General features: G+C 48.7%; 1 protein-coding gene across 1 annotated transcript; it reads left to right on the top strand.

Annotated features, from left to right (window-relative positions):
* Positions 1 to 63,913: 63,913 nt before the first annotated feature.
* LOC138283695 (SPRY domain-containing SOCS box protein 3-like) lies at positions 63,914 to 128,272 on the top strand. Its single transcript, XM_069221699.1, has 5 exons — positions 63,914 to 64,046; positions 91,879 to 92,052; positions 92,928 to 93,059; positions 115,737 to 115,927; positions 126,291 to 128,272. The coding sequence occupies exons 2-5, from the start codon at positions 91,881 to 91,883 to the stop codon at positions 126,528 to 126,530; spliced, it is 735 nt and encodes a 244-aa protein (XP_069077800.1). The 5' UTR covers positions 63,914 to 64,046; positions 91,879 to 91,880; the 3' UTR covers positions 126,531 to 128,272.
* Positions 128,273 to 133,627: the final 5,355 nt, after the last annotated feature.

The following is a 133,627-nucleotide window of genomic DNA, read 5'->3' as shown; positions in this document are numbered from 1 at the left end:
TAAGAATTGTCAGAGCTCCCTATGGGTGGCAAAAGAAATGCTGCAGCCCATAGGGATCTCCTGGAACCCCAATACCCTGGGTACCTCAGTACCATATACTAGGGAATTATAAGGGTGTTCCAGTAAGCCAATGTAAATTGGTAAAAATGGTCACTAGCCTGTTAGTGACAATTTGGAAAGAAATGAGAGAGCATAACCACTGAGGTTCTGATTAGCAGAGCCTCAGTGAGACAGTTAGTCACTACACAGGTAACACATTCAGGCACACTTATGAGCACTGGGGCCCTGGGTTACCAGGGTCCCAGTGACACATACAACTAAAACAACATATATACAGTGAAAAATGGGGGTAACATGCCAGGCAAGATGGTACTTTCCTACAGCTTGTGAGTAGGCAGCAGTGAGGGCTTGTGAGTAGGCAGGAGTGGGGGCTTGCGAGTAGGGCAGGAGTGGGGGCTTGCGAGTAGGGCAGGAGTGGGGGCTTGCGAGTAGGGCTGGAGTGAGGGCTTGTGAGTAGGCAGGAGTGAGGGCTTGTGAGTAGGCAGCAGTGAGGGCTTGTGAGTAGGCAGGGGTGAGGGCTTGTGAGTAGCGCAGGAGTGAGGGCTTGTGAGTAGCCAGGAGTGAGGGCTTGTGAGTAGGCAGGAGTGAGGGCTTGTGAGTAGGCAGCAGTGAGGGCTTGCGAGTAGGCAGGGGTGAGGGCTTGTGAGTAGCGCAGGAGTGAGGGCTTGTGAGTAGGCAGGGGTGAGGGCTTGTGAGTAGCACAGGAGTGAGGGCTTGTGAGTAGGCAGGAGTGAGGGCTTGCGAGTAGGCAGCAGTGAGGGCTTGCGAGTAGGCAGGAGTGGGGGCTTGCGAGTAGGGCAGGAGTGGGGGCTTGCGAGTAGGGCAGGAGTGAGGGTTTGTGAGTAGGCAGGAGTGAGGGCTTGTGAGTAGGGCAGCAGTGAGGGCTTGTGAGTAGGGCAAGAGTGAGGGCTTGTGAGTAGGCAGCAGTGGGGGCTTGTGAGTATGTCAGGAGTGAGGGCTTGTGAGTAGGCATCAGTGAGGGCTTGTGAGTAGGCAGCAGTGAGGGCTTGTGAGTAGGCAGGGGTGAGGGCTTGTGAGTAGGCAGCGGTGAGGGCTTGTGAGTAGGCAGGAGTGAGGGCTTGTGAGTAGGGCAGGAGTGGGGGCTTGTGAGTAGGCTAGGAGTGAGGGCTTGTGAGTAGGGCAGGAGTGAGGGCTTGTGAGTAGGCAGGAGTGAGGGCTTGTGAGTAGGGCAGGAGTGGGGGCTTGTGAGTAGGCTAGGAGTGAGGGCTTGTGAGTAGGGCAGGAGTGAGGGCTTGTGAGTAGGCAGGAGTGAGGGCTTGTGAGTAGGGCAAGAGTGAGGTCTTGTTAGTAGGGCAAGAGTGAGGGCTTGTGAGTAGGCAGGAGTGAGGGCTTGTGAGTAGGGCAGGAGTGAGGGCTTGGGAGTAGGCAGGAGTGGGGGCTTGCGAGTACGCAGGACTGAGGGCCTGTGAGTAGGCAGCAGTGAGGGCCTGTGAGTAGGCAGCAGTGAGGGCTTGTGAGTATGCCAGGAGTGAGGGCTTGTGAGTAGGGCAGCAGTGGGGGCTTGTGAGTAGGCAAGAGTGAGGGCTTGTGAGTAGGGCAGCAGTGAGGGCTTGTGAGTACGGCAGGAGTGAGGGCTTGTGAGTAGGGCAGCAGTGGGCGTTTGTGAGTAGGCAAGAGTGAGGACTTGTGAGTAGGGCAAGAGTGAGGGCTTGTGAGTAGGGCAGCAGTGAGGGCTTGTGAGTATGTCAGGAGTGAGGGCTTGTGAGTAGGGCAAGAGTGAGGGCTTGTGAGTAGGGCAAGAGTGAGGGCTTGTGAGTAGGCAGGACTGAGGGCTTGTGAGTATGTCAGGAGTGAGGGCTTGTGAGTAGGGCAGCAGTGGGGGCTTGTGAGTATGTCAGGAGTGATGGCTTGTGAGTAGGCAGCAGTGAGGGCTTGTGAGTAGGCAGGAGCGAGGGCTTCTGAGTAGCGCAGGAGTGAGGGCTTGTGAGTAGGTAGGAGTGAGGCCTTGTGAGTAGGGCAGGAGTGAGGGCTTGTGAGTAGGCAGCAGTGAGGGCTTGTGAGTAGGGCAGGAGTGGGGGCTTGTGAGTAGGGCAAGAGTGAGGGCTTGTGAGTAGGCAGGAGTGAGGGCTTGTGAGTAGGCAGCAGTGAGGGCTTGTGAGTAGGGTAGGAGTGAGGGCTTGTGAGTAGGCAGGAGTGAGGGCTTGTGAGTATGTCAGGAGTGAGGGCTTTTGAGTAGGGCATGAGTGAGGGCTTGTGAGTAGGGTAGGAGTGAGGGCTTGTGAGTAGGCAGGAGTGAGGGCTTGTGAGTAGGCAGCAGTGGGGGCTTGTGAGTAGGGTAGGAGTGAGGGCTTGTGAGAAAGGCAGCGTTGAGGGCTTGTGAGTAGGCAGGAGTGAGGGCTTGTGAGTAGGCAGCAGTGAGGGCTTGTGAGTAGGCAGGAGTGGGGGCTTGTGAGTAGGCACTAGTGGGGGCTTGTGAGTAGGGTAGGAGTGAGGGCTTGTGAGTAGGGCAGGAGTGAGGACTTGTGAGTAGCACAGGATTGAGGGCTTGTGAGTAAGCAGCAGTGAGGGCTTTTGAGTAGGCAGTAGTGAGGGCTTGTGAGTAGGCAGGAGTGAGGGCTTGTGAGTAGGCAGGAGTGAGGGCTTGTGAGTATGTCAGGAGTGAGGGCTTGTGAGCAGGGCAGGAGTGACACTTGTGAGCAGGGCAGGAGTGAGGGCTTGTGAGTAGGGTAGGAGTGAGGGCTTGTGAGCAGGGCAGGAGTGAGGGCTTGGGAGTAGGGCAGGAGTGAGGGCTTGTGAGTAGGCAGCAGTGAGGGCTTGTGAGTAGGCAGCAGTGAGGGCTTGTGAGTATGTCAGGAGTGAGGGATTGTGAGCAGGGCAGGGTTGAGGGCTCGTGAGTATGGCAGGAGTGAGGGCTCGTGAGTATGGGAGGAGTGAGGGCTTGTGAGAAGGGCAGAAGTGAGGGCTTGTGAGTAGGCAGGAGTGAGGGCGCGTGAGGATGGCATGAGTGAGGGCTTGTGAGAAGGGCAGAAGTGAGGGCTTGTGAGTAGGCAGGAGTGAGGGCTTGTGAGTAGGCCAAGAGTGAGGGCTTGGGAGTAGGGCAAGAGTGAGGGCTTGGGAGTAGGGCAGGAGTGAGATCTTGTGAGTAGGCAAGAGTGGGGGCTTGTGAGTAGGCAGTAGTGAGGGCTTGTGAGTAGGGCAGGAGTGAAGGCTTGTGAGTAGGACAGGAGTGAGGGCTTGTGAGTAGGGCAGGAGTGAGGGCTTGTGAGTAGGGCAGAAGTGAGGGCTTGTGAGTAGGGCACCCACTGCCCCCAGTGAGGGCTTGTGAGTAGGGCAGCAGTGAGGGCTTGGGAGTAGGGCAGCAGTGAGGGCTTGTGAGTAGGCAGCAGTGTGGGCTTGTGAGTATGTCAGGAGTGATGGATTGTGAGTAGGGCAGGGTTGAGGGCTCGTGAGTATGGCAGGAGTGAGGGCTTGTGAGAAGGGCAGAAGTGAGGGCTTGTGAGAAGGGCAGGCGTGAGGGCTTGTGAGAAGGGCAGAAGTGAGGGCTTGTGAGAAGGGCAGGAGTGGGGGCTTGTGAGTAGAGCAGGAGCCACGGCTTGTCAGCAGGGCAGCAGTGAGGGCTTTTGAGTAGGCAGGAGTGAGGTCTTGTGAGTAGGCAAGAGTGGGGGCTTGTGAGTAGGGCAGGAGTGAGGGCTTGTGAGTAGGGCAGGAGTGAGGGCTTGTGAGTAGGCCAATAGTGGGGGCTTGTGAGTAGGCAGGAGTGGGGGCTTGTGAGTAGGCAAGAGTGGGGGCTTGTGAGTAGGCAGGAGTGGGGGCTTGTGAGTAGGCAGGAGTGGGGGCTTGTGAGTAGGGCAGGAGTGAGGGCTTGTGAGTAGGGCAGGAGTGAGGGCTTGTGAGTAGGGCACCCACTGCCCCCAGTGAGGGCTTGTGAGTAGGGCAGCAGTGAAGGCTTGTGAGTAGAGCAGGAGTTACGGCTTGTGAGCAGGGCAGGAGTGGGGGCTTGTGAGTAGGCAGGGGTGAGGGCTTGTGAGTAGGGCAGGAGTGAGGGCTTGTGAGTAGGGCAGGGGTGAGGGCTTGTGAGTAGGCAGGGGTGAGGGCTTGTGAGTAGGCAACAGTGAGGGCTTGTGAGTAGGCAGGAGCGAGGGCTTCTGAGTAGCGCAGGAGTGAGGGCTTGTTAGTAGGCAGGAGTGAGGGCTTGTGAGTAGGGCAGGAGTGAGGGCTTGTGAGTAGGCAGCAGTGAGGGCTTGTGAGTAGGGCAGGAGTGGGGGCTTGTGAGTAGGGCAAGAGTGAGGGCTTGTGAGTAGGCAGGAGTGAGGGCTTGTGAGTAGGCAGCAGTGAGGGCTTGTGAGTAGGGTAGGAGTGAGGGCTTGTGAGTAGGCAGGAGTGACGCTTGTGAGTATGTCAGGAGTGAGGGCTTGTGAGTAGGGCATGAGTGAGGGCTTGTGAGTAGGGTAGGAGTGAGGGCTTGTGAGTAGGCAGGAGTGAGGGCTTGTGAGTAGGCAGCAGTGGGGGCTTGTGAGTAGAGTAGGAGTGAGGGCTTGTGAGAAAGGCAGCGTTGAGGGCTTGTGAGTAGGCACTAGTGGGGGCTTGTGAGTAGGGTAGGAGTGAGGGCTTGTGAGTAGGGCAGGAGTGAGGGCTTGTGAGTAGCAGAGGAGTGAGGGCTTGTGAGTAGGCAGCAGTGAGGGCTTTTGAGTAGGCAGTAGTGAGGGCTTGTGAGTAGGCAGGAGTGAGGGCTTGTGAGTATGTCAGGAGTGAGGGCTTGTGAGCAGGGCAGGAGTGACACTTGTGAGCAGGGCAGGAGTGAGGGCTTGTGAGTAGGGTAGGAGTGAGGGCTTGTGAGCAGGGCAGGAGTGAGGGCTTGGGAGTAGGGCAGGAGTGAGGGCTTGTGAGTAGGCAGCAGTGAGGGCTTGTGAGTAGGCAGCAGTGATGGCTTGTGAGTATGTCAGGAGTGAGGGATTGTGAGCAGGGCAGGGTTGAGGGCTCGTGAGTATGGCTGGAGTGAGGGCTCGTGAGTATGGCAGGAGTGAGGGCTTGTGAGAAGGGCAGAAGTGAGGGCTTGTGAGTAGGCAGGAGTGAGGGCGCGTGAGTATGGCATGAGTGAGGGCTTGTGAGAAGGGCAGAAGAGAGGGCTTGTGAGTAGGCAGGAGTGAGGGCTTGTGAGTAGGCCAAGAGTGAGGGCTTGTGAGTAGGCCAAGAGTGAGGGCTTGGGAGTAGGGCAAGAGTGAGGGCTTGGGAGTAGGGCAGGAGTGAGATCTTGTGAGTAGGCAAGAGTGCGGGCTTGTGAGTAGGCAGTAGTGAGGGCTTGTGAGTAGGGCAGGAGTGAAGGCTTGTGAGTAGGACAGGAGTGAGGGCTTGTGAGTAGGGCAGGAGTGAGGGCTTGTGAGTAGGGCAGAAGTGAGGGCTTGTGAGTAGGGCACCCACTGCCCCCAGTGAGGGCTTGTGAGTAGGGCAGCAGTGAGGGCTTGGGAGTAGGGCAGGAGTGAGGGCTTGTGAGTAGGCAGCAGTGTGGGCTTGTGAGTATGTCAGGAGTGAGGGATTGTGAGTAGGGCAGGGTTGAGGGCTCGTGAGTATGGCAGGAGTGAGGGCTTGTGAGAAGGGCAGAAGTGAGGGCTTGTGAGAAGGGCAGGCGTGAGGGCTTGTGAGAAGGGCAGAAGTGAGGGCTTGTGAGAAGGGCAGGAGTGGGGGCTTGTGAGTAGAGCAGGAGCCACGGCTTGTGAGCAGGGCAGCAGTGAGGGCTTGTGAGTAGGCAGGAGTGAGGTCTTGTGAGTAGGCAAGAGTGGGGGCTTGTGAGTAGGGCAGGAGTGAGGGCTTGTGAGTAGGGCAGGAGTGAGGGCTTGTGAGTAGGCCAAGAGTGGGGGCTTGTGAGTAGGCAAGAGTGGGGGCTTGTGAGTAGGCAGGAGTGGGGGCTTGTGAGTAGGGCAGGAGTGAGGGCTTGTGAGTAGGGCAGGAGTGAGGGCTTGTGAGTAGGGCACCCACTGCCCCCAGTGAGGGCTTGTGAGTAGGGCAGCAGTGAAGGCTCGTGAGTAGAGCAGGAGTCACGGCTTGTGAACAGGGCAGGAGTGAGGGCTTGTGAGTAGGCAGGAGTGAGGGCTTGTGAGTAGGGCAGCAGTGAAGGCTTGTGAGTAGAGCAGGAGTCACGGCTTGTGAGTAGGGCAGGAGTGGGGGCTTGTGAGTAGGCAGGGGTGAGGGCTTGTGAGTAGGGCAGGAGTGAGGGCTTGTGAGTAGGGCAGGGGTGAGGGCTTGTGAGTAGGCAGGGGTGAGGGCTTGTGAGTAGGCAGCAGTGAGGTCTTATGAGTAGGGCACCCACTGGGCTGAGTAGGGTTTTATGAGCAGAGCAGGACACAGTAGGCCCAATCCCTTCTCCTTGACCACCAGGTTCATCAGGTGCAGTCCACACCAGTACAATCTCTCCTTGTTGTTCCTCGGTGCAGCAGGTCAGTCCTTCTTATAGGAGGCTGATCCGGTTTGTAGTGGGTACCTAGGGTACTTACACCTTATACCAGGTCCAGTTATCCCTTATTAGTGAAAAGTAGTAGTGTTCTAGCAGATTAGGCTGATAGCGGTAGCTAAAGCAGAGCAGCTTAGGCTGAACTAGCAGACATGCAAAGCTCCTGCAATACCACTATAGTTACACAGTACTTATACACAGGTAAAGACAATACTCAGTGTTACCAAAAATAAAGGTACTTTATTTTAGTGACACAAGGCCAAAAATATCTTAGAGGCAATACTGCTTCTGGAGGTAAGTATTATACACAATATATACACTAGAGACCAAAATCAGGTAAGTAAATAGTCATAGAATAGTGCAAACAGTAGAAAATACGATAGAATGCAATAGGCCCAGGGGCAACACAGACCATATACTAAGAAAGTGGAATGCGAATCACAAATTCCCCCCTAGGCAAGTGTAGTTTGCAGAGGGGCGCTGGGAGTGTAAGAAAACACCAAAGGTAAGTAAAATACCCCACCCCACAGCCCAGGAAAGTAGGAGTAAAGTAATGCAAGTTTCCTCAGGACACACTACAATTTGTGATAAGAGATATTGCAAGAACCAAGCGAGACTGCAATCAATAAATGGTGGATTCCTGGACCTGAAGACCTGTGAAGAGACGAGACCAAGTCCAGAAGTCGAAGAAGATTCCAGGAAGGACAGGAGGCCCAGCCAACCTAGAAGATAGTGCAAAAGTGGATTCTCCAGTTAGAAGAAGTGTGAAGAAGAGCACCAAAGAAGATGGCTGCGGGTTCCTGCATGGTGCAGGAGATGTCCCACGTCCAGATGTTGGATGCAGACTGTTTGCATCGCTGGATACGGCCAACAAGCCTTGGTTCAAGCAAGGGAACGATTTGCATCAAAATGTCGCTGCCTGGACCAAGGAGGGGCATGGGGGTCTCAACTCGGACTGAGGAGACAGAGGGGGCTCTCAGCACTGCAGAGAGCCCAATGAGGACCAGGCAGCACCCACGGCAGTCCCAGGACACGGGGACAAAGAAGATGCAAAGTGCGGTTGGTGCAGTACAACAAAAGAAGGTCCCACACCGCGAGTTGTGAGTCGCAGGATCGGGTGCTGGGGTCCTGAGCATGAAGGATTTTTGGAAGAAGTGCACAGAAGCGCAAGGAGCTGGAGATGATGTGGTGCACAGGGGTATTGTCGCAAACCGGGAAGGCAAGCTCTTACCTCCTCCAAATTTGGACAGCTGGACCTTAGGACAGTCTGGGTCGCGTCAGTCCACACCTGTGTTCCAGGGAGCACGCTCGCCGTCAGGAGAGGAGTCTTAGAGTACCGGTTGTCGTCGCAGAAGGGTGCCTGCAGGAGCAGGGAAGTGACTCCGTCACTCCACAAGGGATTCCTTCGGTTCTTCTGGTGCAGGGTGAAGACAGAGGGCCGTATTTATACTTTTTGACGCAAAGCTGCGCCGGCGCAGTTTTGCGTAAAAAATATTACCGCCGGCTAACGCCATTTCGATGCGCCGTGCGGGCGTCAAATTTATACTTTGACGCACGGCGGCGCAACCAACAGGTGGGAGTCATTTTTTTTTTACGCACACAGCGGCGTCAAGTCGTAAAGGAAAACAACGTTAACGCGACGTAAATGACTGTGGGTCAATTTACGACAGCGCAACCCGGAAAGCGCCGTTTTTTTTTTACGCAATAGCGTCAAATTTACCCACGAACACTGCCCTTTCAGCAGAGGAGAGCCAAAATGGATCCCAGATGCCACAACAGACCCCACGAAGATGACAGCAGACCAGGAACCAGCCAGGATGATCCATACAGGAACCAAGACATATATAGAAAAAAAAGAAAGTGTCGCTTCAGTGCAGAGGAGCAGGAAATCCTGGTTAAAGAGGTGACGGAACACCAGCACCAACTGTTCATCACCTCTAAGTTGCCAATCAGTAGGAGAGAGGCCATATGGCAACAAATTGTTGACAAGATCAACAGTGTGGCTGAAGTACGCAGGACAGTCACCGAGTGTAAGAAACGCTGGCATGACTGCAAACGTAGGACAAAGGAAAAAATGGCCAGGAACAGGAAGGCAGCACTGCAGACTGGAGGGGGGAGTCCAGCACACCAGGAGGCCCTGGACCACATGGAGGAGATGGTCGCAGCTGTCATCCCTGAGGAGATCGTCACAGGGATTCAAGGACAGGACAGCGCAGACTACCACGAGACAACGCACATGCAGGGTAAGTCGCATGGGGAATTAAAATGCAATAATGTTAACAGCAACCGGGGGGGGAATACCTACTACACAATGCATGTAAGTCAGCAGATATATGGAGTGGCATGGGTAAGGGGGCACGGCAGGGGGGCATGGCCAGCACAGACAGAAGCTGGGGCACGACATAACACAGCACCAACAACTGTCCCATGGGGGCATCCTGTCATGACAACAATGGAGCTAAGGGAAAGCAGCGACAGGTGGGAAGGCCACTACGTCAAACTCACATCCAGGCACTCGTCGGTCAAAATATATCCTACAACAACTAGGGCCCTATCAGTAATCCAGTAGCCAAAACAACAACTGCAATGTAACTGCAACAACAGTTGACACTAACACCTCTGATCTCTGTGCAGCTATAGTAGCTAATGGCAGGAACCTCCCCATGGAACATACATACCTAAATTAGGGGGTGAGGATGACATCTGCAACTATTTATAGAAATAAGACAAAGGCACCAGTACACTCAAATGCCAATGCCCATACTTGACACATACAAAAGCCAAAGTAAACAGCAATAGGAGCCACACAGCACTAAGGACACACATGCTGCATACGTCAGGGTCCCTCGCGTGCCTGGCTAACAAGGCAACATCACTAGTGTCATACTGCTCAGACAACAACATTGAGGAGGGGACACATGCAACTGGTCACTGAAACACACCTGCACAGTCAGAGGACCAAATAGGACATTGATACGATAAACAGGGCAATCCAATTAAACACACATTACCCAACATCAGCTGGACACATTAACAATGTCTACATCCATATCACATCGTAACATTGCCATGCATAGGATATGCCACATGTCAATTACAATTAGGTCAATGTGAACAATCAGGGATTGGGGCAGGTCCTGAGAGGCAAGTGTGCTGCCAGGGCAATCACAACACCCACAGCCAGTGAAAGGTCTCACCATAAGAATAGATATACACGGAGGGTCGAGAAGGACAAAAAGATGGCTATTCCCTATTTGGTACAAAGCAACACCTAGAGGCGATTAGGCAGACAAGTCTGATAACTCTATATCATACATGTGACACACAGGTGGGCCATAGGCCTATAACAATGCCCATATGAAGGACAGCAGATACCAATACCAAACAAGATCACAAAGTAAAGTCATCAAAAGGCTTGCATGTTACGGCAAAACTGTCACAACACAGACACACTAATTGTACCCTGTTTCATTGCAGAGGAACATGGATCTCCTGCCGATATGCCTGTCCCTGATTTCCCTGATGACATGGATGACGAGCCCATAAACATTCCCCAGGAGACCATCCAAAAGGTCCTTGAAACCCTCCAGACCCCACCTTCATTCACAAGGAGGAGCAGAGAACAAGCAGCCATCACAGAAAAACCACCCACCACCCCAATTCTAAGACCTGCCAGCTCCAACACAGCTGAGGACTCTGACGACACTGGCACCAGCTTTGAAAGAACTGTAGTTGGTGTACAGCGGGAGCTGGCCAAGGAGGTGCGGGTGGGGTTGCAAAATATGGCAGCCAGCCTTGAGGGGGTGCGCTCGTGCATGTTGTCATCTGCAGATCAGGCAGTAGCTATGCAAGCCCTAACATCCATACTGCAAGGACTACAAGAAACCATAAAGGAATTCACCACTGCAGTAAGGGAGTTGCCACAACACCTCGCACCCCAAACTTTCCACTGCATGCACGAATGCAATCATGACTCCCTCAGGGCTGACCTGGCTGCCTACCGTCGTGATGTGGCTGCTATTCTCAAAAACCAGCAGGCCCTCCTTGCAGCAGTACTGCCCTTAAGAACTTCACAGGGAGCAGCCCCCGGTATGTCTGACTCCACGTCTTCTAACACTGAGGTGTGTGTTGCCCCTTTACAACCAACAACAAAAAGGACAAAGCAGGCAACACACACATCAGAAGAAGAAGACATGGAACAGATCACATTCTCACGGAAGAGTACCCGGAAGCACTAGTCCCTGCACCATGGCCTACTTTGACCAAGGTCCTACGTTTTGTCAAATGCCAGTCTCACTACAACTACACTCAATGACTGTTCTGCTAACCACTGTATGACTTGTCAGCATTGCCAGTGAATGTCTCTCTCCTACTATTCGGCAAATCCTGTCCCTCTGCACTGTCTGTTACATCACCCCAGCATGTCAGGAGCATCATCCACACCCCTACTGTAGGATCACCATGTAAGAATGCACCAGAACGGACCCAGCAAACATGGACAATGGACATTTGGCACTACAGCACCTATCAATAAATAGCACTTGCACACCTAATATGTCTCTGTGTAATTTGACACATCAACTGTGCAGTAGGTAACTCTAAAGTGCCTGTGTGACAACCATGTAGCTTGTCAATACAGCTGTCCTGCCATCATGTAGTCTGATACATCTGTGCAGTGGCCAGGATTGCGTCATAGCCTGACCATCCTGAGGAGAATAACTGATGAAGGGACAAACCACACACAATTATGCTGTGTTGGACAGAATAATGCTCCAGCTATAGCAATCCAAGTCAACTAATGGTGGCTGAGAAATGTAGGCACCATGCAATAGTAAAAAATGAATTTATGCAGCATAATCTAAGCAAACACAACTAAACACTGCATCAATCACCCTTTCTGAGTATACTTCCATGAAGGGAAGTCATTCTGAATTTATACACACATGATCTATGTCAGCAATGAAGACAACAAGACAAGAGTGTTAACAACACCTCATCTACAAAGATGTCCCTGAACATCACACTGCAGTCCGACCTAATACATTTACCAAAATACCAAGTCTGGAAGCACACTTTGTGATGTAGAATACCTACTCATCAACACAAATCCTTGATGATCTATCTAAACTACTAATGGTGGGTCTACCAAATGGTGGATACTTACCAAGTTAGCACAGGGTTAGCTGCGATGTTAAACCTCCATTTTCTGTGGTGTGTAGCATAGGACACAAATGTCATAGAAAAACATTCACCTACACTGATGTCAAGCCCATGATCAAGTAGCAGTTAACGCATAAAGCTAAGGGTTAACTATATGTTTATTCATATGTATTCACACCAGAGGCAACTAAGGGAAAAGTCATACCTACACTAATCTAACCTGACTACTCCTAACCCACAACTGTCCCTAACTAACCTAAGCTAAACTTACTCTACACATATAACGAATCGATCTAAACATCAACCCCCCACCCACCATTATGAGACAGGACACATGCAGGACAACACATACTAACCTACACACATACTATACTATCCTAAACAAACATATATTTTTTTGTAATTTTTATTTTTTATATATATTTTTATTTTTTTATTTTTTTTACAACCAGACAGGAATCCCAACATTGACCCCCAACACACAAAAATGAAAAATAGAAAGAATAAGGACCCCCCACCCTCCTCCCTAAACTAACTAAGCTAACAACCTACACTAACCTAACACTAATCCCCAAAACCCAACTATCAGTACAAAAAGGAAAGAGGAGAGAGGGGAGGGATAAATAAAACAAGCAATAAAGTCCTAGAAGTTGGCCCTCCGTAGGGTCCGCCTGATGGACCGAACCCTTTTCTTAATGTAGGCCACATCCTGGCTTAGCTTGTCCACCTTGGTAATAAACCTGTCCATTTTCTTGTTTAATGCCAGGAATGCCGCAGGGTCAATAGGAGGGGCTGCTGCAGTCTGTGTGCTGGCAGAGGTGCACGGTGTGGGAGTTGTTGTTTGCCCACTGGACTGTCCTGCAGCTCGGAAATTGCTGGGTCCAGGTTGCGCTTCAGAGGCAGGGTCAACTGTCCCCGCCGTTGCTGGGGCCACTCGGGTAGAACTGGTGGATGTGGTGGTGGTGGCTGTTGTGGGCAATGTTGGGCCACCCTGTGGTGAGGCCCACCATGCTCCGGAGGCCCGATCTGCTTGGTATTTTCGGGCCATCCTTCTGAACCCCGACTGCACCTGCAGGATGTGCCGGTATCTCATTGCACGCCTTTCGAACTGATGTCTCTGTGCGGCACTCATGTTTGCAGCTGTGAAGAGAAAGGGCAACTATTTACCATAGGAAATGCATTGGGTGGAATAGCACAATGGGTCAATTGTACATCACTTTTACTGTATTTGTAACAGCGATTTTTACAACATTGATCATTGAAAGTCTCAGAGGAAGTACATGGGAAGCCTGCATACAAAGGCCATCTCACACCTAGTATATACATGTCTCTACATGATGGGTGACATCAGCCTAAACTTCTCATCCAAATAATGGGTAATGCAGCTGACATTATGGCTGCACCTCCTCCGCCTACTGCCTTCACTACATATGTCAGTCTATGTGATAACAATCACAACCCTCAATATCTGCCATTTGTAAATGTTTTTTGCTAATATAGAACTCATGTGCCATAACCGCATGTGTACACTAGGTTCAAAACAAAGTTGCAAAAGGTCACAAGTATGTGTAACATACTGGTTGCTACAGTCCTAGGTACCCTATTCCCAAACACATGGCAGTCTTTGAGGGTGGGGTGGGAAGAAAAACCAACATTCCCATATTCAATGCACACCCAGGAGTGTATAGAAAGCTCAACAAGTATTTGCCTCCACACACAACACCAATGAAGGGCTAGCAACAAATTGGAGTCAGCCAAACCTTGTCCTATCCAAGGTCCACACATGTCAAAATGTACTGACTTAGGCCAACATCACATACTACCAGTGAGGCATATTTTACCACACACACAGAGGAGCAAGAACACCCATAATCATGAGTAGAATTAACACCTAGGCCATTGCGCTCTAGTCCCACACACTTCTAGTTCAACTTGTGGTAGTACATGCCCCCGGAAGATCCAACCCACAGTGTACTCAGTCCATCCTCAACTAGGGAAGCTGCATATTTAAGACAAGCCTTTTGCAGAAGCTATCTGGGAGAATGTCAGTCTGAAATGCAGACTCAGTCCAACGCAAGTCCCAGAGCAACTCTTACATTAACCAGTGTATTCCACATGACTCATCCCATTCCCCATAGCGGGCCCGACTGCAATGGCCTACAGACCCTAAATCTGTGAGATGGATAAGCATAGGTCTACTGAAACTGAGGTGATATTTGAAATCCCACTAATGGAACAATACTAATGAATGGGCAGCCCATCAAACCTTGAATTCTGTTGAACACACAGTAGTCCATCATGCATCACTAGCAAACAATAAAAATAGCACACATGCAACACTCACTGTAGGTGTCGGGGTCCTCAAAATGAGCCACCTCTCCCATGGTGTACGGTGCAGGTCCACCTGTAAAGCATGGAAGGAAGAATATACTCAGACTCCGTGCACTGACAAACAATTGCAATTACAAAGACAATGTGAGAATATGACATGCGTAATTAAACACTTTGACACATGCTCATACTGCATGGAATAATTCTTAATCAACATTTACATTGGATGAGTCTCCTGCTACAGTTACACACCCTACTACACACATGCAGTTGCCAGGACAGTCATGTGGTGTCAAAGATGCACCTCCATTAGTATGCCCCAACAATATCGGGGTGCATTCATCTCATCATGTGCATCCCAGAGAGACATCCAAAAGCTGGTTACTTGAGGACTGCATGACCCCTCAAACTCATACAGCCTATGTGGTCATTTTCAACACACACCAACCAGACACACATGTGACATATGTGTGGACAACATAGCTAACTTCAATTGACGTGAAGGCAGCACTCATTTATAGCATCATTTTGGGTTTACAAATTTCAGTCTAGCTATGGAGTCTACATATGTAGGTATGATGTTTCAACATCCATTTTTCACTGGCTATTGTGACCTGTAGACTTCAAATAGAGGCATTAACGTGTTGCTTGTCTGACACAAAGGCAACACTACATTACATACAGCTACAGGCAACCGGTATGTGTAGAAAACATGAGCTACCTGACTGCTAGCATTTGTCTTCCTACACATTGTGCAACAATTACCCAGTAGGTTTCCCGAGCATTACACAGTCAGCTATTTATCTAGCAGATTGGGTAACAATCATCACATGTCCCCACACAGCTTTCAATTGTTCACATGTAATTGATTTGTACTCACCAACATGGCCACCAATCCTGATTCCCAGGTGGTCCAGCAGATCCTGCTCCCTGGATATCAGATCAGCCCAGCTGTGCTTGAGTTGATGGTCATTCCTCAGGCTCCCATAGACACAGACCAAGTGATGGCGCACCTTCCCCCACCGGACTTTACGTGCCTCAGTGTGATACCCCTGTATCACATGGCCCCCAGCCTCCAGCATGAGTGGGAGGAAATGGCAAACAAGCCATATAAATCCCCCCAATTCCTCCTCACCCATCCTGGCAAGCCGTGGCCTACCTGACATCGCTGCACTAACAAAGTGGAAAAAGTAGGAAAAAAAGAAAAAGGGGGAAATGGGGAAAGGTAGAGTAGTGAAAAACAAAGAAAACTTAAGAATAAGAGCCCAACTAACCCCAAAATTACACTACCCAGAACAGACTCCCACAGACAATAAAAGAAACAATGGACTTGACAAAAGTATACAATACAGACTCAGACAGTATTCAACAACAAGACAATGATGACAAAAGCACAATAGAGAAGTACACTGGACACAAAAGCACTAAAACACAGGACAACACTTTCCACACAGCCACACAGTCTAGAATAATCTGAGACTGCAAAGTGAAAGTGAAAGTACACCCACAGTACAGAATCTGTAAACAGGATATCCTATTACATCACATCCTGCCTAAAATGGCCGCCGTTTTTATTTTTCCGTTATGCGTCATTTTTTCACGCATACAGATTGTGCGTCATATTTTTTGACGCATAAGAGTGCACATAATGCAGAGTCAAAATTTTTTTTTTTAATTTTTCACTTATATTTGTGTGAGGCTTATTTTACAGTTCTAGAGTTGAAATTTAAGCCGCTGGCAAATATGATGACCAAATATGAACTATAATTTTGACTCAGCATTATGTGCACTCCTATGCGTCAAAAATTATGACGCACAAGCTGTATGCGTGGAAATATGACGCATTTTGACAAATATGTCTTTATTTTGTCAAATTGTGAAAAGAATTTAGTCATGACCAAACGGTGCTAAGTGATACACATTTGGGGTTAGCTATGGCACATGTCCCTTATAGGATGTATAGAAGGCATTAACAGTGTAATAGTAATGATTGCTCCAAATGGTTATTACCCATAATTGTACACATATTTTGGGTAATTGCTGATGGCTAATTTGAAATGATGAATGGGATACCAGGATGTATTCCTTAGCAAAAATGTGTCCACATTTATCACGGTAATCCAAATTATCTATGGGCCAAATAGGTAGTGCAATTGTCACCTACATTTTTTATGGGGGTAACCATATCCTAATTATGAATTTGTGTATCTTATATGTGTTTTACTTTTGACATGTAGGCCATACATGCGCCTTATGCATGTGTGTACTTCACATGTGCATATTTCATGTATATTTGGGGGGCGGTAGAGGTGGACTTAGGCCCCCAGCACCCTAGGGTTTGCCCTTCCAGATTTGCACATTTATCCAAGGATTTCATTTATTCAGTAATGCTAAACCTGCAGCAGCGGGCTCATGGAAGCCCATAGGGTATGATTCACTGTTTGCCATTCAATAATCCCATTTGCCCATTTGACGTTTGCCCTATTGATTCTTTGGAGCAATCTGACATACCATTTTGCATTCATATTTTTTGCTAAATCTCGGCGTTCCTCATGTGCTGATGACAAATAGGTTGTTGATGTATGTGGCCCTTTATGCATTACCTGGTTTAGTGACATGTTTCATTATTCCTGCTAGGTTCCAACTGGGACACTACTGTGATCGGCTGCTTGCAAATATGTTGTTGATTGGATGGCACATGTTTATATGTGTGGTCCAATGTAGATCCACTATCAACTGTCAGGGTGTATGTTGTCACTGTAACTTCCAGGTCTCCTCATGAGTTAGTGGCAGCTAATCTTGTTCCAATTGGGCACTGTTTGTAGAAAAAATTGAGAGAAGCCATTGAGGACATGGTCACCTACACATGGATGGTCCCACCCTGTCACTGAACAAGTGTAATGAGACTTTCAAATGGGCAAACTTTTTGTGCTGAGTGAGAGAATGTCTCAGGTGTCTGGATCTGGCATGTGTCATTGCCACATTTGTACTCCAGTTGGCCTCTGTGGATGGTAATGTATCATGAAACATCATAGCCTCTGTGCAGACGTAAATGGGTGGTATTCAACACACGACTCATCTTTATCATTTGAAAAAGTGTTACTCAGAGTTTTGAACAGTCAGGGTCCTCATATGTGTTGACTTTTCATGGACATTATCTGAGGTTGCTGGTTTTGATGGCGGCCATTTACACCATCATACACTATGGTCCTGGTCCACTGTCACACTTTTAAGTTTAGGCATTAATGAAGGTCAGACAACGGAAGGGCCAAGATTTGCCTATTCATGGGCACTGTCACAAATCTGATGCAAATGACAGTCAGATGATGCACTACTATGTATTTGAGTATACATTGATGAGGCTAATGACAAATTATTGTCTGAGGTACAAAAGGTATTGGACATCATGTGTGGTCCATAGGTGGACCCCAGGTATCTGTAGAGTGACCCACGGACAGGTGCCAGTCAGGCTGACAGGATGCTGGGTCAATCAGGTGCAAGCTCTTTCAGCAATCACAGGATCACGTGTTCTGACTAGGACTGGTCAGAGGGAGCATTAGACAGTTGAGATGTCACACTGTGTATGTCCTGTGTTGCTTTGAAGGTGAAACATGAACCCTGATAAAGTGTTACACGGCAACATTAGTGTCAAAGCTTAATGATGTAATGGCTCACATTCAAACATGTATGCAGTAGGAGGCATCTGCAGGGACAGGGCATGTACATTTGGGTGGTGTGCATGGAGGGATTATATGACGGAACACCGAATTAAAAACAACTACTAACCTTAACAACGAGGTCGGAACACCGACCTCGTCCTTACTACTAATGATTTTACCACGAATGCCTTAACAACGATATTTCGTTGTAAAGGCATTCCTGATAAAATCATTAGCAATAGGCACCATTCACCCTACATCCCTCACCCCACCCCCCCAACCCCACCCCAAAACCTAAAACCCGCTGACCCCCCACCCACTCCCCAAAACCAAAAACGCCCCACCCCCCAACCCCACCCTAAAACCTAAAACCCCCTGACCACCCACCCACTCCCCAAAACCAAAAACGCCCCACCCCCCCAACCCCACCCTAAAACCTAAAACCCCCTGACCCCCCACCCACTCCCCAAAACCAAAAACGCCCCACCCCCCCACCCCAAAACCTAAAAACCCCTGACCCCCCACCCCCTCCCCAAAACCAAAAACGCCCCACCCCCCCAACCCCACCCCAAAACCTAAAACCCCCTAACCCCCACCCCCTCCCCAAAACCAAAAACGCCCCACCCCCCCAACCCCACCCCAAAACCTAAAACCCCCTGACCCCCACCCCAAAACCTAAACCCACCACTTACCTTCGCCAACTCCCTTCTTTGTACCTTAACCACGCATGTTCGTTGTTCAGAACATACGTAGTTAAGACACAAAAATACGAAGTCGTGGTTAAAAAAAGCCTTGTTACGCTTTCGTTAACCACGACTTTCGTAATAAAAAAGACGTAAAAAAGGATGTTTCCCGCATGGAGGGGATCACAGGTGTGGCCTCCATCTGTGTCTCACTAGTCCTGTCAGATGGGATTAGCTGATAAATAGCCTATAGTACCTTTCACAGAAGAATCAATCTACAGGTGATACCAGGCCTTGTGAACTCCAAGGCAGTGTATTATATGAGCTGTGTTCCATGCAGTGAGATGGTAGTATGACAATGGTCGGCATAGTAAAGGGTGTGGCACACTGGATGACTCTTGTGAGTGTGTGTGTGTAGATGAGGGAATCTGAGTGTACACAAATCGTACTTCCAGGGACCTCTTCAGACAGGTGGGGTGTGAGCAGCTGCAAGTGTGTGTATTGTTTTTAGAAAAGGCCTGACATGTAGATGGGATGTGATGTGCTGGATGCTTGTCATAGTTGTAGCACTTGTGCTGTGTATGTTCTGCTTATGTGTAACTCTAGTGACAGATAGTCTTTGCAATGATAGTAAGTAGTTGGAATTACTGTTGGCAAGAGTCTAGTACTACATTCCTGTTCCTGAAGCATTAGCATGTGAACTGGCTGATGTATGAGGCCTGTTTTCCCCTAGTCGTCTTATGGGCGTCATTGTATGCCCGCTCTGCAGCAGTAGTCGGGTTCCCAAATGGTGTCATTAGCCACGGCTGGATGCCATACCCCTGATCAGCTGAAAGAGAAACACAGAATGGGATCATGTAGATGTAGCTGGCACTATTGAAAAGACCTTTAATGGCAGTAGTTGTCTTGTGTTGTCTGTGACTCTTTTGTGTACTAATGTGACAACCTATACTTGTAGGCTATACCTTCTGCATTGTGTTTTTTCCTTGGCTGAGCAAGTGTTTGTCTGCTAACCGTTTGTCAGCAATATGCTTTGGAAATTGCAATAGAGTGTGTCCTCCCTAGCATTGTTACTTGTGATACAGGTGTCCGTGTGTCTTCACTGGGGGTGAGATGATAGTTCCAGGCAGAGTTAAAATTGAAAGTGTTGTTAACACGTTCATATCAAAGTACCCTGGACATCCCATCCCTTTGAAACTTATGCAATGTATTAATGTAAAGGTTATTGTGACACTTACAATTTGCAAGGTGACATTTAGGCAACCACACTCATTGATGTCTTCACATTAAGCTGTAGAGTAAATTCCAATGTGTGACAGGTTCAATGGTGAGTTAAGAAACATGGCTAGTGATGTGAGGACCTCAGTGTGTTCCTGTCTAGGTGTTGCTGTTGTGGTGTATGTGTTGTGTGTCCTAGAGGGTTGCTGTGCAGTGCGTATATATGTAGGTTTCTGTACTTACCAACAAGTATTCCATTGCCATACCGTCCATCCTGGAAGTTTTGGTTGATGGTGCTGTGACAGAAGATGAATGAGTCATGTACACTCCCAGGATATTTAGCCACAATGTTGCTGATCAATCCCTGGTGATCGACTATGGCCTGCACGTTGATTGAATGTGTATGCTTCCTGTTGCGGTAGAGGTGTTCAGTCGCAGCAGGTGGCACAAGGCGTACGTGTGTGCAGTCGATTGCACCAAGGACGTGTGGGAAGCCACTGATGGTGTAGAACCCCTGTTTAGTTTCCTGCTGCTTCTGCAGTGTGTTAGGGAAGCAGATGTGGAGGGGTGTCAGGCGAATGATGGCATCCAGTACTTTTGGCAGAAATGCAGAGAATGATGGTTGTGATATTGTGCCAACCAGGGCACCAGTTGTTTGAAAGGAGCCACTTGCCAGCAGGTGTAGTACGGCAAGCAGCTTTGTTTCTGTTGCTATGGTGTGGGGTGTCAACAAAGTGGGGGCCAACTGCTCTTCAATGTTTCTCAGCAGCTGCTGAATGGCCTGCCAGTTCAACCGGTACCTCTGTATGATGTCGTGTTCCCTGAGGCCCTGCAGGGTTGTTCTTGGGCGGAATATCCTCTCCTGCCTTCTGCGCTGCCTTTGGGGTCCCTGCTGTTGTTGTTGTAGCTGCTGGTGTTGTTGCAGGGCTCTGCATCTGCGTACACGCTGGATAAAAATCACCTCCATGTCTCCCTGTTGCTGCTCTGCTGCTCTGCTGCTCTGTTGTTTGTTCTGTGTGTTCTGATTCAATACAGGTGTGTTTGCCCCATTTTAACGCCTGCCCTGACCGTTAAATTTTGACGCACATTGGGCTTTGCGTCATTTTTTTGCTCCGCCTCCCGGCCGAGAGTCATTTTTGCCCTGAAGCATAAATACGACGCACGGCCGTGTGCGTCGTTTTTTGGACGGGAACGCCTACCCTGCATATCATTAACGCAGGGCGGGTTGCCGCATCCAGAAAATGGCGCACACGGCGGAGTTTTGTCGTCCACGGGCTCGGGCGTCAGGGTTTAAATATGGGGCAACGTTTGCGCTGATTGTGCGTCAACTTTTTTGACGCACAATCGGCGCAAACGGAGTATAAATATGCCCCAGAGAGTCCTCAGAGCGTGCACACCTTGGAAACTGGAGCTAAAGTTGCAGGTCACAGGAGTCGTCCTGGATATATTGTTGCAGTTACAGCGGTTTCTGGAGGAGTGTGCGGTTGATCCGACAGTCAGAAGCTGAAGCAGAGGATTCCTGGAGGAGTCTTGCAAGTTGAATCTGAGGAAACACCCAGAGGAGAGACCCTAAATAGCCCTGAGAGGGGGATTGGCTACCTGCCCAGGTATGCACCTATCAAGAGGGGTCTCTGGCATCACCTGCTGGCACTGGCCACTCAGAGGCCTCCAGAGGGCCCCCACACCTTGGAATCCAAGATGGCTAACGCCAGGGACACACTGGACGAGCACTGGGCATCACCCCTGGGGTGGTAATGGACAGGGGAGTGGTCACTCCCCTTTCCTTTGTCCAGTTTCGCGCCAGAGCAGGGGCTGGGGGATCTCTGAACCGGAGTAGACTGGCTTATGCAGAGATGGGCACCATCCGTGCCCTTCAAAGCATTTACAAAGGCTCTGGGAGGCTACCCCTCCCCAGCCCTTCACACCTATTTCCAAAGGGAGAGGGTGTAACACCCTCCTCCCAAAGGAAATACATTGTTCTACCTTACTCGGATTGAGCTGCTCAGACCCCAGGAGGGCAGAAACCCATCTGTGAGGTGGCAGGAGCTGGGGCTGCAGTAGACACCTCCGAGAGCTGGTTTGGCAGTACTGGGGGTCCATGGTGGAGCCCCCAGGATGCATGGGATTGGCCCCCCAATACCAGATTTGGAACGGGGGGACAATTCCATGATCTTAGACACCTCACATGGCCATATTCGGAGTTACCATTGTGAAGCTACATACATGTATTGACAGATATGTGGTGCACGCGTGTAATGGTATCTCCGCACTCACGAAGTCCGGGCAATTGGCCATGGACAGCGTGGGGGCATCTTTGCTAGTGCACAGTGCCCTCACACTTAGTAACAGTGCACCTAGCCTTCAGTAAATGAAGGTTAGACATATAGGTGACTTATACGTTACTTAGTGCAGTGAAAATGGCTGTGAAATAGTGTGTGCACGCACTATTTCACTCATGCTGCAGTGGCAGTCCTGAAGAAAGGTTTGTCTGAGCTCCTTATGGGTGGCAAAAGAAATGCTGCAGCCTATAAGGATCTCCGGGAACCCCAATGCCCTGGGTACCTAGGTGCCATATACTAGGGACTTATAAGGGGGGGTCCAGTGTGCCAATTGGAATTGGAATATGGAGTCACTAAACTATAGTGACAGATTTGGTAAGAAGAGAGAGAGCAATAAGCACTGGAGTTCTGGTTAGCAGAACTTCAGTGACACAATTAAGCATACTGACAACACACACATAGGCCATAAACTATGAGCACTGGGGTCCTGGCTAGCAGGATCCCAGTGACACAGTAAACATACACTGACACATACTTAAAAACAGGCTAAAGGTGGGGATAACCATGCTGGAAAGAGGCTACTTTCTCACACAACCCATCCCCAAACGAAGGACAATAAGGCTAACCTTGGCCAGTTGAGTCTTTATTGTCTAAGTGGTGATAAGTGGAGAGTAGATCTGCAATAGAATGGTTACTCCCTTTATCATCCACTATATGATTACTTCCCTGTGCGGATGTAAACCACCCTGTTTGGAGATTTTTACCTAAACAACAGTGTGAGTGTAAATTCTCAGAGTTTCTATTTGTAAGTTTTAAAGCTGGGCAGTGGAATTGGTCCACTGTGCCTATGTCAAATGATGAGAATGACAGACAGGGATGCTGTCTCAATAAAGCCATAGCTGGGGAAATAGTTTGTCCATATGGCTGGAAGAGAGAACAGGGTTGCTGTTTCTCTTGAGTTGAAGCAGGGCAGGGGTGCTGTCCTATAAGCTCCTCACTAGGAAAGGGCTGCTGTCCTAAGTGTTCAGAGTTAGTGTAGGGCTGCTGCACTAAAGTTTCTCTGGGAGGACTGGAGGGATGCTCCATATTTACTATAATGGTGCAATTTTGCACATCTGGATTAGTAGTTCCACAGAGAGGTATTTTTACCTCAGGGAGTACAGCTGTGCTAGCTGATGGCTCCTTTGGTATAGGTTCCACCCCAGGAGAGGTTTCTCCCACCACAGGAATGGTATCCTCAGTGGCAGGGTGGAAGGGATACTTTGATACCCTTCTTACTTGTTGGTGGAGAGGGAACCTGAGATTTCAGGCCTGTTTCTCTCCTTTGCTTTTTCATTTCACCAGAAATGAGAGGAAGCAGTTCCTCAGGGATACCCAGCATGGATGCATGGGTCATAAACTCTACCTCAGCCCAACCTGAGGCCTCTAGGTCATTCCCTAAGAGACAAGGTGACACCACCACCTGCTTTGGGCCAGTAACTCCACCCCTACTAAGTTGAACTACAGCTAAGGGGAGAGACTGAGTGGAGTTATGGACATCAGTAACTTGGTACTTCTGTCCAAGGAGGTGTGGTGCAGATGACACCAGGTTTTCAGTCACCAAAGTGATACTGGCACCTGTGTCCCTGTAAACCTGGGCCTCAACACCATTTATTAAGATTGACTGCCTGTACTTATCCATGTTAAGGGGACAAGCAGCCAATGTGGCAAGACCAATGCCACCAGGAGTGACAGAAACTGTATTGGGACTGTCTACTCCAGTTTCTATAATGGACCCAAAAGTGAACCCAACAACACCCTTAGGGGCATATTTATACTCCGTTTGTGCCGGATTTGTGTAGTTTTTTTTAACGCAAATTTGACGCAAAACGAACTCCATATTTATACTCTGGCGTTAGACGCGTCTAGCGCCAAAGTTCATGGAGTTTGTGTCATTTTTTAGCGTGGACACCTACTTTGCGTTAATGATATGCAAGGTAGGCGTTCCCGTCTAAAATATGACTCCGAGGCATGTGCACCGTATTTACACTCCCGGGCAAAAATGATGCCCGGGAGTGGGCGGGTCAAAAAAAATGACGTCCAGCCGCTTTTGCGTAGTTTTTTAGCGCCTGGTCAGGGCAGGCGTTAAGGGACCTGTGGGCTCGGAAGGAGCCCAGAGGTGCCCTCCCATGCCCCCAGGGACACCCCCTGTCACCCTTGCCCACCCCAGGAGGACGCCCAAGGATGGAGGGACCCATCCCAGGGAACTTAAGGTAAGTTCAGGTAAGTATTTTTTTTTTAAAAACATTGTGGCATAGGGGGGCCTGATTTGTGCCCCCCTACATGCCACTATGCCCAATGACCATGCCCAGGGGACATAAGTCCCCTGGGCATGGCCATTGGGCAAGGGGGCATGACTCCTGTTTTTGCTAAGGCGAAAATTTTGCCTCAGCCTGACTTGCCCCATTTTTTGACGCCCAAGCTCCATATTCCCCTACGCCGGCGCTGCCTGGTGTACGTCATTTTTTTTTACGCACACCAGGCAGCTCTGCCGGCTAACGCCGGCTAACGTCATTGAATAAATACGGCGCCCGCATGGCGCTTCAGAATGGCGTTAGCCGGCGTTAGATTTTTTGACGCACAACTGCGTTGGCGCAGTTGTGCGTCGAAAAGTATAAATATGGCCCTTAGTTTGACTATTACCAGTAGTCCCACCACTATTACCACTACTGCTAGGGGGCACTAGAGCTTGATGTTTTAGTGGTGGTTGGCTCAGGGGCTTTACCCGGGCAGAACTTATCCCCACCTCCAGAGGAGTGTTTTGGACCTGAAGAAGGATCTTTTGGCCAGATGTATCAAAAAAGCCTTTTGCGATTCGGTAATAGCGATTTTTAAGAAATCGCTATTTCTGAGTCGCAAAATGCTATTTATAATAGTTGCGATTCGGTAATTGCGATTTCTTAAAAATCGCAAATGTAATTGCCGAATCGCACATTGCGATACCGACCCCATTCGCACCTATGGGCCTGTAGGCCCTTATTTGCAAATTTTTTGCATTTCCCAAATTGCAAATTCCTAACTGGAATTCGTAAATTTGGGAAATGCAAACCCCAAGGTGCTGGGGGTCTACGGCCCCCTCTGCTGCACCCCAAGAATTTTTTTTATGACATGTAAGGCGCACACATGCCAAAGGGGCATGTGTGCGTTACATGTCAATTGAATGCATTTTTTAAATTTGCACATGGTTACCACCAAGTTCAACTTGGTGGTAATAGCGATTCTTAAATGCCCAATTCACATTAAGGAATTGCTTGCTACATGTGGTTTAGAAATCGCAAATAAGGATTCCTTATTTGCAATTTCTTATTTAGAGAATGGCAATTTGCTATTCTCTAAACGGGCTCGCAGTTTTAAGGAAGCGCTATTTTAGCGATTCCTTAAATTTGCATTGCGAATGCCTTTCATAAATACTGAAAGGCATTTTTCATTCGCAAATGGCCATTCGCACCGTTTGCAAATGCAAAAATGGATGATACATCTGGTCCTTTCTGCTTACTTTTATCCCCATGCTTGTCCTGAGATTTTTCACCATCTTTCTTTTTGCCATCCTTGTCACTCCCTGTATGAGCTTTCCTGCTCACCCTTGTTCTGACCCATTTGTCTGCCTTCTTTCACAATTCTTGGGGAGAGGTCCGATCTGAGTCCACAAGATACTGGTGCAACAAATCAGACACACAGTTGTTAAGTATATGCTCTCTCAGAATTAGATTATACAGGCTTTCATAGTCAGTCACCTCACTGCCACTTAACCAACCTTCTAGGGCCTTCACTGAACAGTCTACAAAGTCTATGCAATCCTGTGACAACTCTTTTTGGTCTCTCTGAACTTCATTCTATATTGTTCAGTGGTTAAGTCTAACCATCCAAGAGTGCACCTTTCAGAACATGGTAGTTGTCTGAGTCATCTTCCCTGACAATAAGAAGTCTGTCTCTCCCTTTGCCAGTGAAAGACAACCACAGGATAGCAGCCCACTGAACGTGAGGTACCCTCTGAACTTACAGGCCCTCTCAAGTGCAGCAAACCACTTATAAATGTCATCCCCATCCTTGTAAGGGGGGACAACTTTGTGCAGATTTCTGGAATCAAATATATGTTCTCTAACTCTGGGGTTCCTGAAACTGCTGCCACCATTGGGGAACTAAACCCAATCCCTGCCTTTCCCTTTCCACAGCCAGGGATTCCCTGTCTAAGGCCAACTGTTGCTGCTGTAGCCTCAGTCTGGCCTCTTCCAACCTCAGCTGTCTGAGTTCCCTATCTAGGGACTGGTCCTCAGGGTTGGATGTGTGTGACACCTCTGAGACAGAAGTGACATGGGAATTGGCAGAGGCAGATCTGTCAGGGAGTCCGGAGCCTCGGGGTTTGCGCCTGTTCCCAATATGTCCACCTCTTGGCAGCTCCAAACTCTACTAGCCGTTATAGCACAGAGTTAAAGAATGGCCAAGTGGGGGAAGGGGTTTTAGGTTGGGAACAGCGTGGAAGAAGACTTGTGGAAGGAAGTTAGGAACACAATAATCAGATTATACACTTTGACTTTCATAAGCTTTGTTCAGAATAGCTATGGACTGATAACATGAATGATCAAGAGCCTTCATATATCACAACCTTATTAGCTCTGAGTACCTGGAAAATAAATAAATAAGCTTTCATATGAGCGTTTCTTTAGGATACAATCTGAGACTCTGAACCTTGAACTAACTCAAGTTATTCTTTGAATAGAGGCTACTTAATAACAGAGATCAATAAACACATTAGTTTTCAGGAATAATCTGCATTAGGTTCATGAATGATACTGCAAAGGCACACTATAACAGTAATCAAGGAACACATTGGTTTTCAGGAATAAACTGTGATAAGCTCATGAATGATACTGCAAGGACACACTTTGTCTAGATCTTCAAGATTCAATTGCTTAAGAATTATTATACATTTGAAATATCAAAACTGTGCATCAAGATTTCAATGTCTAGAAATTATCGTGCTTTCCGCCGATCTGAAACACAAGTGTTAAAAGCCAAGAATGACTTTCGCACTCTGCCGATCTGAGTTCAATTTTCAACTGCCAAAAATGAATCACACACACTGCTGCCGATTCGATCATCAAAGTTCAAATGTCAAAACATAATCGCACACACTGCTGATCTGAACTACAGGCGTTAAATGCCAAAAATGAATCGCGCACACTGCTGCCGATTCAACCACCAAGGTTTAAATTACAGGATAAGATTGCGCACTCTGCCGATCCGAACTGTGAAAGTTAAATGCCAAAAATGAATCGTGCACATTGCTGCCGATTCAACCATCAAGGTTTAAATGCCAGAATACGATCGCGCACACTGCCAATCTGAACTGTGAAAGTTAAATGCCAAGAATGAATCATGCATACTGTTGCCGATTCAACCATCAAGGTTTAAATGTCAGGATACGATTGCGCGCACTGCCGATCCGAACTGTGAAAGTTAAATGCCAAAAATGATTTGTGCACAGTGTTGCCGATTCAACCATCGAGGTTTAAATGCCTGAATACGATCATGCGCACTGCCGATCCAAACTGTGAAAGTTAAAGGCCAAGAATGAATCGTGCACAGTGTTGCCGATTCAACCATCAAAGTTTAAATGCCTGATTACGATCGCGCACACTGCTGATCCGAACTGTGAAAGTTAAATGGCGAGAATAAATCGTGCACACTGTTGCCGATTCAACCATCAAGGTTTAAATGCCTGAATACAATCACGCACACTGCCGATCCGAACTGTGAAAGTTAAAGCCCAAGAATGAATCGTGCACACTGTTGCTGATTCAACCATCAAGGATTAAATACCAAGATACGATTGCGCACACTCCCGATCCGAACTGCAAGAGTTAAATGGCAAGAAAACCATTGCACACGCCATGCAACCAAAAGGCCCAAAACTCGAGTATTTCTGAAAATGGAGTCGGGAGCCTAACACGACCTCCGCCTTACCGCCCTGCTTGAAGATCACCAAGGAAATGAAGACAGGGCCTGGAAATCCTAGGTAGGCCTTTGGAACAGGAGCTCAGGAAAATGCTGCTGCTCTGCACCAGAACCTCTGAATAGTGAGCACGTGGAGCTGGGCTGAGTCCCTTAAATAGACCCAGGCCCCACCCACGTCCCACACCCAGCCAGGCTGCAAGAAGGGATTCTAGAATGGGCTTAGAATAGGGACCACACCCTAACCACACCCTGTAATACTGCAGCAAAGCCTTGAAAATGAGCAATACATTGCAAACAGCATTAATGATGTTTCAACATGAATCTCTGCAATGCAAAAGGTTAACATACTGCATTAATACATAATACATGAATTATTACATTTCATAAGAGTCAGTTTATTGCATTATGTCGCCCTTAGAGCGCGCACTGTCCGGATGTTGACAAGATCTTTCCCTAACTTGAGTAGCTCTAGTTACCTGGCCTCTAGGTGTGAAAGGTGCCCTACTTGTGTGTGACCCCTTCCCACTACCAGCTACACTAGGAGGTTTGTTCATGGAAAGATCTTTGGAAGGACCCTCCCCTGGACCGTCTGAATGGTCTCCTGAATCTACCTGGGTGGAATCTCCCTCTACTTCCCCCTCTGACTGTGCCTGGCCAGTGGTATGTTCCTGGTCACTTTGCCGGAGGAGATTCAAGAGAAATTCCTTGTTGGGGTGCCTCCCAATCCCTAAACTTCTTTCTAAGCAGAGTCCCCTCAAACGTTTGAAATTCAAGCTTTCAAAAGTTGTCTTTACAACCCTGGGGGTAGCCTCTACAACAGACATAGTGAAAGAAAGAGGTTAGGGAGAAGAGAAAAAAGTTAGCAAACTATTTGGCCTAACTTTTTAGAAAAAAGAAAAAAACTTTTCAGAAACTTTTCAAACTTTTAGAAAGTTTCAGATAACTTTTTAGAAAGTGAAAAATTACTACTAGGCACAATTATATATATAGCTCTAAGTATTGGAGTACACTTTTCTTGTGAAAAGCACTAGTAACAAAGTGGTAAAGCAATTGCAAGTACTTATCCCACTCCAGCACCACCAATGTAGGAGGCTGGCCTGGTTTGTAGTGGGTACCTAAGGTACTTTCACCTTATACCAGGTCCAGTTATCTCTTATTAGTGAAATGTAGGCAGTGTTCCAGCAGCTTAGGCTGTCTAGAGGTAGCTGTAGCTGAGCAGCATAGGCTGAACTAGGAGACATGCAAAGCTCCTGCAATACCATTATAGTTACACAGTACTCACACACATGAAAGAAAATAGTGTTGCAAAAATAAAGGTACTTTATTTTAGTGACACAAGGCCAAAAATATCTTAGAGGCAATACTCCTTCTGGAGGTAAGTATTATACACAATATATACACTAGAGGCCAAAATCAGGTAAGTAAATAGTCATAGAATAGTGCACACAGTAGAAAATACAATAGAATGCAGGAGGCCCAGGGGCAACACAAACCATATACTAAGAAAGTGGAATGCGAACCACGAATTCCCCACTAGGCAAGTGTAGTGTGTGGAGGGGCGCTGGGAGTGTAAGAAAACACTAAAGATCAGTAAAATACCCCACCCCAGAGCTCAGGAAAGTAGGAGTAAAATACTGCAAGATTCCTCAGGACACACTACAAGTCGTGAAAAGAGATATTGCAAGAACCAAGCAAGACTGCAATCAACAACCAGTGGATTCCTGGACCTGAAGACCTGTAGACCTGTGAAGAGAGGAGACCAAATCCAGAAGTCGCAGAAGATTCCAGGAAGGACAGGAGCCCCTGCCAACCTAGAAGATGGTGCAAAAGAGGATTCTCCAGTTAGAAGAAGTGTGAAGAAGAGCACCAAAGAAGATGGCTGCAGGTTCCTGCGTGGTGCGGGAGATGTCCCACGTCCAGATGTTGGATGCAGACTGTTTGCGTCGCTGGATTCATCCAACAAACCTTGGTTCAAGCAAGTTTGTGGTTTGCATCAAAATGGTGCTGCCTGGACCCAGGAGGGACCTGGGGGTCTCAACTCGGACTGAAGAGACAGAGGGGGCTCCCAACACTAGAGAGAGCCCACAGAAGACCAGGCAGCACCCACGGGAGTCCCAGGACACAGGGACAAAGAAGTTGCAAAGTGCGGTTGGTGCAGTACAACAAAAGAAGGTCCCACGCCGCGAGTTGTGCGTCACAGGATGGAGTGCTGGGGTCCTGGGCATGAAGGATTCTTGGAAGAAGTGCACAGAAGCGCAAGGAGCTGGAGATGATGTGGTGCACAGGGGTATTGTCGCAAACCGGGAAGGCAAGCTCTTACCTCCTCCAAATTTGGACAGCTGGACCTTAGGACAGTCTGGGTCACGTCGGTCCACCACCTGTGTTCCAGGGAGCATGCTCACTGTCTGGAGAGGAGTCCCAGAGAACCGGTCGTTGTCGCAGAAGGGTGCCTGAAGGAGCAGGGAAGAGACTTTGTCACTCCGCTGGAGATTCCTTTGGTTCTTCTGGTGCAGGGTGAAGACAGGGAGTTCTCAAAGCGTGCACACCTTGGAAACTGTTCCAAATGCTGGCTGGAGCTGAAGTTGCAGGTCACAGGAGTCATTCTAGATACTTTGTTGCTGTTACAGCGGTTCCTGGAGCAGTGTGCGGTTGATCCGACGGTCAGAAGGTGAAGCAGAGGATTCCTGGAGGAGTCTTCCAAGCTGAATCTGAGGAAACACCCAGAGGAGAGACCCTAAATAGCCCTGAGAGGGGGATTGGCTACCTACCAGGTATGCACCTATCAGGAGGGGTGTCTGACGTCACCTGCTGGCACTGGCCACTCAGAGGTCTCTGGAGGGTCATATGCTATACCTAATTACAAATACTACAAAGTACCATCATTGATCAAATCAGAGAAGATTTTACAACAAGGGGCATTAGAGGAGACTTTTAACAAGATACAGCGGACATGTAACAAGGTGTTTGCAGGTATTGGACGTGGGTCTAAAGTTGGTGGAATTAAGGTTTGACACTAATTTGGTATCAGGCAATCGATGGATTTACACCTATACATGCATGTACCTTAAAGTACCATATGGATAAAATTGTTATAATCAATAGAAACACTACTAATTGATAAGGTGATATATTATTGTAAGGAGCACTATGTTTTACGTGTGCACAATAACATATTTTGTTGCCCACTTTTTCCTTTTACTTCACTAGATAGTAGTGACCATTGAGTGCATTATTATCCCACTTTTTGCACAAGAGGTGTTATTAATTTGTGCCAACGAGATTATTATGTTTTTGAATATGGATAGGCATCTTGCAATATGTATGTATTTGCAGCCCTTACGAAGTCACGGGGTACACTCCTGACGAAAAACGTGTTGGCAGCAACTGGCAAGAAATGGCTGGAATACATGGTTGGAAAATAATAACCGAAGATTAAGGATGGATTTGAAAATGGACACTTATTGGATGTGTGCCTTTTATTCATGAACATTGTCATCAGTGAGTTGATCACTGAGTTGCAGGGATTAGGGGTGATTTTTCCCTATAAGTGCACCATCTGGGAATTTGGAATATAAAATTAACTAATTTACTATTGAGAACTGACAGGTAGCGCCATATACTCTTCACAATCACCCACTGTACTCATAACGTCTCTGGAGGGTCCCTACACCTTGGAATCCAAGATGGTTAATGCCAGGGACACACTGGAGGAGCTCTGGGCACCACCCCTGGGGTTGTGATGGACAGGGGAGTGGTCACTCCCCTTTCCTTTGTCCAGTTTCACGCCAGAGCAGTGACTGGGGGTCCCTGATCCGGTGTAGACTGTTTTATGCAAGGAGGGCACCATCTGTGCCCTTCAAAGCATTTCCAGAGGATCTGGGAGGCTACCCCTCCCAAGCCTGTAACACCTATTTCCAAAGGGAGAGAGTGTGACACCCTCCTCCGAAAGGAAATGCATTGTTCTGCCTTCCTGGGATTAAGCTGCTCAGACCCCAGGAGGGCAGCAACCCACCTGTGAGGTCGCAGGAGCTGGGGCTGCAGTGGAAACCTCAGAAAGCTGGTTTGGCAGTACTGGGGATCCATAGTGGAGCCCTCAGGATGCATGGGATTGGCCCCCCAATACCGGATTTGGAATGGGGGGCAATCCATGATCTTAGACACCTTACATGGCCATATTCGGAGTTACCACTGTGAAGCTACATATATGTATTGACATATATGTAGTGCAAGCGTGTTATGGTATCCCCGCACTCACGAAGTCCTGGGGATTGGTCCTGGATAGCGTGAGGGCACCTTTGCTAGTTCAAGGGTGCCCCCACGCTTAGTAACTTTGCACCCAGCCTTCAGTAAATGAAGATTAGACTTATAGGTGACTTATATGTTACTTAAGTGCAGTGAAAATGGCTGTGAAATAGTGTGTGCACGCACTATTTCACTCAGGCTGCAGTGGCAGTCCTGAAGATAGCTTTGTCTGAGCTTCTTATAGGTGGCAAAAGAAATGCTGCAGCCCACAAGGATCTCCTGAACCCCAATGCCCTGGGTACCTAGATACCATATACTAGGGACTTTTAAGGGGGGATCCGGTGTGCCAATGGGAATTGGAATATGGAGGCACTAAACTATAGTGACTAATTTGGTGAGTAGAGAGAGCACAAGCACTGGAGTTCTGGTTAGCAGAACTTCAGTGACACAGTTATGCATACTGACAACACACACATAGGCCACAAACTATGAGCACTGGGGTCCTGGCTAGCAGGATCCCAGTGAGACAGGAAAAACACACTGAGAAATAGGGTTTTAACTATGAGCACTGGGGCCCTCGCTAGCAGGATCCCAGTGAGAGAGTAAAAACACCCTGACACACACTCACAAACAGGCCAAAAGTGGGGGTAACCATGCTAGAAAGAGACTACTTTCTCACACTTCTGTGATTCTCTTCTCCAGCCCTTTGAGATCCTCAGAACATGCCCTCAGGGTAGTATGCAGTCAGGAGCCAATGAGCTACCAGGTCCCCCCCTCCTGAAGACCACTTCCTTTGAATTGTGGCATTTGGCTATCCCAGAATGCACCATTCTGCCCACTTCCAACATGACAGATCCCTTCTGATGGTTTTCAGAGCTCAGTAGCCCAACCCAGTTTTTGTTTTTTCCTTTCCTTTCCTTTCCCGAGTGCCACCTAGTCAACCTAAACAATAGGGCAGCCCCTCTCCCAAGTGTTCCCCATTTGCTTTTCAAAGGTGGCTTCCCCTTTGAAGCTCACCTTTTGGCCAGCACTCATGTGGCTTCCTGCCAGGGAGAGGTATCAACTCGCTCCTGCTCAGACTGCTATCGCCTTCTTTCCAGGGAGTCATTTGCACATCTCTATAGGGGGCAGAAAACTGTTTTCAGGAGAAACCCCAGGGCTTATTCACAAGGAGTTTGCATTGCCGATGCATCATTATGCCGCAGTGGCATCGCTCTGTTAGCTCCATATTTAAAACAGTGCATTTGGCCAAAAGTGTCAGTTTTTTGGGGGCCTGCGTCAAACATAAACCTGCGCGGGATGCGGCTGCATCACAGAGATTTAAGTGTATGCAGAGTGAGCGTTCCATTGGAGAAAGTCACTCACAACTGACACAGTGATATTTACAAGTGTTTCATTTTTGACACTTCTTCAAGATGTGTCACGCATAGTCTGCAATGCTTCTGAATCCCTACGCCTCCAAAACCCAGGCATAGGGACTGACACAGTGGCTTTAAAACAGGAATCTGAAAATTTGATGTCACGTAACACCCTGGAAGATGTGTGTTTATTACATCCGTACAAGCTGCAGTAGTTCTACACATGTGCCAGTCATGTTGTGGGACCCCTTGACCAACATGGGACCATGGCACCTATGATGTCATCATCAACTGCAGCAAGGCTATGTGACATTGTGTACTTTTTGGAAGGGGCAGGCCAGTATTGTCACTTCTCGGTAGAGGAAGGGGTCCCCAAGTCCAGACCTGCGTACTGCAAAGGACAACAGGTAAGCACACACATAAGGTAGGTAAAACATATATTGCCACTCCACATTCCAACACATATTTGTAATCCTTTACATTATACTGTCACTCACTGTGTTACGCATACTGAGGTTTGTACACACATACGTAAAATATGCCCATTGTAATGTAACACATAGCCATACTGTGTACATTACCTCTTACATCCAGGGCCAATGTGAAAGTGTAGAAGGTGATATTCCACCATTTTACAATCTTTTACAGTGGTCCTCACACATATTACGCTCCTGCGTCAATCTGAACTGATGCATTGCCACATATTTGTGACTCATTGCTGAAGTTGCGCCAGTTCTGGCATCAACTTCAGCAATGCGTTACTTTTTGAGTGGAGGCATTGCGGCATCCTTCACTCGGATGCGTCAGTATTTCTGACGCATCCTGGAATCCTATGCCATGGGACCTCATATTGTAAATATGACCTATCAATGGTGTTGTAAGATTTCTTGCAGCAGCACAAGTATTACTGACGCATCGCTGCTGCAATGGCGTCTGTGGCAGCCTGCAACTCTGCACTCGCCAGTGTAGCTCCTCTAAAAGCACATGTTCCACTTTAGAATATGCAGAACCCTGCCGTAGGGCTCACTAGGCCTACCTTAAGGGTGACTTCTGTATATTAAAAAGTAAAGACTTGGCTTTGCCATGATTTTAAATAGCAAATTCGAGTTAGCGGTTTGAAAACTGCTCTTCCAGTCTGAAGTGACAGACCGGGAGCCATGTTTTACTTCTGTCACACCCCGGGGGACAATCAGTGCTGCAGTCCCGGGGGTGATCCTCCAACTTACAGGCTCTGGGTACCTCCTACTAGGGACTTACACGTACGTTTGCGTGCACCAATTGGGTATAAGCCAACAAAACATACACAGTTTAAGATCAGGGCCCAGGCCCTGAGGTCTTGTTAGCAGGCCTCAGTGCACTCTCAGAGTCAAAAAAGACTGCAGCATGAGTAGAAAACTTTGGGAGAGACCATACAAAAGTAGACATTTCCTTACAATTCCTCAATCTTTGACCTCTGTACATAAACGTATTCCATATTGTATCAGAATTACAATCCCCTCAGCTACCTTACAACACTCCAAACATCTATCTGATAATCAAGTTCAATTCTTCTTCCACAAGAATAAACTAGTACGTGACAACATCCAGGCAGAACAAATCCCAACATCTGATAACCTTTTTAGGACAACTACAGCATTTAAACAGGGATCACTTCAAACTCTTTAACCCCAATTAATGAAGCCAATCTAAATGCTGCAGTTACACGCTCTTGTCTGACCAGCTTATACCCTTCTAAAGTCAAAGAACTTATTTACCTTTTTCTCAAAGTTCAACTGCTGGACTTGTTTAACTGTTCTTTAGTACAGATCCCAAAATATCCAAAGATGGCTTGGTACCAAGACTCTCTTCTAAACAAAGTCAAGCCATGTCTTCCAGGAAGCAATGTCAGAACTGCTCTTCAAGCCCTTGTAACGACAACCTGAGCTGTGGTCTCCCACCCACCTGGTAAGGCCTGGCCAGTGCCTTACGTACTGCAAGAATCTTGCTTGTCTGTCGACAACCCAGAGCACTTTCAGATGTGACCAGAACAGTGGTTGAAAGGAACTGCTGGCTAACTCTTATAGGTATGAGTCAGAGATGAGCAGGACGCCCATTGAGACACCCAGCTCACCCACAGACTCGAAGACATGTTGAGCGAGAAACAGTGAGTAAAGCCAAAGACTGAGCACTAATCTTCTTCTTCGCCTAATCTTGCTATGCTTTGCCGAAGGAAGTTATCCACCTGCATCAAGAAGTGAGCAGGGAGCCACAGCAAGGTGAAGGGCCAATGTATTCTATCACAAGGACTCTAAGATTGCATCAAGTGCATACCTGTGTATAGTATTTTGTTCTAGTGTGCGTTATAGTACTTTTATTCTTGAAATGTAAGCACAGGGATGGAACATCATTTATTATCCTGACGTGTGTTTGTTGAGTGCTGAACTCAATCAGTCCCCTCTACCTCCCTAAGAAGCATGTGGTTTCCACCCTTGCTTTCACTGGGAGTCAAGTGCTGAAGGGGTTGTGGTTCGCCGAGTTTGCAGAACTCGGGACATCAGAAGAAAATGACGTCAGGGGTGTGGTTACAGCACCGATCGAGATAGCAGCATAGCTTTGAGGCTCCGCGGACAGAGGAGGCCTCAAGAAGCATCAATGCTGCTTGGGATTTTCTTTTCGGAGGAGACAAACGCCCGTCTCCTCCGGATGCATTGGTGAGTTGCAGGAGCGACTTTTACTATTTATACACACTTGTGTGGCCGGCCACCGGGGATTTTTCCACAGGTGTGGAGACGCGTCCGCCATTTTATGAAGGCGATGGACATGTTTTCTCCTCAGAACTGTCTCATGTGAAACTGTCCTGCTCTACAACTATGCCACATCCACTTCATTAACTGTTTTCATCTATACAATGTAGAATTAAAATAAGGAACATCTCATTTATTTTTTCCTTTCTTTTGGAAGTGATGTTTCTTATTTATTCAATGGATGTAAGGATATTACTGATTTCTCATTAACAGTTTTTGCTATATTCACTGCCTTTACCTTGCAATATCTTTTTTTAAAGTCACCAACGTCTCGCTACTTTTATTTGCTACCTTTATTGGATTCTTTCAAATATTTGTATTTTCATCACTATGTTTAATCTTTCAAAATGGTTTTAATTATTATTTCTTTTAACATGACCTCCTAAGATTACCAACTCCATCTACTACTTTAAGGTCAATACGACACAACGTTGATTCCAAGTGTGCTTCCTCTTTTTTTGTATAGCCTTGCGCACCCACTGATATCCAACAATTTCTAACTATTTTCCCCTTTGGAGCTTATAGGAAAAATAAGTAATTTTAAACTTTCTAATACTCCTCAATCCAGACCTCAGTCAGAATCAGATTCTAATTGCGAGGACATGGAAGATGTGGTATCGCTGAAATCTGAGTCCCACTCAGGAAACATTCTGAAAGCGGCCTCATTAAACAAACTACCAACAAGATCAAACAAAAGGCCTAAAAAAGATCTCCCTTCACCAGCGAAGTCTACATCAATCTCCATGGATCTGATTTTAGAAGAAATTTGTGCACTGAAACCTTTTATGGAAGAGACTACAAAAACTTTGCAGCATTTGGATGATAAATGGTCTTCATTGGAATTACGAGTTTTGATGGTGGAACAAAACACAATCTTCAACAAGTAGCTTCACGTATTTCATACCTGGAATCTGAAATGTCATAACTCAAAGCATACTGAGGATCTTGAAAATAGAAATCGTAGAAATAATCTACGCTTATATGGTCTTCCTGAAAACACAGAGGGCTCCAATCTGACTACCTATTTTCAATCCTTTCTTTCAAAGCTACTGAATTTGTCATCAACCACTTCCATCAATATACAGAGGGCACACAGATTGGGTACGAAGTTTTCTAATAATCCACGAGGAGTCATTATATTTTTTCTGCAATATACAGACTTGCTTCGAGACTTGTCTGCGGTTAAGGCTAAAAAACAAATAATATGGACTGGTCACAGACCATATTTTTCTCAAGATGTTGCTAAAGCTGCAGCCGCAAGCGATTTTTGGACATGCGTCCGCAAATGAGATCCATGAATGCTAGATTCGGTCTACTTCATCCATGTTTATTCAAGGTGACATACAAAGGAAAAACATCCACTTTTGAGGATGCGGTCGCACTTACAACGACATGGAGCAGAAGAGATGGACACTTCAAAAGTCACCTGCATTTAGACTGATTGTTAATAATATTACTTGTTTGTAATGGTTTTTCTCCTATTAATGCTAATTTAACTCAACATAGTCTATTATTTTTTATCATAGGTATATATCCTCACATCTTGTTCCTGTCTTTTACTCTTTATGTGACAACTTCATCCAAGTTGAGGCTGTCCCTGCGTCCTGTGGACCTTGATCGCTGTCGTTGTCATCTTCTAATCTTTGCCAACCTCCCCTTTTGTTCTGTATTTTCGCAGGTAAGTCTTTCAGTCGTCATTTGTATGACTCTTAGTGTCTCTTTGAATTTTGCATCTTTCTATCCTGTTATTGTATAGCTCTTAATTATCTTTTATCTTTTCTTGTTTTCTTCCCTTTAGTCCTTCCCTCTTTCTCTCCTTTAAGTCATCAATTTTCCTATTCTTCTCATTTTGTATAATACTGTAAGCATACAATATGAGCATACTAATGTTTTCATGCTACATTCCGGATTACTACATGGAATATCAAACGACAATGGGTGTTATTTCATTTTGCCAAACTAAAAACAGATGTTGCACTACTTCAGGAATCCCACCTTTCTGAGTTGGAAGTTACTAAATTAAAAAGATGTTGGGTAGACAACGTGTTTGCTTCTCATGCACTGGGAAAGAAAAATGGAGTACTGATTATTTGCCGTAAAAATTGCATCTCACAACAGTTTACTGAGAAAGTGATTGTGAGGGTCGCTGGATTATTGTCAAACTCCTGTTAAATTATATACCTCCAACTATTTTCAATGTATATGGTCCGGTTTCGGTGGATAATACATTTGGACCAATATATCAGATAAATTACATCAATGTGACAATGAATATGTTATATTTGGTGGAGATTGTAATCAAATTCTAGATCCCATACTGGACAGGCGCTCGAATATTAAGGTTGTGCACACCGAGATGCTCTCTCAATTTAATTCTAGCATTCATCGCAATTCAATAGTTGACATTTGGAGATTATGTCATCCAAATCTCTCTGAATTAACTTTTTATTCACCCCCACATCACTCACAGTCCCGGATAGATTATCTCTTTTTCAGTAAATCCCTTACCCAAAATGTCCTTCACTCAGAAATAGGCTCAATTGTGATTTCAGATCATGCACCAGTATATGCAGATATTGACCTTATTCCTTTTTCACCTCATGCAGGCAGATGGCGTTTTAATAACTCAAATTTTTCAGATTCTAAATTCACTTCTGAATTTGTAACCTTTACCAATGAATTCTTTACTCCTAATACAACACTTAGGGCCAGATGTATCAAAGGGTTTTACCCATTCTGTGTCTATGGGAAAATGAGTTTGCACATATGGCCCTTAATTCCTCTGTTGTATCCATTTGGGACTCTTTCAAAGCAGCAGCCAGAGGTTTCATAATAAAATTCGTATCAACCAGGAAAAAACATATGCAATACCAAACTAATCAATTACTTTAAAAAACTAGAAAAAAAGGGAATATTATTATCATTCTAATAGTGAGGCATCATTACATCGTCTTATAGAACCTAAGATCACCTTTAATAGATTAACTACGAATGATGCTTCCTCGTATCTCTTAAAAAGCAGTGCAAGACATTGTGGAGGCCAAAACAAAATGGGGAAAATACTTGCCAATTATTTAAAGATCAGGAGACACAGAACTAAAATAGAATCCTTGCAGAATACAGCAGGGATAATTGTTTATAAAGATAAAGATATACTTCAGAAATGTGTTAATTTTTACACCAATTTATATTCTTCAGATACTCATCCGCTACAATCAGATTTATCTGCATGTTTTCAGTCCATTACTTCTTCCCATTCACAGCATATAGATCTAAACTCACTTGGATCAGATATCACACTCTCAGAAATAACTCATGCAGTTTCTATACTTCGCAGAGGAAAAGCCGCTGGACCTCACGGCTTCACTACTGAATTTTATAATCATTTTGCAAAGTCTCTTTTACCTAAATGTTTGCAGTTATATAATTCTTTTGCCAAATTAGTTCTTCCCATGGTACCTTTCAGGAAGCTATGATTTGTCTAATCCCAAAAGATAATAAGGGCCACACACTTGGTAAAAATTATCTTCCCATTTCTTTAGTTAATACTGATTATAAAATATTCACCAACATTTTGGCTTTACGAATAGATCCTATCTTACCTGATCTTCTAGGTCCTGAACAGTCTGGTTTTGTTAAAGGCCGACTAGCCTCCGACAATGCCCAAATTTCTTTTTAATATCCTAACCAAGGCCTCTACGCCTTGGACGCAGAGAAATCATTTGATAGAATGGAATGGAATTTCATGTTTCAGGTATTAAAATGGATTGGTATTCCATCTAAGCCAATTTAATTAATATCTTTACTACATTCAACCCCTAAAGCTACCATTTTTGCTAATGGGTTGCTCTCAGACTTTTTTCCCTTGTTTAGAAGGGTACGTCAAGGTTGTCCATTTTCACCTCTATTGTTTATTATAGCACTTGAACCTTTTCTTACTAAAATTTGAAAAGATACACACGTCTCAGGTTTTCACGTTGGTTCTCAGCAAATTAAATTGCCGATTTATGCTGATGATATCCTTTTATATTGCTCTAATCCCATTACCTCTCTACCTCCCTTTTTCCTTCAAGTCAACACCTTTTCCCATCTTCCCGGTTATAGACTATGGGCCAGATGTAGGTACAAAGCAAATTGCAACTCGCAATTTGCTATACAGAACGGTGTCTCAGACACCGTCTGCGAGTCGCTATGGGGTCGCAAAGACCCACCTCATTAATATTAATGAGGTGGGTCGCAAATTGCGGCCCCATAGCGACTATGGGCACTCACTAACACTGTAGTCAGCAGACCTCCATGTTCGTGACTGCTTTTAAATAAAGCAGTTTTTTTTTTTTCAAGTGTAGCCCGTTTTCCTTAAAGGAAAACGAGCTGCACTTAAAAAAAAATCCGAAACCTTTTGTTTCGGTATTTTTTCAGGGCAGGTAGTGGTCCCTTGGACCACTACCTGCCCTGAAAAAATATTTTGGGGTCCATTCACAAAGGGGAAGGGGTCCCATGGGGACCCCTTCCAATTTGCGAGTGGGTTACCATCCACTTCAAGTGGATGGTAACTGCGATGCCATTTGCGACCGCGTACGCGGTCACAAATGGAATTGCATCCCACTGCAACTCGCAAATAGGAAGGGAACACCCCTTCCTATTTACGACTCTGAAATGCATTTTGCGAGTCGGTTCCGACTCGCAAAATGTATTTCTGCATAGGAAACTCGGCAATTTTTGCCGTTTGCGAGTCGCAAACAGTTTCCTAAATCTGGCCCTAAATCCTGACAAACGTAAAATATTACCTTTAAATGTCCTGTGTAATAAACATCATTTTGTTTCCACTGGATTCACTTGGCAATCCTGTGAAATAAAATACTTAGGACTATGGTTCTCACAAACTATTAAAGATACTCTAAAATTTAAATTTGAGAACATAATTAAAACATTAAATGATAATATTAATTGTTGGCATCCACTTTTTCTCTCCTGGTGGGGTGGACTTGATTCTATCAAAATGATGCTATCTCCTGTGGTATTATATATAATTGCAATGATTCCTGTTCACATCCCTCACCATCACCATTTTAGAGTGATATTTTTCAGAGGGGACCTCTGTTGCCCATCTTAGGGGCATATTTACAATCTCTATGCGCCCCTTAGTGCGACCGTTGCACCATTTGTTTTTATGCTACGGCGGCGCGAAACAGGCCCTCACCCTGCGCCATATTTACAAAGTGGTGCAATGCTAGCTTTGAGCCACTTTGTAAACCCTTGCGCCACATTATACCTGCACCAGGTATAATGTATGCAAGGGGGCGTTTCCTGACAGGGAGGCCCATAAAAATGACACAGTGAAATTTACAACATTTCACTGCACCATTCTAGTGTCCTTGTCAGTGTTAAACTTAAGCTAGTTCTATAACCTATGAACCTCCCTGAGCTTTGCTGGACTGGCACCACTATTTTTGGCACTAGTCTTTCAAAACACCACAGTCGCACCAAAAATGTTGGCGCAGTTGTGCTAACGAGTGTCATGGTGTGCTGTCTTGTAAATGCAGCGCTACTGTAGTGTCGTTAGGGGGACGCAGGGCAGCGGAAGGAAACTGGCGCATCAGAGCTGATCACCAGTTCCTTGTAAATATGCCCCTTAGAGTGCCACCTTTCAGAGGGGACCACATTTAGAAGCAACCGGAGTGCCTTAAAATCAGCATTGACTGAAGAGGTACTTTCATTTAAAAGTCAGACCTATTGGCGTTGCCAATGCTTGTCGTATGGTTCTTTGGTGCACATGTACTTGTAAACATTTAGTTCAATGTGGTCCTGTCTTGAAAGATTGCTTTATCTGGAAAGAGTGAGCCTCAGCAAGGCGCTCCCTAGGAATGTCAGACCTGGGCTCAATCAACCATAGGCCAGATGTACGAAAAATCCAGTTTGCGATTTCCTAATTGTGAATCTTTGCAATTCACAATTAGGAAATCGAAAACTGTGATGACTACAGTGTGTTTAACACTGGTTGCGATTCCCAAATGGGTCGCAAGGGATCTGCCTCATCAATATTCATGAGGCAGGTTGCAATTTGCGACCCATTGGTAATGGCCAGCACTCACAAAGATGGTGGCCTGCTGGGGTAAGCAGACCACCATGTCTGTGACTGCCTACTCTTAAAAAATGTTTTCACCCTCATTCACAAAGGGGAAGGGGTCCCTTGTGGACCCTTTCCCATTTTTGAATGTGTTACCGCCGCCTCTATGGAGTCGGTAAAAAAAGAATGTTTTGGTACCAAATTCCAGTCGCAAAACATTCATACATGCCAGTGCTATTCAGTACTGGGAAGGGACGCCCTAAACGCACCTTCCTAATACCGAATCACAAGAGCAAAATGCGACTCAGTAACAAGTTACAGAGTCACATTTTGCTTTTTGTACATGGGCCGATGGGCTGTTTGCGATTGTTAAAATGTTTCGGACATCTGGCTCCATGTGTCGTGAAGAATGCACCTTCCATAGTGTACACATCGTGTGCATGCACAAGGATAACGTAATATTGCGGCCCTGGCAACGACTGAAACAACACATCCCTTTGTGATCATTTGTAAGAAGCTGCTATTGCTTGGAATATCCATATCAGTTCAATGTGGGGAAGGACAGGGCAGAATTGATGTTAAGTAAATGTAGGGGCTGGTGAAACTGATGTAACTAAAAACACTGCACCCCCCCCGCACTGTGGTGGTGAGAGTCATACACCGGAGGCATTCACTAGCCCAGGACAAATCACAAGAAATACTCCCATACATTCAGGGGCATATATAGGAGAGGCTTGTGCTGTCGGAGCATAACTTTCCTGATGCTCTGGTGGCACAAACCTCTCAACCACATCCATGAGGCCACCCAGCGCCACTTTGCGTGGCTTTTCATGGGCTCAAAGAGACACGAAGTAAGACAAAGCCGCGCAAGTTGCTGCGTTGCTTTACTCTGCGCCAGGGAAGTGCTCCATGGGCGTTGTGGTGGGTTTTTCCCAGGCAACACCAGTGGTTTTTGACGCTGCCCCAGATTTACAAAATCACATAAACCTGGGGCAGCACCAAAACCTTACGCCTCCCCAGAACAGGGGTGACAAGGAGAAATATTTTCATTTCTGCTTGTTTTTTCTTCTTTCCGTATGTGCTGCATTCTGCAGCACACATAGAATGAGGTTAACACCTCTCAGGATTGTTGTTGGGCAGGAAGCTGTCCCTTCCTGCACAAAAACAACCCTGCATGCAACACAGGCAACCTTGCACCATGGTGCAAAGGTGCCTGTGTTGGCGTTAGCCAGCCAATTGTGCACCAGTTCAGGGGGATAGGACAGAAATGCACTGTATTTTATAAATATGGTGCATTCCTGCTCTTTCACATTGCTGTAGGGCAGCGCAGAAAGAAGACTTGCGGGGATGCCTACCACTAAATGTTTCCCGGCCCGTGCGGGCCCGCAGGTCCCTTATATATTCACTAGAATTATAAATTATCCCTCAAAGCCAGCCATGCCCACTGACTTCAATAGAAGTCAATGGGGGAAATGCATTTTCAAATCTTCCAATTTGCTTTGCTAATATGTTGTCATGTTTGCTTCCATCACACTTTAAACTGTCTTGATTCATTCAGTGAGAGAATGAGCATAGGCCACCCTGGCGAGTGATGATCATGTGCAGCATAAAGACATCAAAGGTCTATTACTCAAGTACCCCAGGGGTGCATCAGGTGTTTGCGCCCACTTTGTTTGCCCATTGGGCACTTTGGTGTTACGCCCATGTCTGTAATATGGCACAGGTGCAGAGGCAAAGTGATTCCCTCATTTGCATGGGGCCACGGATCTCGATAGCACTGGTGCTACATGTGTGCCAGCACTATCTGTATTACAGAAGGGGCCACCAGCGTCTGCAGCCCCCTCTCTAATATCAAAGTGACCCAGGGGTGCACAAAGCGGGCACACTGGTGAGACCCTTCTCCTACCCTTTGTGGGTTTCCCACCTTTGCTCCTACCAAAAGTGGGAGTGGACAAAGAGGGAAGACATTTGTGACTAGCAGCACGCCTGGGGGTTCGAGTTTTAAGGGCAGTAGCCCTTTGAAGCTCACCGCCAGGAGAGTGCACATTCCTGCGGGAGGGGGTGTGAGCTTCTCCACCCAGGAAGGGCATTGTTTTACAAACCAGAGAACCAGGGCTTTCCCCCAGGTTTGTATATTGGCTGTCTGGAAGTGGTAGGCTGGATGGAACCAGTCAGCAACTATGCCAGTTAGGTTAGCTTTTGCAGGGGGCACCTCTAAGGTGACCCCTGGGTACATTTAAGGTTAAATCCAATACTGGTACCAGTTTGGATTTAACATTCTGAGTTGTTTGATACCAAACAACCCAGGGTGCAGAGTGGCAATCATGTAACTGGGGAACTCGTGTTTGACCAGTGTCCATGACATGTCCGTAAAATGGCTGCCTGTTCACTCACAAAGTTCCAGGTTTGGACAAAAGACACAGTGGGGGCATACTGCTCATGCAGCTATGCCCTCACATATAGGCCCTCATTCTGACCCTGGCGGTCTTTGACCGCCAGGGCGGAGGACCGCGGGAGCACCGCCGACAAGCCGGCGGTGCTCCAATGGGGATTCCGACCGCGGCGGTAAAGCCGCGGTCGGACCGGCACCACTGGCGGGGTCCCGCCAGTGTACCGCGGCCCCATTGAATCCTCCGCGGCGGCGCAGCTTGCTGCACCGCCGCGGGGATTCTGACCCCCCCTACCGCCATCCAGATCCCGGCGGTCGGACCGCCGAGATCCGGATGGCGGTAGGGGGGGTCGCGGGGCCCCTGGGGGCCCCTGCAGTGCCCATGCCACTGGCATGGGCATTGCAGGGGCCCCCGTAAGAGGGCCCCTACATGTATTTCACTGTCTGCTGCGCAGACAGTGAAATACGCGACGGGTGCAACTGCACCCGTCGCACAGCTTCCACTCCGCCGGCTCGATTCCGAGCCGGCTTCATCGTGGAAGCCTCTTTCCCGCTGGGCTGGCTGGCGGTCTGAAGGAGACCGCCCGCCAGCCCAGCGGGAAAGTCAGAATTACCGCCGCGGTCTTTCGACCGCGGAACGGTAACCTGACGGCGGGACTTTGGCGGGCGGCCTCCGCCGCCCGCCAAGGTCAGAATGAGGGCCATAGTATGGTACACCCGGCATTAGGGCTGAAAGACCTTCTAGAGGGGTGACTTATCCATAACATATGTAGTGTAGGGTGGACATGGCACAAAGGGAGTGTGCCATGCCAACTTATGTTTTTGGGGTTGCCCCAGTACATTCAGCCTGCCATGGCAGTGCTGGGTGCATCTGGGTGCAGGGCACTAGTGGGTGGCACAATCAGTGATGCTGCCCTCAGGGGCCTACTTTTAATACCCATTTACTGGGGACTTACAGGAAGAGTTAGGAGTGTATCCAATTGTGCCAAGCATCACAACAGATTTAAGGAGAGAGCTGTGGCCCAGGGAACCTGGTTAGCAGGGGCCCTGGGCACTACAACGTCTAGGACACATCAACATCAGGCAAAAAGTGGGGGCTAACCATGCAAAAAGAGGCCTCCTCTCACAAACGAAAGAGGATGAGACTACCCTTTCCCTAGTGAGTCTACATCTTCTAAATGGAAGAACCTGGAGAGGCCATCTGCATTAGCATGGGCAGTCCCAGGCCGGTGTTCTACTTTAAAGTCCATCCCCTGTAGGGAAATGGACCACCTAAGCAGTTTGGGATTCTCACCTTTCATTTGTTGTAGCCATCTGAGAGGCCTGTGGTAAGTCTGAACAGTAAAGTGAAAGCCAAACAAGATTGGCCTCAACTTTTTCAGAGCCCAAACCACTGGCTCCCCTCTCTATGGCACTCCATTTTTGTTCCTTAGGGAGTAGCTTTTTGCTAATAAAAGCAACAGGCTGGTGATGCCCATCATCATTCCTTTGGGAAAGGACCGTTCCTGTCCCCATTTCTGAAGCATCTGTCTGGACTATGAATTCCCTTGAGTAGTCTGGTGCTTGTAGAACTGGAGCAGAGCACATAAATTTCTTCAGAGTGTCAAAGGCCTCTTGACAACTCACTGTCTAGTTGATTTTTCTGGGCATCTTCTTGGAGGTAAGCTCTGTGAGGGGACAGCAGTTGTGCCATAATCCTTCACAAAACTCCTGTAATATCCAGTTGAGCCATGGAATTCCCTGGCTTGTGTCTGGGTAGTGGGAGCTTCCCAAGCCAGAACAATCTAAATCTTGGGTTGGAGAGGTTGTACTTGGCCTCCACCAACTAGGTTGCCCAAGCACACAACTTTACCCTGCCCTACCTGGCACTTACTGGCCTTGATAGTGAGGCCGGCCTTCTGCAGAGCCTCAAGGCCCTTTCCAAGGTGGATCATGTGATCCTTCTAAGTGGAACTATAGACAGCCATGCCATCTAAGTTACCTGCACTAAACGTTTCCAGTCCAACAAGGACTTGGTTCACCAACCTTTGGAAGGTGGCAGGTGCATTCTTTAGTCCAAAGGACATAACAGTGCACTGATAATGCCCACTAGGAGTAGAAAATGCTGACCCCTCTTTTGCTCCTGGGGTCAGACCAATCTACCAATACCCTGATGTTGAATCAAAAGTACTCAGATATTTTTGCTGCCCCTAAACTGTCAATGAGCTCATCAGCTCTTGGGATTGGATGTGCATTTGTCTTGGTCCCTGAGCTGAGGCCCCTGTAGTCCACACAAAACCTAATTTCTTTCTTGTCCCCTTAGAGTGAGGTTTGGGGACTAACACTACTGGGCTAGCCCAGGGGTTCTCTGAGTGTTCAATCACACCCAAATCCAACATTTTCTTGACTTCAGCTTCTATGCTTTCTCTGACATGGTCAGACTATCTGTAGATGTTGTTTTTGACAGGCAGGCGGCTGTCACCAGTGTCCACATCATGGGTTCACCAGTTTGTCTTCCCAGGGGTCAGAGAAAATAGCCCAGCATACTGGTTGAGGACTTGCCTGCAATCAGTCTGAAAATGTCCTGAGAGGGTGTCTGACAAGACCACTCCATCCACAGAACCATCTTGGGGATTGCTGGATAGGAGATCAGTGAAAGGGTTCACTGTCATCTTCCTGTCCCTCATCTGTAACCATGAGCATGGTCACATCAACTCTGTTGTAAAAGGGTTTTAAGCAGTTAACATGGATGATTCTTTGGGGGTTCTTGCAACTGCCTACGTCCACTAGATAAGTGACCTCCCCTTTTCTCTTAAGGATAGGAAAGGGCCCAGACCATTTGTCCTGGAGGGCCCTTGGAGCAACAGGCTCCAACACCCAAACTTTCTGCCCTGGTGGGAACTCCACTGGAGGAGCTCTGGGCACCACCCCTGGGGAGGTGCTGGTCAGGGGAGTGGTCACTCCCCTATCCTTTGTCCAGTTTCGCACCAGAACAGGGCTGGGGGGATCCCTGAACCGGTGAATACTGGCTTATGCAAGGCCCTTCAAAGCATTTCCAGAGGCCATGAGAGGCTACTCCTCTCAGGCCCTTAACACCTATTTCCAAAGGGAAATGTACTCCTCTCTCAGAGGAAATCCTTTGTTCTGCCTTCCTGGGACTGGGCTGCCCAGGCCCCAGCGGGGCAGAAACCTGTCTGAGGGTTGGCAGCAGCTGTAGCTGCAAGGAAAACCCAAGAGAGTTATATATATGCTAGAGTCCCGGGGATGCATGGGATTGTCCCCCCAATACCAGAATGGCATTGGGGGGACAATTCCATGATCCTAGACATGTTACATGGCCATGTTCAGAGTTACCATTGTGACGCTACACATAGGTATTGACCGGGGAAATTGCCCTGAATGATGTGGGGGCATCTTGGCTAGTGCCAGGGTGCCCTCACACTTAGTAACTTTGCACCTAACCTTCACCAAGTGAGGGTTAGACATATAGGTGACCTATAAGTTACTTAAGTGCAGTGAAAATGGCTGTGAAATAATGTGGACGTTATTTCACGCAGGCTGCAGTGGCAGGCCTGTGTAAGAATTGTCTGAGCTCCCTATGGGTGGCAAATGAAATGCTGCAGCCCGTAGGGATCTCCTGGAACCCCAATACCCTGGGTACCTAGGTACCATATACAAGGGAATTATAAGGGTGTTCCAGTGTGCCAATGAGACTTGGTAAAATTAGTCACTAGCCTGCAGTGACAATTTTAAAAGTAGAGAGAGCCTAAACACTGAGGTTCTGGTTAGCAGAGCCTCAGTGATACAGTTAGGCACCACACAGGGAACACATACAGGGCATACATTATGAGTACTGGGGCCCTGCCTAGCAGGATCCCAGTGACACAAGGGTAAAACAAACATACATACAGTGAAAATGGGGGTAACATGCCAGGCAAGATGGTACTTTCCTACATCTACCATCTACAGAAACTTCAGACCTCAACCTGCCGTTTCTGACACCCTCAACCACCTAGACACCGTGGAATTCCCTGGCGGCCACAAGATCTGTAGATGGAATCAGCTAAGCACTCAAAGCACCGCCGACATAATTTGCTCCGTCCACTCTGAATCTCCCTCAGACCCCTTCCCTCACCACATATTCAACCTTGGAAGCAACGTCATCAGCACCACACTCAGAGACATCTTCAACACATCCACCACCTCAGCCATCTACTCAGATGAATGGAAACACGCTGGTATCAAAACCCTTCTCAAGAAACTTCTGCCGACCCCAACGAGCTCAAAAACTACTGACCGATCTCCTTCGCCCCCCAAAGTCCTCGAGAAAGCTATCAGCCAGCAGCTCACAGAATACCTAGAGGACAACCGCCTTCTGGACACTACCCAAACTGGTTTTGTTGCCAAACACAGCACCAAAACAGTCCCCATCGCCTCCACGGACAACCGCAGAACCCTCTTGGACAAAACAGGATCAGCAGCCCTCATCCTCCTCGACCACTCAGCAGTTTTCGACTCCGTCCCCCATCACACCCTAATCAAAAGGTTACACGACGCCCTCAAATGGATCATGTCCTTCGTATCCGACAGAACACAAAGGGGGTCATTCCAACCCTGGCGGTCGGTGTTAAAGCGGCGGCCAACCCGCCCACAGGCAGGCGGTAAAAAAATGGAATTCTGACCCTGGCGGAAACCGCCAACAGAGACTGCCACTTTAACACTCCGACCGCCACGGCGGGACAAACAAACAGCGCGGCGGTCACCGCCAACAGACAGGCGGGAGACAACGTACCGCCCACCCTATCACAACCCACCAATCCGCCACCTTTTCCGGGGCGGTAGCCCCGCCGATAAAAACACGGCGGAAACAGCCATTACGAACGGAAAACGCTCACCTCTACACACTCCACGTGGAATCTGGACAGCATGGAACCCGAACTACACATCCTACCAGCTATTGTCTTCCTGCTCCTCTACCAGGAGCACAAACGCCGGCGCAGAAGACAACGGTGAGTACTGCACCTACGACACAGGGGAGGGGGGAGGCAAAAAATTACGGGGACACACATACGCGACACACCCACCCTCACCCTCACCCACAACTACATACACATCAATGCAGAGCAACAACTCAGAGTGACACCCCCAAACCCCCCAGAAGAATGCAAAGACAAAATAAAATGATCATGAAATTTGAAGTATATTGTACGGCTAAGTAAAAAAATATATCAAACATCTATAACTATATATACATATGTAAATTGTCCTGTCCAAATTGGGTATCAGCCATTGTTCGTGGGCAAATGGGCCTAAACACATGGGCAAAGCCCACACAGGATACCCGACTCCAATGGAGAGAACACTGCAGGGGCATCAGATAGCAAAACTACAGGCACCTCAGGGGGAAGGGAAGGGGGGGCACCTCAGCCAGATGAGTCCACAACGCCAGATCCACGAGGGGCCTCCATGGCCACTGTGCCATCCTGGGGAGTGCAAAGCCACAATCTCACAAGTCTCTACAGTGGGTGGATTGCCCACTGTGCCATCCTGGGGAGTGCAAAGCCACAGTCTCACGAGTCTCTACAGTGGGTGGATTGTCCACTGTGCCATCCTGGGGAGTGCAAAGCCACAGTCTCACGAGTCTCTACAGTGGGTGGATTGCCCACTGTGCCATCCTGGGGAGTGCAAAGCCACAGTCTCACGAGTCTCTACAGTGGGTGGATTGCCCACTGTGCCATCCTGGGGAGTGCAAAGCCACAGTCTCACAAGTGGATTACAGACTCCACTGGTTCTGGAGGAGGCATTGTGCCCAGAGTGCTTCGTGCAGCCCTGCCCGACACAGATGCGGGCCTGCCCCTTCTGCCAATGGGCCAGCGGTGCTTGAGACGGCGGTGCCCTGCGGAGCGGTGCAGAGATGGCGGTGCCCAGCGGAGCGGTGCTTGAGTTGAAGGGCCCAGCGGAGCGGTGCTTGAGATGAAGGGCCCAGCGGAGCGGTGCTTGAGATGAAGGGCCCAGCGGAGCAGTGCAGAGACGGCGGTGCCCAGCGGAGCGGTGCTTGAGTTGAAGGGCCCAGCGGAGCGGTGCTTGAGATGAAGGGCCCAGCGGAGCGGTGCTTGAGATGAAGGGCCCAGTGGAGTGGTGCAGAGACTGCGGTGCCCAGCGGAGCGGTGCTTGAGTTGAAGGGCCCAGCGGAGCGGTGCAGAGACGGCGGTGCCCAGCGGAGCGGTGCTTGAGATGAAGGGCCCAGCGGAGCGGTGCTTGAGATGAAGGGCCCAGCGGAGCGGTGCAGAGACGGCGGTGCCCAGCGGAGCGGTGCTTGAGTTGAAGGGCCCAGCGGAGCGGTGCAGAGACGGCGGTGCCCAGCGGAGCGGTGCTTGAGATGAAGGGCCCAGCGGAGCGGTGCAGAGACGGCGGTGCCCAGCGGAGCGGTGCTTGAGATGAAGGGCCCAGTGGAGCGGTGCTTGAGATGAAGGGCCCAGCGGAGCGGTGCAGAGACGGCGGTGCCCAGCGGAGCGGTGCTTGAGTTGAAGGGCCCAGCGGAGTGGTGCTTGAGATGAAGGGCCCAGCGGAGCGGTGCTTGAGATGAAGGGCCCAGCGGAGCGGTGCAGAGACGGCAGTGCCCAGCGGAGCGGTGCTTGAGATGAAGGGCCCAGCGGAGCGGTGCAGAGACGGCGGTGCCCAGCGGGGCGGTGCTTGAGTTGAAGGGCCCAGCGGAGCGGTGCTTGACTTGAAGGGCCCTGTTCAGCGGTTCTTGAGATGGCGGTGCCCTGTTCAGCGGTTCTTGACTTGAAGGGCCCTGTTCAGCGGTTCTTGAGACGGCAGTGCCCTGTTCAGCGGTTCTTGACTTGAAGGGCCCTGTTCAGCGGTTCTTGAGACGGCGGTGCCCTGTTCAGCGGTGCTTGGCTTGAAGGGCCCTGTTCAGCGGTGCTTGACTTGAAGGGCCCTGTTCAGCTGTGCTTGGCTTAAAGGGCCCTGTTCAGCGGTGCTTGACATGTGTGTCCAGGTCACCAGATCCGGCCATTACATGGATTTCACTCGCCACCTCACATGTGGCTGCCGGGCCCTTCGTGCACATCTGTCTTCTCGCTTGCGGGGCCCTCCTGTGCTGCCGTCCCGGGCCCATGGTTGTCCTCCTGCACACCTGGAATGGGGCTGGTGGGGCCCTCCTGGGCAGCTCGCCTGCTGCCGGACTTGTCGGGCGTGCTGCCCTTGCCACCCTTCCCTGCTCGTCTGTGGCCCTTTCCTCCCTTTGGCGGTGTGCCAGGTGGCACCCCACTCCCTGACGGTGCCAGGGTAGTGCTTTTGGAGCCTACTGTCTTTGGCCTCTCGCGCCGGGCACTGGCTTTCTTGGCTTTTTTTTCAGGGGGTGGGCTGGCCGTCTCTTTACTCCTAGCCGAAGTAGCGAATCCTTGGACTATTGTCTTTGTAGGTCCAGGTTTTGTGGTGGCTGAGGTGCTGATTGGAGTCTTATGAGATGGAGGGGGTGGGTCAGTTGTTGGAAAGAGGTCAAGGTTGGAAAGGAAAATCAATTTAGAAAGAGAGGGACGGGTAGGTGTAGTGGGTATGGGAGTGGAGGAAGAGGATGTGGTTGTAGGAGAGTGAAGTCTGGTGTCTTTGGGTGCAAGTGCTTGTGCTGGAGGCTGTCGTGAGGTGGATGGCTGTTGGGTGGGTGGCTGCCTGCGTTTGTGTGGTTTGGAAGAGGGGGTGACAGACACACTGGGAGAGGACACAGGGGACGTGTAAATGGTAGTGGGGGTGGTGACTGCACGTGTGCAGAGTGTTCTGGTGGGTGTGCTGGTGATGGACGTAGTGGCTGAAGATGTTGTGCATGCAAGTGTGAGTGGAGACGTCACAGGGAGGGAGGAGGGAGACGAGGAGGAGGGGGACACAGAGGAGGCAGTGGCTGTTGGCATGTCTGCATGTGGATGTTGCTTGTGTGAATGCTTGTGTGATGTGTGGTGCTTATGTCTGGATGAGCTTCCCTTGGGTGTTGAGGTGTGTGCAGGCTGGTCTGTAGGTGTGTCTGGGATAGGCAGAGGTACAGGGGAGTGGGACTGGGTTGAGGAAGTTGGAGGAGGGAGGCAGGAGACAGGGACAATGGCTGCCGTCAGTGCTGAGGCCAGAGCGTTGAACGATCGCTGATGGGCAGCCTGACCCGAATGAATGCCCTCCAGGTATGCATTACTCCGGTGCACCTCCCTTTCTACACCCTGGATGGCATTCAAAAGGGTAGACTGCCCAACAATGAGCGTCCTCAGGAGGTCAATGACCTCCTCACTGAGGGCAGCAGGGGTAACTGGGGCAGGGCCTGAGGTGCCTGGGGCGAAGGAGATGCCCACCTTCCTGGGTGAGCGGGCACGGGGCGAACGCTGAGGGGCTGCTGGGAGGGCGGAGCTGGTGTGCTGGGTGGCGGCTGTATCTGTTGTTGCGGTGGGCACGGATGTTGCCGCCACCACAAGGGAGCTCCCTTCCGAGGATGTGTCTGTGTCGCTGGTGTCACCACGTGTCCCCGCTGTGGAGCTCCCCTCACCCTCCGTCTCACTGGTGAAATCCGAGTCAGTTGCATGGCCCTCCATGGCCATGTGAGATGCAGCTCCCTCGTGCTCCGATGCCACTTCTCCTCCGCCTGATGATGCTAATGCACACATGAACAGGAAGACCACCAAAAGGGGGGGGGGGGGGTGGAGAAACAAAGACATGTTGAGTGCATGCATTGGCGACACCGTTGGCGGAGAGGACAGACACAGAAGCCCCCTGCACTACGCCGCGCACTTGGGGTACACTACTCAATCCGTGGGACATGGCCTACAAGCCTATGGACGACAACACCACACATAGGTGACACAGGGCCATGAATAGCTGTACTAGGCAACCTACAGAGGTGGGGGGCGGGGGCACAGGGCCATACCTAACGGAGGGGCCTAGCCTACAGAAATCGCCCTGGCCTAGGGATACCCACAGCCCTCCTCCCCCACCCAGACACCTCCAATGTGCGCAAAATCAGCAGAATGTGCTTGTACTCACCCCCTTGTGTCTGCTGTGATGTCCTCACGCGCCCATCCAAATCGGGGTAGGCCACCGCCAGGATCCGGGACATCAGGGGGGTCAAGGTACGACTGGCACCCCTCCTACGTTGGGAGGCCATCCCCAGCAGAGCCTCCGCGGTCTTCCTGCTCCCGCGGCGGATGTCCTCCCACCTCTTCCGGCAGTGGGTGCCCCGTCTGTTGTGGACCCCCAGGGTCCGGACGTCCTTGGCGATGGCACGCCAAATGACGATTTTCTGATGGGCGCTGACCTATGTGACATGTACAGGAGGAGAAAATAAAAAATCATCACCTTCTGCATGCTCAGTGTGAGTGGGCCCCCATCCCCACCCTTGCCATGTGGCACATGCTCTCATATGTCGTTTGATGCATGCCTCATTCGCTCCCCTCCCCACCATCTTTCATTCACCCCACTCAACCCAGGCATTGGCCACAAAGCATGGTCCCAGTGTACTTACCTGTTGGTTTGGAGGACCGTAGAGTAGCGCATACTGGGGGAGGACCCCATCCACGAGTTTCTCCAATTCTTCAGAAGTGAAGGCAGGGGCCCTTTCCCCAGTCGCAGCAGCCATTGTCTCTTCCAGACCGAGGTCACAGCAGCACTTGCAGTATAGGTCCTCTCCTGTGGATGATCAGGTATCGAGTGATTAAGTAGATAGAAAATGGCGGTCACGCCCGCGGCGGTGCGTACCGCGGCGGTGCGTACCGCGGCGGTGCGTACCGCGACCGCCGGCCCACATCGTCATTGGCTCCTGAAACCCATAGGGTTCAATGTTAACCAATGCGGCTTTGCGCCGCGGTCTTCGACCGCCTACCGCCACGGTGTGCCACGCCAGCGCATTGACCTCACATCCCACTGTCGCACTTCACAGGTCAGGCAGCCGCCATTTCCAGGGCCCCCATATCTTAATTTCTACTGCGTCACACATGCCTAGGCCTTGCATCAACACTCATACAAGCCATTCAATGCATTGAGAATCGTGTACTGTGCAAGCTGTGGGAACGTACCTGTGGGTTGATTGACTCTGTGCTCCATGTTGTCCTTCCTAGGCACCATCCGCTGGGACTTGCCAGGAGATGGAGGAATCTTCCTGTGTACAGACCGCTGGTGGACCTGTCGACAATGGAAGAAAGACATGTCATACTGACATACAGGCTTGACAGAGCCACTATACAGGAACTGTGTGCCCAGCTGGAGCCAGACCTGATGTCACCCATCCGCCAACCCACAGGGATCCCCCCTCTAGTGCAGGTTCTGTCAGTACTCCATTTTTTGGCAAGTGGGTCATTTCAAACAACAGTGGCCATTTCATCCGGGATGTCTCAGCCTATGTTTTCCAAGGTGTTGTCCAGAGTGTTGTCTGCCCTGCTGAAATACATGCGCAGCTACATTGTTTTCCCTGAGGTGGGCGATTTGGCTACAGTGAAGGGTGATTTCTGTGCGCCTGGACATATTCTCAACATCATTGGTGCAATTGATGGGACACATGTTGCTTTGGTCCCCCCCAGCACGAGTGAACAGGTGTACAGGAACAGAAAAAGTTATCATTCCATGAATGTCCAGGTGGTCTGTTTGGCTGACCAGTACATCTCCCATGTAAATGCCAAGTTCCCTGGGTCAGTGCATGACGTGTACATCATGCGAAATAGCAGCATCCCTTACGTGATGGAACTACTTCAGAGACACCGTGTGTGGCTAATTGGTGACTCTGATTACCCCAACCTGTCCTGGTTACTGACCCCAGTGAGGAATCCCAGGACAAGGGCAGAGGAACGGTACAATGAGGCCCATGGGCGTACTAGGAGGGTGATCGAGCGGACCTTCGGCCTCCTGAAGGCCAGGTTTAGGTGCCTCCATATGACAGGTGGATCCCTAATGTACTCACCAAAGAAGGTGTGCCATATCATCGTGGCCTGCTGTATGCTTCACAACCTGGCTTTGCGACGCCAGGTGCCTTTCCTGCAGGAGGATGGTCCAGATGGTGGTGTTGTGGCAGCTGTGGAGCCTGCGGAGAGTGAAGAGGAGGAAGACGAAGAGGACGACACAGACAACAGGGACACAGTAATACAGCAGTATTTTCAATGACATACAGGTAAGAATCAACACCGGCATTTTACATTTACTTAAAGTCTCCTGCCTCTCTACTGTCTGAGTTTCCCCCCAGTGTATGTTAACTGAGTTGTGACTTTCCCTTCCAATTTCAGAGATGTGGGCCCCACTCCTCTGCTTTGTTTCCCCATGGACTACAGCTGTGTGACAGTGGTATGTTGTCATCACAATGTAACTGGACATTTTGGCAAGGTTCTGTGTAATACATTTGTTCAAAAATACAGGCAGACTCCAGATTATTTTTGTGCAATAAGTGTGTTTATTAAAGTGCTCAATTTTGGGTAATGGTTCCAATTCGGTGATGGGTGATGGTGGAGGAATGTCCATGGCAGAGTCCAGATTTTCAGTCTCACAGGTGCATTGTCCATATGCCTGTGGAAGGTGGAGCAGGGGCAGTTTAAGGTTGGATAGGGTGACAATGTGGGACAGTGGGATGACAATCAGGGGGTATCCTTTCCTGGCGGGGGTCTTGGCATCTTACTCTGTCTTCTTTCTAGATCTCAGGCCCCGCTTGCGGGGTGGTTCTCCTTCTGCAGGGGGTGGGGTTCTGGTGGCCTGTTGTTCTTGTGTCGGGGCCTCTTGTCCACTAGCGCCGGCGGAGGTGGTAGCCTGTTCTTGGTCCATGCTAGGGACAGGGGCCCTTTGTGGTGCCACATGGTCCCGCAATGTGCTGACAATCTGATTGAGAGCCACAACGATGGTGCCCATTGCGGAACTGATGTTTCTGAGTTCTTCCCTGAACCCCATAAACTGTTCCTCCTGCAGTACCTGGATCTCCTGGAACCTGGCCAGGACCGTCGCCATTGTCTCCTGGGAGTGGTGGTATGCTCCCATGATGGAGGATAGGGCCTCGTGGAGAGTGGGTTCCCTGGGCCTGTCCCCCCCCTGTCGCACAGCAGCCCTCCCAGTTCCCCTGTTTCCCTGGGCCTCTGTCCCCTGGACCGTGTGTCCACTACCACTGCCCCCAGGTCCCTGTTGTTGTTGGGGTGGTGGGTTAACCTGGGTGCCCTGTAGTGGTGGACACACCGCTGCTTGACGTGTCCTGGAGACAGAGGCATGGGCCCGCTGGGTGGGTGCTGTGCTGGTGTTCCCAGAGTGGGGTAGGTCTGCTGTGGCCTGTGGCTGTCTGAGGGGAACCGACTGTCCCGAAGTCCCTGATGGGCCGGGCTGGTCATAAGGGTCCAGTGAGACAGAGTTGCTGTCATCACTGTGGGCCTCTTCTGGGGGTGGAATGAACATTTCTGGACCCTCCTGGGCGGTGTCGTGGCGTTCGGGTCCTGCAGGGGTATAAGAGTATGGTTATTGCTTCTGTGTGTGCCATAGCGTGCAATGGGTGGGTGCCCGTGTACCCCAGTGCTGGCATTCCCTTGTGGGGGCTGTTGTGACGGTGGTTTGGGGGGGGATGGGTATGTGCAGTGGGCATGCTTAGGTGATGGGTGTCCATGGTTTGTCGTTGCATGCAGGGCTTGGTGTTGGGATGGGTGGGTTGTGATGGTGAGACATTAGCAAGGAGGATGTGTGATGGGGTTGGGGGGCAGGGTGGGGGTATGATTTGGCATGCCGGTGGGTGGGGGGGGGATGAAGTAGTTGAGATTAGACTTACCAGAGTCCATTCCTCCACCTACTCCTGCGAGGCCCTCAGGATGCAGATTCGCCAAGACCTGTTCCTCCCATGTTGTAAATTCTGGGGGTTGAGGTGGGGGTCCGCCGCCAGTCTTCTGCACCGCGATGTTGTGTCTGGATACCATGGAACGCACCTTCCCCCGTAGGTCGTTCCACCGCTTCCTGATGTCGTCCCGATTTCGTGGATGCTGACCCACAGCTTTGACCCTGTCCACTATTCTTTGCCATAGCTCCATCTTCCTGGCAATGGTGGTGTTCTGCACCTGTGTCCCGAAGAGCTGGGGCTCTACCCGAACTATTTCCTCCACCATGACCCTGAGTTCACCTGGGGTGTCTTAGGGGTGCCATGGGGTGGTGTGGATGAGTTGTGGGGTGGTGTTTGTGGTGATGAGTGTGGTGAGTGTGGTGGTGTGTGGTGTTTTGTGCGTGGATGTTGTGTGAGTGATGGTGTTATGTGCCTGTGAATGCTCTGTACTAGCTGGTGGTGTCTCTCTCTGGCCTTAGTCAATAAATGGTGGTCGTAGGGGTTTGTGGGTGATGTGGGTGTGTGTTTTATATTGTGTTGGGTGTGTGGGAGTGGTGTTTGTATGTGTATCAGGTGTGTGTATTTCAAAATGTCCAATGTGGCAGTGTTTTGGAGCTGTGTGTGTATTTTGACCGCGGCGGTGTGTACCGCCAATGGAATACCGCGGTTGAAAGACCGCCGCGTGGATTCGTGGGTCGGAATGGAATGGGCGTATTTCTGTTGCCGTGACGGTGGAGGTTTGGTCATCGCCAGTTTTTCGCTGGCCGTTGGTGTGGCGGACTTTTGTGGATGTCGGGTTTTTGGCGGTTTGCCTGTTGCGGGTCAGAATGACTGTGGCGGTTTCAATCGCCCGCGGCGGTGTTATGGCGGTCTTCTGACCGGCGGTAAGCACCTTTTACCGCCGAGGTCAAAATGACCCCCAAAGAGTCCTCCTTCCTCCCTTCTCATCAAAACCCAAGAACAACATCTGCGGCGTCCCCCAAGGCTCATCCCTCAGCCCCACCAGAGCGTGCAAGATCTGAAAGTGGATCATGGTCTTCACTGGACGCACCATCACACAGGCCCTTGTTACCAGCCACCTGGACTACAGCAACGCCCTGTACGCCTGACCCACGACACACCTCACGAAGAGACTCTGGCCCAGATTTATCAGATAGTCATGCGGCGCAGTGCAGGATCAAAAAATGCTGCGCTGTGTGAGGAGAGAGCAGGAGAGCGCCATTTTTACAGAAATGCAACGCTCTCCTCCCCTCTCCCTAGCGCCGGTGCTGATTTTAGCTTCCATACACCACACACACCTTAGTGTCCTGGTGCTAGGGTGTGTGCGTGAGTCTAGCGTAGGTTTTGTACCGTAAGGCTACCCTTCCAGTACAACATACTATGCATGGACACACTTTAAAACTTTTCAGATGCTGGGAGCCTGTTCCTGCGGTCCAGGACGGAGGAGCAGATCGGCACAGCGCATCAATAAAGGTAAGTTTTTTTTTTTTTAATAATTACATTTTCTTTTTTTTCTCCAATCCTCCCCTCCCCCGCCAGACACCACCCCACCCCTTTTTCCTCCCACGAGCTGCCACTGAATTGAAGACCTAGAAATATAGAGCCCTTCACAACCAAGGACCAGCGTACATCAACCACCGCCTGGGCTTCCACCTGGCATCCAGGCCCCTGTGCTCCGCCTCCCTCGCACACTCCCCGCATCTGAAGCGGCAAGAGTGGAGGCCGCTCCTCCTCCTACTGCACCCCAAATCCTGGAATTGCCCCCCCATCCACCTCAGAACAGCACCCTCCATCCACCTCAGAACAGCACCCCATCCACCTCAGAACAGCACCCCCATCCACCTCAGAGCAGCACCCCCCATCCTCCTCAGAACAGCACCCCCCATCCACCTCAGAACAGCACCCCATCCACCTCAGAACAGCGCCTCCATCCACCTCAGAACAGCACCCTCCATCCACCTCAGAACAGCACCCCATCCACCTCAGAGCAGCACCCTCCCTCCACCTCAGAACAGCACCCTCCATCCACCTCAGAACAGCACCCCATCCACCTCAGAGCAGCACCCTCCCTCCACCTCAGAACAGCACCGTCCATCCACCTCAGAACAGCACCCTCCATCCACCTCAGAACAGCACCCTCCCTCCACCTCAGAACAGCACCCTCCCTCCACCTCAGAACAGCACCCTCCATCCACCTCAGAACAGCACCCCCCATCCACCTCAGAACAGCACCCCCCATCCACCTCAGAACAGCACCCTCCATCCACCTCAGAACAGCACCCCCATCCACCTCAGAACAGCACCCCCCATCCACCTCAGAACAGCACCCCCCATCCACCTCAGAACAGCACCCCATCCACCTCAGAACAGCACACTCCCTCCACCTCAGAACAGCACCCTCCATCCACCTCAGAACAGCACCCTCCATCCACCTCAGAACAGCACCCCCATCCACCTCAACACCCTCCCTCCACCTCAGAACAGCACCCTCCATCCACCTCAAAACAGCACCTTCCCTCCACCTCATCCACCTCAGAACAGCACCCCCATCTACCTCAGAACAGCACCATCCATCCAGCTCAGAACAGCACCATCCATCTACCTCAGAACAGCACCATCCATCCAGCTCAGAACAGCACCCCATCCACCTCAGAACAGCACCCCCATCTACCTCAGAACAGCACCATCCATCCAGCTCAGAACAGCACCATCCATCCAGCTCAGAACAGCACCTCCATCCACCTCAGAGCAGCCCCCCATCCACCTCAGAGCAGCCCCCCATCCACCTCAGAGCAGCCCCCCCATCCACCTCAGAGCAGCCCCCCATCCACCTCAGAGCAGCACCTTCCATCCAGCTCAGAACAGCACCCTCCCTCCAGCTCAGAACAGCACCCTCCATCCACCTCAGAACAGCACCCCCATCCACCTGACAACAGCACCCCATCCACCTCAGAACAGCGCCTCCCATCCACCTCAGAACAGCCCCCATCCACCTCAGAGCAGCCCCCCCATCCACCTCAGAACAGCACCCCATCCACCTCAGAACAGCACCCTCCCTCCACCTGACAACAGCACCCCATCCACCTCAGAACAGCGCCTCCCATCCACCTCAGAACAGCCCTCCCTCCAGCTCAGAACAGCACCCCCATCCACCTCAGAGCAGCCCCCCATCTACCTCAGAGCAGCACCCTCCCTCCAGCTCAGAACAGCACCCCCATCCACCTCAGAGCAGCCCCCCCATCTACCTCAGAGCAGCACCCACCCTCCACCTCAGAACAGCACCCCCTATCCACCTGACAACAGCACCCTCCCTCCACCTGACAACAGCACCCTCCCTCCACCTCAGAGCAGCCCCTCCCTCCACCTCAGAACAGCACCCTCCATCCACCTCAGAACAGCACCCTCTCTCCAGCTCAGAGCAGCCCCCCCATCTACCTCAGAACAGCACCCTCCCTCCAGCTCAGAACAGCACCCCCATCCACCTCAGAGCCGCCCCCCCATCTACCTCAGAACAGCACCCCCCATCCACCTCAGAACAGCACCCCCCATCCACCTCAGAACAGCACCCCCATCCACCTCAGAACAGCACCCTCCATCCACCTCAGAACAGCCCCCCATCCACCTCAGAACAGCACCCCCATCCACCTCAGAACAGCCCCCCATCCACCTCAGAGCAGCCCCCCCATCCACCTCAGAGCAGCACCCCCCATCCACCTCAGAGCAGCCCCCCCATCCACCTCAGAGCAGCACCCCCCATCCACCTCAGAGCAGCCCCCCCATCCACCTCAGAACAGCCCCCCCATCCACCTCAGAGCAGCCCCCCCATCCACCTCAGAGCAGCCCCCCCATCCACCTCAGAGCAGCACCCCCCATCCACCTCAGAGCAGCCCCCCCATCCACCTCAGAGCAGCCCCCCCATCCACCTCAGAGCAGCACCCCCCATCCACCTCAGAGCAGCCCCCCCATCCACCTCAGAGCAGCACCCCCCATCCACCTCAGAGCAGCCCCCCCATCCACCTCAGAACAGCCCCCCCATCCACCTCAGAGCAGCCCCCCCATCCACCTCAGAGCAGCACCCCCCATCCACCTCAGAGCAGCACCCTCCCTCCAGAGTTCAGGAAAGGGCTCCAGACGCGGTCCTTCGACCGACACACCGAGGAGCCGGACCCAGCGCCTTGATGTCCTCAGCTATACAAATCCTTGATTGATTGACTGGGCACTGTTTGACAGACTTCCAGATACGTGGGCATTGTTTGCCAGGCTTGCAAACACTTGGGCACTGTTTATCAGGCTTTCAGGCGCCTCTTGGTAGGCCCGCAGTCAGGCGAACTGCTGCTTCACAGACTTCTAGGCACTTAGGCAGTGCTTTACGGGCTTCTGGTCACCTGGGCACGGGGACACAGGCTTCCAGGCACTTGGGTGCTGCTGACGGAGTTCCGGGCACACTATCCGTGCGTCAGACCGGATCTTCAACAAGGCAGAGTCGGTCTAACTTTCTAAACTAGTTAACAAGCGGGTTCTCCTGGTTCTTGTGAACAGACTCACGAGGACACTGGTGAAGGGAGTCACAAGAGACATTCAGCCTCAGGGGTCGTTATTCAAACAGCTTCGCCCAACTCTGGAGAGACGTGCGAGTCGCAGAGTGCTTAAAAACCCTGAGGTGCGCTTCGTGGCACTAGGTATGTGATCGTCCTATCAATACTAACCAATAAGCAGGGCCACTGAAGTTATGCGGCACGGGAATGCCGATATTATGCGACAGGGTTGAGTAAATTATGTGACAAGAAAGGGCGAATGATGCGGCATAAAGCGGCACATTTTCTGATAGTATTACATCATTATATTCTCATGTTTTTTTAGACATGATAACTTTGTCTTGCCGTAGGTTTCACCTCAGTACCAGTATAACATCCCCCAATATAGCAATAATGATCAGAAAGGTGGCAGTCCAGATATGCAAAGGGCCTCCCACTGCGCGGCAACACGTCACTGCATGCTTAGTAACTTTTGAATTATTTGAGCTACAATGTTTTTTTGTGAAAACCTGTAGATTATTAAACAGATGATGAATTATGTGGCAAATGTATAATTATGCAAGAAAATGCGTCATACTCGCATAGTTCCAGTGCCCGACGGTAAGATAGCTCGATGGGCTAATGCACAGATTGCTGAGATCTGGGAGTACCCCGAAGGTACCAGCCTGGGGTCCGGGCTGCATTTTACTTGTCAGATCCGAGCAGCACAGAGATGGGTGAAAAGTGCCACGTTGTAAGCACCCAGAGACAGGCAGGTGTGGGCGCTATATATACCTGTAGTAATTATTACTAACCAGTGGCTGTGTCTGCGCAGCTTTACCCTCCTGGGGCCTTTCTCCTCTTATTGTTCCCCATCTTGGCCCCCGCGAGGGGCGTGGTTTCTTTGTGAGCAGGTGCAGTGGCACCGGGTCCGCTCAACCCTTATTTTAGCTGTGTTTTATGATTCAAATAAACGAGGTGGGTGGGGGAGGGGGGGTCCTTCCTTGCACTAAGGCCAGTAACGTAACGTATAATAGCCCCGCTCCCCTTGACTCTTGTGAGACCCTCTATATCTCACAGATATTCATTGCCCTGGGGCTGAATGCGCCCCCAGCTGCAGCCGCACAGTGACCCCAGGGGTGGGCAGGGGTCGCAGAGGGCACATCATGGGGGGTGGGGGCGATCTAGCTGCCCCCCTCCCGGTCACGTGTGATGAATGTCCAGTGGTGCTGCCCGACAGCTTCCCCTGGAATCAAAGAAAGTGCCTTAGAGCGTGTTGTCAGCATGTACCTGTATAGCGCCTTGGTGTGCAGCCGTAGCGCTTTAAGACTGAACTCTGTGGGCTGCGCCGCATGTGAGAAGTGCCCCCCCATCAAGAAAGTGCATGGCATGGAGGAAGGGGCTGAGGGGCTACCTGGTGGAGGGGAGTAAGAAGGAGAGGTGAAAGGTCACTCCGCCGTATGAGCTGATCTAGTTCCCGCACCTACCAGTTTATTTATAGACTTGTTTTGGTAAAGCGCCCACACAGCCGGCTTTAGGGCGCTACCACAGGACGAGCGGGTGTTAAAGTGCCCCCCTACATGGACGGGGATGACGTGCGGGAGGTGGGCGCTATACCGTGTTAATGAAGAGCATTACTGCCCTTCACGGGGGGGGTGGCAGCGACCCCCCCCCGACAGTGCCCAGCTCCCCTCCCTCACCAGGGCAGTGACAAGGCCCATGTCAGGTTGATACCCGGCCCTGTCTCCGCACAGGGGGTGTGTGTGATGCCCCCCCCCCGACCCCACATGCCCCCCAGCTGCTTCCCCTTTAACACGAGTTTGTTTTTCTCGGGATTGACTCGGATTAAGTCTTGAAATCCTTGTCCAATCAGGGGCTGCGGCGCGGGGGGGCTGGGTTTATTCGAGGCTCCCATTGGCTGCGACAGCAGGAGCTCGACCAATCAGAGCCTCCGGCCCGCCCAGTGCTCTCAGTACACACTGTTAGCTCCGGGTCTGAAGTTTGAGTCAGAGGGAGCAGGAGGCGGAGGACAACAAGTACTGAAGGACAACTACAGCAGCACATCAACAACAACACAACAACAGCACAACAAGGGATCAGAGGCACCGGGACAGGAGACCAGGTGAGACAGCAAGAACTACAGCACAATAATAACACAACAAGGGACCAAAGACACAGAGGGGGGGGCACCAGGTGAGACAACAACTACAGCACAACAACACAACTAGGGACCAGGGCAGGAGACCAAGTGAGACAACAAGAACCACAGCACAATAATAACAAAACAACACAACAAGGGACCAAAGACACAGAGGAAGGACACCAGGTGAGACAATTACTACAGCACAACAACAATAACACAACAGGGGACCATGTGAGAGGACATCAATTACAGCACAACAACAACAACAACAACAAGGGACCAGAAACAAATCAGGTAAGACGACAACAACTACAGCACAACACAACAAGGGACAAGAGAGACCAGGGAAGGAGACCAGGTGAGACAACAACTACAGCTCAATAAGAACACAATAACACAACAAGGGACCAGAGACACTAGGGGGCAGAGAGCAGGAGACAACAACAACTACAGCACAATAACACAACAAGGTACAAGAGACACCCGGGCAGGTGATGACAAAAACTATAGCACAACAACACAACAAGGGGCCAGGACAGACCAGGGGAGACGACAACAACTACAGCAGCACAACAACAACACAAGGGACCAGAGGCACCAGGGCAGGAGACAAGAAGAACCACAGCACAATAATAACACAAGGGACCCGAGACACCAGGGCAGGAGACCAGGTGAGACAAGAAGAACCACAGCACAATAATAACCCAACAACCCAACAAGGGACCAAAGACACAGAGGAAGGACAACAGGTGAGACAACAACTACAGCACAACAACAATAACACAACAAGGGACCATGTGAGACGACATCAATTACAGCACAACAACAACACAACAAGGGACCAGGACATACCAGGGGAGACGACAACAACTACAGCAGCACAACAACAACACATGGGACAAGAGACACCAGGACAGGAGACCAGGTGAGACAACAAGAACCACAGCACAATAATAACACAACACAAGGGACCAAAGACACAGAGGGAGGACACCAGGTGAGACAACAACTACAGCACAACAACAATAACACAACAAGGGACCATGTGAGACAACATCAATTACAGCACAACAACACAAGGGACCAGAGACAGATCAGGTGAGACGACAACAACTACAGCACAACAACACAACAAGGGACCAGAGACACCAGGGCAGGAGACCAAGTGAGACAACAACTACAGCACAATAATAACACAATAACACAACAAGGGACCAGAGACACCAGGGGGCAGAGAGCAGGAGACAACAACAACTACAGCACAACAATAAAACAAGGGACCAGAGACACCAGGGGGCAGAGAGCAAGTGACAACAACAACTACAGCACAATAACACAACAAGGGACCAGAGATACCAGGGCAGGAGATGACAAAAAGTATATCACAACAAGGGGCCAGAGACATCAGGGCTGGAGATGACAACAACTACAGCAGGACAGCAACAACACAACAAAGGACCAGAGACACCAGGGCAGGAGATGACAACTACAGCACAACAACGCAAGGGGCCAGAGATACCAGGGGAGGAGACCAGGTGAGACAACACCTACAGCACAATAATAACACAACACAAGAAGGGACCAAAGACATCATTGGGCAGAGAGCAGGACACAAGAACTACAGCACAACAACACAACAAGGGACCCGAGACACCAGGGGAGGAGACCAGGTGAAACAACAACATACGGCATAACAAAACAACAAGGGACTAAGACACCAGGGGAGGACACGAGGTGAGACAACAACAAATATAGCAGCACAACAACACAACAAGGGACCAGAGACACCAGGGGAGGAGCCCAGGTGAGAAAACAACTGCAGCACCATTGCAACACAACAAGGGAGCAGAGATACCAGGGGAGGAGACCAGGTGAGGCAAAAACAACTACAGCACGACAGCAACACAACAGGGGATCAAAGACATGTGGAAGGAGACCAGGTGAGACAACAACTAAAGTACAACAGCAGCACAACAAGGGGCCAGAGACACCAGGGGAGGTGACCAGATGAGACAACAACTACAGAACAACAACACAACAAGGGACCAAATACACCATGGGAGGACACAAGGTGAGACAACAACAAATATAGCAGCACAACAACACAACAAGGACCAGAGACACAGGGGGAGAACACCAGGTGAGAGAACACCAACTACAGCACAACAACAACACATCAACACAATAAGGGACAAAAGACACCAGGGGAAGAGACCAGGTGAGACAACAACTACAACACAACACCACAATAAAAAGGGACCAAAACACCAGGGGGCAGAGATCAACAAGGACAGCCACTACAGCACTACAATAACACATTTCCCCACAGATACATTTTCAACTTCTTGATAGCCTATACTCAATCTGGTGTTTCTCTTTCTATTGTGCAATAAAACATTCTGCACTTTTGAGCATTATTGAAAAGAATGCAACGTATATTCTTTTCCTTACACTATTTGACTAAACACTGCACCTATTTGTGTCAAACTGGCATCTACTGTTATTAATTTCTTCCCCTTTGGATTATATGTTTGTAATGCGGGTGCTTTTAATATTGCATTTTTGATCTCTTCAAACACATTCCCTTGTTCAGATCCCCATTTAAACTTTGCTTTTTTCCTTAGTAACACTCTAAGTGGCTCATGAGGTCAGCATAACCCATGATAAATCGTGAGTAATATTCACTTAACTCAAGGGATGATTTAAAAGTATATTCATCATTAGGAATGGGTGCCTCACGATTTGCTTTAACTAAGTCCTCTTTTGTTTTTTTACCCTCAGAAGAAAGTTGTGTTTTAAGTATTCAATTTCTGTACATAAAAAAATTACATTTAGACTTACTTACAGTTATGCCTTTTTTTTAAAGAATTCCCAGAACTCTATTAAAACTTGAATTCTGTTCAGAAATGGTTACGTGTAACAAACAATGAGGCAGGTACCCTCTAACCCTTTGGACCAGGGTAGTAAATGTAAATAAATTAATGGTCAATCCAAGGGGGAAGTAACCTAGACTTCTGCGGTGATCTAATGACTAAAATAATTCTAAGTGTACAAACAATGTAACATCAACAGAAATTTATTGCATTGTATATTTCTTTAAACATGTTATTCTAGACACAAGGTTATATTTGTCTGAATAGGTGCTCCTAATAAAACAGTGAAAGTGATAAAAATGTGCAGATAAGTGAAGGTGTTATATACAATATGTACAATGGGTGGTTTTAGGAATATTATGGACTTCTAGTGGCTCCGTCAGTCCAGGAAGCCCTGAAGTCACATAAGATTTCTTTACAGTTCTATATTCCACACTCAAAGGTATGTCGACGTTTCGACCCAATTGCAGAAACAAATCAAAGGTGGGTCATCATCAGGACTGGGAACATTCAAGTCGGTAGCACCTATGGGTAGTGTAAATATCAGAGTTACTAAAGGTCTGATTAATCTGTTTCTACTATTATTTAGAGGGAGGATTAAGCACTCACCTAAGATCCAGTGTAGGAATACGATCTGGTGGTCTGGGACATCTTCCTGGTAGGAAAATGACAATTGATGTGGTACTCTGTTTATATATTAATTATGTAGAATGTAATCATAGGGTGAAACAGTGACTGCTTACGTGTTATGTAGTTCACTGTATCCCGAGGACGTGGTCTGGGAGTCAAATAATGATCCAGTGGTCAGTGTTGTGTCTTCCAGGTCATAAAAGCACAGAGAGCCATTCATAAATGAAATCCAGGGCTCACGATATCTAAAAGACAATAGTCATATAAACTAGCCATTGTTTAAGGGTGTGTGTAAGGAAATGCCTCCTTGGCATGGTTACCCCTGACTTTTTGCCTTTGCTGATGCTAAGTTTTGATTTGAAAGTGTGCTGAGGCCTGCTAACCAGGCCCCAGCACCAGTGTTCTTTCCCTAACCTGTACTTTTGTTTCTATAATTGGCCCACCCTGGCATCCAGGTAAGTCCCTTGTAACTGGTACCCCTGGTACCAAGGGCCCTGATGCCAGGGAAGGTCTCTAAGGGATGCAGCATGTCTTATGCCACCCTGGGGACCCCTCACTCAACACAGACACACTGCTTGCCAGCTTGTGTGTGCTGGTGAGGACAAAACGAGTAAGTCGACATGGCACTCCCCTCAGGGTGCCATGCCAACCTCACACTGCCTATGCAGTATAGATAAGTCACCCCTCTAGCAGGCCTTACAGCCCTAAGGCAGGGTGCACTATACCATAGGTGAGGGCACCAGTGCATGAGCACTGTGCCCCTACAGTGTCTAAGCAAAACCTTAGACATTGTAAGTGTAGGGTAGCCATAAGAGTATATGGTGTGGGAGTCTGTCATGCACGAACTCCACAGCACCATAATGGCTACACTGAAAACTGTGAAGTTTGGTATCAAACTTCTCAGCACAATAAATGCACACTGATGCCAGTGTACATTTTATTGTAACATACACCCCAGAGGTGCCCCCTGAAACCTTAACCGACTATCCGTGTAGGCTGACTGGTTTTAGCAGCCTGCCACACTAGAGACATGTTGCTGGCCACATGGGGAGAGTGCCTTTGTCACTCTGTGGCTAGTAACAAAGCCTGTACTGGGTGGAGGTGCTTCACACCTCCCCCTGCAGGAACTGCAACACCTGGCGGTGAGCCTCAAAGGCTCACCCCCTTTGTTACAGCACCCCAGGGCACTCTAGCTAGTGGAGTTGCCCGCCCCCTCCGGCCACGGCCCCACTTTTGGCGGCAAGGCCGGAGGAGATAATGAGAAAAACAAGGAGTCACTGGCCAGTCAGGACAGCCCCTAAGGTGTCCTGAGCTGAGGTGACTCTGACTTTTAGAAATCCTCCATCTTGCAGATGGAGGATTCCCCCAATAGGGATAGGAATGTGCCCCCCCTCCCCTTGGGAGGAGGCACAAAGAGGGTGTACCCAGCCTCAGGGCTAGTAGCTATTGGCTACTAACCCCCCAGACCTAAACACGCCCTTAAATTTAGTATTTAAGGGCTCCCCAGAACCTAGGAACTCAGATTCCTGCAACCGAAGAAGAAGAGGACTGCTAAGCTGAAAAACCCTGTAGAGAAGACGGAGACACCAACCACTTCTAAAGACACTGCTCCAGCGACGCTTTCCCCGGGGACCAGCGACCTCTGAATCCTCAGAGGACTGCCCTGCTCTAGAGGGACCAAAAACTCCTGAGGACAGCGGCTCTGCTCACCCAAGACTGCAACTTTGCAACGAAGGAGCAACTTTAAAACAACTTGCGTTTCCCGCCAGAAGCGTGAGACTTGCTACTCTGCACCCGACGCCCCCGGCTCGACTTGTGGAGAACAATCACTTCAGGGAGGACTGCCCAGCGACTGCGAGACCGTGAGTAGCCAGAGTTGCCCCCCCCTGAGCCCCCACAGCGATGCCTGCAGAGGGAATCCCGAGGCTCCCCCTGACCGCGACTGCCTGCTCTTCAGATCCCGACGCCTGGTAAAGACTCTGCACCCGCAGCCCCCAGGACCTGAAGGACCCGAACTCCAGTGCAGGAGTGACCCCCAGGAGGCCCTCTCCCTTGCCCAGGTGGTGGCTACCCCGAGGAGCCCCCCCCTTGCCTGCCTGCATTGCTGAAGAGACCCCTTGGTCTCCCATTGAAACCTATTGAAAACCTGACGCGTGTTTGCACACTGCACCCGGCCCCCCCGCGCTGCTGAGGGTGTATTTTCTGTGCTGGCTTGTGTCCCCCCCGGTGCCCTACAAAACCCCCCTGGTCTGCCCTCCGAAGACACGGGTACTTACCTGCTGGCAGACTGGAACCGGGGCACCCCCTTCTCCATTGAAGCCTATGCGTTTTGGGCACCACTTTGACCTCTGCACCTGACCATCCCTGAGCTGCTGGTGTGGTAACTTTGGGGTTGCTCTGAACCCCCAACGGTGGGCTACCTTGGACCCAAACTTGAACCCCGTAGGTGGTTTACTTACCTGCAAAAACTAACAAACTCTTACTCCCCCCAGGAACTGTTGAAAATTGCACTGTCTAGTTTTAAAATAGCTATATGTGATTTATATGAAAACTGTGTATGCTATTTTGATTATTCAAAGTTCCTAAAGTACTTACCTGCAATACCTTTCATTTGAAGTATTAAATGTAAATCTTGAACCTGTGGTTCTTAAAATAAACTAAGAAAATATATTTTTCTATACAAAAACCTATTGGCCTGGAATTGTCTCTGAGTGTGTGTTCCTCATTTATTGCCTGTGTGTGTACAACAAATGCTTAACACTACTCCTTTGATAAGCCTACTGTTCGACCACACTACCACAAAATAGAGCATTAGTATTATCTCTTTTTGCCACTATCTTACCTCTAAGGGGAACCCTTGGACTCTGTGCATACTATTCCTTACTTTGAAATAGTGCATACAGAGCCAACTTCCTACATTGGTGGATCAGCGGTGGGATACAAGACTTTGTATTTGCTGGACTACTCAGCCAATAGCTGATCACACGACTAAATTCCCAAAATTGTCATTAGAAACTGATTTTTGCAATTTGAGCTATTTTTCTAAATTTTTAAAAGTCCTGCTAGGGCCTTGTGTTAGTCCCTGTTAGCGTTTCTTTTAGAGTTAAAAAGTTTTGTGAAAGTTTGAATTAAGTTCTAGAGATAGTTTTAGATTCTTAAAAAGTATTCCAACTTTTAGAAACATAATGTCTAGTGCAGAAGAGAATGTGATGGAACTCGACATCACTCCTTACCTCCATCTTAAGATGAGGGAGCTAAGGTCTCTCTGCAAAATAAAGAAAATACCAGTTGGCCTAAGACCTTCCAAAATACAGCTCCAGGAGCTGCTGGCAGAGTTTGAAAAAGCCAACCCCTCTGAGGATGACCTCCCAGAGGATGAAGTTAGTGACTTGGAGGAGATTTCCCCCCCTCCAGTCCTAATTAGGGAGATCAGGGCCCCTCAAGCCCTGTCTCCAACTGTGATAGTCAGAGATGCTGTTTCCCTCACAGGAGGGTCCAGCACCTCTGCAATCACTGAGGATAGCCTCAGTGAAGATGACCTACTGTTAGCCAGGATGGTCAAAAGATTGGCTTTAGAGAGACAGCTCCTAGCCATAGAAAGGGAAAGACAAGAGATGGGTTTTGGTCCCATCCATGGTGGCAGCAACATAAACAGGGTCAGAGATTCTCCTGACATGTTGAAAATCCCAAAAGGGATTGTAACTAAATATGAAGATGGTGATGACATCACCAAATGGTTCACAGCTTTTGAGAGGGCTTGTGCAACCAGAAAAGTAAACAGATCTCACTGGGGTGCTCTCATTTGGAAAATGTTCACTGGAAAGTGTAGGGATAGACTCCTCACACTCTCTGGAAAAGATGCAGAATCTTATGACCTCATGAAGGGAACCCTGATTGAGGGCTTTGGATTCTCCACTGAGGAGTATAGAATTAGATTCAGGGGGGCTCAAAAATCCTCGAGCCAGACCTGGGTTGATTTTGTGGACTACTCAGTGAAAACACTGGATGGTTGGATTCAAGGCAGTGGTGTAAATGATTATGATGGGCTGTACAATTTATTTATGAAAGAACACCTGTTAAGTAATTGTTTAAATGATAAACTGCATCAGCATCTGGTAGACCTAGGACCAATTTCTCCCCAAGAATTGGGAAAGAAGGCGGACCATTGGGTCAAGACTAGGGTGACCAAGACTTCCACAGGGGGTGACCAAAAGAAAGGGGTCACAAAGCCTCCCCAGGGGAAGAGTGTTGAGACATCCAAAAACAAAAATAGTAAAGAGTCTTCTACAGGCCCCCAAAAACCTGCACAGGAGGGTGGGCCAAGAGCCTCTTCACAAAACAATTTTGGGTACAAGGGTAAAAACTTTGATCCCAAAAAGGCCTGGTGTCGTAGCTGTAATCAGCCTGGACACCAAACTGGAGACAAGGCCTGTCCCAAGAAAAGTACCACTTCTAACTCCACTCCAGCTAACACTGGAATGGCTAGTCTCCAAGTGGGATCAACAGTGTGCCCAGAGCAAATCAGGTGTCACACTGAAGCTACATTAGTCTCTGAGGGTGGGGTGGATTTAGCCACACTGGCTGCCTGGCCTCCTAACATGCAAAAATACAGGCAGCAACTCTTAATTAATGGGACAAGTGTAGAAGGCCTGATGGATACAGGTGCCAGTGTCACCATGGTGACAGAGAAACTGGTTTCCCCTGGTCAATACCTGGCTGGACAAACTTATCCAGTCACCAACGCTGACAATCAGACTAAAGTACATCCCATGGCTATGGTAACTTTAGAGTGGGGAGAGGTCAATGGCCTGAAACAGGTGGTGGTCTCCTCAAATATCCCAGTAGACTGCTTGGAAATGACCTGGAGTCCTCAGCTTGGGCTGAGGTTGAATTGAAAACCCATGCAGCCATGCTGGGTATCCCTGAACTGGTGTGTGTCAAGACAAGGGCACAGTGCAAGGCTCAGGGTCAAAAAGTAGAGTTGGAGCCTGGAAAAAGGGCCCAGCCTACCAAGAGAAAAGGAAAGACAACTGGGAAACCAGCTGCAACACAACAACAAAAAGAGAACCTCTCTTCCCAGGAAGAAGTTCTGCCCTCTGAGGGAACTGAGCCTATGGAGTTAGAACCTTATCAGGTTGAGCTCTTAGGCCCAGGGGGACCCTCAAGGGAGCAGTTGTGTAAGGGGCAAGAAACCTGTCCCTCTCTTGAAGGCCTTAGGCAGCAAGTTGCTGAAGAGTCCAATGGCAAGAAAACTGGATCACATAGGGTCTATTGGGAAGATGGACTCCTTTACACTGAGGCAAGAGATCCCACACCTGGTGCCACTAGGAGAGTGGTAGTGCCTCAGGAGTTTAGGGAGTTCATACTGACCTTAGCCCATGATATTCCTCTTGCTGGGCATTTGGGACAAACCAAAACGTGGGAGAGACTAGTCAACCACTTCTACTGGCCCAACATGTCCCAGAAAGTCAAGGAGTTTTGTGTCTCCTGTACCACCTGTCAAGCCAGTGGTAAGACAGGTGGACACCCAAAGGCCCCCCTTATTCCACTTCCAGTGGTGGGGGTCCCCCTTGAAAGAGTGGGTGTGGACATAGTGGGTCCACTTGAACCTCCCACAGCCTCAGGGAACATGTACATACTAGTAGTAGTGGATCACGCTACTAGATACCCTGAAGCAATTCCCCTTAGGTCGACTACTGCCCCTGCAGTAGCCAAGGCCCTCATTGGTATTTTTACCAGAGTGGGTTTTCCTAAGGAGGTGGTGTCTGACAGAGGTACCAACTTCATGTCACCATACCTGAAACACATGTGGAATGAGTGTGGAGTGACTTACAAATTCACTACACCATACCATCCACAAACTAATGGCCTTGTTGAGAGATTCAACAAGACATTAAAAGGCATGATCATGGGGCTCCCTGAAAAACTCAAAAGGAGATGGGATGTCCTCTTGCCATGCCTGCTTTTCGCTTACAGAGAGGTGCCTCAGAAGGGAGGTGGGTTCTCACCCTTTGAACTTCTGTTTGGCCACCCTGTAAGGGGACCACTAGCTCTTGTGAAAGAAGGCTGGGAGAGACCTCTTCATAAGCCTAGGCAAGATATAGTGGACTATGTACTTGGCCTACGTTCAAGGATGGCAGAGTACATGGAAAAGGCAAGTAAAAACCTTGAGGCCAGCCAACAGCTCCAGAAGTTTTGGTATGACCAAAAGGCTGCAATGGTTGAATTTCAGCCAGGGCAGAAAGTCTGGGTTCTGGAGCCTGTGGTTCCCAGGGCACTTCAGGACAAATGGAGTGGCCCTTACCCAGTGCTAGAAAAGAAGAATCAGGTTACCTACCTGGTGGACCTAGGCACTAGCAGGAGCCCCAAGAGGGTGATCCATGTGAACCGCCTTAAGCTCTTCCATGACAGGGCTGATGTGAATCTGTTGATGGTAACAGATGAGGACCAGGAAGCAGAGAGTGAACCTCTCCCTGATCTCCTCTCCACAAACCCTAAAGATGGCTCAGTTGATGGAGTGATCTATTCAGACACCCTCTCCAGCCAACAGCAATCTGATTGTAGGAAGGTCCTGTAACAGTTTGCTGAGCTCTTTTCCCTAACCCCTGGTCAGACACACCTGTGTACCCATGATGTGGACACAGGAGACAGCATGCCTGTCACAAACAAAATATTCAGACAGTCTGACCAAGTTAAGGAAAGCATCAAGGTGGAAGTTCACAAGATGCTGGAATTGGGAGTCATTGAGCACTCTGACAGACCCTGAGCTAGCCCAGTGGTCTTAGTCCCCAAACCTCACACCAAAGATGGAAAGAGACAGACGAGGTTTTGTGTGGACTACAGAGGACTTAATTCTGTCACCAAGACAGATGCCCATCCCATTCCAAGGGCTGATGAACTGATTGATAAATTAGGTGCTGCCAAATTCTGAAGTACCTTTGACTTAACTGCAGGGTACTGGCAAATCAAAATGGCACCAGGAGCAAAAGAAAAGACAGCATTCTCCACACCTGATGGGCATTATCAGTTTACTGTTATGCCCTTTGGTTTAAAGAATGCCCCTGCCACCTTCCAAAGGTTGGTGAATCAAGTCATTGCTGGTTTGGAGTCCTTTAGTGCAGCTTATCTTGACGATATTGCTGTCTTTAGCTCCAGCTGGCAGGATCACCTGGTCCACCTGAAGAAGGGTTTGAAGGCTCTGCAATCAGCAGGCCTCTCTATCAAGGCATCCAAATGCTAGATAGGGCAGGGAACTGTGGTTTACTTGGGACACCTTGTAGGTGGAGGCCAAGTTCAGCCACTCCAGCCTAAGATCCAGACTATTCTGGACTGGGCAGCTCCAAAAACCCAGACTCATGTCAGGGGATTCCTTGGCTTGAATGGGTACTACAGGAGGTTTGTGAAGGGATATGGATCCATAGTGACAGCCCTCACAGAACTTACCTCCAAGAAAATGCCCAAGAAAGTAAACTGGACTGTAGAATGCTAACAGGCCTTTGACACCCTGAAACAAGCAATGTGCACAGCACCAGTTCTAAAAGCTCCAGATTACTCCAAGCAGTTCATTGTGCAGACAGATGCCACTGAACATGGGATAGGGGCAGTTTTGCCCCATACAAATGAAGATGGCCATGAGCAGCCTGTTGCTTTAATTAGCAGGAGGTTACTCCCCAGGGAGCAGCGTTGGAGTGCCATTGAGAGGGAGGCCTTTGCTGTGGTTTGGTCCCTGAAGAAGCTGAGACCATACCTCTTTGGTACTCACTTTGTAGTTCAAACTGACCACAGACCTCTCAGATGGCTGATGCAAATGAAAGGTGAAAATCCAAAACTGTTGAGGTGGTCCATCTCCCTACAGGGAATGGACTTTATAGTGGAACACAGACCTGGGACTGCCCATGCCAATGCATATGGCCTTTCCAGGTTCTTCCACTTAGAAAATGAAGACTCTCTTGGGAAAGGTTAGTCTCATACTCTTTCGTTTGGGGGGGGGGGGTTGTGTAAGGAAATGCCTCCTTGGCATGGTTACCCCCTGACTTTTTGCCTTTGCTGATGCTAAGTTTTGATTTTAAAGTGTGCTGAGGCCTGCTAACCAGGCCCCAGCACCAATGTTCTTTCCCTAACCTGTACTTTTGTTTCTATAATTGGCCCACCCTGGCATCCAGGTAAGTCCCTTGTAACTGGTACTCCTGGTACCAAGGGCCCTGATGCCAGGGAAGGTCTCTAAGGGATGCAGCATGTCTTATGCCACCCTGGGGACCCCCTCACTCAACACAGACACACTGCTTGCCAGCTTGTGTGTGCTGATGAGGACAAAACAAATAAGTCGACATGGCACTCCCCTCAGGGTGCCATGCCAACCTCACACTGCCTATGCAGTATAGATAAGGCACCCCTCTAGCAGGCCTTACAGCCCTAAGGCAGGGTGTACTATACCATAGGTGAGGGCACCAGTGCATGAGCACTGTGCCCCTACAGTGTCTAAGCAAAACCTTAGACATTATAAGTGCAGGGTAGCCATAAGAGTATATGGTGTGGGAGTCTGTCATGCACGAACTCCACAGCACCATAATGGCTACACTGAAAACTGTGAAGTTTGGTATCAAACTTCTCAGCACAATAAATGCACACTGATGCCAGTGTACATTTTATTGTAACATACACCCCAGAGGGCACCTTAGAGGTGCCCCCTGAAACCTTAACCGACTATCCGTGTAGGCTGACTGGTTTTAGCAGCCTGCCACACTAGAGAAATGTTGCTGGCCACAGGGGGAGAGTGCCTTTGTCACTCTGTGGCTAGTAACAAAGCCTGTACTGGGTGGAGGTGCTTCACACCTCCCCCTGCAGGAACTGTAACACCTGGCGGTGAGCCTCAAAGGCTCACCCCCTTTGTTACAGCACCACAGGGCACTCCAGCTAGTGGAGTTGCCCGCCCCCTCCGGCCACGGCCCCACTTTTGGCGGCAAGGCCGGAGGAGATAATGAGAAAAACAAGGAGGAGTCACTGGCCAGTCAGGACAGCCCCTAAGGTGTCCTGAGCTGAGGTGACTCTGACCTTTAGAAATCCTCCATCTTGCAGATGGCGGATTTCCCCAATAGGGATAGGAATGTTCCCCCCTCCCCTCGGGAGGAGGCACAAAGAGGGTGTGCCTACCCTCAGGGCTAGTAGCCATTGGCTACTAACCCCCCAGACCTAAACACGCCCTTAAATTTAGTATTTAAGGGCTCCCCAGAACCTAGGAACTCAGATTCCTGCAACCTAAGAAGAAGAGGACTGCTAAGCTGAAATACCCTGCAGGGAAGACGGAGACACCAACTGCTTTGGCCCCAGCTCTACCGGCCTGTCTCCCCACTTCTAAAGACACTGCTCCAGCGACGCTTTCCCCGGGGACCAGCGACCTCTGAATCCTCAGAGGACTGCCCTGCTCTAGAAGGACCAAGAAACTCCTGAGGACAGCGGCTCTGTTCACCCAAGACTGCAACTTTGTAACGAAGGAGCAACTTTAAAACAACTTGCGTTTCCCGCCGGAAGGGTGAGACTTGCTACTCTGCACCCGACGTCCCCGGCTCGACTTGTGGAGAACAATCACTTCAGAGAGGACTCCCCGGCGACTGCGAGACCGTGAGTAGCCAGAGTTGACCCCCCTGGGCCCCCACAGCGACGCCTGCAGAGGGAATCCCGAGGCTTCCCCTGACTGCGACTGCCTGCTCTTCAGATCCCGACGCCTGGTAAAGACTCTGCACCCGCAGGCCCCAGGACCTGAAGGACCCGAACTCCAGTGCAGGAGTGACCCCCAGGAGGCCCTCTCCCTTGCCCAGGTGGTGGCTACCCCGCCTGCCTGCATCGCTGAAGAGACCCCTTGGTCTCACATTGAAACCTATTGTAAACCCGACGCGTGTTTGCACACTGCACCCGGCCGCCCCCGCGCTGCTGAGGGTGTACTTTCTGTGCTGACTTGTGTCCCCCCCCGGTGCCCTACAAAACCCCCCTGGTCTGCCCTCCGAAGACGCGGGTACTTACCTGCTGGCAGACTGGAACCGTGGCACCCCATTCTCCATTGAAGCCTATGCGTTTTGGGCACCACTTTGACCCCTGCACCTGACCGGCCCTGAGCTGCTGGTGTGGTAACGTTGGGGTTGCTCTGAACCCCAACGGTGGGCTACCTTGGACCCAAACTTGAACCCCGTAAGTGGTTTACTTACCTGCAAAAACTAACAAACTCTCACTCCCCCCTGGAACTGTTGAAAATTGCACTGTCTAGTTTTAAAATAGCTATATGTGATTTATATGAAAACTGCGTATGCTATTTTGATTATTCAAAGTTCCTAAAGTACCTACCTGCAATACCTTTCATTTGAAGTATTACATGTAAATCTTGAACCTGTGGTTCTTAAAATAAACTAAGAAAATATATTTTTCTGTACAAAAACCTATTGGCCTGGAATTGTCTCTGAGTGTGTGTTCCTCATTTATTGCCTGTGTGTGTACAACAAATGCTTAACACTACTCCTTTGATACGCCTACTGCTCGACCACACTACCACAAAATAGAGCATTAGTATTATCTCTTTTTGCCACTATATTACCTCTAAGGGGAACCCTTGGACTCTGCATACTATTCCTTACTTTGAAATAGTGCATACAGAGCCAACTTCCTACAGTGTGCTAGTCAAGTAAAGTGGTAAAAACTAAATGTATACACTTACTGGTCAGAATTAATCAGGGGACTACATTCTAAGGGCCAGGACGAGTCATCAGGGATCTCCTGGCATCACACGATGGATCGTGTATTCCTTCGGTACAAGCGACGAGTCCGCTTAAGTATGCAATCGCTACCATCTTGGAGCGAGCAACTTCTTCAGGGATTGGTCCAAATGTCCACCAATCAGCATTCAGGAGCTCGTGTTGTCGAGTTGCATTTGAAATCCGTCCGCCGGCTCGTGGACCAGGAAGAGAAGGTTCCCTTTCTGGTCCGCTATAGGCGCGCCTGAAAGTAAGCGCGTGTGTGTTATGAGGTATCTGAGCGGGGAGGGGCCTTTCTGATTCGTGTTATCAAGACATGTTTAATGTACATATATACAATTTGAAAGAGGACCAAAATTGGTTGTATTAGTGAGGAAATCGCACAGTATACAATGTATTGTGCATGTACTCGAATTACGAATACGGGCCAATGTCGGTCGTGTTAGCGAAATGCGGTCGTGGGAAGCAAAGCACACTAATTGTAGTATGGAGTATTTCGCATATATTAAGGAGTGCGGATCTAGAATGGTCGGGATGTCGACCAGAGGGGCGGCCTGAATGAGGTCGTGAAGAATAACGTCATGGGGTGCTATCCATAAGTATATCAGGGCCCTGTATTTGATATTTCAAACAAGCTGGTATGCGGTGACAGTGAAGCTTAGACGGTCCGTGGAATAGAGGTAGAAGCTTGCTTGAAACATGAAATACTTATGGATAGCACCCCATGGCACCCCGTGGTGTTACTCTTCACGACCTCATTCAGGCTGGCCCTCTGGTCGACACACCGACCATTCTAGATCCGCACTCCTTAATATATGTGTAATACTCCATACTACAATTAGTGTGCTTTGCTTTCCACAACTGCATTTCGCTAACACGACTGACAATGGTCCATATTCGTAATTCGAATACATGCACAATACATTGTATACTGTGTGATTTCCTCACTAATACAACAAATTTTGGTCCTCTTTCAAATTGTATATATGTACATTAAACATGTCTTGATAACACAGATCAGAAAGCCCCCCCGCTCAGATACCTCAAACACACAAGCGCTTACTTTCAGGCGCGCCCATAACGGACCAGAAAGGGAACCTTCTCTTCCTGGTCCGCGAGCCGGCGGCCGGATTTCAAATGCAGCTTGACAACATGAGCTCCTGAATGCTGATTGGTGGCCATTTGGACCAATCCCTGAAGAAGTTGCTCGCTCCAAGATGGTAGCAATTGCATACTTAAGCTGACTCGTCGCTTATACGTGTGGCTTGTACCGAAGGAATACACGATCCATCGTGTGTTGCCAGGAGATCCCTGATGACTCGCCCTGGCCCTTAGAATGTAATCCCTTGATTAATTCTGACCAGTAAGTGTATACATTTAGTTTTTACCACTTTACTTGACTAGCACACCCTTAAACAATGGCTAGTTTATACGACTATTGTCTTCTAGATATCGTGAGCCTTGGATTTCATTTATGAATGGCTCTCTGGGCTTTTATGACCTGGAAGACATAACACTGACCACTGGATCATTATTTGACTCCCAGACCACGTCCTCAGGATACAGTGAACTACATAACACATAAGTGGTCACTGTTTCACCTTATGATTACATTCCACATAATTAACATATAAACAGAGTACCACGATAATTGTCATTTTCCTACCAGGAAGATGCCCCAGACCACCAGATCGTATTTCTATACTGGATCTTAGGTGAGTGCTTAATCCCTCCCCTCTAAATAATAGTAGAAACAAATTATTCAGACCTTTAGTAACTCGATATTTACACTACCCATAGGTGCTACCGACTTGAATGTTCCCATTCCTGATGATGACCCACCTTTGATTTATTTCTGCAATTGGGTCGAAACGTCGACATACCTTTGAGTGTGGAATATAGAACTGTAAAGAAATCTTATGTGACTTCAGGGCTTCCTGGACTGACGGAGCCACTAGAAGTCCATAATATTCCTAAAACCACCCGTTGTACATATTGTATATATCACCTTCACTTCTCTGCACATTTTTATCACTTTCACTGTTTTATTAGGAGCACCTATTCAGACAAATATAACCTTGTGTCTAGAATAAAATGTTTAAAGAAAAATACAATGCAATAAACTTCTATTGATGCTACATTGTTTGTACACTTAGAATTATTTTAGTCATTATATCACCACGGAAGTCTAGGTTACTTCCCCTTTGGATTGACCATTAATCTATTTACAGAAATGGTTACAGCATTTAAAAAAATGTTATCCTGAAATTTCTGAACACCACCCAAATCCCTAAATTGAACATCCATTAATTATTTTAAATACACTTGCAGCAGATGCAAGTCCAAATGGTAACTACACATATCTGTATGCACCAACTGGTGATACAAATGTGGTAAATGGTGAGAGTTTTACTTGATGATTGTAGGAAAATGCCACTATTTGCATAGTTACCCCCTAACCTTTTGCCTTTTGTTGATGCCAGCTTTGATTGAAAGTGTGATAGGACCCTGCTAACCAGGCCCCAGCACCAGTGTTCTTTCCCTAAAACTGTACCTTTGTCTCCACAATTGGCACAGCCCTGGCACACAGATAAGTCCCTTGTAAAAGGTACCCCTGGTACCAAGGGCCGTGTGGCCAGGGAAGGTCACTAAGGGCTGTAGCATGTATTATGCCACCCTGGGGACCCCTCAGTCAGCACATGCACACTGCCTCACAGCTTGTGTGTGCTGGTGGGGAGAAAAAGACTAAGTCGACATGGCACTCCCCTCAGAGTGCCATGCCCACAACCCACTGCTTGCGGTATAGGTAAGTCACCCTTCTAGCGGGCCTTACAGCCCTAAAGCAGGGTTCACTATACCACAGGTGAGGGCATAGCTGCATGAGCACTATGCCCCTACAGTGTCCAAGCCAATTTTTAGACATTGTAAGTACAGGGTAGCCATAAAGAGTATATGGTCTGGGAGTTTGTCAAACACGAACTCCACAGTTCCATAATGGCTACACTGAATACTGGGAAGTTTGGTATAAAACACCCTCCTTGTGCCTCCTCCCTTTGGGGAGGGGGGGACATCCCTAATCCTATTGGGCTAAATCCTCCAAAGCTAGATGGAGGATTTTCTAAGGAGGGGGTCACATCAGCTCTGGTCATCTTAGGGGTGAACCTGGCTGAGGGGGTGACTCCTCCTTGTTTTTCCCATTATCTTCCCGGACTTGCCGTCAAAAGTGAGGGATGTGCCTGGTGGGCAGGCCTCTCCACTAGCTGGAGTGCTCTGGGGCGTTGTAACACCAGGCTTGAGCCTTTGAGGCTCACCGCCAGGTGTAGGAGGCTGGACTGGCTTGTAGTGAGTACCAAGGGGTACTTGCACCTTGCACCAGGCCCAGTTATCCCTTATTAGTGTATAGGGTGTCTAGCAGCTTAGGCTGATAGATAATGGTAGCTTAGCAGAGCAGCTTAGGCTGAACTAGGAGACGTGTGAAGCTACTACAGTACCACTTAGTGTCATATGCACAATATCATAAGAAAACACAATACACAGTTATACTAAAAATAAAGGTACTTTATTTTTATGACAATATGCCAAAGTATCTTAGAGTGTACCCTCAGTGAGAGTATAGGAAATATACACAAGATATATATACACAATAGTAAAAATATGCAGTATAGTCTTAGAAAACAGTGCAAACAATGTATAGTTACAATAGGATGCAATGGGGAAACATAGGGATAGGGGCAACACAAACCATATACTCCAGAAGTGGAATGCGAACCACGAATGGACCCCAAACCTATGTGACCTTGTAGAGGGTCGCTGGGACTATTAGAAAATAGTGAGAGTTAGAAAAATAACCCTCCCCAAGACCCTGAAAAGTGAGTGCAAAGTGCACTAAAGTTCCCCTAAGGACAAAAGAGTCGTGTTAGAGGAATAATGCAGGAAAGACACAAACCAGCAATGCAACAACTGTGGATTTCCAATCTAGGGTACCTGTGGAACAAGGGGACCAAGTCCAAAAGTCACAAGCAAGTCGGAGATGGGCAGATGCCCAGGAAATGCCAGCTGCGGGTGCAAAGAAGCTTCGACTGGACAGAAGAAGCTGAGGTTTCTGCAGGAACGAAAAGGGCTAGAGACTTCCCCTTTGGTGGACGGATCCCTCTCGCCTTGGAGAGTCGTGCAGAAGTGTTTTCCCGCCGGAAGGACGCCAACAAGCCTTGCTACACGCAAATCGTGCGTTTGGCGTTTTTGGACGCTGCTGGGGCCCAGGAGGGACCAGGAGGTCGCAAATTGGACCTGCAGAGAGAAGGGACGTCGAGCAAGACAAAGAGCCCTCACTGAAGCAGGTAGCACCTGGAGAAGTGCCAGAAACAGGCACTAGGAGGATGCGTGAAGCGGTGCTCGCCGAAGTTGCACAAAGGAGTCCCACGTCGCCGGAGACCAACTTAGAAAGTCGTGCAATGCAGGTTAGAGTGCCGTGGACCCAGGCTTGGCTGTGCACGAAGGATTTCCGCCGGAAGTGCACAGGGGCCGGAGTAGCTGCAAAGTCGCGGTTCCCAGCAATGCAGCCCAGCGAGGTGAGGCAAGGACTTACCTCCACCAAACTTGGGCTGAAGAGTCACTGGACTGTGGGGGTCACTTGGACAGCGTCACTGGATTCGAGGGACCTCGCTCGTCGTGCTGAGAGGAGACCCAAGGGACCGGTAATGCAGCTTTTTGGTGCCTGCGGTTGCAGGGGGAAGATTCCGTCGACCCACGGGAGATTTCTTCGGTGCTTCTGGTGCAGAGAGGAGGCAGACTACCCCCACAGCATGCACAAGCAGGAAAACAGTCGAGAAGGCGGCAGGATCAGCGTTACAGAGTTGCAGTAGTCGTCTTTGCTACTATGTTGCAGGTTTGCAGGCTTCCAGCGCGGTCAGCGGTCGTTTCCTTATCAGAAGGTGAAGAGAGAGATGCAGAGGAACTCGGCTGAGCTCATGCATTCGTTATCTAAAGTTTCCCCAGAGACAGAGACCCTAAATAGCCAGAAAAGAGGGTTTGGCTACCTAGGAGAGAGGAAAGGCTACTAACACCTGAAGGAGCCTATCAGCAGGAGTCTCTGACGTCACCTGGTGGCACTGGCCACTCAGAGCAGTCCAGTGTGCCAGCAGCACCTCTGTTTCCAAGATGGCAGAGGTCTGGAGCACACTGGAGGAGCTCTGGACACCTCCCAGGGGAGGTGCAGGTCAGGGGATTGGTCACTCCCCTTTCCTTTGTCCAGTTTCGCGCCAGAGCAGGGGCTAAGGGGTCCCTGAACCGGTGTAGACTGGCTTATGCAGAATTGGGCACATCTGTGCCCAAGAAAGCATTTCCAGAGGCTGGGGGAGGCTACTCCTCCCCTGCCTTCACACCATTTTCCAAAGGGAGAGGGTGTCACACCCTCTCTCAGAGGAAGTTCTTTGTTCTGCCATCCTGGGCCAGGCCTGGCTGGACCCCAGGAGGGCAGCTGCCTGTCTGAGGGGTTGGCAGCAGCAGCAGCTGCAGTGAAACCCCAGGAAGGGCAGTCTGGCAGTACCAGGGTCTGTGCTACAGACCACTGGGATCATGGAATTGTACCAACAATGCCAGGATGGCATAGAGGGGGCAAGTCCATGATCATAGACATGTTACATGGCCATATTCGGAGTTACCATGGTGAAGCTACATATAGGTAGTGACCTATATGTAGTGCACGCGTGTAATGGTGTCCCCGCACTCACAAAGTTCAGTGAATTGGCTCTGAACAATGTGGGGGCACCTTGGCTAGTGCCAGGGTGCCCTCACACTAAGTAACTTAGCACCTAACCTTTACCAGGTAAAGGTTAGACATATAGGTGACTTATAAGTTACTTAAGTGCAGTGTAAAATGGCTGTGAAATAACGTGGATGTTATTTCACTCAGGCTGCAGTGGCAGGCCTGTGTAAGAATTGTCAGAGCTCCCTATGGGTGGCAAAAGAAATGCTGCAGTCCATAGGGATCTCCTGGAACCCCAATACCCTGGGTACCTCAGTACCATATACTAGGGAATTATAAGGGTGTTCCAGTAAACCAATGTAAATTGGTAAAAATGGTCACTAGCCTGTCAGTGACAATTTGGAAAGAAATGAGAGAGCATAACCACTGAGGTTCTGATTAGCAGATCCTCAGTGAGACAGTTAGGCACCACACAGGGAACATATACATGCACACCTATGAGCACTGGGGCCCTGTGTGACAGGGTCCCAGTGACACATACATATAGGCCACAAACCTATGAGCACTGGGGTCCTGACCAGCAGGATCCCAGTGACACATAACAACCATACTGAAAACATAGTGTTTTCACTATGAGCACTGAGGCCTGGCTATCAGGATCCCAGTGAGACAGTGAAAACAGTGACAAACACCCTGACATACACTCACAAACAGGCCAAAAGTGGGGGTAACAAGGCTAGAAAGAGGCTACCTTCTCACACAACCCCCCCCCAAACGAAGGACAATAAGGCTAACCTTGGCCAGTTGAGACTTTATTGTCTAAGTGGTGATAAGTAGAGAGTAGCTCTGCAATAGACTGGTTACTCCCTTTATCATCCACTATATGGTTACTTCCCTGTGGGGATGTAAACCACCCTGTTTGAAGTTTTTTAGCTAAGCAACAATGTGAAGATGTATTTTCAGAGTTTCTATCAGTAAGTTTTAGTTTAGAGCAGTGGGAATTGTCCACTGAACCTATTTGTAGTGATGGAAATGCCAGACAGGGATGCTGTCTCAGAAAAGCCATAGCTGGGCAAAAACTTTGTCCATCTGGCTGGAAGAGAGAACAGGGATGCTGTTTCTCTTGAGTTGGAGCAGGGCAGGGATGCTGTCCTATGAGCTCCACACTAGGGCAGGGATGCTGTCCTAAGTGTTGTGAGGTAGTGCAGGGTTTCTGCACTAAAGTTTCTCTGGGAGGGTTGGAGGGATGCTCCATGTTAACTAAAATGGTGCTGTTTTTCTCACCAATGTTAGTTATCCCACAGAGAGGTACTTCCACCTCAGGGAGTCCAGCTTTGCCAGCTGATGATTCCCTTGGAACAGGTGCCACCCCAGGAGAGGTTTCTCCCACCACAGGAATGGTATCCTGAATGGTAGGGTGGTTAGGGGATACTGTGATACCCTTTTTACCTGTTGATGGAGAGGGATCCTGAGTTTTCAGGCCTTCTCTCCTTTGCTTTTTCATTTCACTTGAAATGAGAGGGAACAATTCCTCAGGGATGCCCAGCATGGCTGCATGGGCATAAAACTCTACATCAGCCCAACCTGAGGCCTCTAGGTCATTACCTAAGAGACAGTCTACCGGTAAGCTAGGTGATACCACCACCTGCTTAGGGCCAGTAACTCCACCCCAACTAAACTGAATTATAGCTAAGGGAAGAAACTTAGTGGAGTTATGGACATCAATAATCTTATACTGTTGTCCAATGATGTGTTGATCAGGGTGCACTAGGTTTTCAGTCACCAAAGTAAAACTGGCACCTGTGTCCCTGTAGGCCAAGGCCTCAACACCATTTATTGAAACTGTCTGCCTGTACTTATCCATTGTAAGGGGACAAGCAGCCAGTGTGGCAAGGCCAATGCCACTAGGTGTGACAGAAACTGTCTTGGGACTGATTACATCAGTTTCCACTATGGACCCATAAGTGAACCCAACTACACCCTTTGCTTGACTGTTGCCAGCAGTCCCACCACTAGTACCACTACTGCTAGGGGCACTAGAGCTTGATGTATTAGTGGTGGTAGGCTCAGGGGGTTTACCTGGACAGGACTTATCCCCTGGCCTATGGCCTCTGTTTTTACACACAAAGCACCAAGGCTTTTTAATGTGTGCAGGTTGGGAAGAAGAGGAAGAATTTGTTTTATCCCCACCCTCTGAAGAGTGTTTAAGATTTGAAGTGGGATCTTTGGTTTTATCCTTATCCCCATGCTTATCTTGAGATTTTTCACCATCTTTCTTCTTATTGCCATCTTTGTCACCCCCTGTATGAACTTTTCTGTTCACCCTTGTTCTGACCCATTTGTCTGCCTTCTTTCCCAATTCTTGGGGAGAGGTCAGATCAGAGTCTACCAGGTACTGGTGCAACAAATCAGACACACAATTATTAAGTATATGCTCTCTCAGGATTGTGTTATACAGGCTTTCATAATCAGTAACTTTACTGCCATGTAACCACCCCTCCAAGGCCTTCACTGAATGGTCAATGAAATCAACCCAGTCTTGTGAAGACTCCTTTTTGGTCTCTCTGAACTTTATCCTGTACTGTTCAGTGGTTAAGCCATAACCATCCAGGAGTGCATTCTTAAGAACTGTAAAATTATTGGCATCATTTTCTTTCACAGTAAGGAGCCTATCCCTACCTTTTCCACTAAATTATAGCCATAGGATAGCAGCCCACTGCCTTTGAGGGACATCCTGTACAACACAGGCCCTCTCAAGTGCAGCAAACCACTTGTTAATGTCATCCCCCTCCTTATAAGGGGGAACTATCTTGTGCAGATTTCTGGAATCATGCTCTTTTGCAGGATGACTATGGGGAATACTGCTGCTGCCACCATGGGTATCTAAACCCAACTTCTGTCTTTCCTTCTCTAATTCAAAAGACTGTCTATCCAAATCCAGCTGTTGCTTTTTAAGCTTCAGTCTGGTTTGTTCCACCCTCAACTTATTGAGTTCCCTCTCTAACATTCTGTCATCAGGGTTGGTGGGAGGGACATTTCTAGAAACAGAGCTATGATGGGAATGAACAGAAGGAGACCTGTCCCTTACAGAAGCCAACTTAACAGCTTGGTTTACAGAAACATTACTACCAGTATGGTGAGAATAAATGCTTTTACTATGATGTGAGACAACACTATTTCTATGGTGTGGCTCATCATCATTACCATCTATGCTAGATTGTCTAGTAATGGGCAGGCTAGGAAGTTTCTTTCCTGAATCTTTTCCTGGGGGAGTCCCTGAATCTGATTGGGAACTATTAGGTACTTTTTCTACAGATGGGCCACCTCTGGCCTTATCCTGTTCTCTAAGCATGTTAATTAACAGTTCCAAGGCAGGATTCTTCCCTACACTCAAACCTCTCTCTATACAGAGACTCCTTGCTCTTTTCCAGCTAAGGTTGTCATATGCAAGTTTGGACAGATCAACACTTTGGCCTGTGCCAGACATTTTTTAGAGAGAGTTAAAGTGATAGAGAAAGAGACAAAAGTTTTTAGCACTTTTTGTAAAGACAGAAAAAAACTTTTTAAACTTTTAAGAACTTTTTGAAAGTTTAGGAGTACTTTTCAGCACTTAGAAAAGAGTGAAAAGAGGAAATGCAAAACTTTTTGGCTATGTGTATATACACTGACCTTGTTTTGTATATTTTTCTCTTATGAAAAGTACAATGACAAGAGTGGTAAGTAGTCTCAAGCACTTATCCCACCACTGCACAACCAATGTAGGAGGCTGGACTGGCTTGTAGTGAGTACCAAGGGGTACTTGCACCTTGCACCAGGCCCAGTTATCCCTTATTAGTGTATAGGGTGTCTAGCAGCTTAGGCTGATAGATAATGGTAGCTTAGCAGAGCAGCTTAGGCTGAACTAGGAGACGTGTGAAGCTACTACAGTACCACTTAGTGTCATATGCACAATATCATAAGAAAACACAATACACAGTTATACTAAAAATAAAGGTACTTTATTTTTATGACAATATGCCAAAGTATCTTAGAGTGTACCCTCAGTGAGAGGATAGGAAATATACACAAGATATATATACACAATAGTAAAAATATGCAGTATAGTCTTAGAAAACAGTGCAAACAATGTATAGTTACAATAGGATGCAATGGGGAAACATAGGGATAGGGGCAACACAAACCATATACTCCAGAAGTGGAATGCGAACCACGAATGGACCCCAAACCTATGTGACCTTGTAGAGGGTCGCTGGGACTATTAGAAAATAGTGAGAGTTAGAAAAATAACCCTCCCCAAGACCCTGAAAAGTGAGTGCAAAGTGCACTAAAGTTCCCCTAAGGACAAAAGAGTCGTGTTAGAGGAATAATGCAGGAAAGACACAAACCAGCAATGCAACAACTGTGGATTTCCAATCTAGGGTACCTGTGGAACAAGGGGACCAAGTCCAAAAGTCACAAGCAAGTCGGAGATGGGCAGATGCCCAGGAAATGCCAGCTGCGGGTGCAAAGAAGCTTCGACTGGACAGAAGAAGCTGAGGTTTCTGCAGGAACGAAAAGGGCTAGAGACTTCCCCTTTGGTGGACGGATCCCTCTCGCCTTGGAGAGTCGTGCAGAAGTGTTTTCCCGCCAGAAGGACGCCAACAAGCCTTGCTACACGCAAATCGTGCGTTTGGCGTTTTTGGACGCTGCTGGGGCCCAGGAGGGACCAGGAGGTCGCAAATTGGACCTGCAGAGAGAAGGGACGTCGAGCAAGACAAAGAGCCCTCACTGAAGCAGGTAGCACCCGGAGAAGTGCCAGAAACAGGCACTACGAGGATGCGTGAAACGGTGCTTGCCGAAGTTGCACAAAGGAGTCCCACGTCGCCGGAGACCAACTTAGAAAGTCGTGCAATGCAGGTTAGAGTGCCGTGGATCCAGGCTTGGCTGTGCACGAAGGATTTCCACCGGAAGTGCACAGGGGCCGGAGTAGCTGCAAAGTCGCGGTTCCCAGCAATGCAGCCCAGCGAGGTGAGGCAAGGACTTACCTCCACCAAACTTGGGCTGAAGAGTCACTGGACTGTGGGGGTCACTTGGACAGCGTCGCTGGATTCGAGGGACCTTGCTCGTCGTGCTGAGAGGAGACCCAAGGGACTGGTAATGCAGCTTTTTGGTGCCTGCGGTTGCAGGGGGAAGATTCCGTCGACCCACGGGAGATTTCTTCGGTGCTTCTGGTGCAAAGAGGAGGCAGACTACCCCCACAGCATGCACAAGCAGGAAAACAGTCGAGAAGGCGGCAGGATCAGCGTTACAGAGTTGCAGTAGTCGTCTTTGCTACTATGTTGCAGGTTTGCAGGCTTCCAGCGCGGTCAGCGGTCGTTTCCTTATCAGAAGGTGAAGAGAGAGATGCAGAGGAACTCGGCTGAGCTCATGCATTCGTTATCTAAAGTTTCCCCAGAGACAGAGACCCTAAATAGCCAGAAAAGAGGGTTTGGCTACCTAGGAGAGAGGAAAGGCTACTAACACCTGAAGGAGCCTATCAGCAGGAGTCTCTGACGTCACCTGGTGCCACTGGCCACTCAGAGCAGTCCAGTGTGCCAGCAGCACCTCTGTTTCCAAGATGGCAGAGGTCTGGAGCACACTGGAGGAGCTCTGGACACCTCCCAGGGGAGGTGCAGGTCAGGGGAGTGGTCACTCCCCTTTCCTTTGTCCAGTTTCGCGCCAGAGCAGGGGCTAAGGGGTCCCTGAACCGGTGTAGACTGGCTTATGCAGAATTGGGCACATCTGTGCCCAAGAAAGCATTTCCAGAGGCTGGGGGAGGCTACTCCTCCCCTGCCTTCACACCATTTTCCAAAGGGAGAGGGTGTCACACCCTCTCTCAGAGGAAGTTCTTTGTTCTGCCATCCTGGGCCAGGCCTGGCTGGACCCCAGGAGGGCAGCTGCCTGTCTGAGGGGTTGGCAGCAGCAGCAGCTGCAGTGAAACCCCAGGAAGGGCAGTCTGGCAGTACCAGGGTCTGTGCTACAGACCACTGGGATCATGGAATTGTACCAACAATGCCAGGATGGCATAGAGGGGGCAATTCCATGATCATAGACATGTTACATGGCCATATTCGGAGTTACCATGGTGAAGCTACATATAGGTAGTGACCTATATGTAGTGCACGCGTGTAATGGTGTCCCCGCACTCACAAAGTTCAGTGAATTGGCTCTGAACAATGTGGGGGCACCTTGGCTAGTGCCAGGGTGCCCTCACACTAAGTAACTTTGCACCTAACCTTTACCAGGTAAAGGTTAGACATATAGGTGACTTATAAGTTACTTAAGTGCAGTGTAAAATGGCTGTGAAATAACGTGGATGTTATTTCACTCAGGCTGCAGTGGCAGGCCTGTGTAAGAATTGTCAGAGCTCCCTATGGGTGGCAAAAGAAATGCTGCAGTCCATAGGGATCTCCTGGAACCCCAATACCCTGGGTACCTCAGTACCATATACTAGGGAATTATAAGGGTGTTCCAGTAAACCAATGTAAATTGGTAAAAATGGTCACTAGCCTGTCAGTGACAATTTGGAAAGAAATGAGAGAGCATAACCACTGAGGTTCTGATTAGCAGAGCCTCAGTGAGACAGTTAGGCACCACACAGGGAACATATACATGCACACCTATGAGCACTGGGGCCCTGTGTGACAGGGTCCCAGTGACACATACATATAGGCCACAAACCTATGAGCACTGGGGTCCTGACCAGCAGGATCCCAGTGACACATAACAACCATACTGAAAACATAGTGTTTTCACTATGAGCACTGAGGCCTGGCTATCAGGATCCCAGTGAAACAGTGAAAACAGTGACAAACACCCTGACATACACTCACAAACAGGCCAAAAGTGGGGGTAACAAGGCTAGAAAGAGGCTACCTTCTCACACCAGGTGTTACAGTTTCTGCAGGGGGGAGGTGTGAAACACCTCCACCCAGGACAGACTTTGTTCCTGGTCACATAGTGCACAAAGGCACTCACCCCATGTGACCAGAAACTAGTCTGGAAGTGGCAGGTTGGCAGAGACCGGTCAGCCTCTGGTGTAGTATATACAGAGCCAGCTTCCTCCAATGATACGCTGATTTAAGGTCAAGCGACAAAAAATATTTTGACCCTTTAGCGGCAGCTAATATTTCTTGAATTTTTGGTAACGGTTGGGAATATTTTTGGTTAAAGATCTTAAATCAGCGCACAATCTTATTTCTTCATTTTCTTTTTGGTAATTACCACTGCTGAAACCCATCCCGAAGAGCCAGCAGGTTCAATTATGCCTTCTTCACTTAGCAAGTAATTCCTACAATTCTTTCCTTACTGAAAGGGGCACAAGTCAAACGTTATGTACAGCAGGTTACTGCTTAGTTATTTTTCGGTACATCTTGAATAGTTAAACCCAACAATTTAATTATTTTCATTACCCATAAATGAAACAGGCAAATCTCCCAACACGATAGGATCAGATCATCCTGGTTTAAGTATTATCATACCTAGTTTACACAGGTCTTGCCAAACAACAATATTTCTTCTGTTTTTCACTACATACATTTTTGTTTTGATAATACGGCCTTTGAACTCTAAAGTGTCATTAAAGTATCCTAACATATTAATATCAAAATCTCCAAATGCTTTTGGATCTACATCACTTTTTGTGAACTATACATTTTCCATAAATTACAAAATGTGTAATCTGTGAAAATAGTAATAGCGGACCCTGAATCGACCATAATATTTAGTTCTACCTTACCAAAATGAACTACTCCAAGTGGCACTCTAAACTTAGTTGATTTGACAATAATTGAAGTATTGTAACTGCATGCGCAAAGTGTCTTAAAGCACTGCTTTCTCTCCTCCAGGGATGGCCCCCTTGGCAGTGCCAGTGACTGCAGGATATATGGAGGAGCCCTGGGTCTGGGACACCAACGCCAAGTCACCTGCTGCAGAGCTGTCCTCCTGCAAACAAGCTGTGTACTTCCACATTGACCCCGTTGTAGAGAGCCAAGGAACTGCAGGGGTCCGGGGCACCAAAGGTAGGCACCAGAATTCTTGAATCAGTCACTCTATACTCATACGTCTACCTTATCTGTCCATGTCCAGACACACAGGAGCAGTTTTATTTTTGTCTTCACCTGAGGGTGCCTGTGACTTCATATGGATGGAATCTGGGGTAGTAGTCCTTGCTGGAATGCCGCTAAATTGAATAATTTGCATATGGCTGTTTCATTCTAAAATGGCATACATGAGCTATAATAGATGGAATGCTACCCAGCAGAATTCCCAGCGGGGTGATGGGTGGAATGCTAGAGTGGTGGGCTCAAGCATTTCCACCCATCACCTTTTTAATGTTGGACTGAGCCCCTTAGGCGATGCAGGTTTGTCCAGATGTGGGTTCCGAGAATGCTGTTGTATGGTTTCAAGCTAGAGTCCCTTAAATGTGTTTCCTTAGTCACGTGCTGCGCCTTGGATCAGAACCCAAAGAGGTCTCCTGCCCAATTCTTGACCTCTACACCCCTAAAGCTTCGGAGATGCTGGCTGGTGGTAAAGATGTCTTCACAGTGATTGTACTGCTCATAGCCATTGCCCCTGGTTGTTCCCACTGCCTGCCTTGAGCTCTGCCTTCAGGGCCGAAGTCTAGGCACCATCATGCTACAGGTCAGTGTACCTGGGGGTGCTGTCAGCAGGGTTGGTCTCTTAGATTTAAACGAGCACTTTCTGCCCTGGCCGGCAGGTGGCGAGTGTCCTAGCTGTTGGACGAGAAAGACCAGATCTAGGGCTACTTGTGTCCTCATGAAGTAATGTTGTCTTTTCTGTAACTTTCAGGTGATGGTCCTCCACAGGGTACTAATCTGTCCCTCTCGCCTTCTCCTTCCCTCTTCATACACCACCCTCCCCGTCCCACGTTCAGGTTTCACCCAGGGGGAGCACTACTGGGAGATCGTGTTCCTGGAACCGCCCTACGGACTGTCCGTCATGCTGGGAATCGGGACGCCACAGGCGCTGTTGCATGCTGGGAATTACACCTACATTGACCTGCTGGGTATGTTAAAGAACTTTTTCTCCTACAAGATTGTTGGGTTATTGAGTAATGAGAATAATGTGTGGAAAACACCTCAGGATGGTGAGAGAATTGCACCCCTGCCCTGAGTGCCCAACTGTATTGTTGTCTGGGTCCCAAGTGCTGATTTTTTGTCACGGCAGAACACTTATCATGTGTGCACCACGACATACGTCTGTCTCTCAGATTATGTTCTTGTTGGACTGGGAGGGACGTCCAAAGCATGCCGTCATTGTAGTGGGCGGCTGCCGCCTTCACCTGGAGTTAAGCAGCACAAGCACAGTGGCGGTAGGATACCGTATAGTGATCAGTAGTAGTGAACAGGTCCTTTTCACCCCGTGTCACTGGAGTGACGCCTTCAGTCTCACTCACCTTTTTAAAGATTCCGCTGCTGTGTGTTTAACTCACCCTTGGCCTACATCAGGTTGGTGTGTCAGTGCGTTCATGGTGGAACCTTGAGCCGAATGCACATGACCATGCAAGACATACACTACACAGAGGGTAAAGTGTGGTACAGTGTGCACGGGCTACATGTGTGTGCGCGCTGCCAGTGTGTGTTTAAAGTGACATACGCTGGTGCAGTACAGAGAGACTGTGGTACTGAACAGTGTGCTTAGACTGAGTGCGTGTGCTACATGTGGGAATGCTGGTATGTAGCATGGTGCACACTGGACAGTGGAGTGTACTGTGAGTGCACACCGAGCGCAGAAGTGTCTGCACGGAGCACGTTACAGGGACGAGCATGGGTTCCATTTTGAGAAGCCCAGGCCTGCTTGGTGAAGACATGAGGAGGAGATGCATCTCCCTAGACAGATTTGTCTATTGCTACATTTCTGGGTGGGACAAGCACTGGATGAGGGGGACCCTGGCTCTCCCTGTGCATTTCAAGGACGGGGCCTGGACACGTCTCAGGAGGAGGGAGATGGGGCTGATAAGAGAATCCTCAAGAGTAGGGCTGATGGCCCAGGATTATCCTTTGATGCACATATCACTGTGGCTGACATCCGGGTGTGAACTCTGGTCACTGCCATGCGTCTTGTTGTGGCTTGATCAGCTTCGGAGTCCTGTCTGCTGGGACAGACATCCTTTAGGAGGAAGAATAAAGGGGAGCGATGTCTACTTCAAAGAAGCAGAACCCCAACATAAAACGTCAAAGGTCCAGACCCTAAATCACATTTTGGCCCGTATTTATACTTTTTGACGCTAAACTGCGCTAACGCAGTTTAGCGTCAAAAATGGTTGCGCCGGCTAACGCCATTCTGAAGCGCCATGCGGGCGCCGTATTTATTGAATGCCGTTAGCCGGCGCAAGCAGACCGGCGCTGCCTGGTGTGCGTGGAAAAAAACCACGTACACCAGGCAGCGCCGGCGTAGGGAAAAATGGCGTTAGGGCGTCTTAAAAATGGTGCAAGTCAGGTTGACGCTAAAAAATCGCCTCCACCCGATTTGCGCCATTTTTAACGACGCCCAGATGCCATTTACATGACTCCTGTCTTAGTAAAGACAGGAGTCATGCCCCCTTGCCCAATGGCCATGCCCAGGGGACTTATGTCCCCTGGGCATGGTCATTGGGCATTGTGGCATGTAGGGGGGGCACAAATCAGGCCCCCCTATGCCAAAAAAATATATTAAAAAAAAACAAATTTATACTTACCTGAACTTACCTGAATGTCCCTGGGGTGGGTCCCTCCATCCTTGGGTGTCCTCCTGGGGTGGGCAAGGTTGGCAGGGGGGGTCCCTGGGGGCATGGGAGGGCAGCTGTGGGCTCATTTTGAGCCCACAGGTCCCTTGACGCCTGCCCTGACCCAGGCGTTAAAAAGAGGCGCAAATGCAGGGTTTTTTGCCCCGCCCACTCCCGGGCGTGATTTTTGCCCGGGAGTATAAATACGACACATTTGCGTCGCAGTCATTTTTTGGGACGGTAACGCCTACCTTGCATCTCATTAACGCAAGGAAGGCGTTCACGCAAAAAAATTACACTCTTTACTCATACTTTGGCGCTAGACGTGTCTAACGCCAAAGTATAAATATGGCGTTAGTTTTGCGCCGAATTTGCGTCGAAAAAAACGACGCAAATTTGGCGCAAACGGAGTATAAATATGCCCCTTTGTGTCTGGAAAAGAACGATAAGTTGGGGAGTATGAGATGGTACTTTATCATCTGCAGAGCAGCCAGCCGGGCAGTGTGAGGAGGGGAAGCTCTGCAAAACCTCCACCTGTGACCAGGACTAGGGGCCCAGCCTGCTAGTCTCCCTGCTGGGTGAGGGGACATCACCTGGGTGATCCCAAATCACCTGCCTGGAGCCTCGAGCACCAGCCCGTACCTGCTTGCAAAGACCAGTGTGCCCGAGAGGAAGAGGAGAGCGTTGGAGACATCGAGGTTCATAAGGGAGTCCTGGTGTGACAACTCTGTGCGAGGTCTGAGAAATCCAGTCTGCACCAATCGGGCTTTTGCCCATGTGCTGGACTTAATTGGTAACCCTGTATAACAGTGGGGGCTGCCATAAACTGATTTGCAGGAGCGTGATGCAAAAAACCCACTCCCGCAGCGATCGGGCTGTTGCCTGTGTGCTTGTTGAATATGACAGAGGTGCCGCTGTGAACTGATTGCAGGAGAGCGGTAGGAGAAGCCCACTCCCCGCACCAATTGGGCCGGTACCTGCATTCTTACTGAACTGGGCAAACCCGTATACTAGGAGGGGCTGCCTCTAAGTGCTAATCGTCTGTGGCGGGACAGACCCGCCCCCACACTGATCGGGCTGCTTCCCATTTGCCTACTTTGACTGTCAACCCCGTGAGCCAGGAGGGGCCGTTGTTGCATGGATTCAAAGCCTGTGGTGGGATAAATCCGTCCCTGCATCTATTGGGATGTTGCCCGTGTGGTGAAGTGGCTGGGTGACCCCTTATGCCAGGAGAGGCTGCTATGCCCATCCGCGTTAGGCTAGCATGACCTAAACACACCCCTAAATTGAGTATTTAGGGCCCCCCAGAACCAAGCAAGATAGATTCCTGCAACCTGAAGACGAAGAAGGACTGCTGACCTGAAAGCCCTGCAGAGAAGACGGAGACACCAACTGCTTTGGCCCCAGCCCTACCAGCCTGTCTCCCCACTTCAACAAAAACTGCAACAGCGACGAGTCCCCCAGGGTCCAGCGACCTCTGAAGCCTCAGAGGACTACCCTGCATCTAAAAGGACCAAGAACTCCAGAGGACAGCGGCCCTGTTCCAAAGAAACTGCATCTTTGCAACAAACACCGGAAGCGTGAGACTTTCCACTCTGCACCCGACGCCCCCGGCTCGACCTGCGGAGAACCAACACTACAGGGAGGACTCCCCGGCAACTGCGACCCTTTGAGTAGCCAGAGTTGACCCCCCTGAGCCCCCCCAGCGACGCCTGCAGAGGGAATCCAGAGGCTCCCCCTGACCGCGACTGCCTACTTCAAAGAACCCGACGCCTGGTAAAGACACTGCACCCGCAGCCCCCAGGACCTGAAGAATCCAGTGCAGAAGCGACCCCCAGGTGGCCCTCTCTCTTGCCCAGGTGGTGGCTACCCCGAGGAGCCCCCCCCTTGCCTGCCTGCTTCGCTGAAGAGACCCCTGGGTCTCCCATTGAAACCTATTACAAACCCGACGCCTGTTTGCACTCTGCACCCGGCCGCCCCTGTGCCGCTGAGGGTGTACTTTCTGTGCTGACTTGTGCCCCCCCCGGTGCCCTACAAACCCCCCCCCCGGGCTGCCCTCCGAAGTCGTGGGTACTTACCTGCTGCCAGACTGGAAGCGGGGCACCCCCTTCTCCAATGAAGCCTATGTGTTTTGGGCACCACTTTGACCTCTGCATCTGACCGGCCCTGAGCTGCTGGTGTGGTAACTTTGGGGTTGCCCTGAACCCCCAACGGCGGGCTACCTTGGACCCAACTTTGAACCCTATAGGTGGTTTACTTACCTGCAAAACTAACAAATACTTACCTCCCCCAGGAACTGTTGAAATTTGCACTGTCTAGTTTTAAAATAGCTTATTGCCATTTTTGCCAAAACTGTACATGCTATTTTGCTGATTCAAAGTTCCTATGATACCTGAGTGAAGTACATTTTATTTAAAGTATTGATTGTAAATCTTGAACCTGTGGTTCTTAAAATGAACTAAGAAAATATATTTTTCTATACAAAAACCTATTGGCCTGGAATTGTTTGAGTGTGTGTTCCTCATTTATTGCTTGTGTGTGTACAACAAATGCTCAACACTACCCTCCGATAAGCCTACTGCTCGACCACACTACCACAAAATAGAGCATTAGAATTATCTCTTTTTGCCACTATCTTACCTCTAAGGGCAACCCTTGGACTCTGTGCATGCTATTTCTTACTTTGAAATAGTACATACAGAGCCAACTTCCTACACGTGCCCTCTTAGTATGGGCACAACATCTTTTGTGCGCAATGGCCTGAGTCAAACCAGAACTCCAATGCAAAGTGCTTAATGCAGAGCCTCCTTGAATGCGGACCAGCGTCTGATGCGTGATGACCTGAGTCGCACCAGACAGTCCCACTTGCACACCACGATTTACCAATGCGTTCACTACCAACCAATTGCTTATGCGTGACGTGGCCAATCGATGAAGGAACACACTCCTTGAATGCGGGCAGTACTTTGCTGGCTCCGCACCAGGCCAATCTGGGCCTCCAGGTCCAATACTTAGTTCAACGCTCACACTGCTGCTACCAGGTGGAATCCAGCAGATGATGTAGAGGAGTAGGAGGGCACCACTCTCCATATGACACGGTAGATGGTGTAGGTCACTCGTAGGAGGTCTTTGATGTCGCTGAGACCTCCACCCAGAACAGGGGGCAAGCCAATAAGCCCTTGGAGAGCACAATTCAGAGTGTCCCACTGCAACAAGCAGTCTGCACAGACCAGCCACGATGCAGGAAGGGTGCACGATCTCTTCCTAGGAAAGTAAATATGCCTGTGTACAACAGATTTCTTTGGCAGTGTGCACCACACATTACTGGGACTCCACTCCATCCTGTGCCCCCCCCCAGTTAAACAGAAGGAGACTTTGAAGTTGGGGGTGGTTTAAAGGTTTCCCCTTTGAACCACAGATGTCTCCCCTAAATTTCAGTCCTGTCTGCCATAGGGCCCTGGAACGTAGATCCTTATCTTTAGTTGTGCCATGATCTGACTCCGAGAGGCCAAGTGTCGAAACCTCTCTCTCCAGTCTATCCAGCCAGGCCCTCAGATGGCAGAGGTCTGTTGTTTCAGTTTCTAAATTCCAGTGAAATGAAGCTTGAATTATAAAGGTGCACAAAGGGGATTTCAGCACATGGAAATGCACACTTTCTAGAAGTGGCATTTCCAAGGTATTACTGACAAAACCACCTTTGCCATTGAAAAGGGTTTGTCTTTAGGAATCTAATGATAGTAAACATGATGTGCTCCACCGCAAACCACTTTTGCAGATAGGATTAATTATTAACCCCCCCCCCATATTAACCAATGGGCAGGGCAGCTCTCAATGGCAGTGAAAACCCACATGGGCATTCTGCACTCTATAGGCACATGTGCCCTGGCGCATGCACAAGCCTCCAGGGCAGGCTTGACACAAGCTTGGAGAGCACACAAGGGTGTAATTGAGCTTATGCAGGTCTGCTGTGACAGGTTCAGTACGTATATAAAAAAAATCCTAATGTACAAGTGCGCACACACTGGCAAGTTGTGCCAGGCTCTGAATACATATGTAAACACCAATGTGCAAGTGTGCACACACTGGCAAGTTGTGCCAGGCTCTGTATACAAATGAAAACACCAATGTGCAAGTGTGCACACACTGGCAAGTTGTGCCAGGCTCTGTATAATATGAAAACACCAATGTGCAGGTGTGCGCATACTGGCAAGTTGTGCCAGGCTCTGTATAATATGAAAACACCAATGTGCAGGTGTGCACACACTGGCAAGTTGTGCCAGGCTCTGTATACATATGTAAACACCAATGTGCAAGTGTGCACACACTGGCAAGTTGTGCCAGGCTCTGTATACATATGAAAACACCAATGTGCAAGTGTGCACACACTGGCAAGTTGTGCCAGGCTCTGTATAATATGAAAACACCAATGTGCAGGTGTGCGCATACTGGCAAGTTGTGCCAGGCTCTGTATACATAAGAAAACACCAATGTGCAGGTGTGCGCATACTGGCAAGTTGTGCCAGGCTCTGTATACATATGTAAACACCAATGTGCAAGTGTGCACACACTGGCAAGTTGTGCCAGGCTCTGTATACATATGAAAACACCAATGTGCAAGTGTGCACACACTGGCAAGTTGTGCCAGGCTCTGTATAATATGAAAACACCAATGTGCAGGTGTGCGCATACTGGCAAGTTGTGCCAGGCTCTGTATACATATGAAAACACCAATGTGCAGGTGTGCGCATACTGGCAAGTTGTGCCAGGCTCTGTATACATATGTAAACACCAATGTGCAAGTGCGCACACACTGGCAAGTTGTGCCAGGCTCTGTATACATATGAAAATACCAATGTACAAGTGCGCACACACTGGCAAGTTGTGCCAGGCTCCGTATACATATGAAAACACCAATGTGCAAGTGCGTGCATACTGGCAAGTTGTGCCAGGCTCAGTATACATATGAAAACACCAATGTGCAGGTGTGCGCATACTGGTAAGTAGTGCCAGGCTCAGTCTACATATGAAAACACCAATGTGCAGGTGTGCGCATACTGGTAAGTAGTGCCAGGCTCAGTCTACATATGAAAACACCAATGTGCAAGTGTGCGCATACTGATAAGTAGTGCCAGGCTCAGTCTACATATGAAAACACCAATGTGTAGGTGTGCGCATACTGGCAAGTTGTGCCAGGCTCCATATACATATAAAGGCACCAATGTGGAAATGTGCACATACTGGCAAGCCATGCTAGGTTCAGTGTATACATAAAAACACTAATGTGCAAGTGTGCACATACTGGCAAGCCATGCCAGGCTCAGTATATACATGGAACGCAAATGTGCCAGTGTGCACATTTTTGTAGGCACCACTTCATAACTAATGTAGGGAGTGTGCATGAACTTTCACGTTGTACTTACAGTGGGAAAGTTCCCAGGGCCCTCAGGCCACTTGGAGAGGATCAGCAAAACCTCAAGGAAGAGCTAATCTCGGTGTGAAAACCCATGTAGGGGTTGCCCTCTACCAGGGCATGAGACACCCTTGCTTCCCTGTCCTGCCTTCTGCCCACCACCTGCTCCACTCTCCGGGGGTTGCTCCAGGGGAGCAGAAGGCCTACTCAGGGCGGACCCCAGTGGTGAAGATGCCACCCTGAGCGTAGGCGCACCTGTGCCTCGACAGGCCTGCAATACCAGGCCTAATACATGTTAGTCAGGCTACTATCGTGGGTGGCACGCTCAGTGCACTGTCCCACTAGTGGCCAGGGCCATAGCCACCCCAGGTTTGTGGTATACCTTTTTACAGGGCACTTCCGGGTATGGCACCTCAGCCAATCACACAAGCGCCTCTTCCTGGCATAAGTAGGAACAACAGGTGCACTTTCCCCCCTGCAGTATGTAGGAAAGTGCCCAGAGTCTTAGGGCCAGGCATGGAGAGCAAGCAAAAACTGTGAGGAAAAAGCTAAAAGTTTCAGGAAATTCCCTTAAGAAGAGCTACGTCCAAAATGAGGGGTCAGAACACTGAGTGGGATATTGTGGGTAAAAGGCCTCAACCACCTCGGCTGGACCAAGTAACCCCTGGTTGCCCTGTGACTGACTATACCCTGTCTTGCTAGCTTCTCAAAACTGAACCTGACGTGTGACTGACTTTGTTCTGGCTCATGAACCTTTTTGCAGCAGAGGCAGCTGACATCACTGACTTTGTTCCAGCTCAAAAACCTTACAGAGGTTGTTGACTTGTGACTGACTCTTTTCTAGCCCATGAACATTTCAGCAACAGAGGCGGCTGGCATGTGACTGATTCTGTTCTAGTCCATCAACCTTACAGAGGATGCTGACATGTGGCTGAGTCTGTGCTAACCCATGGGCCTTAGAAAGGCTGCTGGCATGTGACTGACTGACCTATGAACCTTACAGAGGCAGCTGACATGACTGACTCTGTTATAACACATGAACCTTACAGAGGCAGCTGGTATGTGACTGACTGTTCTACCTCATGAATCTTACAGAGGTGGGTGACATGGGACCGACTCTGTTCTAGCCATGAACCTTTTAGCGACATAGGCAGCTGACTTGTGACTGACTGTTCTACCCCACAAACCTTTCAGCGGCAGGGGCAGCTGACATGCGACTGACTCTGTTGGAGCCCATGAACCTTTCAGCGACAGAGGCAGCTGACATGTGACTGACTTCGTTCTAGCCCACGAATCTCTTAGCCACAAAAGCAGCTCACATGTGACTGACTCTGTTCTAACCCATGAACTGTACGGAGGCGGGGTGACATGAGACTGCTTCTGTTATAACCCATGAAACTTGAGGCAGCTGATATGTGACTGACTGTTCTACCCCATGAACCTTACAGAGGTGGGTGACATGTGACTGACTGTTCGAGCCCATGAACCTTTCAGCGACAGAGGCGGCTGACATGTGACTGACTCCGTTCTAGTCCATGAAGCTTTCAGCGACAAAGGCAGCTGACCTATTACTGACTCTGTTGGAGCCCATAAACCTCTCAGCGACAGAGGCGGCTGACATGTGACTCACTCTGTTGTAGACCAGGAAGCTTTCAGTAACAGAGGCAGCTAACATGAGACTAACTGTTGGAGTCCATGAACCTTTCAGCGACAGATGCAGGTGACATGTGACTGACTGTTCTAGGCCATGAACCTTTCAGCAACAGGGGCAGCTAACATGAGACTGACTCTGTTGGAGCCCATGAACCTTTCAGCGACAGAGGCAGCTGACATGTGACTGACTGTTCTAGTCCATGAACCTTTCAGCGACAGAGGCCGCTGACATGTGACTGACTGTTCTAGTCCATGAACCTTTCAGCAACAGAGGCTGCTGACATGTGACTGACTCTGTTCTAGTCCATGAAGCTTTCAGCGACAAAGGCAGCTGACCTATTACTGACTCTGTTGGAACCCATAAACTTCTCAGCGACAGAGGCGGCTGACTTGTGACTCACTCTGTTGTAGACCATGAACCTTTCAGTAACAGAGGCAGCTAACATGAGACTAACTGTTGGAGCCCATGAACCTTTCAGCGACAGAGGCAACTGACATGTGACTGCCTCTGCCCCACCCCAGCAGCCTTCAGGAGGCACTACCCTGCCCAGTGACTGCCTTCAGGAGGCACTACCCTGCCCAGTGACTGCCCCTGCCCCCGCCCAGCAGCCTTTAGGAGGCACTACCCTGCCCAGTGACTGACCCTGCCCCGGCCCAGCAGCCTTCAGGAGGCACTACCCTGACCAGTGACAGCCTCTGCCCCAGCCCAGCAGCCTTTAGGAGGCACTACTCTGACCACTGACTGCCTCTGCCTCTGCCCCAGCAGCCTTCAGGAGGCACTACCCTTACCAGTGACTGCCTCTGCCCCGGCCCAGCAGTCTGTCAGCGGCGCTGGCATTTCGTCACCAGTCTGTATTTCTTTCTCGATCGCATTCCGAGGAGTTTACTTTTTGTGAAAGAAACACACGTATCAGCCGCTGACATTTCAGTGTATTTTGTTTACTTCAGAGCAACTTTCTAAAGAACAGAGCACCACATTGCACTGTTTTTGTCTAATTTGTGCAAACTTTTATCATTTGTCTAAAACTTTCGATTATCAGTTGTGTAACTCTGCAGGGCACGACCCACGGTAAACAAACCCGGGGGCGGCGGAGGGGTGTGCGTTGTGTGTCCTTCGCACAGTCATTCGCACGTTGTCCCCGTCCCGCACTCCCACTCACAGGGCAGGGACATGTTTGTGTAAATTATCGGCTGTTTGTTCAGTGACCTGTCTCCTTGATAAGAACGAGTCACAGCTTATTGGCCAGAAGCCTGGACACTCGGGGCCTCATATAGGAGCCCTGTTGCGCAGTGCACTGCAGCAAGCGTCTCGAGGCACCGCGGGGAAAGGGCCGAATTGAAGGCGTATCTACAAGATGCAGCGCGTTTCTCTCCTCTCCCACTGCGCCGGCGCCCACATTGCTGCCTAGCGCCAACGCAGGCACCCTTGCACCGTGGTGCAAGGGTGCCTGCGTTGTGGGGATGATTGTGCAAGTAGGAACACCTTCCTGCACAATGACGATCTCACGAGGTGTTTTCCTCTTTCTATGTGTGCTGCAGAATGCAAGAGGAAACACCGGGGAGAAGTAAATATATTTCTCCTGGTGCGTCACAGCCTTGTAAATCTGGGAATGCGTCAGATTCCTTCGGGTTCTATGCGTGTTATGTGGGAACACCCCAAGTGACACCCATGAAACGTCCCTTCACTCAGTGTTATGCGTGAAAGGGGTCCATATTTCAGGCCATGAAAGGGTGGCTTTATGTGGCCTTGTAAATATGGGCCGGCACACTGCACCATCGGAGCACCAAAACAAATGACTCTCCTCTGGCGCAGTGCGCCGCTAGGGCCTCGTAAATGAGGTCCTCAGTTTGGGAACCGCCAGAAACGTGTTTTTTATTAATGTGAACGTACATGTCCTTGTTCCGAGTAAAAAGAATAAACAAACATGCGGGAAACACATGAGGAAATGATTTACTGTTGTAAGGAAAGTAATGGCATAGGAATGAATTGAGTAAATATAAAACCAGTAGTGGGGTGGGAACAATAATGAACTATGGAAATTAGCAACATCCTGCAGGAGAGACAGGGGGAGGCAGCGGGGAAGCCTGTGTGATCGCACCTGTACCCAGGTGCAGCACTGCCAAGTTTCCAAGGTCCATGCGTGATGCGCTGATCCAGTCCAGGATTTTTACTGGAATTCTAGGGCCTGTAGTCCTGTTTATCCCATTATACCACATGACTTCAAGTCCCAGAATTCACAGCAAAAAACCTGGAGTGGAGCAGCGCATCACACATGGACCTGGGAAGCTTGGCAAGGCTGCAGGTGTTGGAAAGAAATACCGAATTACAGCTCTTCCCTCCTCTCAGCGCATGATGGGGAGACCCCCAAGAAGGGACCTTATTGATTTAGACCAGGGTTTGTCGCATCAAGAGATGGACTGTCGCCAGGGCCACCTTTAGGATGGGCAAGCTGTACCCTGGCCCAAGGTGGCAATATTCTGAGGGCCGCCTGGAGCTCTGCGCATTAAAGTTATGCCAACAGCACCACCTTCTCATCCTGCTCCAGCCTTGCCTTGTCCCTGCCTGTTTGTTTTGGTCCTATTTCTTAGTTTAAGTGGTTTTAGTCCTTCAGGCAATGTTTAGCCCCCTTCCTTCCCTCTCTTCACCCTCTGACCCCTGCTGACACATAAGCAAAACCATCATCTGTGAGGCAGCTAAGCTGTGGAAGGTCAGTGGATGTTTGTGTTCAGGTCCAGTCACTGCTCACCCAGGTACTGACCAGTGGACACAAGAGGTACCCCCCTCCTGCTGCCTCATTAAAAATCACTACGGTCACCAAGGGCACCACCTCGTCAGGGTACCCCTGACGAGGCGTCAAAGCGCTTTTTAGCGAGTAGCACTCTACTCCGGAACCCAAGAGGAATTAGTGGTGGATTAGTATAGGGAAATTAGTACAGTTTTAGTAATATTATGAGTTAATTTGAGCAGATAAATACTATTACAATTACAATTACATTTCTTTCCGCCCACTCCCAGGGAGATATCTTAGCATAGATCGGCTCTGACTGTTCCCATAAGACCCTGAAGGGTCCTTGGCACTTTGGGGTCGGTCATGGATGCTCCGGGCACAGAAGGCATTGCCTGCTGTTCCAACTGCTGCCACAGGGGGGCAGTGCTGCTCTGTGACACTGCGCCCTATACAGTCCAGTGCTGCTTCATGTTTTTATTACTTTACTCACCTCTGAATTCATACCACTTGCTTCTTGAAGAACAGTGGTAGTCCAGGCATTGATCCCTTCTCACCTGGATTATGGCAATACTCTATATTTGGGCTCCCCTAAAGCAGTCCATAAAAGGCTTCAGATGTTGCAGAATACTGCAGATAGGACCATTTATAAATTACCTAAAGGGTCCTCAGTCAAGAAAGCTCTGATCTCACTGGCTCCAGGGGACACAGAATGAAATGTAAAGTGCTTTGTATGACTCTTAGGGCAATAATTGGGAAAGGCCCCTACAGTATTAGAGCCCTTAAACAGTATATAATCTGAGCAGCATCTTAAGATCCTCCAATATGGGCCTCCTATCAGTCCCTGGCATTCAGGAAGCCAAATGGGGTGGAAGATTCTTTGCTTATCTAGCTCCCAAACTGTGGAACACACTTCCAAGCACGTTTAGAACAGAGCTGAATAAAGGCAAATTCAGGAAAAGTCTCAAAATCTGGCTCGATCCCAACTAGTTGAATTTACTGCCGACTGGCGGATGCTCGTTCTGACTCGCGGGGAAGCCTGCGGTAGCCATGCTCTCTATAAGACATGACATGATATTATGTGATATGATAACTCGGGTGGTCGAGGGGGACAGAGAATTCATGGGGCGAGCCGAGCCACGGGTCCGGCTTGGCTCGAAGAGCCTAACAATGAGCCAAACCCTTCAGAACAAATATCAGCGATCAGTAGGTTGCAGATGGTACGAGGTACCAAACAGCACATCTGCGGTTAACCTTCTTTGCTTGTATCCAGGTAAACGTTTCTAATGTGAAGGTTTTACTCACGGTGTCTACAACCACACAGTTCATGCCCCAGTTATCAATAATAACACACATTACAATCACAGCGCACCTTTCCCATCGCCTATGATGCAGGGTGTGATCTTAGCCAGATGTAGTTTTCCCTGTGCAGTCTTGGTTGCAAATGTGCATCTATATATAAATTAAAATAATAGTGCATTTCTGAAGGTGAAAGTTGACTAGAGAATCAGGTTGTGTACGTTCGTTATTTTTAAAGTGCTTAGAATAATCGTGGTTCTGAGCGATATTAGACCTTGGTTCACAATAGTTTCCTGTTTTTTTTTTTTATACATAATGCGAACCTGGCCTAGGGCATTAGACCACTTTACATGAGCACTAGAATGGGTTACACATATTTTTGGGGGACACAGGGAGAGTAGGTGAGATGCCCACAATCACAGGTCGGCAGCAGTAGCTCCAAGACCACATGGCGTTCTTGTGACCACCTGACTTGGTATTATCATTGAAGGTACCGCAAACATTAACTTGAAAACTATAGCGTGTAATCTACAACCCATCACGCTTTGCAGCGCTGGGCAGACCCAGCCCTAGACTGGACGAGATGAAGGGGAGCTGCTTACTTGTTTATTCTCCATCAGGGAGGGCCGGGCTCGGCTCGGTTTGGGGTTGAGGGGCAGTGACACCCAGGCCTGTCACCAAGTGTCCGGAGGGGAGCGCTGACCTTGTCAGTGTAAGGTTCCAAAATGTAAAAAATCGCCCCTGGCACTCCCCTGCTGAGAGGGAGAAAAATAAACCTCAGACTATCCCCCAAACCCCCTGTGATGGTGCGCTCCACAAATCTGCATAACATAACATTATTTACTTCACTTCAATCCACCCCCAATAGTGTCCCTAGGCAGTAGGACACCAAAGGGTTACATATTTCTGAGCCTCTTTTCACAGAGGATCTTAAAACAGGTTCCCACCAAGTGTTTGTAACACGTCTCATTGTTTAAATGCCAATGTTTCACCTATGCTAGGTGAGGGTGGGGTGTGTGTGTATGTTAAGGAGGGGGGAGCAGGTGCTGGGTAGAGAACAGGGAGAGAACTCGCTGTACCGGAGCAGACAGGCCCTGAGGCAAGGAAATGTGAGTGCACTTAAAAAGAAGCAGTGGCAAAGCCAAACTGTAGCAGAATATTAACACCACTGAATGCCGTGGTGCAAAGCTTCCCTCGCATAAACAGAATATTCACAGCACTGAAAGCAGAGGTGCAAGCTTCCCTCACATTAACAGAACATTTACAGCTCTGAACGTGGCGGTGCAAATCTTCCCTCACATAAACAGAACATTTGCAGCACGGAATGCGGCAATGCAAATCTTCCCTCGCATAAACAGAAGATTCACAGCACTGAAAGCAGAGGTGCAAAGCTTCCCTTGCATAAACAGAACATTTACAGCACGGAATGCGGCAATGCAAATCTTCCCGCGCATAACCAGAACATTCACAGCAGTGAATGCGGCAGTGCAAAGCTTCCCTCGCATAAACAGAAGATTCACAGCAAAGTTTCAGTTGAATAAACAGAATGCTTACAGCAGTGAACGTGGAGGTGCAAAGCTTCCCTTACGTAAAAAGAATATTCACAGCACTGAACATGATGGTGGAAAGCTTCCCTTGCATAAAAAAAACATATACAGCAAATACAACATTGAAGGCAGCAGTGTAAACCTTCCCTTGCATAAACAGAAAATTTACAACACTGAATGCAGCGGTGCAAACCTTTCCTCACATAAACAGAAAATTTACAACAGTGAACGTATCGGTGCAAACCTTCCCTCGCATACATAAATCATTCGCAGTAGTGAATGCGGCGGTGCAAAGCTTCCCCCACATAAACAGATCATTTGCAGCACTGAATGCAGTTGTGCAAAGCTTCCCTTGCATAAACTGAACATTTACACCACTGATCACGGAGGTGCAAAGCTTACCTCACATAAACAAAACATTTACAGCACTGAAGGCGGCTGTGCAAAGCTTTGCTTGCATGAACAGAGCAGTTACAGCACTGGCCGCAGCGGTGCAAATCTTCCCTGGCATAAAGAGAACATTCACAGCATTGAACGTAGTGGTGGAAAGCTTCCCTCGTATAAATGAAACAGTTAGAGCACTAAACGCAGCAGTGCAAAGCTTCCCTTGCATAAACAGAACATTAACAGGACTGAACACGGTGGTGCAAAGCTTCCCTTGTATAAACAGAACATTCGCAGCACTGAACACGGTTGTGGAAAGCTTCCTTCGCATGAACAAGGCTTTTACAGCACTGAATATGATGGAGCAAAGCGTCCCTTGCATAAACAGAACATTCACAGCACTAATCGCAGTGGTGGAAAGCTTCCCTCGCATAAACCGAACATCTACACCTGGAATATTGTGTGCAGTTCATGACGTTTTATCTGTACAATTGTGTCCAATGCACAATCTCTCACCTGGAGTATTAAATAAAGTTCTTGATTTCTTAGGCATACCTCTGTGTTAAGTGCTCATTATCTCACCTGGAGTATTGTATCCAGTTCTTGATGTCGTATCTATACCTCTGTGTCCTGTTCTTGATGTCTCACCCGGAGTATTGTGTCTAGTTCTTGATGTCTTATCTATACCCTTGTATTCCGTGCTCAGTGTTCCACCTGGAGTATTGGGTCCAGTTCTTGATGTCTCACCTGGAGTATTGTGTCCAGTTCTTGATGTCTAATCTAGATTATAGAGCAAAGAGCTCAGTGCCTCATGGAAAGACTTTCCTATAGTTAAGCCTCGTAATAGGCTGGTCCCTCTTAAAGGTCGGTAGGGAGTGTTAGCCTCTTGCCAGACGTGAGAGGTCATTACCTGTGCGAGCTTGTGAAACTATCCATCAGTATCTCATATGTTATGTGGAGAGTCAGAAGGGAGTTCAAACTATGCCCATCTGATTCTTGTCTTATGTGCAGCTGCCTGTAATTGCTGGCACTGTGTCTTTAAGAGGACAGCAGCCCCTTCTAGACTGCCTAGTGCTGCCCGATGGATATTGTGGGAGACCTGCTGAGACGCATCCCACCACACAAGTATACCAGCCATGCTTACAACTTCTGATAATATTTAATTAAGTTTATAACAGTTTCCGATAAGTGCAAGTGCTGTCCTGATCATTAGCTGGCATCCCTTCTGAAAATGCTGTTTCTGTGACTTTGAGACTTTCTGTAACAGCCAAGTACTGTCCCTTTATAACTGAAGGTAGGGCTTTCCTGCGGAGCCTTGCTGTACTGTGCCATACAAATAGCTATAAGTGGGACAGTGATAGCGGCGTACCAGCACAGGGACAAGCAGGCTTTGCAAGACTCCGGTCAGGGCATCGGAGTAGCTGTGAAGAGAGTTCAGCCGGTTGTACATCACAAAGGACCAGCCTCTCCTGCAGCAAATAGAGCGCTCAAGATGGCGGCAGTTGCGCAGTGTCGCGCAGGGGTGGGCCACCGCCGCATAGAGTAAACTGCTTCTCACAGTGCAGTTATCACTAAAATTGGGCGAGCTTGAGAGGCTTAGGTGTTTTACGGGTGAATGGGGCTGCACTGGAGTTCTCAGTGGTCCTGAGTCTGTCTGTGGACTCTGGCAGGACGTGAACCAAGAGGGTAGCTCAGGGGAGTGGACATGCCATACCAGAAGCCCCCGTATTCCGGGACAGCCTTGTAATGGTGGCAAGGAGGAGGCACGTTGGCCCCTGCTGACACCCAATTTTAAACAAGATTGAAAAAAGGGACACTGGCTTGCTGATGGCGTTCACCCCATGGGAAGCAGGTTGGCATCAAGTAATAAAACAACTGCTCAGTAAAAAACGTCTTTAAGTATACTTGCTTTCAGTGGGAAGTGAGAGAATACAGCAGAGTGCTAGAAGTGCTCAAAAGCAGAGGAAGGAGCCACACAAAACTAACTAAGGGGTTACACAAGAAAGTGCATTTGACTACCATTCTGGGATAAGAAAAGGGGCCCATAAAGTTGGCCTGACCAAAGCCATGCTATTTAACTTTTGTGAATGTGACTTTGACACTAACACCCTTGTTGCAAAGAGAGGTGGAAAACCTTGATATCAGACCCCGGGCAACTAACTTGAGGTTGAGTGGGATTCCCAAAGGACACAAAGAGGACGTCTGAAGACCCTGATGGGTGGATATCTGAAAAAGGGTTGACAGGAGGTGAGCCACCATTATCAGTAGACATTAGTAGATCTGTCACAAATCCTGCAAGAGGACCTCCAGGCACTGAGCAGAGAGGAGGACAATTCTAATGATCCCTAAAGATCCTGGCACAAGAGAATACATTTGTAAGAAATCTGCAGTGTAAATGGATATTGTTTTTGGTGAGAACCTTCTGCAGCATTGCAACATAATTCCATGATAGTTTAAAGTCCGTTTAGATAGTATTTTTATATTGTGACCTGCAAGCATAAAACAGAAAGCACTTCTCATCAATCAATCAATCAGGTATTTATAAAGTGCGGCTTATCACCTGAAGAGTCTCAAGGCGCCACCATTACAGCTTGGGAAGGAGAATAAGATTCCCAGGCCTGAAATAGAAACTTTCTAAAGCAATTCTAGAACTGTATCCAAGGCATGTAAATACCTTGCATCTGGAGTCCCTGTGGCTTTTCAAAGTACTAGGCCACATAAGACTGCACCAGGCTTGAACCACGTTCAGCCACAGGCGAAAACTCTTACCAGACCCACACGTTACAGAACGAGACACCACACTTCAGCCAGTCTGGAAAGATCCCCTGCTGCGGTGGTGGAAGTCTGAGAAGACGTGGGCATGAGAACACTGCTCTGCTCTCTACAATCTTTTTTAAAACTTCTTATTAGAAATTTGTATAACAATAACGCAGGCATAAACCAACATTGTCGATACTGATGGCTCGTCTTGTGTTGACAAAGGCAAACAGTTTACAATTCTGTACCCCTTATCTTTTCTGGTCAAAAACATAGGTAGGTGTGTATACGTGGTCTGTCTCAGTGTCCCACTGTCCATGAGCCATCATTTGTTAACTCCTGTAGGCCTAATCTGATACAGTGGGGTCCTTGTTTCTCCAAATCTTTTCCCATTTTTTAATACATCCCCTCCCCTGATATACCACTTTTTCGGCACTTTGGTACCAAGTCATATCTCTCTGCCATTCCTTGAGAGTAGGAGGTTGCGGTGCCCCCCATGTTTTTGCAATATTTCTCTTTGCCACTATGGCCCCCACCTCCAGCCAGACTGCAGTATATTTCTGCCATTTCCACTCACTCTTCAGGTTCAGGAGAAGCCATTTGGCATCCGAAGGAATCTCTACTGCTGCCACTGTCGCCATTAGGCCTATAACCCTCTCCCAATAGGACTGAATCACTGGACAATTCCACAATATATGTATAAGCGTACTTTCCTGACCACAGCCTTGTATACAGTCTCGCATAAGAGCCCTCCCCATCTTATACAGCAGTGTTGTCGCATAGTATGACCTATGTAAGATGCGTAACTGGACCAGGTGGAACCCAGCTCATATGGCTATCGCTCTTTAATTTTGTAGGGCTTCTCCATGTTTCCTACGTCGACCTCCCGCCTGGCCCTCAGGGAAGCCAGAACATCCGGGGCATTTTATTGTACGTTGGGGAGATGGCCTTCTCACACATACGGTCTAGTAAGAGTCTATCCTCAAGCGGGGAGGATTCTTCTGTTTGTAATCGAGGAGTGAGGTGTGCCTTAAGCGTGTGTCACTTGCCGATAGTGGTAGTGTTCTGAGTCAGCCAGTTGAAACGTCTCCTGTAATACCTCAAAGGTCTGGTGCCCCCATCCTTCCAGATATCTCCTAGACACTCTGGCCCTGATTCTCCGCCGCCCGCCAAAGTACCCCCGCCAGAACACCGCACCGCGGTCGTCAGACCGCTGCGGTGATTCTGGGAGTTCCACTGGGCTGGCGGGCGACCGCCAAAAGGCCGCCCGCCAGCCCAGTGGAAATCAACCTTCCCACGAGGACGCCGGCTCTGAATGGAGCCGGCGGAGTGGGAAGGTGCGACGGGTGCTGTTGCACCCGTCGCGTATTTCAGTGTCTGCAAAGCAGACACTGAAATACAAAGTGGGGCCCTCTTATGGGGGCCCCTGCAGTGCCCATGCCATTGGCATGGGCACTGCAGGGGCCCCCAGGGGCCCCACGACACCCCATACCGCCATCCTGTTCCTGGCGGCAGAGCCACCAGGAACAGGATGGCGGTATGGGGTGTCAGAATCCCCATGGCGGCGCAGGCGCTGCGCCGCCATGGAGGATTCTTATGGGCAGCGGAAAACCGGCGGGAGACCGCCGGTTTTCCTCTTCTGACCGCGGCCAAAGCGCCGCGGTCAGAATGCCCTGCGGGGCACCGCCAGCCTGTTGGCGGTGCTCCCGCCAACCCTGGCCCCGGCGGTCCATGACCGCCGGGGTCAGAATGACCCCCTCTATGCCTATGAGTTCCCATTTCAAGAAGCCCTTCAGGCCCCCTACCTTGGACAATAGGTCACTATCCCACAAGGGCGTTTGCCACGTCTTCAAGTAAAACCGAACTGATTTGATTCTTAAGACCTTGTCCTTATTAGTTATTTTTGTGTGTGTTAAGTTTATTTGCTCTCCTGTAGATGGTAGTAGTTTTGTTCTCGTTCATCAATGTCCCTCTGTTCAACTCTTTTTTTAGTTGTAGATGTAGGCACGGGTAACCCCTAAAATCATCTACCTCAAACGAAACCTCAATAACACGTCCACTGATGGGTGGATCAGGGATGGTGTTAAACCCCAAATTCATGAGACAAGGGGGCATATTTATACTCCGTTTGCGCGTGAATAAGTGTCGTTTTTTTCGACGCAAATTAGGCGCAAAACTAACGCCATATTTATACTTTGGCGTTAGACGCGTCTAGCGCCAAAGTATGAGGAAAGAGCGTCATTTTTTTGCGTGAACGCCTTCCTTGCGTTAATGAGATGCAAGGTAGGCGTTCCCGTCCAAAAAAATGACTGCGACACAAATGCGTCGTATTTATACTCCCGGGCAAAAATCACGCCCGGGAGTAGGCGGGGCAAAAAAACCCGCATTTGCGCCTCTTTTTAACGCCTGGGTCAGGGCAGGCGTTAAGGGACCTGTGGGCTCAAAATGAGCCCACAGCTGCCCTCCCATGCCCCCAGGGACCCCCCCTGCCACCCTTGCCCACCCCAGGAGGACACCCAAGGATGGAGGGACCCATCCCAGGGACATTCAGGTAAGTATAAATTTTTATTTTTTTTATATTTTTTTTTGGCATAGGGGGGCCCGATTTGTGCCCCCCTACATGCCTCAATGCCCAATGACCATGCCCAGGGGACATAAGTCCCCTGGGCATGGCCATTGGGCAAGGGGGCATGACTCCTGTCTTTACTAAGACAGGAGTCATGTAAATGGCGTCTGGGCGTCGTTAAAAATGGCGCAAATCGGGTGGAGGCGATTTTTTAGCGTCAACCTGACTTGCACCATTTTTAAGACGCCCTAACGCCATTTTCCCCAACGCCGGCGCTGCCTGGTGTACGTGTTTTTTTTCCACGCACACCAGGCAGCGCCGGTCTGCTAGCGCCGGCTAACGCCATTCAATAAATACGGCGCCCGCATGGCGCTTCAGAATGGTGTTAGCCGGCGCTAAACTTTTTGACGCTAAACTGCGTTAGCGCAGTTTAGCGTCAAAAAGTATAAATACGGGCCAATGTGTCACAAGATAACGTTCAGAACAGCATATCACAAATAAAGGAAGGACAGACTCAATAAGTCAGGACTAAATTAGAAATTTAGAAAGATTTATTAGAAAAATTCAAAAGGGTACGGCACAGAAATTATAAAGTGCAGATACATCAAGCCAGTGCCATGAAGGCTCTTTGCAATAAGGCAGTAGAGAAGCATGGGCAAATTCAAGAATATTCTAAGCCCTCATGAGCAGCAAAATCAACGACAGGATCCCTGGCAGCATCGGATCAGAAAGTCCACTAGCTGACCCCCAAATCTGAGGCTGTGTATAGGAAATCTACTCATAGAACATAATGAAAACTGCAGATTAACCCTGGTGTGAGCAAAGGAGTACACCTCTCAGCACATCAGAGCACAGGACTATTCAATGTCACATTCATTACCTCCTGAGCAGCGTCCTATTACCTATGGATTCAGCAGGGGGTTGTCATTGTCCGGAGATGCAGAACAAACTAGTTCTAAAAACATAAGTGAACTACTGAATGGATGCAATACTGTCAGTAGGCGGAAGAAACCTTGAATGTTGTAACATTACTGAGCTGTGCTAGAAAGACTTCTTCACAAACAAAGTCACTCAGAAATAACAAACATGACTCTGATTGGCTGCGTGCAGCAGAACCAATGAGCCGCTATGCCCGGGGCGAGGCACCCATTTTGAATAAGACAGCGCTGAGTTCTAGCGGAGGCCTAGTTAACACCGATGAAGAAAAAGCAAAGAAAAGGTACCTTACAAAATGATATCAAAATCCTTCCAAAGGCAATAGCATCATATAAGTATGCACATGCAAATTCAAATGTAGTTTCATACTCTGCACCTTGTTAATAATGCATGAAATATATAAATGCACAAAAGCTTATACATAGTTTGGGGCATATTTATGAGCCCCTTTCACCACCGGAGAATCACTTTTTGTGACGCTCTAGTGACTCAGACTACAAAATCTTATCTATGAGGCCACACATAGCCACTTTGCGTGGCTTTGGATGGCTTCATAGATATGCAGTAAGGCCAGGCATTGCAGGTCACTGTGTCGCCTTACTCTGTGCCAGGGAAGCGTTCCATGGGCGTTATGGTGGGGGTTTCTATGCAACACCCTTGGATTTTGACGCTGCCCCAGATTTATGAGAGCCTGTAACCCTGGGGATGCGTGAAAACCTTACTCCTCTCGAGGCGAGGCGTAGCAAGGAGAAATATTTTTATTTCTCCTGGTTTTTCCCTCTTTCTGTGTGTCCTTGTTTTTCCATCTTTCTGTGTCTCCTTGTTTTTCCCTCTTTCTGTGTCTCCTTGTTGTCTCCTTGTTTTTCCCTCTTTCTGTGTCTCCTTGTTTTTCCCTCTTTCTGTGTCTCCTTATTTTCCCTCTTTCTGTGTCTCCTTGTTTTCCTCTTTCTGTGTCTCCTTGTTTTTCCCTCTTTCTGTGTCTCCTTGTTTTCCCTCTTTCTGTGTCTCCTTGTTTTCCCTCTTTCTGTGTCTCCTTGTTTTTCCCTCTTTCCGTGTCTCCTTGTTTTCCCTCTTTCTATGTGTCCTTGTTTTTTCCTCTTTCTGTGTCTCCTTGTTGTCTCCTTGTTTTTCCCTATTTCTGTGTCTCCTTGTTTTCCCTCTTTCTGTGTCTCCTTGTTTTCCCTCTTTCTATGTGTCCTTGTTTTTTCCTCTTTCTGTGTCTCCTTGTTGTCTCCTTGTTTTTCCCTCTTTCTGTGTCTCCTTGTTTTTCCCTCTTTCTGTGTCTCCTTGTTTTTCCTCTTTCTGTGTCTCCTTGTTTTTCCTCTTTCTGTGTCTCCTTGTTTTTCCCTCTTTCTGTATATCCTTGTTTTTCCTCTTTCTGTGTCTCCTTGTTTTTCCTCTTTCTGTGTCTCCTTGTTTTTCCTCTTTCTGTGTCTCCTTGTTTTTCCCTCTTTCTGTGTCTCCTTGTTTTTCCCTCTTTCTGTGTCTCCTTGTTTTTCCCTCTTTCTGTGTCTCCTTGTTTCTTCTCTTTCACACGACGGCGCAAGGGGCTCCTGAAGATGCCCCCTAGCGTCTCATTCCCTGTGTTGGCTCTCCGTGCTTCAGAATCTGTAATTGAGGACGCTCGTGGCTCAGTGTGATGACTCACCTGTCGCTACATGAGTGGTAACCTTTGTCCCGCTCTCATCTCCATCCCTACAGGAAAGGACTGTGAGAGCTGGGGGCTCTCCTACAAAGGGTTCCTCTGGCACGGTGGGCGCTGCAGGCGCTACACAGAACCCTTCTACGACAAGAGGACCGTGATGGGAGTACATCTGGACCTGACCGAGGGGACACTCACCTTCTTCAGGAATGGGGAGTCCCTTGGACCCGCCTTCACAGGCCTCGACAAGGTAAAGCGTGGCGTTTTACAGTTCTTCTCACCGGGGGGGGGGGACAAGAGCAGTATTTGCAGGCCTCGAAAAAGCCTCAGTCTTGAAAGTGAGGGAGAATGCGCCATATCAAGAGGAGGGCAGGTTCTCCCAGTGGTACTCAGGGGGATCCATGGAGGAGAGTCAAATGCTTCAACAAGATCCTCTCCTGTGACTGGGCCTGGCAGCCAGCTCATCACTTCTGGATCTGTTGCCACCACAGTCGCAGTGGCCATGAAAGTCCCATTTTACACTCATCTAATGGACATTGCCATAAATGGGAAGTTTACAGCCACAACTGAACCACCCAACATTTGGCAACAATTTAGGTCTGAGTGACAGTGAATCTTTGGAAGACGTTCCAATACTGCCGGTGCCTTTATAGGGGTCACTCCGCAGGGTGAGTGGACTGCTTGAGTGAATGTCATGTATGTCGTACGCGTGTTACTGTGTCTCCTCAGATGGCAGTGGTACACTTGGCCGTACGGGGCACAGGGGTGGTACGTCTGTAGCATTCCCTTACCTATAGGAGTGTGTCACGATGGAGTGAGAGGGCGGAGCCTGGGAAAGCTGCCTCTGTGGATAGCGAAGGATGTTGTTGGTGTGTGCGTGGGTTGGTGTCTACGAAGTCTGTTCCTGGAAGATATGTCGCTGCAATGATGGAGCCCGATGATCCCGTTTTATTCCAAAATAATCTCATTGCTTTTGAGTAATCCAGTAAAAGTGTTAAAAAGGTAAACAAAAGGGTAAGCGGTACTCACGTCACTTTAAAGACCCAGTAAGTTAGTTTAGGCCGAGTAGATTTGAGACCATACATAACCTCATAGTAAGTTGTTTGGTTCAAGACATTCGTAGGCGGCGAGTAACAGTTGGTCATACAAGGGACCCAAGTGTAGGTCCACGGGGTTTGTTGGTCGCAAGTAGTTATCTAGGGTTGTCCACATTGATCTGTGTTGAGTATTCCAGGGGTGTATTAAAGGGCGGCATTATCAGCACCCCTAATGTGAGGTACCCACTTCAGCCATGGACTGGAGCCTTCTCTGGTGACTCCCCATTGGTGGTAAGTGTTTTGACCGCGGCTGACAGAAAGAGGTCAAGTAGCAGACGGTCAGCCATGGCTTTGTTAGGGCCTCGAAACTCTTTCATTAAAAATGAAAATTCCTTTTTGGGATGTAGATTGAAAAGTTTGGTAATGAGAGAAAAAACATTGCACCAGAAGGCGCTTATTGAATTGCAGTGAAAGATTAGATGAGCAACGTCTCTGTTGCAATCCCGGCCAAGGGGGCTTTCTAGGATTTTCATTCTGTGCACCCGTGAGTGTGTCGCAAAGGCTTTGAGTAGTAACCAATATCTGGCTTGAAATTTGAAATCACAGGTGAGATTTTATGTGAAGTAACTGATTTCCAAATTACGTTCTATTGTGACTTAGATTTGGGGTAGATAAGTGTGTGTCCCAATACTCTGTTATTTATTTTCGTTGTCTTGGGTTGTAACAGGTGGTAATGTTTGGAAACTTGGTGGCCTAATTGATTGAATTTGTGAATAAGTGATGGGAGTGGCGGGTCACTATAGTGGCTTTGAGATTTGGTAATAACAACCTTAAATTTCAGGAAGTTGTAAAATTCTTGCTCTTCCAGTTGATATAGTGCTTGCAAGATCGAAAATGTCAGGGGTGGGGCGGGGGGGCGTTTGGGACCTAGCTGATGTGGAAAGTAGACCTTTAGCTGTCCACGATTCCCGCTGGAGGGTGCAGCCGTTGTATGTCAGGGTAATGCCATAGGGAGGCTAGATTGGAAAGTTTCAGTCGTGAACGAAGTATTTTATCTATAGTTAAGAAAGCGTTTTTAGTGTTGAGAAATATGTATTTGGATGTGGTTGGGTATTTTCCATTGCTGTTGAGCAAAGTAGCTGGAGTTAAATGGTTGACGGTGGCCCTTGCAGCCAAGTGGGGGTACAGTGGTCGGGGGTATGGAGCCAGAATGATCCTTGTTTGGCTAAGAAGGGCGTTTGGTAATCTGTAAAGTTGGCGAGATTTACTCCACCTGGTGTAGTTGAGAGGTGACTTTTTTTTTTGTACGATTCTTGGTTTTTTGACCTTGCCATATGAAGCGGTCGATCATTTTATCTAGTTCGTGATGGGAATCGTCTGATAGTGATAAAGGTAACATACTAATTAGGTGGTTGATTATTGGGGCTACCTTCATTTTCATTCTTTCTATATGACCCCACGAGTTATGAATTTGAGTGACCAGTTTCCTAGTAAGTTTCAACATTTTGGAAGAGTGAGCTTTTCATTATGTTTTATAGTATTCATCAGGTCAGCTCCGAATTCAATACCTAGATATCTAATGTATAGGGGCTGCCAAGTCAGGCCTGCATCTCCCAGTAAGCCCCTGGGGCCATATAAGTAAAGGGCCTGGACTTCTGACTTGTCTCTGTTTAGGTTGTAGCCTTAGACTTCTGAGTATTGTTCAACAGACTTCATGAGCGCCGTGACGGAGGGTTCGGGGTTATCTGTGACAATTAATATATCATCTGCATAAGCAGATAGTTTTACTACCATCCCATTAAAGTTGATTCCAGTTGTTCGGGTTGTTTTTTAGTGTCTCTTAGGAGGGTTTCAGGAGCCAATAGAAAGAGGGATGGGGAGAGAGGGCAGCCTGGCCTGGTGCCTTTTTTGAGTTTATATGGTTGGGAGAGAGATCCATCGATATAAATGTGGGCTCTTGAATTACTGTATAGGGCGTAGTCATCTTGATGAATGACAGCAGTGGCCCCTCCGTACAGGCTGAGGGACCACGCCCCCCCTACCTTTTACCTGACCTGAGCAAATGTCAGCCTGAGATACTCGTCTGGTTCAGGTCCGGCAGCCAGGAGCAGGACATGTGCTAAATGTGCAGACTCCCGGCTGCCTGAGCGGAACTTTGCTGGGTTGAATAATTTTGCAGCCCTGTGGGCATGACCTCTTCAGCCTGGCAAGGGGGCCTCTAGGCCCTCCCCCTCATGACGAAGGGGAACGTCACTGATTGCTTGGCACCTTGGCACTTTGGTTCTAAGCCCTAAAGCACCCAGGACCGAGTGTCAATCAGTGACACCTTGTCACATAGTGGGGTAGGGCAGAAGTCTCACTGACCCCAACCCACTCTGTGATACGTTGGTACTGCTGCCTTCCCTAGCCAATGAGGGAAGGCAGCAGTCCCAACCTTCCTGGGACCTCCGAGGCTTCCCTGTCAGAGCTGTTGACGTACATTTTATTTTGTTTTTTAATATTTGGTCCATGCGTGTATGAATGTATGTGTATGTTGTGAATGGGTGTGTGAGTGTGTGTGTGTGAATGAATGGGTGTGAGCAGTGCTTTAAATGGGCCGGTACTGTCCGGTACTGAGTACCGGCACTTTTTTATTTTGAGAGGGAGAGTACCGGCACATCTCAGGAAAAACGTAATACTTTTAATTGGAGAGTACCGGCACTTCTCGGAAACAAGCAGGTACTCTGGGACAGAGTACCTGCACTTTAATTTGTCCATTTCAAGCACTGGGTGTGAGTGAGGTGTATGTATGCATGTGTAAACTACCCTCCTTCTTAAAATTACCGGCTGCCACTGATGAATGTATTTCCCAAGTTGAATGTTTTAAGGGCTTGTTCTAGAAAGGTCCATGACACTCTTGTCAAACGCTTTCTCTGTGTTTAATACTATTGCTACTGCGGCTGAGGTGGGTGATTTTGCCTTCGCTAGGACCCGGCACAGAAAACGGGTGTTGTCGTCAGACAAGCGCTTTTTTAGAAATCCAACCTGTGCGTTGCTAATTAATTGTGGGAAAAAGTTTAGGCGTTTGGCCAGAATTTTCAAGTACATTTTACAATCTAGGTTTATTAGCTAAATGGGCCTATAATTCTTCCGCAGAAGAGGATCTTTCCCTTCTTTGGGGATCATTACAATGTTGACTTCTGCTGAGGTGCCATTGATGGTACCAGAGGTCGCAAAGTGCCTGAAGAGTTCCATCCTTGTCATTTTAAGCGAGTGCGTGAATGTTTTATAGAATTTGGCCGTAAAGCCGACAGGGCCAGGAGCTTTATTCTCTTTTAAAGTTCTAGTCGCATCTGTGATTTCTTCTAGTGTGATTGGGCTGGAAAGGGAGTTCTTGTCTTCCTCAGGTCACCGGGGTAAGGGTAGTTTGGTTGTATAGTCGTTACACTGAGTTGGAGGCACATCTGTTCCTCGGAGTATAACTTTTTATAAAATTGTCTGAAAATGTCTAGTATTTTTAGGGATTAGTGTGCGTTACCTTGTTATTACTCTGCCCTGGGGTTTATTCTCTTTAGGCTTTGTTGGTCTTTAAGGAATGAGGCCAACATTTTACCAGCTTTGTTAGCTTCGCATAGTTTGAGGCCGTTGAATCTATTGATCCCCGCACCCGCCTTCTCGCTTGAGATTTTGTTATATTTGTATTTTTTGTGTATGAGTGCGGAGAGGGTATTATTATTATCTAGCGTTTTGATTTGTGTTGATTCAAGATGTTTAACTTCATCCTTGTCTTTTTTTTAATTGATTTTTGCCTTCATGTCAATTGCGTTCTCTTAGGGTTGCATCAAGGGTGTCCCAGAATGTCTGAATGTTTATATCTGTTTTTTCTAGAATATAGGGCCATATGTATGAACACATTTCCTCATAGACACAGAATGGGTAAAACCCTTTGATACATCTGGCCCATAGTTTGATATACTTTTGTTCAGTTTTTTAATGTTATCCAGGTCAGTTAAGATGTCATTGTTGAGGTGCCATATTCTGGTGGGGAGTTTGGGGACGGTTAATACAAGAGTGGTCAGAGAGGAGCCTAGGGGAAATATTTGTTTGGGCTTTCAGATGAGTGTAAGCACCAGAGATAAATATGTAGTCAATTCTCGGGTAGGATTTATGAGGGGTTGAATAAAAGGTATAGTCCCTTGTGCCGGGGGTGTTGTAGGCGCCAAGGGGCATATTTATACTCTGTTTGCGCCGAATGTGCGTCAAAATGTTTGACGCACATTCGGCGCAAACACTGCCCCATATTTATACTTTGACGTCCGACGCAGCGGGCGTCAAAGTTCCACCATGTGCGCCATTTTTTAGAAGGGTGAACCAGCCTTGCGTTAATTATATGCAAGGTAGGCGTTCCCTTCTAAAAAATGACTTTAAGGCCTGTGCCCCATATTTATACTGTGACGTCATTTTGACGCACAGGAGGGGGCAGGCCTTAAAAAACGGCGCCCAGCCTGATGGGCGCCGTTTTTTAACGCCTGGGTCGGGCAGGCGTTAAGGGACCTGTGGGCTCAGAAGGAGCCCAGAGGTGCCCTCCCATGCCCCCAGGGACACCCCCTGCCACCCTTGCCCACCCCAGGAGGACACCCAATGATGGAGGGACCCATCTCAGGGACGTTGAGGTAAGTTGAGGTAAGTTTTTTTTTTTTTTTTTTTTTTGTGGCATAGGGGGGCCAGATTTGGGCCCCCCTACATGCCACTATGCTCAATGACCATGCCCAGGGGACATAAGGGGGCATGACTCCTGTCTTTGCTAAGACAGGAGTCATGTCAATGGAGGGTGGGAGTCAAAATAAATGGCGCAAATCGGGTTGAGGCAGATTCTTTGCCTCAGACCGACTTGCCCCATTTTTTGACGCCCAAGCTCCATTTTCCCCTACGCTGGCGCTGCCTGGTGTGGGTCATTTTTTTTGACACACACCAGTCCGCAGCGCCGGCTAATGTCATTCCATAAATAAGGCGCCCGCATGGCGCTTTGGAATGGCGTTAGCCGGCGTTAAGTTTTTTGACGCACAACTGCGTTGGCGCAGTTGTGCGTCAAAAAGTATAAATATGGCCCCAAGTATCTTTAAGGTTGTATTTGGAACAAGTATTTTTTTAGTATTTTGTGAGATTTAGGTGGCTGGTATCTGCAGGTAGACTGGCGATCCAGGGTTGTGTCAAGTGGGAGGTGGAAGTCTCTGCAAAGAATGATAAGTTAATTGACAGGAAGACGCCTATAGTGCCAGATATTTGTGTCCACAATGAGCTGTCATTATTGTTAGGGCCTTAGATATTGATTACATGAAACAGTGATTCCCCTCTAGGTAGTGTCGAAGCAATCCATCTACCTTCCTCGTCTGAAGTATTGGATTCAAGTGTAGTATTGGAGCGTTTGGGATTAGGGTAATCACCCCGTTTTTTTTTTTAATGCAGAGCAGGAGAGCAATAGATTTCAGCAATCCAATTATTTTAAGGGAATTGGCTTCTTTTACGTAGAATTTTTTTCTTGGAGAAAAACTAGGTCTCCTTCAGTCTTATAGAGGTAGTCCATTATTTCACACCTTTTAACTGGAGGTCTAGTCCTTTGACATTCATGGAGACAATCTTGAGGTTGTGGTCATGGTCTGGTCAGGCATGCTTCAACATTGGATGGCATTGAGTCTGGGTGTCCTGCAGGTGCATCTGAGGTGTCAATGAGTAATTGAATAGTGGGTTACCTTTTGTGAGATAGGCCCTCATTACGACTTTGGCGGTCTTCCTGGAAGTTCACCAAAGCTGCAGGCGCCAGAAGACCACCAGTGCTGGTGGTCTTCCCCAAACATATCATGGGTACTGCCAGATTTCCACCACACTTTGGGTGGAAATCCAGCAGTTGTCGTGCTGGCAGGCGGAGGCGCTCTGGTGGTTCCACCACCAGCCCCCACCTCGCCAGTAGGACACCGCCTGCCATAATATGGTTCATAATACGGCCTGGCGGTGTCCTGCTGGTGGGGCCCTGCCAGTGGTGGAAGTGTCCCTTCCTGTTCCCTGCCGGACGACCTTCTCCTCGGAACAGGTAAGGTGGTCATCCAACAGGTGATGGGGGTGTTGTGTGTGCGTGTATCAGTGTGTGGTGTCTGCGTGTGTGCATGAATGTGTGTATGCGTGTCTGTGTGTATGCATGTCAGCATGTATGTGTGTATGCATGTGTGTATGCGAGGGTGAGTATGAGTGTTTGCATGGGTGTGAGTATGCATGCTTGAATGCGTGTATGAATATTGAAGTGAATCCGTGTATGGATGCATGTGAGTGAATGCATGTATGAATGTTGTTAATGCGTGTTTGTCTGCGTGTGAGTATTAGTGTTTGGATAGGTGTATGTGTGCTTGAATGCATGTATGAATGTTGAAGTGAATGCTTGTATGAATGTTGTGAATGCGTGTTTGTGTATGTGTGAGTGAATGAGTGTATGTAAGTGTAGGTGAATGGGTGTATGCATGGTGCGTGTGGGTGTCCGTCTGCATGTATGTGCGGAGGGGGGTCAAGGGCGCTGTCTGAAGGGGGTGAGGGGATAGGGGTGCTGTGGCTGAAGGGGGGCGGGTGTGGGGGAGCTGTGTCTGAAGGGGGGGTCTAGTGCTTGCTGGGAGGGGGAGTTGTCTACCGGTGACAGGGAAGAAATTCCCTGTCACCGGTAGCCTTTCCACCATGGTTTTCATGGTGCTACCGCTGCGTGCACCATGGCAGAAAGCCGGCTTCTGATATCGCTGGTGGTCTTCTGTGGACTGCCCGGTCGAGATGATCATCTCCGGTCCAGGAGTTCCGACCGCCCTGGCAGTATGAGTGGAGATGTGGCGGTTTGGCAGAGGCCAACCTGCCACATTCATAATGTGGCTGTCTGCACCGCCAGCCTCTTGGCGGTGGGACCGCCACATTTACCCTGGTGGTCAAAAGACCGCCAGGGTCAAAATGAGGGCCATAGTCTGTAAAGTAGTTGGTGTGCCCATGTGGTTATTGTTTTCATCGTGTATGTTAGGTAGGTACTTATGGGTCGTGTGAGACATTGGCTTTCTATGAGGTAATGATAGAGAACATTCAAGATGATGATCATGTTTTAGACAGGCAGAGTCCTCTGATGAGACCAGTGGTTGGCACCCTTCGGGTACAAACCTAAGGAAGGGTGCCCCATGCTTGAGGATATGGGTCAGGGGCTTGCTAATAGTAGGACAAGTGGATTCTAGTCATATCTTGAGCTGCCGGTTGGTGTTCCCCGAGAGATCTTGTTCCCAACTTCACTGTGTGTGTATGTGGTTTGACACTATCTCCTACCATCACTCCCTACCCTTAAAATGGGGTCCCCCAATGCTGCTCCAGTAAATGATTGGCACACAGAGGACTGGTGTCTGTGCTGATTTCAGGGGGAGGGTGATATCAGGATGTAGTTCCTGAACTCCTAAAACAACATCTGGAGACACTAGGGGGCATATATACTTAGATTGTGGCGCAGGACAGCGCAAGTGAACATGCTGCACCTCCCTGTGCCACAGGGAAAGGGCAGAAATGCACCGTATTCACAAGACAGAGGGCGTTTCTGTCCTGTCACTCTGCATTGGTGTGCTTTTAGCCGCCTAGAACTAACATAGGCCCTTGCATCATGGTGCAAGGGTATCTGCATTGCATGCAGGGTGTTTTTGTGCAGGAAGAGGCACCTTCCTGCACAAAAACAATCCTGGGATGCGTTTTCCTATTTCTATGCGTGCTGCAGATTGCAGCACCCATAGAAAGAGGAAACAACAAGGAGAAATAAAGATACTTCTCCTCGTTGAGTCTGCCTTGGGGAGGCGTAAGGGTTTGACGCATTCCCGGGTTTACAGATCCTTGTAAATCTGGGAATGCTTCACAACCCATGGATGTTGCATGGGAACACCCACTGCAACACTTGTGGTACGCCCCCCTGACACAGTGTAAGGCAATGCAGTGACTTGCGCTGGGTTGCCTTACACCATATCTACAAGGGCATGAAAAGCTGTGCAAAGTGGCTTTGTGTTGCCTTGTAGATATGGACCTGCACCATCTGCCACCGGTGCGTCACAAAAAGTGATGCACCACCAGTGCACTGGGCTTGTAAATATGCCCCTAGGTTGGTTAGGGTCAGTGGAGGGCCCCTGCTTGATGTCTGCATTCCTGTTCAGGCATGGGAAGCCTTCTTGGGAAAGACTGGGTATTTGACCACTTTGGCATTTCACTGATAGGCTGAAGACTAGCTGGCTGCTTCCGGAACTGGATGGGCTACCATCACTCAGCTATGCCCCCATTCTACTCGTGGCCTCCTGTGTTGTGGGGCTGGTTTTGGTTTCTAGTCCAACCCTCTCGTGTGATCCCATTTTACAGTTCTTCCTGGGGGACCAGGAAATATATCCTGCTTGTGGCCCTGCTCCCACTCAGAGGGACTTGATTTAATAAGATGCTGCATTTAGCAACTTGGGCTCAATTTTATGGGGAACTGATGTAGGGCAGCGACGCCTGTCTTCTTGCTGCACTGCCCCACGCCAACGTGAAAGGGCAGGAATGCATCGTATTTATGGAATACAGTGCATTCCAGTCCTTTCCCCTGCGCTGGCGCACAATTGGCTGCCTAGCACCAACGCAGGCACCCTTGCACCATGATGTGCATGCAGGATTGTTTTTGCGCAGGAAGGGACACCGTCTTGCACAATAACAATCCGAAGAAGCATTTTCCTCAATGTGTGCTGTAGAATGCAGCACAATTAGAAAGAGGAAAACTTGGAGAATGACAATATTTCACCTCATTACGCCTGCTCTGTGAGGTTTTGGCGCTGCCCCACGTTTATGTGATTTTGTAAATCTAAGGCAGCATTAAAATCCATGGGTGGTTCATGGAAAACCCACTACACAACGCCCGTGGAACGCCTCCCTAGTGCAGAGTAAGGCAGCGCAGCTGCTTTGTCTTACTCCATATCTATGAGGCCACCCAAAGTCACGGAAAGTGGCCACATAGATGTGTTTGAGAGGCTTGCACCACCCAAGCGTCAGAAAAAGTGACACTCCTGTGGCGCAGGCCTTCATAAATATACCCCTTGGTGAACACAGTGCTGTTCTCCTCCATCGCCCACATTGGGAAGACTCATCGGTAACCGCGACACTCATGCATGACTTCTGCATTCCTTATGAAGTGATAGTTTCTTTTGTTTGGAGACTGGAAGCACCCCTCACACCTCATCTGTGTTCAGCGGGTGTGGGAGAAGCATCCCCGGAGCCCCCAGCTCCACACAGGGTGGTAGCTCTTATACCAGTGCCTGGAAGCTCTACCACCCTACACAGAGATGGTAGATGAAGCGGGGTGGGCAGAACAAGTGGCAGGTGTGGCAGAAAGTTCCACAGGGACAAGGACAGTCAAGGAGACCACAGACCTGTTCCAGGTGGGAAGGGGAACCTTCTAAACCTCAGAGTGCCTGAAGTTGTTTAACTCTTTTGTCTGTCTTTCTGTCTGATTGACACGTCCCAGGAGGGATGGATTTTTTTTTTAAATGTCTGCTCTGACCATGATGTCTGTTTCGTCACAAACAGGTCCGGTCCCCTCTCTACCCCATGGTGTGCTCCACCGCTGCCGGCACAGAGCTACAAGTCGGGGTACGTAGGTGCCGCCTTCCATCCCTGCAGGAGAGCTGCCTTTGCACTGTGTCCCGGAGCCTGATGAACGGAGCCTCAGCAGACAGCCTACCTCTTCCGCAGGCGGTCCGGGGGCTGCTAAAGCACCTTTCAGGAAGTACTACCCATGCACTTACCACCACCTCCCTGGACACGTGACCTCCTCTCCTCTGACACCGGGGGGGGATGCAGCCTGGACTCCTGGACCATGCAGGACAATAGGAGCTCCTTGCTCTCCCCTCACTTGGAGATCCACAACCTGGTTCCCAAAATGTCTCTGTTGATGAGCGACGTACGTATGTTTGGATCAACGGAACCAGGAATTGTACCTGCACCTACCTCAGATTCTAGCTGCCGCATCTCAGCACAGAAACATGTGACATGCAGCGACATTGTAAGGAAGATGGCTAGAGTGAGGCGCTTCCATTAATTTCACTTGCAACGTCGATGAATGCAAGTTTTATAGGCAAGGAACTTGTGTCCATTTTTAGTGCATCAGCAAGGAGTGCAAGATTTATAGACTGGCCAACTTCTGTCCATTTCATGCCACATACCTGTGTTTGCAAGATAAACGTATGAGGAACGTCTTTCGATTTCAAGAGTTATACCAATGAAGGCAAAGTTTTTAAACCAAAGATGTCTGCCCATTTCCCTTGCAAGCCCAGATATAAGCAGGTTATGAGCTAATATGTGTCAGCTACCTCTTGTGCAACAAAAACATAGTCGATGTAAGCAAACTTTATAGGCTAATGATCATCTGTTCATGTTGCACGCTATTGCAATATACACGAGATTGGTAGTCTGGCGATATAGCATTCTTTTCATGTCCAGCACCAATGTTACCAGGAGTCACAGACTGGCGAACTTTTGTCCATTTCACATGAGCCCCTGTGTGTAAGCATGATTTATAAACTAATGAACCTTTGTCCACATGACGTGCAATCTCAACATACACATCAGTCCATGTCACGGGCAATCCCAATGTAAGGAAGAGATGTACATCCATCGGTTTTATGTGCAATCTCAACATAAAGTGTCTGTTTGCCGTCAGCTCAGTTGTAAGCAAGGGCTGTCAAAGAACTGGCATGCATTCATGTGTCCCATTACCACAGCATCCACAACACAGACATCCCTCAATGTGACATGAACCCCAGTGAAACTATGACTTATCACCCAATCCGCAGTCATTAAAGGGGTTGTGCAACATTGTCCACCCTCGAGGACAAATAACCGCTTGTTCATGGGACATGTAACTGCACTCCAAGCGAGCTTCAAGGACTTAAGAATATCTGCACGCATAATGTCATTTAGAGACAAATGAACATCCGCCTCTGTGATCTGCAACTTCTACATAAGCGATAGTTCTAGACTAACCAGCCTTCATCCTGGTGATCCACAACCCCTGCTAATCAAAAGTTCTAGACTAACAAAGAGTCGTTCTTATGATTGGCAACCTCAGACTAAGCAGGGTTTCTGGAGTAATGGGCATTCGTCCTTGAGACCTGCAACCCTCCTCTAAGTAATATTTCTAGGGCACTGGACATTTATCCTTGTGGTCTGCAACCCAAATGCTAGCAGGACTTCTAGAGTAAGGAGCCTTATTCCTTAGGATGCTCAACCACAGCAGGAGTTCTAGAGACAGAATTATCTGTTCTCAGGTCCTCAACCCCAATGCTAGCAGGACGTCAAGAGTAAGGAGCCTTCTTCCTTAGGATGCTCAAACCCAGCAGGCATTCTAGAGATAAAATCATCTATTCTTAGGTCTGCAACCCCAATGCTAGCAGGACTTCTAGATTAAGGAGCCTTCTTCCTTAGGATGCTCAACCCTAACAAAAGCAGGAATTCTGGAGATAGAATTATCTGTTCTCAGGTCTGCAACCCCAATGCTAGCAGGACTTCTAGACTAAGGAGCCTTCTTCCTTAGGATGCTCAACCCCAAACAAAAGCAGGAATTCTAGAGATAGAATTATCTGTTCTCAGGTCTGCAACCCCAATGCTAGCAGGACTTCAAGAGTAAGGAGCCTTCTTTCTTAGGATGCTCAACCCCAGCAGGAATTCTAGAGATAGAATTATCTGTTCTCAGGTCTGCAACCCCAATGCTAGCAGGACTTCAAGAGTAAGGAGCCTTCTTCCTTAGAATGCTCAACCCCAACAAAAGCAGGAATTCTTGAGATATAATTTTTCTGTTCTCAGGTCTGGAACCTCAATGCTAGTAGGACTTCTAGAGTAAGGAGCCTTCTTCCTTAGGATACTCAACCTCAACAAAAGCAGGAATTATAGAGACAGAATTATCTGTTCTCAGGTCTGCAACCCCAATGCTAACAGGACTTCTGGAGTAAGGAGCCTTCTTGCTTAGGATGCTCTACCCCAGCAGGAATTCTAGAGATAGAATTATCTGTTCTCAGGTCTGCAGCCCCAATGCTAGCAGGACTTCTAGAGTTAGGAACATTCTTCCTTAGGATGCTCAGCCCCAACAAAAGCAGGAATTCTTGAGTTATAATTTTTCTGTTCTCAGGTGTGGAACCTCAATGCTAGCAGGTCTTCTAGAGTAAGAAGCCTTCTTCCTTAGGATACTCAACCTCAACAACAGCAGGAATTATTATACAGGGAGTGCAGAATTATTAGGCAAGTAGTATTTTTGAGGATTAATTTTATTATTGAACAACAACCATGTTCTCAATGAACCCAAAAAACTCATTAATATCAAAGCTGAATATTTTTGGAAGTAGTTTGTAGTTTGTTTTTAGTTTTAGCTATGTTAGGGGGATATCTGTGTGTGCAGGTGACTATTACTGTGCATAATTATTAGGCAACTTAACAAAAAAAAATATATACCCATTTCAATTATTTATTATTACCAGTGAAACCAATATAACATCTCAACATTCACAAATATAAATTTCTGACATTCAAAAACAAAACAAAAACAAATCAGTGACCAATATAGCCACCTTTCTTTGCAAGGACACTCAAAAGCCTGCCATCCATGGATTCTGTCAGTGTTTTGATCTGTTCACCATCAACATTGCGTGCAGCAGCAACCACAGCCTCCCAGACACTGCTCAGAGAGGTGTACTGTTTTCCCTCCTTGTAAATCTCACATTTGATGATGGACCACAGGTTCTCAATGGGGTTCAGATCAGGTGAACAAGGAGGCCATGTCATTAGATTTCCTTCTTTTATACCCTTTCTTGCCAGCCACGCTGTGGAGTACTTGGACGCGTGTGATGGAGCATTGTCCTGCATGAAAATCATGTTTTTCTTGAAGGATGCAGACTTCTTCCTGTACCACTGCTTGAAGAAGGTGTCTTCCAGGAACTGGCAGTAGGACTGGGAGTTGAGCTTGACTCCATCCTCAACCTGAAAAGGCCCCACAAGCTCATCTTTGATGATACCAGCCCAAACCAGTACTCCACCTCCACCTTGCTGGCGTTTGAGTCGGACTGGAGCTCTCTGCCCTTTACCAATCCAGCCACGGGCCCATCCATCTGGCCCATCAAGACTCACTCTCATTTCATCAGTCCATAAAACCTTAGAAAAATCAGTCTTGAGATATTTCTTGGCCCAGTCTTGACGTTTCAGCTTGTGTGTCTTGTTCAGTGGTGGTCGTCTTTCAGCCTTTCTTACCTTGGCCATGTCTCTGAGTATTGCACACCTTGTGCTTTTGGGCACTCCAGTGATGTTGCAGCTCTGAAATATGGCCAAACTGGTGGCAAGTGGCATTGTGGCAGCTGCACGCTTGACTTTTCTCATTTCATGGGCAGTTATTTTGCGCCTTGGTTTTTCCACACGCCTCTTGCGACCCTGTTGACTATTTTGAATGAAACGCTTGATTGTTCGATGATCACGCTTCAGAAGCTTTGCAATTTTAAGAGTGCTGCATCCCTCTGCAAGATATCTCACTATTTTTTACTTTTCTGAGCCTGTCAAGTCCTTCTTTTGACCCATTTTGCCAAAGGAAAGGAAGTTGCCTAATAATTATGCACACCTGATATAGGGTGTTGATGTCATTAGACCACACCCCTTCTCATTACAGAGATGCACATCACCTAATATGCTTAATTGGTAGTAGGCTTTCGAGCCTATGCAGCTTGGAGTAAGACAACATGCATAAAGAGGATGATGTGGTCAAAATACTCATTTGCCTAATAATTCTGCACTCCCTGTAGAGATAGAATTATCTGTTCTCAGGTCTGCAACCCCAATGCTAGCAGGACGTCTAGAGTAAGGAGCCTTCTTCCTTAGGATCCCCAACCCCAGCAGCAATTCTAGAGCTATAATTATCTGTTCTCAGGTCTGCAACCCCAATGATAGCAGGACTTCTAGAGAAAGGAGCCTTCTTCCTTAGGATACTCAACCCCAACAAAAACAGGAAGTCTAGAGATAGAATTATCTGTTCCCAGGTCTGCAGCCCTAATGCTAGCAGGACTTCTAGAGTAAGGAGCCTTCTTCTTTAGGATACTCAACCTCAACAAAAGCAGGAATTCTAGAGATAGAATTATCTGTTCTCAGATCTGCAACCCCAATGCTAGCAGGACTTCTAAAGTAAAAAACCTTCTTCCTTGGGATGCTCAACCCCAGCAGGAATTCTAGAGCTAGAATTATCTGTTCTCAGGTCTGCAACCTCAATGCTAGCAGGACTTCTAGAGTAAGGAGCCTTCTTCCTTAGGATGCTGAACCCCAACAAAAACAGGAATTCTAGAGATAGAATCATCTGTTCTCAGTTCTGCCGCCCCAATGCTAGCAGGAATTCTAGAGTAAGGAGCCTCCTTCCTTAGGATCCTCAACCCCAGCAGCAATTCTAGAGATAGAATTATCTGTTCTCGGGTCTGCAGCCCCAATGCTAGCAGGACTTCTAGAGCAAGGAGCTTTCTTCCTTAGGATACTCAACCCCAGCAGGAATTCTAGAGATAGAATCATCTGTTCTCAGGGCTGCAGCCCCAATGCTAGCAGGACTTCTAGAGTAAGGAGCCTTCTTCCTTAGGATGCTCAACCCCAACAAAAGCCAGAATTCTATAGATAGAATTATCTGTTCTCAGGTCTGCAACCCCAATGCTAGCAGGACTTCTAAAGTAAAAAACCTTCTTCCTTGGGATGCTCAACCCCAGCAGGAATTCTAGAGCTAGAATTATCTGTTCTCAGGTCTGCAACCTCAATGCTAGCAGGACTTCTAGAGTAAGGAGCCTTCTTCCTTAGGATACTGAACCCCAACAAAAACAGGAATTCTAGAGATAGAATCATCTGTTCTCAGTTCTGCAGCCCCAATGCTAGTAGAACTTCTAGAGGAAAGAGCCTCCTTCCTTACGATGCTCAACCCCAGCAGCAATTCTAGAGATAGAATTATCTGTTCTCAGGTCTGCAGCCCCAATGCTAGCAGGACTTCTAGAGTAAGGAGCTTTCTTCCTTAGGATACTCAACCCCAGCAGGAATTCTAGAGATAGAATCGTCTGTTCTCAGGGCTGCGGCCCCAATGCTAGCAGGACTTCTAGAGTAAGAAGCCTTCTTCCTTAGGATGCTCAACCCCAACAAAAGCCAGAATTCTAGAGATAGAATTATCTGTTCTCAGGTCTGCAACCCCAATGCTAGCAGGACTTCTAGAGTAAGGAGACTTCTTCCTTAGGATGCTCAACCCCAATAAAAGCAGGAATTCTAGAGATAGAATTATCTGTTCTCAGGTCTGCAACCCCAATGCTAGCAGGACTTCTAGAGTAAGGAGCCTTCTTCCTTAGGATACTCAACCCCAGCAGGAATTCTAGAGATAGAATTATCTTTTCTAAGGTTTGCACCCCCAATGTAAGCAGGACCTTTAGTTTCATGAGTGTCTGTTCACCTGCTGTGCTTCTTCAACAGTAAAGAAACTTCCTAGACTAGGGAATACCTGACATCATGGCACACAACGTCAATATAAGCAAGATCAAGGGTTAATGATTATATTTTCCTGCTTCACCATCAGTGGTATGAGAACAACTCTTGATGTTGGTGAGGTCACCACTGCCTAAATTATTGAGTAGGAAGGGACTGTGGTACACTTGGCATGAACACAGAAAAGGGACTGGGGTGGAGGGCAAACTAAAGAACATGGAAAGGGCGTGAGGTAGAACAGAGGAACCCCTGAACAAAGAGGCGCCTAAATGTACAGAATGCAAAGAAAACTAAAACTTGGAAGGGAAGATGGATGGAGCATAGCCTGGAAGGGGAGTGAAGAAAACATTGTGTACAGTATTTGATTTGTGATGATTTGTGATTAGCTTAATAGGTCTTACTTGTGGTACTGATGCAAAAGCAAGATGCTGTCAGAATCCTAATCTTAAAGTTCATAAACCCTTTGAGGTTGGACATCCTGGGTTGAGAGAGAAAAAAAGGGGTTTAAATTCTAGAGGCAAAGAACCAGATGTCAGAGAGGAGTGAAGGGGTCTGAACTAACAGAGATCCATAGAACCTTGAGACACAGAGAAGCAAAGGGTCTAACATTTCCATGAAGCAGCACCTCTCAGGTGCAGGGAGCGGGGTGGGAGTCAGAGCCCAGAGAGGTAGACCACCAGGGGTCTGGAGAGGAGGGAAGGGGTTGAATCCTGGTGAGACAGGGCAGATGAGCAGAGGTGGGAGTGGGCTGACTCTGGGAATGCAGTATTCCTCATATCAGGAGTGAGAGAAGTGGCTTGAACCACAGGCAAGAAGAGGTTTGAAGGGGTCTGAACCTCAGAAAAGGGTTCTTTGTGTCACAATTTGCATACTTTTCCTAATTCACAAGCCAGTTGAGCTCTTTCATCACACAGAGCTGAAACAGCCTAATGTACTGATTGCTTTGTCTGTTAAGCCCCTCTTTTTGTGCTAATTTATCCAATGTCATATGAAATGTTTTCTACCAATACACATTGGTGCAGTAAAAATCAGTCCAGACTCTGGATAGGCACCATAGATGGTGTTTTTACTTCTCAGTACACCCAAACAGTCACTATGGATGTTACAATAATGATGTTCTGCAGATGATTCGGCCAACATGTTTTGTCCAAACGTAGGACTTTTTCAAGGCAATACATAGAGAGAAACCATTATATATCAGGAGTAAATTGATGAGGGTTAAGTAGTGTTGTTCCTTTTTTTCAAAGCGATAGATCGAAAACAAATCATCAAGAACAGAGCGGCATTGTCACCATATTTCCAAGAGTCCAATGAGAACACGTTGCTGGGTAACAAGCAAATGTATATCTTTGCGCGATCTGACGTAGGATGAATTTTTGACAAAAACATCTGCC

Source organism: Pleurodeles waltl, chromosome 3_1 (assembly GCF_031143425.1).
Source record: "Pleurodeles waltl isolate 20211129_DDA chromosome 3_1, aPleWal1.hap1.20221129, whole genome shotgun sequence".
Taxonomy (NCBI): Eukaryota; Metazoa; Chordata; class Amphibia; order Caudata; family Salamandridae; genus Pleurodeles; species Pleurodeles waltl.
This window is presented reverse-complemented; position numbering and strand designations above follow the sequence as displayed.

Bases quoted from the DNA above. Each gene is read 5' to 3' on its own strand.
- LOC138283695 (XM_069221699.1), top strand. From the start codon at position 91,881: ATGGCCCCCTTGGCAGTGCCAGTGACTGCAGGATATATGGAGGAGCCC. The intron at 93,060-115,736 runs GTATGTTAAAGA...CCATCCCTACAG, and splicing joins CACCTACATTGACCTGCTGG to GAAAGGACTGTGAGAGCTGG. The intron at 115,928-126,290 runs GTAAAGCGTGGC...CGTCACAAACAG, and splicing joins CCTTCACAGGCCTCGACAAG to GTCCGGTCCCCTCTCTACCC.